Source organism: Sciurus vulgaris (assembly GCF_902686455.1).
Source record: "Sciurus vulgaris genome assembly, chromosome: 10".
NCBI lineage: Eukaryota > Metazoa > Chordata > Mammalia > Rodentia > Sciuridae > Sciurus > Sciurus vulgaris.
This window is the reverse complement of record NC_136470.1, coordinates 86,115,353-86,259,531: the sequence shown is the minus strand read 5'-3', so window position 1 is coordinate 86,259,531 and position 144,179 is coordinate 86,115,353. Positions and strand designations below refer to the sequence as shown.

Genomic DNA, 144,179 nt, shown 5'->3' with positions numbered 1-144,179 from the left:
CAGAGTTTTATAGTGATAAGGGTTCAAGAGTGAGAAGATTATGGAAATCCAGTTTTTGGACTGTGACAGACAAAAGGGCCTGGAAGGCATGGATATAGTTTTGACAGTGTCCTGGTCAATGACAGGCATATGGGCCTCACAAAATGGGGCAGTAGCTTGAAAAAAAGCTTATGGCTGCAGTGAGGAGAGGAGGAAGGAGAGGCAGGGATTCCTATACACCGCGCCTGTGCATGTAGGGGTGGGTGGTAGAGGTGGGCTGAGAGCCTGTGATATTTTCTTTTGCTCCAAAGGGTGCACACTTATTGTTCCTTTGTGGCTATGTTTTGGAAATGGGATTGTTGGATGAGTTTACTTTGCCTTCTGTTTTGCCTTCTGATCCTTAGTTGCTTTATTTTTTCAAAAGATAATGTCAGCCCCTACTTCCGTTATAGAATTTGCCATAGCTTTAGAAGGTACCAAGTTTTTGTAAGATGAGGAAACAATTAGGCACTGTGGTAGAGTTTCCAAAGGTGGTCACCACCAATTCCTTCCCTCCCTGTATGCACCAGCCAATTCTTTATCAAGAGGGAGCTTATTTCCCATTACCTGAATAAACCTTGCCCTGGGATTGCTTTCACCAATAGAGTAGACAGAAGAGATGTTCTGGATTTCTTACTCTACCCTTAAGAAGTCCAGAAGCTTCCATTTCCTTCCTTCTGGAATGCACCTTTTTGGAAACCAATCACCATACAGCAAGGGAGCCTCAGCGGCTAAGTGCAGAACCACCCACAAGAAAACCAGAAGAGTGAGAAGGGCATCATGGAAGTTCACCAAAGGCAGAGGCAGTGCAGAGAAGGAAAGACCAAGATCGTTCATATCCAAAGTCACGATCTATCCCATGAAAACAGATCACTGTTTTGATGGAAATGGTCTGTGTCATCACCCAGACACAAGGTAGTTAGCTGGTTCCCCACAGACTCATGCCCGATCAAGGGTCCAGTGTGACTCTCTGCTGGTGGCATTGGGCATCAGCAGTGGAGCTGGAAAGTGCCCTGTTTACCCTTGTGGTGCTCCACCCAGCATTTCTTCTAACCAGGATTCATTTTAAAGATCATATGGCCTGTCGTCCTGAAGTAGCTGGCCTGGTATAGCAGTGGGATCATCTCTGGAAACTCAATTATAGAAACCATTGGGGACAGCACCTTACAGGGCTGGGATAGTGTTCTCCTGAATGTTGCAAATGTTCTGAATCAGCAGCCAAGATGAAGTGCTGCTTTTTCCCAGTTCCAAGGATTAAGGGATAGAAAAAGGAATGGCAAATTCATAATTATCCCTAATGGTATACTAGTGATTCTTCATCCCTTCCTATTATTACAGCTTTGAGCTCTGCTGTTGTTGACAGTTTGGTTCCCAAGGAAAGAATGTGTCTGCTGGGGAAGGAAATCATGGTTCCTCTGAACTGAAAGTTGAGATTATTACCTGGGCATTTCCAATGAAAGAATCATGGATTGAATTATTGTGCTGGCTCAGGATAGTGGGACATTTAAGATTCTTAGTTGATCGACGCCTTTTTTGAGAGCAGATTGTTCACTGTCAGGCATCTGTCATCCGCCATTTGCCTGCCTCTCACCTGTCCATCGCCTGCCTTACCCCTATCCATCACCCAACACTCGAGGTTCACCTCCCGATTGTCTGACAGCTACCAGCAGATTGACCGCAGACCGCCAGTGGAGAACCAGCTGCCTGCTGTCGCCTGGAAGTTCACTGTCACATTACCTGCAGGTTTGATTACACGTGGCTGCCGCCATTTTGAGACAACAGCCAGGCCCCGTAGGACCCCTGGCCTGACTGACTGAGCCCGTCTCCAGGAGCTCTCAGCCCAACCGATCACTCCCTGCCTCTGGGGCCCTCACATCAACTGACTGCTCCCTGCCGCCAGGACCCCCAGAGTAACTGACTGCACCCTATCACCGGGACCCCAGACCAACTGATTGCACCCGGCCTCCAGGATCCCACAACCACACCAAACACACCGGACCTCCAGGACCCCTGCCGGACCAACTGCATCCCGTCTCCAGGACCTCCAGCTGACCACGTCCACCCCTGAGCTGCAGCTCCCCATTTGCCAACACATTTCGAAGCCAGAGCGGCCATCTTGGATAATCCTGGAAGCCGTAGCTCCGATCTTTGGGTGGGGCAAATTCCATCCTGTGACGCCTGCTGGAGGCTTGAAGCTCATTGTCAGGTACCTCTCATGTATCAGGCTACTGAACACTGGGAGGTTTCATTAGTATATGACTGTTATACAGTAGATTTTTTTTCTCCTTTTTAAAAAAAATTAAGTTTTTATTTCTTTACTTTTCTTGCTTTCTCTTCCTTTTGTTTACCTGTTCCCTCAGAGTCTCTTTCTCCCTTTTTTGCATGCTAACATCTGATTTCTTTTGATTACACTCTCACCCTTTCTATTTTCTAGAACTTCTGTATATTCTTTTCTTATCCCATTAACAGCCACATTCTACATCCCTCTGCATTCTCTTTGTCCTCCATTAGAAACTGCAGACCTTATTGCAAACCTGTTTGTTTTACCGAAGATAACATTCGAACTCATTTTGTTTATTATGACAATTTTGTTATTGTCCCCATAGGGGTTATTTGGTCTAGGATTGCCTAGTGTCTGATTTGGGCACTGCTAATATTGATCTCCCCTTAAAGAAAGGGTTTTGGAAACCATAGGGCCGCTATAAGCCTATAGGGGGAAATCTGCAATACCCCAGATCTGTACTGCTAGAGGAGAAGATACATGAACAACATGAAAAAACAAGGGAAGAAAATGATCCAAACAAATCTAGATTCTATAGTAATAGAATCCAATGACAGTATGTTAGAAGAAATGTCAAAAAATGACATCAGATTATATATGATTAAGATGATTCATGAAGCAAAGGATGAGATAAGAGAGCAAATGCAGGCAATGAATGATAATACCAATAAGCTGAAAGAGCACCTGCAGGAAGCAAAAGATCATTTCAACAAAGAGATAGAGATTCTCAAAAAAAAAAAAAAACAAAAACAAAAAAAAAAAAAAAAAAAAGGAAATCCTTGAAATGAAGGAGACAATAAACCAAATAAAAAACTCAATGGAAAACATCACCAAAAGACTAGACCACTTGGAAGACAGAACCTCAGATAATAAAGACAAAATATTTAATCTTGAAAATAAAGTCGCCCAAACAGAGAAGATGGTAAGAAATCATGAATAGAATCTCCAAGAACTATGGGACATCATGAAAAGACCAAATTTAAGGAAGGCACAGAGATACAAACCAAAGGAATGAACAAACTATTCAATGAAATAATATCAGAAAATTTCCCAAAGCTGAAGAATGAAATGGAAAATCAAATACAAGAGGCTTACAGAACACCAAATGCACAGAATCACAACAGATCCACACCAAGGCACATTATAATGAAAATGCCTAACATTCAAAATAAAGATAGGATTTTGAAGGCCGCGAGAGAAAAGCATCAGATTACATATAGGGGGAGACCAATATGGATAGCAGCCGACTTCTCAACCCAGACTCTAAAAGCTAGAAGGGCCTGGACCAACATATTTCAAACTCTGAAAGAACATGGTTGCCAACCAAGAATTCTATACCCAGCAAAACTAACCTTCAGATTTGAAGATGAAATAAAATCCTTCCATGATAAACAAAAGTTAAAAGAATTTACAAATAGAAAGCCTGCACTATAGAATGTTCTCAACAAAATATTCCATGAGGAGGAAATGAAAAACAACAATGTAGGTCAACAAAGGGAGGAACTACCTTAGAGAAAAACCACTCAAAGGAGAATCCAAGCCAACTTAAAAACCAAAAATAAGCCAAATGACTGGGAATACAAATCATTTCCCAATAATAACCCTGAACGTTAATGGCCTAAACTGCTCAATCAAAAGACATAGACTGGCAGAATGGATTAAAAAGAAAGACCCAACAATATGCTGCCTGCAAGAGACTCATCTCACAGAAAAAGACATCCACAGACTAAAGGTGAAAGGATGGGAAAAAACCTACCATGCACATGGACTCAGTAAAAAAGTGGGGGTTTCCATCCTTATATCAGATAAAGTGGACTTCAAGCCAAAGTTAGTCAGAAGGGATAAAGAAGGACATTTCATCCTGCTTAAGGGAACCATAAATCAGGAAGACATAATGATAGTAAATATTTATGCCCCAAACAATGGTGCATCCCTTACATCAAACAAATCCTTCTCAATCTCAAGAATCACATAGACCACAACACAATAATTCTGGGTGACTTTAACGCACCGCTGTCACCACTAGATAGATCTTCCAAACAAAATCCAACCAAAGAAACCATAGAACTCAATAACACAATCAATAACCTAGACTTAATAGACATATAGAGAATATTCCATCCATCAACAAGCGGATACACTTTCTTCTCAGCAGCACATGGAACCTTCTTGAAAATAGACCATATGTTATGCCACAAAGCAGTCCTTAGGAAATGCAAAAAAATAGAGATACTGCATTGTGTTCTATCAGATCATAATGGACTGAGAGTAGAAATAAATGACAAAGTAAAAAAAGGAAATTACTCCAACACTTGGAGACTAAATAATATGCTATTGAATGAAACATGGATAACAAAAAACATCAGGGAGGAGATTAAAAAATTCTTAGAGGTCAATGAGAATGATGATACAACATATCAAAATCTCTGGGACACTATGAAAGTGGTACTAAGAGGAAAATTCATTGCATGGAGCGCATTCCAGAAAAGAATGAAAAGTCAACAATTAAATGACCTAACATTATAGCTCAATTCCTTAGAAAAAGAAGAACAGAATAACAGCAAAAGTAGTAGAAGACAGGAAATAATTAAAATCAGAGCTGAAATCAATGAAATTGAAACAAAAGAAATTATTCAAAAAATTGACATAACAAAAAGTTGGTTCTTTGAAAAAGTAAACAAAATAGATAAACCCTTAGCCACACTAACAAAGAGGAGAGAGAAGACTCAAATTACTAAATTACATGATGCAAAAGGAAATATGACAGAAACCACTGAGATACAGAACATAATGAGAAGCTACTTTGAAAATCTGTATTCCAACAAAATAGAAAGTACCGAAGACATTGACAAATTTCTATAGACATATGCTCCTCCCAAACTGAACCAGGAGAACATACATGAATTAAACAGATCAGTATCAAGCAATGAAATAGAAGAAGTGATTAAAAGTCTACCATCCAAGAAAAGCCCAGGACCAGATGGATTCTCATCCAAGTTCTACAAGACCTTCAAAGAAGAGCTCATTCCAATACTTCTTAAAGTATTCCAGGTAATAGAAAAGGAGGGTACCCTACCAAACTCATTCTATGAAGCTAATATCACCCTCATACCCAAACCAGGAAAAGACACATCAAGGAAAGAAAATTTTAGACCAATATCCTTGATGAATATAGATGCAAAGATCCTTAAGAAACTATTGGCAAACCATATCCAAAAACATATTAAGAAAATTGTGCACCACGATCAAATGGGGTTCATTCCTGGAATGCAAGGATGGTTCAACATTCGTAAATCAATAAATGTAATCATGTCAATAGACTTAAAGATAAGAATCATATGGTTATTTCAATTGACGTGGAAAAAGTGTTTGACAAAATACAACACCCCTTCATGCTCAAAACACTAGAAAAAATAGGGATAGTAGGAACATACCTGAACATTGTAAAGGCTATTTATGCTAAGCCCATAGCCAACATCATTCTTAATGGAGAAAAACTGAAACCACTCTCTTTAAAATGGGAACAAGACAGGAATGTCCTCTTTCACCACTTCTATTCAACATTGTCCTCGAAACTCTAGCCAGAGCAATTAGGCAGACTAAAGAAATTAAAGGGATACGAATAGGAAAAAGAGGAACTTAAGCTGTCACTATTTGCTGATGACATGATTCTATATTTAGAGGATCCAAAAACCTCCTCCAGAAAACTTCTAGACCTCATCAATGAATTCAGCAAAATAGCAGGCTATAAAATCAATACACATAAATCTACAGCATTTTTATATGCAAGCGACAAAACAGCTGAAAGGGAAATAAGGAAAACAACTCCATTTGCAATAACCTGAAAAAAATAAAATAAAATACTTGGGCATCAATCTAACCAAAGAGGTAAAAGATCTCTACAATGAAAACTACAAAACATTGAAGAAAGAAATTAAGGAAGACCTTAGAAGATGGAATGATCTCCCATGTTCTTGGGTAGGCAGAATTAATATTGTTAAAATGGCCATACTACCAAAAGTGCTATACAGATTCAATGCAATTCCAATTAAAATCCCAATGACGTACCTCACAGAAATAGAGCAAGCAATCACGAAATTCATCTGGAAGAATAAGAAACCCAGAATAGCTAAAGCAATCCTTAGCAGGAGGAATGAAACAGGGGGTATCGCAATACCAGAACTTCAACTATACTACATAGCAATAGTAACAAAAACAGCATGATATTGGCACCAAAATAGGTAGATCAATGGTACAGAATAGAGGACATGGACACAAACCCAAATAAAACAATTTTCTAATACTAGACAAAGGCACCAAAAATATGCAATGGAGAAAAGATAGCCTCTTCAACAAATGGTGCTGGGAAAACTGGAAATCCATATGCAACAGAATAAAACTAAACCCCTATCTCTCACCCTGCACAAAACTCAACTCACAATGGATCAAGGACCTTGAAATCAGACCAGAGACTCTGCATCTTATAGAAGAAAAAGTAGGCCCAAATCTTCACCTTGTTGGCTTAGGATCAGACTTCCTTAACAGGACTCCCATAGCACAAGAATCAATAACTGAGATAGATTCAAACTAAATAGCTTTCTCTCAGCAAAGGAAACTATCAGCAATGCAAAGAGAGAGCCTATAGAGTGGGAGAATATCTTTGCCACTCATACTTCAGATAGAGCACTAATTTCCAGAATATATAAAGAACTCAAAAAACTCTACACCAAGAATATAAATAACCCAATCAACAAATGGGCTAAGGAAATGAACAGACACTTCACAGAAGAAGATGTACAAGCAATGAACAGATATATGAAAAAATGTTCAACATCACTAGTAATAAGAGAAATGCAAATCAAAACTACCCTAAGATTCCATCTCACCCCAATTAGAATGGCGATTATCAAGAATACAAGCCACAATAGGTGTTGGCGAGGATGTGGGGAAAAAGGTACACTCATACATTGCTGGTAGGACTGCAAATTAGTGCAGCCTCTCTGGAAAGCAGTGTGGAGATTCCTTAGAAAACTTGGAATGAACCTACCATTTGACCCAGCTATCCCACTCCTCGGCCTATACCCAAAGGACTTAAAATCAGCATACTACAGAGATACAGCCATGTCAATGATCATAGCGGCTCAATTCACAATAGCCAGACTATGGAACCAACCTAGATGCCCTTCAATTGATGAATGGATAAAGAAACTGTGGTATATATATATATACAATGGAATATTACTCAGCTATAAAGAATAATAAAATTATGACATTTGCAGGCAAATGGATGAAATTGGAGAATATCATGCTAAGTGAGATAAGCCAATCTCAAAAATCCAAAAGAGGAATGATCTCACTGATAAGCGGATGATGACAATTAATGGGGGGTGGAAGGGGGACAAGAATTGAGGAAGGAGGGACTGTATAGAGGGAAAAGAGAGTTGGGAGGGGTGGGGGGGACGGAAAAAAATAACGGAATGCATCAAACATCATTACTCTATGTAAATATATGAATATGCAAATGGTATGCTGTTACTCCATGTACAAACAGAAACAACATGTATCCCATTTGTTTACAATAAAAATAAATTTTAAAAAAAAGATTCTTAGTTATGGGACAGTCAGGTGGTCCCTGGTCACTAAGTGCCAATAGAAACTTCTAGTCATTGGCCTACCCCTCCAACTCTCAAAATTCCACTTAGACACAGGCAACTGCCCCTGGTTGAGAATCACTTTCTATCAGTGTATCATTTTAAAGTGACAGTTTTCATTGTTATAAAATGATACTTTTTATAAAATATTTTCTATTGAGTCAAATAGCAAATTAGGGGCAAAGTTTCTTTCTTTTGTATTAACTGCTCTATTTTCTAGCAGGCGAGTTTGTTTTAAATCATTTGATGCATTTAAACTGTGATCAAGAACTTTAATAAATTGACCAAAACGAGGCCAGTAGCTTTAAAGATGGCTAGATTGGCAATCTCTAAATCATGGATTCCACAGCATCAGTGCTCTCTTGATAGACAGCAAGTTGCAACAGCATGTGTTTTTTGTCTTGGTAGAACTATTTTTATTAGAGAAAGCACTGCTGTGCAGTAGGATGTATTGCATTGGCCTCTGCATCACAAGCTCAGGTCCTAAATGAAACTTAATTTGTGCCAATGGGGATTGCATCAGCTGGCTACATACACATGTGCGTGCGCGCACACACACACACACACACACACACACACACACAACTCTGGTGATTCTTACTTTCTGTCTTGTTTTTCATCATACTGTTTATTGTAGCAACCACTGCAAAATACTTTTAGAGAATTTGTTCTGGATGTGGGTAATACTTTGTCCTGTATGCTCCTCTCAGCTTCAAGAATTTTCTGGAGGGTCACCAGCCTTCTTACCTTGGCTTGTGGCTGCCACCTGAGGTGGCTTCCATCACTCCTCTGAAGCTGGTTAAATCTGTTTTCTTATCTGGGGGTCGAATGCCTTAATTCAGAGATGAAAAGATTAACCCAAAGGATTAACCATTTAAGGAAGTATCCCAAAGAACTTAGAAGTTTTTCCCAGTGTTAATCTTCAGTGGTTCTAGGTTTGATTTCTATCCTTACTTTTTTCAGTACAAATCTAGTGGAGTGACCCTTTCCCCAGAGTTTTCCAACTATGTCTTAGGCCCCAAGGAGACAGAGCCTGGCTCCAGGGACACCTGGCATACTGCCTTAGGAGCTTTCTTCCTCCATCCCATGGCCCCTATCCTGCCTCCTGTTCTCCAAGGAGTCAGGTTTCTAAGTATAAATCTTTTTACAACCATATATGGCTACCATCAGGAGGACCTTAGATTTGACATCTACTCTAATTCTTTGTTGAACAGATAGATAAACTAAGGCAAAGAGGAAGGAAGTGACCTGCCCAAGGTCACAGAAGCAGACGACAGCAGGGCAGGAATATGGATTTTTTCTCCTGACTCTTGGTTAGTCCTCTTTCCACTGAGCAGGGTGCTTGGCCTCAGATGATATGGTCTCACAGGGTTGGTGTGCATCTCTAGAGATAACTTTCTGCACCATATTTTCTTTGACAAGATTTTAAGCTGAATTTTTCTTTTAATTCTAAAATATCTACCCTGAGAGTCTGTGGATGCTATTGCATCATGAAATTCAGAAGTGTGCAGCATCCTCAGTGGTAACAGGGAGACCCTTATAGGGGACTGTGACCTTAGTGTGCCCTAGTGAACTTTTTGCTGAAAGGACATGGATTCTTAGAGTCCCTAATCCTTGGAGTCAAGAATGGCCATATTCAGTGAAAAGAAGGGAGAAATACACATTTAATTAGCAATTGTTGTGTTCTAAATGCTATGCTGGACAGCATTATGGTTAAAGCTGAGGCTTTGGAGATAGTCATATAGGTTCAAGTCCCAGTTCAACTAATTATTCACTATTGAATCTTGGGCAAGTTATCTGACCTCTCTACTTTAGCTTACCTACCTATAAAATGAAGCTGCTGCAGCAATTTCTTACCTAAGGAAAGAGAAATATTTTCGGCTGGGGTCGTATTGCTAGAGTGCTTGCCTAGCATATGTGAGGCACTGGGTTCGATTCTTAGTAGCACATACAAATAAATAAAATAAAGGTCCATCAATAACTAAAAAAAAATTTAAAAAGGAAATAAGTATTTTACCTAAGTAAAGTAAAATAGGAGGAAAGCACTTAAACTACTAAGTGCTATGTAGTGATTGCTGTTACTATGCAAATTATAAATACATCTACATAAAACATCCACATGTATTTTACCAAAGTGAAAAGATGCACATTATTTGTATCAGAATGGATACCTACGAAGAGATAAGGGAATTAACACCTCCCACAAAAAACCAAACAAACAAAAACCAAGAAAAAAAAAAATCCAGCAAGTGATTCGAGGATCTATACATTTAATCACTATATTATATATTATATATATTAATCACTATATTATATATATCTATATATTTAATCACTATATTGCTTTCTTAGTATCTTATTGCTAAGATAAATCAAGGTATCAAGGGTTCATGCAGTCAGTGGAACACTTGGAAGATGGTCTTTGATCTCTGGTATCAGAGGGGAGATTGGATTTTTAGGTTCTTCTCTTTTTACTTCCAAACTTCAGATTCTGCAGGCTGTCCATAATTCACACTGTTTGGAGATCCTACTCAGATTCTGCCAACTACACCAAGCTTTTGCAGAGTGGAGTTGAGACATGTTTTCTGATTGCATGAAGCATTGTCTCTGCTTAGAATCTAGGTTCATGAACTTCTTGATCAAACTATATAGATATATGGCAAGAGTTCAGTTGTGAGAAACTGATGTAAGACTTTAATGCCCCAAAATACTGGATTGACTAAATAAATTGTGCCTATCCATATAACAATGTAGGCACCCTACATGATTCTGCTATAGAATAATATTAATGACCTGGAAAAATATTCATGATACATTGTTATTAGTATGTCACAATGTGTATGTAGAATGTATATATGTACAATATGCATATATATATGCATGTACAGAAAAATTACATCATATTAATTATAGTATTTATGTATATACATGCATGTACAGAAAAATTGCATCATATTAATTATAGTCATTTTGGTTGGGGTATTATGGAAGATCTTACTTTTGTTTAATTTACCTATATTTTGTAATTTTTCTATAATAACCCCATATGAATTTTTTAAAGAAAAACAATTTATTAAAAAGTAGCAGGTACCTATAAAAAAGGCAGTTTTTCTGTGTATGTAGTGCCCCTCTATAATCACCTTGGAAATCATCTTGTCTCCTCCTTCCTGGCTGATGCAAGGGCCTCTATCTTGGTGCACAGATGGTTGCTCTTTTGCATGGCCCCTACAGCAGAGATCCCAACACATTCTGGTTATTGGGTACATACCCAGAACAACATCTGGTATAGAGCTGGTACATAAGTATATGTGAAATAAATAAATGGATGACTTGGTATGGGGTCTACATCTTGGGTTTCAATTGAAGCTCTATTTATGGGCCAGATGAGTCCCAGGTTGCTGATCTGTACAATGTTAGTAGTCACTGTGGTTTAAGAAACCACCAATTATGTTTCTTAAATGGCAATATATAAGTCACAGGATGGGTAAGGGTGCAGAGGAAAATTTATTATTATTGCTCCTCATACTAGTAGTCTACATCTTCGCATCTCTTATTTCTCCTGGACTCCCTAAGGCATCATGGTTACCATAGCAGCCAGATACTGATGATGCCTCCAGGGGCAACAGGGTGAAATTGAGCCACTGCTCAAGATCTCACTTCTCCATGCCCTTTGCAGGCTAGGGTAGGGATGGTCTGACGCTCAGAATCTTGTCAGGCCCCTGTCCTGTCTTGGATCACTTAGACCCACAAACCCTGCCTCTGCAGCCTCAGTTCAGGGCCCTGAAACACCTCTTCGGAGACTCCCTCCTCTCCAAGCTCTGTCTCTTGGCGCCCTGCCTGGTTGCCTTGGAAACAGGTTCCTCTGCGGACAAAGGAGGGATCTGGGTCCTGCTTCCTCCCAGTCCTGTCGATGAGGATTTTTAGACCGTGGAGACTCCGCTGCCCTGCCCTGCATTTGCCCTCATTCTCTGTGTTCTCACTAAAGTGGAGCTTGCCCTCCCTTATCACTGACGAGGACATGTGTAAAAGTGTGACCACAGGTGAGTGGAAGAAAATCTTCTATGAGAAGATGGAGGAAGCAAAGCCAGCTGACAGCTGGGACCTCATCATAGACCCCAACCTCAAGCACAATGTGCTGGCCCCTGGCTGGAAGCAGTACCTGGAACTGCATGCCTCAGGCAGGTGAGTAGCCCAGGAAGTAGGAGCCATGTAGGCAGCCTCGGAGTCCCTAGCCCTGGGATACCTTCCAAAGAAAGATGAGGATGTGCAGAACTCAAGTGCTTAGCTTCGATCTCACCGTCAGGCTGGCGTAGACTGGAAGGCAGAGTGAGTCCTTGAAAGGGAGCTGGAAATCTGGCTTTATTCCAGCTCTTCTACTGAACCATTACCGGTGTGATTTTTTTTTCCTTACAGTTCCCTCATCCAGAGAGTCAAGAGGCAGAATAGATTTATTAGTTCTAAACTTTGACATGTTGCACATTTTCAGATTTTAATATATATATTTTTAAAGAATAGTTGAAAACTGAGAGAAGGGGACTTGAGATTGATGGTGTCAAGAGATGTGTGCTCTTCTCCTGGGCCAGTTAATTTTAATCTATTTAACTCAGCTTGATTTGATTTAAAATATTGAACACATGCAGTGTTCTAGAAATTGCTCTACTGTTAGTTCCATGGTCCTTGAGCAATTTGATTTCTTTCTTGGTCTTCACCTTCCTCATTTGCAAAATGAAGCGTTAGTCTAAATCTTTGCTTTGTGGTCCAGGGAGCATCATCTAGAACTTGCTAGATGAAGAATCTTAGGCTCCATTCTAGACCTAAATCAGAGCTTGCATTTTAACTAGGTTCTCTAGGTGCTTTGTATATACAATAATATCTGAGACAACCTTCTAGCACTCTTGTCCATGAGTCTTGTCCATAGTGTCAAGATATACCTTTGGGGCAGGAGATGGGGAGGCTGCATGGTTCAGCTTGGGGTTCAAGCAAGGCCTTCCTGCTTTGCTCGGTTCAGTCAATTCTATTGTATTCAATTCAAGAAATGTTACTGGGCACCTGTTATGTGCTGGACACTGGCTCAGTCCCCCACTGGCTTTGTGTACATGAATGGCTGTCTTAGGCTCTTTATCTCAGCATAAAACAAAGGATCATTTAGGTGATTTCTGAGACCCTTCCAGTTCTGACTTTTTAAATTCAAGTTTATTAATCTGGTATGAGAGGAAAAAATCGAACCTAAATGATGTGCATATACAAGAAGAGATGAAAATGAAAACACTAAGCTCCTAAATCAACAGATGGGAAGGGCGCCACTTGTCCAAGGTACTCAGTAGCTTCTTTTTTTTAAATTTATTTTTATTTTAAACAAATGGGATATATCTTGTTTCTCTGTACATGAAGTAGAGGCATACCATTTGTGTAATCATACATTTACATAGGGCAATAGTTTTTGATTCATTCTGTTATTTTTTTCCTTCCCCTCACCCCTCCCACCCCTCTAGGAGCTTCTTGAAGACATGGAAGGCTTGGGAGATTGAGTGGGGGAGGGTGTAGGGCTCTCCCAGAATTGGCTTGTGATCTGTGACCCCCAGCTGTCCTGAGTTAGCCTGGGAAACTCTAGACCTTGGGGGTCACTCTGGGCACAGACTGCTTCTACTTCTAGGTTGTGCCATACATTAATTCTGGCACTGTTCTAGAGACAGATAGGTGATAATGGGGTCATTTTTTAAACTGATTTGGATCACAGACAGTGCTCATATACAAATGTACAGATAGATTGTGCACTTCCTAACTAATGAGGGCTGTCCTTGCTATCAGACTTCTAGGAGGTTTGGGCAGGAAGGACCCACCTAGCACACTTATTTTACATATGAGAAATGATACCCAGTGAGAAAGATCTGGGAGTAAGGCCTGAAGAAACCGGGACAGCAGGGGCTGAGACCTCTGTAAAGCATCCAGGAGACAGAGCTCAGGGGGATGCCATGTGGCATTCTGAGGAACCTGTTCTAGTCCCAGGCGTGCTCACAATGGGACAGGCTGGGCAGCCTACTGGGGAAAGCAGATAAACCCAAGGGGCTGTCAACACTCCACCCCCATCTCCAGGCCCTGCTGACTCTCTATGTCCCTTTACCCTCTTCCTGGGTAGTTTTCGCTGGTTCCACACAGTCCTGTCTTTTTTCCCTTCCTCTCCCTGAAGGTTCCACTGCTCCTGGTGCTGGCACACCTGGCAGTCACCCCATGTGGTTATCCTCTTCCATATGTACCTGGACCGAGCCCAGCGCGCAGGCTCGGTGCGCATGCGTGTCTTCAAGCAGCTGTGCTATGAGTGCGGCACGGCGCACCTGGACGAGTCCAGCATGCTGGAGGAGAACATCGAGAGCCTGGTGGACAACCTCATCACCAGTCTGCGCGAGCAGTGCTACGGGGAGCGCGGCGGCCAGTACCGCATCCACGTGGCCAGCCGCCAGGACCACCGACGACACCGGGGAGAGTTCTGCGAGGCCTGCCAGGAGGGCATCGTGCACTGGAAGCCCAGCGAGAAGCTACTGGAAGAGGAGGCGACCACCTACACCTTTTCCCGGGCGCCCAGTCCCACCAAGCCTCAGGCCGAGGGGGGCTCGGGCTGCAACTTCTGCTCCATCCCCTGGTGCTTGTTTTGGGCCACGGTTCTCCTGTTGATCATCTACCTGCAGTTCTCCTTCCGCAGCTCTGTTTAAGCCTGGAAGAGTCAGAGGCTCGGGGCGGGGGCTGTCAGCGGGCGCGAGGAAGTGAGAAGAGAGCTAGCCTGGGAATGGGATCAAGTTCTAGCTCTGATGCTGTCCCTGTCTCAGTGGGGACTCTGGACAATTTACCCAGTTTTTCCATCTGGGCTAGATTGGGGGTCTTTCAAAGAGAGATCAAGTATCCCTAAATTCTGTGCAGGTGCCTTAGGGACTTTTGGATTTGGAAGGTGGACTGAGTGGATGGGTTTCCCACTGCTTGTGGAACAACCCCCCTCCCCCATTCTTACTTTCTCCTCTTGCTTCTATCAAAACAGCTGTATCTTAGATGGAATTTCTAAGTTACATAAGTTATTTGTATGAAAAAAAGTTAACTGCTTTAAAAATGTTTGAAAATTACAAGACTAGATGATCTCAAAAGGCCTTTCCACAACCGTGAGCTTGACCTGGCTCTCTTGTTAGTCTCCATCCCTGCTCCTCATTACCTCCACATTCTCTAGCTGTGGCATTAAATCAACCTCTGCCTTCTGCAGAAGCCTCACCCACAGCCCTGCCTCATGCACACAGGAGGGGTTTCTCTTTAAGGGAAGGAGGTTGGGGGCATTAGGCTGCTGCTTTGCTGCTGGGTCCACAGGGGTCCCTGCTTCTGACTCCCAGCTTCCAGCTTCTCTGCACTCAGGAGGATCCTGGAGGCTGCCTGGCTGAAAGATGCTGGTTGGGATAGAGCAAGACCTCCCCCTCAGGGCAAGTGAACTGGCACAGAATTTAGGAGAGGTTTAGAAGACAGAGTTTTAGAAGCAAAGCCTAAACATCTTGGGAAACATATATAATGATCCCCTCTTTAATGAAGTGTTTTCACAGTTCAGATTCTCAGCAGTACTGATGGCCAGAACACTGGAGTTGAAGCCTGGCCTGTTCTTTTGCTGCAACTATAGTTGAGTGGCTTTCCCACATTGGCTATATATGGGCCCTCGGGTCAAAGATCGGCTGCCTACCTAGACCACAGGGATGGAGTGTCTTCAACAAGAGAAGGGGGCATTAAGGATGCCGAGTTATTTGTCCATAGAGAAGTACTTAGAATCTCACATTCCTTTAAAACAGGATGCAATATGGTTTGTAGTGGCAGGAGAGGACATTCTGGCAGTAGGGGTTGGGATGGTGCTGGTGGGGAGAGGCAGAGAGCAGGAGATGGGATATCACCCTGAACTTTTAAGGACCCTTATCCAGCCCACCTCTGTTAATAACCTGACTCCCTGTCTTTCCACCATGACTTTCCTCTTTAATAGCAAGTCACTATCATCTGTTGTGGTGAAGAGAAAAGGTCCATTTACATCAAGATGGGATATTTAAATAAAGACAGAATGTCTCAATTGGGCTTAGAAGTCATTAATGCATGTTTGAAATTCTCCATACTGTCCCGGATGTACTGGGCCATTGGTTTCCCGCCACCTCCCAACCTCCTCCCCTCCCCTTTCTGGAACCCCCACATGAGGTTGCAACTAACTCCAACGCTGGGCCAATTCAGTCCATAGTTAAGAGGGATACTGAGAATCAGCATAAGGTCACTCTTCCTCCTTGCTCTGATTTTTAGTAACCAGCTGTGATTTCCTTCACTTGATTCTCACAGTATTCATTTCTTTATTCAGTTCACATATCCTGAGCATCTGCTCTGTAGCCAGTCCTGGTTTAGGTGCTAGACACAGAGGGCACTAAGTGGGCAGGCCCTGTCTCTTAGAGGGCTCTGCTTACCCCAGAGGTTCTCAACCCTGGCTTCACTTTAAGGAATCTTGGGAGTTTTAAAAGAAATATCACTACTCAGCCTCTACCCCAGACCACTGAAATCAGAATTTCTGGGAAGGGGACCTGAGCATAATAGATGTCTCAGGTGACCCATCTGTGCTTCCTTGTAGAATGCTTTCTGAGAAATGTGCTTCCATTTGCACTTAATTTTATAAAAACTAAGTCTTGAGATTCTTCTTGATGATCTTCCCTGAATTCTCCAGGACCAGGGCTCAGCTCCCTACTCACTCTCCACCCTGTGCCTTGGGGATTCCCCCTTTGCTCCTGCAGATCTGCTGCTGCCATGACTTAATCCTGCTGAGAGTTTCCATTACTGAGTTCTGTTACCTTTACTGGGACACATCAAGCGTTGTAGTTATTACTCATCTATGGCTGTTTTCTCTGTTAGAATGTAAGCTCCAAGCACAGATTTCATTCACTCATATTGATCACATAATAATTGCTTAATAAAATTTTTTGAATGACGAAATGAACAAGTGAGCTAGGCCATCTTCAGTCAGATCTTTATCTCCCTAGCACGTTTTTTTTATAACCATCTTTGGAGTCTCCCTCTCTCTCCACCTCTTGTTTTTCCTAGATTCTGTACTCATATATCCCCCAATAAAATGTTTAAATCAAAGCATTTGGAAGAAGATGGTTTGTTTGGGTTTTTTCAGAAAGTATCATGGGGTCGTATATGGGGCTCTGCACCCTGCAAGCACAGGGAGCTATGGGTCCTGGTTTCATTTTGGATTGATTTCCTGGAACTTTCAGCTGATTGTTATTCTCCCTGGTGTCAGGTACTATCTCAGGATTTGGAGCATCTCAAGGCCCTTCTCAGTGCCATCCTGTTCCAGCCGATGTAATGTATTGTTTTACATCCTCTCCATTGACAGGCTATGCAGTCTTTTTTGGAACGCTTCCCCGGGACAGGGAGATCATTACCACCCAAGACAGCTCAGGCCACTGTTGGATAGCTTGCTCTTTTAAAGTTTTTTTTCCTTTCGAGCCTCCCTCTAAAGGATTTTTATCTTTTCATCTGCCAGGTTCAGCTCCTACAAGCAGGACCCCACAGGAAGTGCTCCTCCCTTTTCCTCAACACTGGCATTCTTTATCCTAGGTCAGGTCCTGCCATTCTGCTGCTCCCTTTGCCATTTTGCAGAAGCCAAGTCCTTCAAGGCCGTACAGGATGTGGCTCCAGCCACCTTACTGATGCACTTCAGCACTCTTCCCTCTTGCTTCTACAGCTACACTGGCTCCATTGCTGCTCCCCAACACACCAGGCATGCTCCTTCCCAGGCCTTATTTGACCTGTTCCCTTTGCCTGGAGGGGCCTGACTCACTTTCTGACCTCCCTCGAGCCTGTGCTCAGGACTCATCCTCTCACCAGGCTACGCTGCCACACAGTTTCATACTGTACGCTTTGTCTTTACCTATTCCCAGGGCTCCTCAGAAGCTAAGGTACCCTCTGGAGGACTGTGATTACAGGAAGCAGGAGCAAGGGAGGAGGCAGAGCAGGTAAGAGAGCAAGCCAATCAGAGGCAGTCTTAAGTTGGCTGCCTCAACTGGTGACTGGCAGTTGGGTCTCACAGAACAATCTGAGAAGCCAGAGGAAATGTGCTTTTAGATCATGGAAATGGGGTGATTCTCTTCTCTGGATCTTCTCCTCCCGAAGCTGAGGGTTTATTCCCACACGACTCATGGCTGTGGGTCATGAGTGCTTTAACTAAGTGAATAATTTCTGAAGGAGGTCTGAAAACAAGGTTTGTATGCTCACTCTGACGTTCTGAGGAAAAATCTTTTTTTTTTTCCCTTTCAGTCATCCTAGTCTCTTTGTATTTCTTTCTGGGGGTCTGTCACCCTGACTTCCTTTTCCAGGAATAATCTCTCCCTGTGGACTGTAGTCTGGAGGATTTTAAGGAACTGGTGCCTCCTCTGATTCCCGACCAAGGGACACATGGCCCAAGAGAGACGATTGGAATTTCAATGAGGAGTAAAGTGATAAAAAAACACTGAAAACAGATGGAGCACATTACTTCCAGTGGTGGCCCCCTGGCACGACTATAATACAGTTCCTGCTATTCACATTCCCAGCAAGCCTGAATTTTGTCCTTTATTGAGTCTTTTTCTCCAATATATATATACAAATTCAGTGAATCCCACCATACATTCCCAGTACATTCCCTTTCATGCTTAGATTAGATGGTGTTTGTGTGTTTCAGACTACCCTATGGGTCTACCAGGTTGTTCCCCTCTGGACAAGTCCACATGTTCAGCTCTGATGATGGACCCAGACCTGTGCCTGTCATGATCCTGTGACATTTATTCAGTTTCACTGAGCTAGGGCGGTAAGATTAGAAATATTAAAGGTATGAGAAATTTAAGAAATAAGTTCACTTATTTTTATAAGTGAAAAGCGAAATCTGATGCAGATCAGTTCTGATGGAGACTGGGTCTAACTCCCCAAAATGGAGTCTGTAGTGGGCTTTATTTCAATGGGTGGGAACACCAATGGGATTCAGTGTAAAGAACTTCCTGAAGAAACAGGAAGAAGATGGCAGAAACAACTCGTTGTGAGCTTAGGTTAGGCCCACCTTCTCTACCTTGGGCAGCTGTGTTTGAACCTAGGGCTGTGAGCTTAGGCAGGGTGTCAGCATCATCTAGACATTCTCGAAAGGGGGGATTTCACCTGGGAGTTCCCAGAAAAGCAAGCTCCCTGCCTTGTGATGGTCAAGCAAACATATTGTCACTGGCTCTTTGCGGTACAAAATCCATGGATATTTATCACGGCTTGCAGCAACAACTTGCACAGGTCTTATGGGTGGTGGAGTGGAAACTGAGCTACTTCTATCTTTCTCTTTAGTGCACTGCTTTCTTGCTTGCTTGTTATTTATAGAGGATAGAGGAAATGAGGTTTACTTGCTTTGAGAGGAGAGAGAGAGAGACTTTGCTTATCAGAGAGAAAGAGACTTTGCTTAAGAGAGATTTTGAAAGAAGGACAGGCTTTTCTTAGAGCTTAGAGGAAGAGAGACTTGCTACGCCTCACTTAAGTTCTGTTGCTTCCCACTGGTGCATCCTGCATCCTGTGAACTAAGGGTACGTCTACCTAAGGTGGTTTAGTGATGCACCTCAGTTCTCCGTTCTGCGATCTGCCTTCCGCCGCTGCCTGCTAGCTGCTGTGCCGCTTTTCCCTACTAGCTGCCGTCGTGCGTTTCCTAGCTGCTTTCGTGTTTGAGTCTTCTTCTACTGCTTTTCTGCTAATGGCTGGTGTCCGTCCCTACTAGCTGCTGTGTTTTTCCCTCTGGCTGCTGCCGCGCATGTGTCTTCTTCTACTGCTTTTCTGCTAATGGTTGCTGTGTCTCTGTCTCACTCCGCCTATGCTTATATCACCTCCAGGAGGCGGAGAGCAGGGCCACGCCTCTTACGCAAAGATTAGGCGAGACACTGCGAGCAGGCAATTCGTGCTGGAGAACACATGCGCATACATTGTGTGCCTGGACGAGAAAATCACCTGAGTGTGCTTATGTCAATTAACCTCCTCACTGCCGATGTGATCAGGCGCCATCTCGGTGCCACCAACATGGCACAGCCCCCAACACCTATAATCCATACACAGCCTCCAATATGTGCCCATCTGCCCTCTCCCTATTTTCAACTTCTCTTTCCTTCCTCCACCCCACATTTCCCTCCAGATCCTGCCTTTTCTCCTTCCTTTCAAACCACATATTTCAAGTATTGTTCACATTCTCTGTCTCCACATTTTCACCTCCCATTGATTCTACAGGCTGATTACCAACCCTGTGACTCCACAGAAACCAACCTCGCTCAGGTTGCCAGAAGCCATGTTATGGCTACATAGAATACACACTTCTTTTTTTTTTTTCCAGTGCTGAAGATGGCTCCCAGGACCTGGTGCATGCTGGGTAAGCTCTTCTCGGCAGAGCTACATCCCCAACCTCCATGTATACTTGTGAGCCTTGTTTTTCTTGACCTCTCAAAGGTCAACAATATTGCCCAATTGCAAACACTGTTTGCTTGGTTCAGGGACACACTGATCCTGATGTGCCTTTATCTTTTCTGGTCCCCTCTTTTCATCCTCTCTGCCTGATTCCTGCCTGTTGCTGTCTTTAGGGTCCTATCACAAGTCTTCTGTTTGCTCTTCTCGTTTGTCCATGTGATCTCATCTGGTCTGGGAGTTTGTTTAATATATATATGCTGATACCGACTGAAATCTATGTCTCTGGGCCTGAACTTCCTTCTGGGCTTCTTGCCCTGTGGTCTTCTTTCTTGATGTCTCCATTTGACGGTTTCAGAGTCAGCATGTCCAAATGGATTAAAAAATTTGTTTTTCTGTCTGGTGGTCCATAAAAATGTATCATTTTAATCATTTTTTAATTGTACAATTAAGTGGTATTAAATACATTCATGTTATTGTGCACCTATTTCTAGGACTTTTTAATCATCCTAAACTAAAGCAGTTCCCATTAAAACTTGCTCCTTGTTATTGTCTGGCAATGGCTTGAGTTTGTCTCCCAGGGATTCATGTGTTGGAATCTTGGTTGTCAGTGTGGCACTGTTGGGAGGCGGTGGAACTTTTAAGAAGTGGAGCTTAGTGGTGGGAAGTCCACAAGCCATTGGGAGTGCTGCCCTCAGAAGGGATGAGAGTATTTCCTGTGGAACCCTGTGTTAGTTTCCAAGGGAGTTGTTATGAGTGAGACTGACCCCTGAGTTGCTCTGTTTGGCTTCCTGTCTGGTGATGTGATCTCTTGCTCTCACGTGTGCTCTTGCATCTGCTGTGAGGTTCTCACCAGGGCCGAGATGATGCCAGTACCAGGCCTTTGAACCTCTAGAACTGTGATCTAAATGAACCTTTTATATTTATAAAGTTATCCAGCCTCAAGTATTGTGTTATAAAAAACAGACTGATACACTCCCCCTCCCCCTTTCTCTGGAGGCAGCCCCAAGGCAACCACCAATCTCTTTTGTCACAATATTTGTCCTTCTGTGTTTGACCTATTTAATTTAGTAAAATATTTTCAAGTTTCATCATTGTCAAAGAATTTCCTTTCTTTCAAAGGTTGATTAGTATTCTATTGTATGTATATATCAGATTTGGTTTATCCATTCATTTATCGAAGGGCATAAAGTTGTTTCTAACTTTTGGCTAGTGTGAATATGCTGCTATGAAAATTGGTGTACAACTATGTTTGAATCCCTACTTTCAATTGTGCGTGTGTGTGTGTGTGTGTGATTCTACTTGTTAAAAATGGAGCATTTGTAGAAAAAAATGAAAACATCAACAACAACAACAACCACAAAAACCTGTATCTCCCAGTCTTTGTAGACTGGCTTTGTGTCAGAAAAGTTTCTCACTAGTTAGCTGGTCATGCTAGAGGAAAAAGCCTAAAGTCTTCTTGGGTCTTTTCTGAGCATGCATTTTGCCTAGGCCTGTGGCTTTTTAAATTTCCCCATTTGCAGAGTTGCTTTTGAATAGTTTCGTTTCCTAGAGTTTCACCCCCTCTTCTTCCCTGGGTCTCAGATGTTATAGTGAACTTTTCCTCCTGTAATATCTTGCCCCAGTGGTCTGTGGGTCTGTAGTCTTTCTATAGTTTCCCAGAGTGTCGCTCCTGCATGGGACCCCAGGCAAGAGACCAAGTAGCCCCAGAAAGGTGAGAACATGCAAATAAGGTTTATTCTGTTTCCTCTGTTCCAAAGGAGGGAACTGGGAACTGGGCGCTGCCTCTTCCATACCATGACTGTGCTTCACTGAGGAGGGGGAGGGTCTGGGGTGAGCAAAACACCATGAAATTTCCTGTTTCAAATTTGAAACCCACTTGATTTGACACCCACTTGGTCCCTATAGACCTTTGTTTTCCTGAGCTTCCATAAAGTTGTTTTAGACACTTTATGGTTATTTTTGAATATTTCTGGAGCTTCCAAGTCCACAATGGATTTAACCGCTCTCTCTGTTCTTGCCTCCCACAAGCCAGCCTTTACCCAGGGCCATAACAATGCTTCTTCCCAAACGCTGTTCCATCTGTTCCTCTTTTCTCTTTGCCAGGCTCATTCCATCTGATTCTTCAGTTGCCAGCCGAAACTATTTCCTCTTCATTTCATTCATGCAATAATAGAATTTGTGCTTCTGCTAAGACCTTGTGTTACTTCCTCTGCCTCTCCTTCCATAGCTCCTTCCCTGCTTCCAACTCTTAGGTTTGATGATTCCAAAAGTCCTTTTAGGGGAAGCAAATATTTGTAGTCATGGGATGTTAGAAATGGAAGAATGATTAGAGACTCAATCACTTTATTTCATGGATGACACAATGCAACTAGAATGTGGAAATGACTTCTTCCAAAACACACCACATAGTATAGAATAAGAAGCCCACGCCTGACTGGCTTTAGTCCATACCTCTTTCCCAAGACTCCCTGTGCTTTGCTGGGAAGAAGTTTGCAATTGAAGGATGTCTCACTTGTCTCCCTTATGGACCCTCATACAAGGGAATTTTTGGCTTGTTCACAGGCTTTGATCCTATTTTTTGCAAAGTCTTGTCTGGGACAATTTTTACTTTACACATATTGCCACATGCCACATGATGAACTTGTTAGATGTACTCGTTGTATAAATAAATTCCTCTGGGACATTTCAGGATTCCAGCCCTCTGCACACTGGCCTTGAGATTCACGCCAGACAGAAACCTACAGGCACTGAATTGTGGTTCTAAAGACTGGAATTCTTAGTATAGGGTCAGCAAGAAGTGCTGCCTCCATTGTTTCCCCCCAAATATTCAGAACTCTTCCTGGAATTAGGAACACTGAGAATTGAGAGGTCTACTAAATAAGGAAAATTCCCAATATAGTGAGTCCATACATCATCAAGGCTGTAAGTCAAATTAGAGACTAGGACCTTATCTCACAGGTGAGGAACTGAAGAGATATTAAGAATTCAACCCGCATTGTGCAGCATGGGGTAAGAGAAAATCATGACATTTGGTGCTGGTTTTGAAAGAATGTACATTTTTTTAAGCTGTCTATCTTATCTCAACTCCCTAAGGTCTCCCTCCCAGTGATGGGAACAAAGCCCTTAAAGCTGTTCCAGGAAACAACCCCAAACAGAGAGTAAAAGAGTAATTGGAGCAAGATAGTATTCATACAGTTAAGATATATATGATGTAAGATTACCAGAAACTGTTGACCAGAATCTACGCCCTGTTGTAAAACATTGTGAAACATGTTGTATGTTATCAGCAAACCGAGACCCCCTTTTGGAATTTCCCGGCAGTTTTGTTCCCCTTTTCCGTTTCATGTGCGACCCCTCCCGATGTGTGGTCTCTGCCTTTATAAACCTACAAGATTTTTTGCTCGGGACTCGACTCCTCGACTCCTGCGTGAGTCACAAGTTGGGTCCCAGCGCACTGGAATAAACACCTCTTGCGGTTTGCATCAAGTGACGCCTCCTGCAGTTGATTGGGGTTGCCATCCATCCATGGGACAGAGTTGGGGTTTCCTTTTTGGGGGCCTTACAGTTTTACCTCTTTCCAGCCCTCTTACCTTAGCAAGTCAAATGAGCTCCTTAAATCTCATTTACCTCCTCATCAAATGGAGATAATATTTCCTGCCCTGGAGGGCCATTGTATGGAATGAGTAATGGACACTACTGTCTGGGTAATGCCTGCTGTAGAGAATAAGCTTACTGAGCATTTATGTTCTTCTTCCTTCCTCTTTCCCTTTTAACTTGTGGATTCCCTTTTGAGGCCTGACAGACTCTTCCCCTCTGTGATTTCAGTCAAATTTTGTTGGTAAATGCTTTAGGAAAAAAAAAAAAAATTTCCCAGCCCAAGGTTTAGAACCAGTTTATTTTAATACATGCGCAATCATTTCTTTTTCTTCCTCTTAAAATGATTTCAAAGTCATGACTTGGTTTTTCCAGAAGTATGGTGGCCACTCTACATTCTTCAAAGATAGCTATTTTAAAAATTTCCTCAAACAGAAAACATCAGTGAATTATGGGCTCCATTCTTACTGGCTGGAATACCCCAGAAGGAATTTAATTCTTTTCCAAGTCTCTTTCTGGTTCTCTGCAGGACTCCTAGCTAAGGAATTTCCTCTGGAGTCATTTCTGGCAATGCATGGGTACTGCCACATGCAGGAAGGAAATGAAATCCGCCTGTCTTATGACCATGAGTGACAAGGTCTTCTGAAGGTGAGTGGGGAGTGAATGGATTCGGGCAGTGTTTTAGTCAGCTACTTCGCTGCTGTGACTAAAGGACCCGGCCAGCACAGCTGTAAAGGAAGAAAGGAGGGCTTGCGGTTTCAGAGGTCTTAGTCTATGGAAGGTGGCTTCATTCCTTGGGGCTTATGGTGAGGATGAACATCATGGTGGGAGAGGGTGGTGGAGGGAAACAGCTTACATCAGGTGGTCAGGAAGCACAGATAGTTTTCACTCTCCAGATACAAAATATGTACTCCAAAGCCATGCCCCAATTCCCACCTCCTCCAGTCACACCCCACCACTCCAATTAATCCTATCAGGGATTAATTCACTGATTGGATTAAAACTCTCACAGCCCAATCATTTCTCCTGTGAACCTTCCTGCATTGTCTCACATGTGAGCTTTTGGGGGACATCTCACATCCAAACCATAACAGGTAGCCTGTGTTTCAGTCCTGGCTTAGCCATCTTCTAGGCTGCTGGTCTTAGGTGACTTAATCTTTCCTCTCCCCTAAGTCCCAGTCTCCTCATCTGGGAAAAGTTAAGGTAAGATAATCAGAAGGGTCCCTGACAGCTTTCTTTGACTTTGTTCACGAACTGCTGCTTAACCTTTTCTGTCCTTAGGCATTTCTTTTTTTCTAATTTTTTTTTTATCTTTCATTTTTTAGTTTTTACTTAGTTATTCTATTTAGTTATACACGACAGCAAAACACATTTCGGTTCACTGTACATAAATGGAGTGTCCTTAGGCATTTCTGATGGTACTCTGACACTGATGCTTCCAATGAGTCATCTAATTGTTAGCCCAGGATTTTAGTCAGCTTAGGTTAGTTTAGAGACCCTTGTCTTCCTCCTCCTCCTTCTCTCCTTGAACTGGGGATTGAACCTAGGAACATTTTACCTCTGGGCTACATCCTGAGCTTTGTCTTTTAAATTTTATTTTGAGACAGGTTCTCACTAAGTTGCCCAGGCTGGCCTCAAACTTGCAATCCTCCTACCTCAGGCTCCTGAGTAGCTGGGATTACAGGAATACACCACTGGGCCTGGCTGAAGTTTGTCTTTCTATTTAGAACGTTTGTAACATATTCCTTTCCTTTGCTATCCAGAAGCAAACTTTTATCAATCTTACTCTCTCACTTTCTTTAAAGATACTTGAGTTTTTAAAGGCAGTTACCCTAAAAGTTGTGGTGTTATACAAGGACTTTGGGTGGTACTGATAAAATTTCATTCTTGGTCTTATCCCGTCATCTCTAAAACAAGCCGAGTAATTCTTCACTCTTATCTTAATAGAGTCATAGTGATATTTGGAAAAGTGATAAGACATCCCTGTTTTCAAGATTCATTCAATCAACAAATGTTTATTGAAGGCATATTATGTAGCAGACACTGGGGATATTACAGAGAGCAAAGAGACTGAATTGCTGCCTTTGTGGATAGCAGAGGAACTAGAAAATAAACAATGTAAGATGTGTGGATACATTAGGTAATGCTAAGTATTAAGGAGAAGAATAAAATAGGCAAGGGGTATTGAAAGGGCAGAGGATACAGTTACAATTTTAGATTGGGTAGCCAGGGAGTGTTTCACTAAGAAGGTGACATTTGAAAAAAAAAAAAAAAAAATGAAGGAACTAAGTAAGAGCAATAAGATGTGCAAAGACCCTGAGGTATTAGCAGCCTGAAATGATCAACTGGGAGGAAGCCAACGTGACTAGAGTATAGTAGAACTAAAATTGGGGATAAGAGCATGTATACCATAGGTCATAGACCTAGGTCATTGACAGGACATTGACTTTTTTCCTGAACTAGACAGGAAGCCATTATAGGAGTTGAGCAGAAGGTAGTATTATCTAATTTACTGTCACTGTGTTACTAGGATGTCAAGAGACAAGAATTGGAAGAGGAAAGGTTGGCTAGGAAACTCCTGAAGTAATTCAGGCAAGAGGCAACAGTGGCCTGTTCCGAGGTGGTGGCTTTGTACCTTTGTGGTAGCAACTGTGGTCGAGTCTGGATGTATTTTCCAGGTAGAGTGGAGAGGATGTTCTGATAACTCAGATGTGCAGCATGAACGAAGGAGAGGAGAAAGAGGCCCCAGGATTTTTGGTCAAGGCAACTGGAAGAATGGAGTTGCTACTTTCTGAGGTTAAGAAGACTGTGAGGAACATATTTGGGGACAATATCAGGAGCTCAGTTTTGGATGCTTTTCAGACATTCTGTTTGACAACAACACAAGATACGCCCAGGTGGCAGTCAAGAGAACATAGAAGCATCAGCATCTAGGTGATGTTAAATGTCTGTGAGTCCAGGTGAGAATGTCCCAGGACTGAGAGCAAATGGAAAAGAGGCCCGAGGACTGAACCTTGGGGCTCTCCATGCAGAGAGGTTGAAAAGATAAGGGAGAAACCAGGCGCAGAGAACATATCTGACTGAGCTTTCTGAGGCTTGGAAGTGGAGCTGGAACCGGAGCCCAGGTCTTCACCCTCAGGATTCAGAGCTCTTTTCAGTGGCCCAAGGCACCTGTCCTCCCTCAGCACCAATCATTTCTTGGGTTGGAATCCTGCTGATGTTCCTTGTATGGGATGTGTTGTTCTCAACAAGTCTGAGCAGGACATGGATTTTTGTCTCTGTTTTTTTTTTTTTTTTTTTAAAGTGTTTGAAGTATTTCATAATTTAAAATTGCACTAAAATAAAAAGACTTGGTGGGAGGCCCCAGCTGCCAACATGGATTTGTGAATTGGACACACAAACTCAGACCAAAGGGAGATGTCAGAGTTGTTTAAAGGAAGGATTCTGTTGTCTTGCATCCCACTGGTAGGCGTTGGTTGCTGTGGGCATTGATGGTCATGAATTAAATAAGCCACATGGTCCCAGGAAACTGACAAGATTGAATAATGTCACAGGATAATTAGCCCAAGGGAAGATGAGAGTTCTCACTTTTAAAATATGTCAGCATCTTCTGAGACATTGGGTCTAGACTGCATCCACACTGTACCCTTAGGACCCTAGTTTTCTCTGGTTGGTGCTGGCCAGTTGGTATGGATTAGGGTTTTTAACCTCTGTAGCAGTCAGCTTCACATTAGTACAAAATACCTGACACAAGCTTCTTATGAAGTAAGGAGAGGTTTATGTGGTCTCACTGTTCTGGAGGTTCAAGGGCATGGATCTGCATTGACCCAGTTCTTGTAAGGGCAGTGGATGGCAACAGTGGGGAACAGATGTCAGATTTAGCTCTCTATCTTGAGCCAGGCAACAGAGATAGAGGGGATAGACGGAACCGCCATCTCCTCTTGAGGGAAGGTCCCAGTGATCCAAGGGCCTCCTATTTGGCCCTACTTCCTGTAGAAACCACCTCCCCAAAATGCTACCCTTGGGACCACACACTTACCATGTGGTCCTTTAGGGGACACTACCCACATTTATGCCTTAGCAACCTCTTGCTTTGCAGAGCTCCCGCTGGGCTAGCAGATGTTGGTAGGGGAAACATTTCCTGCCCATGTTGATTTGTTCATCTTTCAGCATGCATGCCCTGGCACCGCCCAGGCCTGACACACCTTCCCTTTGTCGTAATACTGCTTTGTCTTAATACCCACTCCTCAGCAGGGACTCCCTTGAAGCCTTTGTGATCTGCCTAGATGTTGCAATTGTTCTGGCTCTTTCTCCCTGTGATCAGAAGCTCAATGCTGGGAATTGAGTCTGTGTTTTTGCATCCAAATAACATTTTCTTGATCTTTTTTTGGGGGAAAAAAAAAAAAACAAAACAGGCCAATGCATACCAGATGCTGGAAAGCATTGCAAAGGCCCCGTTTGTCTCCTTCTCTCAGGTTCGGAGCACCCCATCTTCCTTTCAGGAGACAAGCACAGATGCCAGCAGGTCACAGAAAGATCAGGGATTTAGAAAACCATGATTTCTTTGGGGGTTGGGAACTTTCCCCATTTCCCCTCTTTAACAAATTCATTCTGAAGTATTAACAGAGGTTGAGAATCCATAACAGATTCTTCAGGTCCATTTGTAGGTCCTCAGAATCCCCAGGGCAGATTCTTCTCCCTGCCGAGCATTGGCCTGCCCTTATTCAGAATCATTATGTCTATTGCCAGATGTTCCGTAGCCATCTTGTGTTTCCCCAAGTTCACTCTCCACGTTAGTGCCTCATTTGAAAGGTAAAGCTGATCTCAACTCTTCTTGATTCCAAAACCTTCAGTGTTGCCCCATTCCCCAAACCAAGCTGAGCATCCATGGCGTTTCTTGCCACCACACTTACAGATCTCCTCAAATGACATCATGTTCTTTCCCCCAACCTGTCTGTCTCCCCTCGGGATTCCATGTTACTCAGTTTTCCTCAAATATCCAGGGTCCTTCCATGTCCCTGTTTTCTTGTATGATAGTCCCCAGTTCCTGGAATGCATTCTCCCTTCTTTAGTTTATTACCGAAAAGTAAAATAATGCTGTTCTTTCCAGAAATGTCTTAGCAATGGCGTTACTACTGAGAGTCACAAAAAGTTCAGGATCATGGGCCAGAACAGGAAACCTATCCCATCCCTGTCTCTTACTAGATGAGTTATGTTAGTCAAAGACCCAAGCCTGGGAACCAGAGACTCCCACCTTTCTTCTGAGGCCACTTTCTGGTAGGATACCCTAGAACCATGACTCTCAAAAAGATGCAGATTAGAAATCACCTTGGAATCTTTTTTAAAGAAACCCCAATGCTCTGGCCTTCCATGAGAACCCTTATATCTCAAGCTCTATAGGGAGGGGCCTAGTCATGGGTACTTCCTTAAACTTCCCAGGTGAGTGTGTCCATGTCTGAAAAATACTGGTGAAGGCATTCAGGACTTGGGTTCCAGAGTTTATCAGAAACTGGCTTTGAATTTGGTTTCCTTTGTCTCCTAGTTCAGAGATCTTGGGTCATGTTTTTTGTAAAGACACTTTGATATTTGGAAGAGTTTTAGATTTATAAAAAGTAGTGAAAATGCTACTGAAGATTCTGTTCACTCTATACCAGTTTTACCTATTATTAACTTCTTACATTAGTATGCCACATCTGTCAAAATGAACCCATGCTGGCGTATCACATTATATTTCTCCTCTGTAGAGTTACTGCTTTCCTCCTTTCCATACTGGACACTTTGGAAGGAGGCCACTCTGTGCTGTCAGCACTTGAGGGATGGGCACTTCTGCTCCATCTCCTCAAGGGTATGTACATGAATTATTTGCCATTCTTCTCCATGGGAAACTTGTCTAGTCTTACAATTTATTGATTTGTATTTGTATTCAGTTGATACTTTGGGTTGTTACGCAACACTAATTCATTTGTTTTGTCGCTTGAGTTTGTTTCAGCTTCGGCTTTTGGGAATCTTTCCACTGGTTCCTGTGTCCATTTGACATAACCTGCCGTTGAGGAGATCTTTGAGCACTTTTAAAATTTTGGGCACTGTAAGATACTCCATGTTCATCTTGAATATTTTCTGCTCCTGTCCTAGAGTCACCCATTTCTTCGAGGGTCCCTTGTTACTTTTACTGGAGAACAGAAACCAAGATATGAGCATTATGTGTACTCATTGCTGCTAAGATGTCATTGCTTCTAGGTTGGGCCACATTTTTAACTTAATTTTGCTTCAGTTTGCTCAGCAGTAGAATGGGGATAATAATAGTGCTTTCATCAGAGGTTGTTGTCAGGGTTAAATTATAGAAAGTGTGTAAGAGCTTAGTGAAGTCTTGACAAGATAGTAAATGCTCAAAAAATGTTAGTGATTATTATTTCCTATAGAATATGTTTATGTTTTAGCTAAGTTTATAGTTTCTCAAAAAGTATTGTTTCCTGTCTGTGAATTCACCTGATTGAACAATCTCAGGGGAGGGCAAAGGTTTTCCTGCAAGTTTATAGATGGAAAGATTAAATGGATAAGGGAGTCAACCTACCTTTCACTAGTCACCCTAAGACTCTTGATTTCAATACCCATTCCAGACCAAGACTGGCTGTGTCTCTGCCACATGGGTGATTTAGATTTCCCTCCCTGACTTGTCTCTTATTGGAAGTGCCGCCTCTCTCTTAGTGCTGCCATTTCTTTGCTTCATGCTATGAGTGAGATTAGCTCATGGCAGCAGCAAAGTATGTACTCTAACCTAGAGCAGGTCAATCTAGACATGGTGACACATTTTCTGGATCAAACATTGAATACATGACCTGAAAAACTTTCTTTTTTCCTAATCAGAGTTTGTGGGTGGCATTCAAAAAATGAAATTTGGGTACTGAAACATTGGCATTATGGGATATTCTAATAATTGACAGGAACAATAGCACAGTGTATTTAAAAAGAATGTACCCAAAAAACCTAAGATAGGCTTTTGTGTCTATGACATGACTTTCCCATCATAGTCTCTCTGTCTCTCTGTCTCTGTCTCTCTCTCTCTCGATCTTTTCATGGAACAGTGATCCTAATCAAATAGAGCAAAATTTTGAAACATGAAAACAACTCACTAGAATCATCAGTGCATGAAAAAACATACAAGCCAAACAGAGATTTTTGACTCAATACAGATGTTTATTGGAGCAAATGTGTAGTTTCCCATAAGAACAGCAGCTTCTGTTGCTAATGAAATCCAGGGGCGATCACTAGTGCTAATAACAGCATTCATGGTATGAAATCACAGCTTCAGTTATCCAAACTATATTCTAGGGAGGTGGATTTTGGTTGCATGGAAGAGAGACCTTTTTAGTTTTTGTTTTTGTTTTGGTACCAGGGTTGAACCCAGGGGTGCTTTACCACTGAACCACATCCCCAGCTCTTTTAATTTTTTATTTTGAGCAGGGTCTCGATAAGTTTCTTAGGGCTTCGCTAAGTTTCAGAGGCTAGTTTTGAACTTGTGATATCCCTGCCTCAGCCTCCCAAGTCACTGTGATTAGAGGTGTGCACCACTATGCCCAAAGAGAGACCTTTTTAAGAGCAACATATTTTAAAGTTGGAATGGGCTGCATTTGGAGGTAGTGAGTTTCTCATCAGAAAGGCTCAGGGATGAGGTCGTAGAGCTCGGATGGCTCTGACACGCCTGTTCTCTACTGCTGTGACTCTGTAAGATGTGTGGGTTTGCTGGACATTAGCAGCAGTGCAGGACCTGCACATTTAGTAAATGCTTATAGGTCAAGGGGAAGCCCAGGTTCCACTGCCTATTTCCACATTTTTCTCTGAATAAGAATGAGGTTGCATTCGGAATAAACAGGATAAACTGGGTCCAGTCAGAAATCAGTGTCTTCACATAAGTCCACAGGCTATGTCCTGTTTAGTACTCTGACTCTAAGGATAAAGGCTCTTTTAGATATTGGTTCTCATCACAGGACACTGGTCTGCTGGATGTGCCATTTCATGGGAGAAGCTTTGGTAACTGAGGCAAGCGTGAGTAAATGTTTACTCATGTAAATATTTCCTCCATCTGGAAGGCCTCCCTCTGTCTTACCCATTGAGATGCCTGCCCTCCTCAAAGCCATCTCCTCCTGGAAGCTTTTCTGGCATTTCCTTCCCCAGTACCTCCATAGCAGAATGGCTTTTCTTCGACCTCCGTGCCTCTTCTAAACTTAGCACTTCGTGGGTACATTCCTGTACACTGCATTTACTTATCTCTGTGTCACGTCTCTCAGGAGGAGCTCCTGGAAGGCATGACTCACAGTCCTCTCATCCCACTACCCCTGCAGCAGACAGCACAGTCTGAATTGGGAAAGGTACAGTGTCTTGAAATGCCTTGGGATGATTTCAAAGCTTGGTGTCACAGTTATTCCTTGGCATTTTATGCAGAGATCCAGCTTGCTGATTAGTATCTGATGAAGCTGGGCCCCCTTGTGATCTTCCCTTTACAGAAGGAAAAGCAGGGCACACAGAAGTAGAAGGACTTGCTTAGAGCAGAGGCAGATTCTGCATCCCTGTCCTGCACGTTCAGCTGAGGGCTTAATGCCTTCTACTTGCTCACTCCCTGTTGTCTTCCTCGTTCAGCAAGAGACCCAGAATGACCATAGCAGCTGCAGTGCAGGTCAAGAGCTCAAATTCCCCATCAAGAGACATTCTGACAGAATGGAAGACAGGGACTTGGGGCTTCGGATCCCTGGAAAGCTTGTATCTTGGAGCTCTGGAGTTGAGGAGGTCTCTCCAAGCTCGCTGGGTGAGGAAGCAGTTCTTGGATGAGGGAGGAGTACTACTTGGGAATATTCATGACCTTGCAAAGCTAGGAGGCTCAGGGTGATGCACAGGGGGAGAAGTGGGGGAATGGCTGCCTGGGGCCATGTGTGGATCTGTGGACAGAGAGCGCAGGGGCCCTGCCAGCGCTCACCAGCCGCAGTCCAGTTCTAGGGAAGGAAAGGAGTCCAGGGACCAGAGCAGGTGCTCTTCTCAGGAATAAGGAAAGATCCCTTGTCTGCTCTTGCCTGGGCTGTCTTTGGGAGGCAGGGTGTCGTGGGCAGCAGCAGCATTTTGTTTCCATCTAAGTTCTTTGGAAGTTAATGAATTTTGGCCTTTGGGTTACTTTGGCTTTAAGTCATCTCATCAGGGAAAACAGGATTTCATGGGGTCGTGGGTTGTCAGAGCTGGGAGGGTCCTCTGAGATGAGGGGAAAGGACTTGCATAAGGACCCAGGATGAGCTGGGAGGGGGACCGAGCTGGTTCTAGCACCAGACATCTGACTTCCCAGTCCACCCTCCCCAGTCTCTCTCTTGGCCCTTGCTTCTCTGTCACTTTCAAAATTTGGTACCTAGCTCAAGTACATAACTGCCTTACTGTGGGGCGTGCCACAGGACTACATTGTCTTTTTTACCTCTTAATGGGTGGGGGGCAGTTGGGATTGGGAGAGCTGCATGTGGCAAAGAAGCACAGAACATTAGAGAGGGCAGCTCAGGGAGATGGTCAAGGTGTGGGGGAGGGGGAGGGGCAGCCTGTCACTAATCAGGCTGGAGCCCCAGCCAGGGGCTTGCAAGCAACTTCATTTGCCTGTAGACAATTGATCTAAGTCACATCTATTGGACACTTCATTTAGGCTATGCACTGGGTTAAGTGCTATGTATATATTAATTAATTTCTTTCTCATCAGACTTTTGTGAGGTAGGTAAGGTGTGTCACTTGCATCTTACGGATGAAGAAACAGAGTCAGAGGCTAAATCAGCTGTCTAGCATTCCTGAGCTTGTGCATGACTGAGCCTGGATTTGGCCTTGAGTTCTGCCCACTCTGCTACTTTGCCTCTTTAAAGAGAGGGAAAGGAGGAAACATGCTCCCACTCTTGCTCTTTAACAGGTGGGCTGAGTGGGTGAAGGGCGAGGGACCAGGGAGAAATGGCTGCATGCATTAGATCACTATCTTCTGCTGCTGACTGACCACAGGAGGTGGGGCTGGCTGAGAACTGAACTCAGTTGCTCACCCTGGTGACCCTCTGGATCCAGTCCTTGTTGTGGTAGATGTCGGAATACACTCCGTAGCGGTCCTTCTTTCCACAGTCCTCGCCCCAGGACACCGTGCCCACCAGGTACCATTGGCCTGTCTCTCTATTCAGAGTCACCATGGGGCCTCCAGAGTCACCCGCACAGGCGTCCTTCCCCCCTGGATGTAAAGGAGATGCAGCTGAAAGTTAAGGTGCTCCCTTTGCCAGCCCAAATCCAGAGGAGGCATCCTTCTCCCCATGTCTGACTCGTACTTTAGAGAATTTGGCACTAGGGGGCGCAGCAGACCGTGTGACCCAAACCTGGGCTCTGAGCCTCAGAGCTCAAAATAATTTTAGAAAGTGCTGGTTCAAGGATGAAAATTCCTTAGCACTTTTCTCTTGAATGCAACAGAATCTCTCCTTCGCTGCTGGGTGCTGGTGCCCATGTTTTGTGTCAGCTTGACCTACCTTCCTTCTCCCCAGCACAGATCATGTCCTTGGTCACGTTCTTCTTCAGCGGAGCATAGGCCTCCTGGCAGGTATGGTGGTCAACAATCTGGATTTCAATCTGAAACACAAGGCTATTGTTGGTTCCCCGTCCCCTTGCCATACTGACACCCCTGGAGCTGTTGTGGTCTCAGACACTGAACTGTGGTGCTGGTGAAGGAACAATTGAACGGAGCACCAGGGCTCATTCTGGTACACTCTCAGCTCTGAACTTGCTACGCGACCTTGTACAAGTAACCCTCCCAGGACTCAGTTTTTACATCTGTAAAATGGAGATACTACTACTTGTCTAGCACATGCATCAAATTTGACATTACAAACAAAAAGCATGGTCTGTTTTCTTTCCCTTGCTCTTACTGTGAGAAGGGGCATATGGCTTAATCACCATTTCTCCAAACTCCAAGGTTATTTCCTCATCCAAAAAGTGGGAGCCATAGTGTTTTACATACTAATCACATGGAGTTATTTGCATTCGAATGAGAGCTTTGTAAAGTATAAATGCCGTAGCTATCAGGTACTTTAGGGGTCATCATGGCTTGCTTTATAGCAAACATTCACTTCTCCCTCACTCCAGGATGAGCTTCTAGACACCAAGTCTGTATGTTGTCCATTTCTACGTTGCATAACTTGGAAAATAGTGGGCGCTCAATAATTTTTGAAAACCAGGGTGATAAATGGATACATAAAAGCAAGATATCGTGATCACCGTCATTCTTGATTCAGCATGGGGTAAATATTGGAATAAATATCTGAACTAAAAAGGGGAAACATGAGTCTCACTCAGTCAGGCCAAGAACTGAATGGACCATGTGCTCCAACATATACCTTCTGTTGGTCCTTGTTAAGAGGAAACCAGAGCTGTGCACAGTGATGCACGCCTGTAATCCCAGCGGCTTGGGAGGCTGAGACAGGAGGATTGAGAGTTCAAAGCCAGCCTCAGCAACAGTGAGGCACTAAGCAACTCAGGGAGATCCTGTCTCTAAATAAAATACAAAATAGGGCTGGGGATGTGGCTCAGTGGTTGAGTGCCCCTGAGTTTAATCCCCTGTATAAATAAATAAGTAAATAAATAAACAAACAGATAAACAAATAAGAGAGATCCAGAGGCCATTCAGATTCTTCTGGGCAGGGCCTTGCCTGGGTAAGTGGGAAGAGGAAGCCATGTGTGAGGGCATGTCCACAGTAAACTGTCAAGTACCTGATAAACCTCTGCTCATCTTTGAGCATCACTTAAGTGTCACGTCCTTCGGGAAGTCTTCCTCAATCCCCAAGGCAAGATCGGATCCTCTGTTATACGTTCCAGAGCATCCTGGTCTTCTCTGTCATTGCCTTCATCACACCCATAAGTACTTTCTGCTGGACCCACTTGACTGTAAGCCCAAGGAGCCTGGGAACCAGATCTGTCCTTTTACCTGCCTTCCACCCAGCACACCTAAGAGCTGCTATACAGGAGACACTAAGTAAATACCTGGGAGTTCAGGAATGAAGGGATGACTGGTTGTTGCAGATATAGAAGTTTAAAGTGTGTTAAAACAACGTATGGGTTTAGAAGCTAGCCGTGTCACAGAAGTCAGAGATGTTAGAGCCAGGCAGTTCTCAGAGGTCACTAGTGTTGCACATGAACTTGGCAGTTTGAAATTATATGTTATGGCCTAAAGAGGTAAAATGACTTTTTCACATAATTCAATAAATGAGTAGGAACCAGGATGTGCAGCCATTGCTTGGCTCTCTATGTCTACTTCAGTATACTTTTCTAAAATGACAGGAGTGTGACTAAATTCAATAGTGAGGTTTAGTTCTGCAAGGACTGTGGTTCTCAAGAGCCTGTCCCATTCTTGGCTAAATTGGCATGTAGTCCTCATGATGTAGAGATGAATCCTGAACCTTTGGGGTGTCCAAACCTGTTGTTTTCTTGGAGAATTTCCATAATCTGAGGCTTTAATAAGCTACCAAGGTCATTGAACAGTGTTTGAAGGCTAGAGTTCACAACCGGCAGAGTGAACAAATAGAGGTTTCTGAACTTTGGAGGGGAACCTGGGCTTCTGGCATCTCTTTCACCAGCCTGCCCAAGTCTCCAAATCCCAAGGACACATGTGGAGCACAAAGGCCAGGGAGGGCCAAGATGTCACTGTTTGTAGGATATGGATTGAACTTCACCTCCATCAGGGTCTCTGGGAACTTCTTCAAGAACTGCTTCCCCCAACCGCTGACGATGACCATGGTTCCTGGAAGAGAGGAGACACTGTCAGGACAAGGTGGCTGTCTGCGGGGTGTTCAGAGGGCTGCATCTTGCAGTTTGATTCCCCTCTGCCTATAGAGGAAGGGCGGAGTTTGCTATTTAGAGAAAGGCAGCAAGGTGGAGAGGAAGATGGGAAAGGCTGCTGGGTTGGAGGTGATCTGTGACAGAAGAGGGGATGTTTGTTTCTATGATATGTCACCTGATTGATTTGTTTGTCTATTTTCTTCCACCTGCAACTAGCATGGAACCTAGGCTCTGTGAGAGCAGTAATCTCATCTGTCTTGTTCACTATTGTATCCCCTAGCCTCTTATTTCTTTTAATTTAATTTTTTATTTTTACAGACTGCATTTTGATTCATTGTACACAAATGGATACAACTTTTTGTTTCTATGGTTGTGCACCATGTAAATTCACACCATCTGTGAAATCATGCATGTACATAGGGTCATGTCTTTCATTCCACCATCTTTCCTACCGCTGTCCCTCCCCCTTCTCCTTTCCCTCTACACAACCCGAAGTTCCTCCATTATAATGTTGGCACATAGTAGGTGCTCAATAAATGATTGTGAAGAAATAAAAAGCCTAGCCTAGCCAGCAATATGCTATGCTACCTTTAGGAAGACTTCTCTGCTCTTCTCTCCTAAGCCTCAGCCTCCTTATCCATAAGATGAGGAAACTAGACCCGCCATTCTCTAAATATTTTCTAGTTCTGACATTCTAGAAGCTATGAAATTGGCAAATCTGGGGGCAATGTGGAAAGGGATTGAATGCTCACAGAGCAACTGTAATCTTGAGAAAGTCTGGATACTGAAAATGGTACTGGGCTTAAAGTCAGAAAACCTGGACACTAGCCTTGGATCTGCTTCTTATAAACTGTATATTGGAAGAATTACTTTAGTTTGCTGAGTCCCAGTTTTCTCACTTATAAAATGGGGCTATAACACCAGCTTGCAAGACTTTCATGAGTAGTAAGCAAAGGGATACAAAGTAACTGGCACCTGGTAAGTGCATGACACCCAGTTAGTTAAAGTCAGCTGAACCTGTGCCTTTCCTGTCAGCTGACTTCCCCTAACTACATCTCAGATTCTATCTTGGCAAAATTTTTTATGCCTTTGAGCTAATGGAGTGAATTATGGAGTGGTACCACTGAATTTAGAATGAAAAGGAAATCAACCAGCATGAGCTGGCCTCTTACTCTATTTTGGATTTATGTTGTCTCATTTATATTATCTATTTAAATATCACAAACACCCCAAGGGATATTGTCTGCAGTTTGAATGCAAGGGGCTAAGCATCTTCCTTAAGATCACCCAACTAGGAGATGACAGCGATGGGATCGACTCTGTGCTGGTTATTAAGCTATTGTCCCTCGGCTTCAGACTTACCCATCTATGCTCTGCTTTGCTAGGAGTGAGACCCTGAAATGACTGACCGGTGTCCTGAAAATAGGGGCATTTTCAGGGAAATTGGAGGATTTGCTTAATGGTTTCTCACTCTAGTGGTGGCAATTGGTTTCAGCTTCTTTCCTTAACACATCAGCTTCTTCTGTAGAAGTCCATGTTCTAGTTCCAAAGGACCCCTTTCCAAGCCTCTAGATTCTATAATTCTAGCCTCTTCTTTTTTTTCCCCCCCAGACCTAGAGGTGGAAGTTTCTTTCTGTTGATAGTCAGCTTTACCTTATTATTTATTCTGTCAATACCCTATAATAAATTCTGTAGCAATCACTAGTCTGGGTTCTGGCTTCCTATCTGGATCTGCAGGCCTTCCTGTCCACTATGTGCCCACTACTACCTGTACTACCTCCAAACCAGTCCTGACTTAGCTGTTTCAGGCCAGGCAGCCAGGGGAATATGCAGACACCAACTGCTGACTCAGTTGGCACTAGAGCCTCCCCAAGACTAGAGAACTCCCTGCTAAGATCCCGGCAACCCTGCGAGGCGGGATCAGGGTCTGGGGAAGGTACCTTCCTGCGAGGGCTCCTCAGGCAGACATAGGGGCATCACGAAGTCATTCAGCATTGGGCTTTCCAGCAGCTCCACCAGAGCCACATCATTCTCAAATGTGTTGGGGTTATACAGGGGATGGAGGATGATGTTTTTGACACCAAGATGCTGTTCGTTTTCATCCGACCGGAGCCTCCAGTGCTTGCCTGTGCAAGAGGACACGTGAGGCATGAGGGTAATGGAGGATAAGGTCCCACCTTGCTCCCTCTCACATCTGGTCCCATCCAGCACCTGCTTCCAGCTTGGACCCTTCCCCTGCTCTTCACCCACCTTTACCCAGCCGTCCTGCGTCACCCACCACTCCTCACATACTCCTGGATTCTCACCTCTGTCTTCATGAGCTGATCCCATTGCCTTAGTAAACTTTTCTTATACCTCTTGCCACAGTCCAGTATCACTACTTCTCAGTGCCTGGGTCATGCACTGCCTCCTCCATGAAGCCTCTCAGACACTTTGGTTAGAAATCTTCCCCTTATGAACTCCCATGGCACTTCACCTGTCCGTCTCCTTCTGAATGGATGGCTTCCTACGTTGGATTAGAAGGCCCTGCGCTTGTGTGTTGTTCCTTTGTTATTCTGTAGCTCCTTGTAGGCAGGAGCTAGGTTTTAATGACACCATGTCTTTCAACCCTGGTAGAGTGCAGGTAGCTCAATTTTAATTGAATCAATAAATACCTGAATTGAATCAGGTATCGGTGTTATAAAGGAAAGCCTTGAAGAATGTCAGGAGCAGAACCCCATTCCAAGAACCACTACTGGTTTACTCCTCACTCACCCAAAATAATTTGAAAGTCAGAAGGGTTGAGCAAGTATGAGTCATCCAGGGTCAAGTCCTCTGAATCCAGCACCTGGTGGAGGCAGTGAGCAGCAGTCACAATCCAGCTGGAGCCTGGAGAACAGAACACACATCTGCCATGTCCTACACAACCCTGTCCTGCCTCCCATTGTCTTGAGTTGATGGACTGAAGACTTTTCCAGGGCACCCCTCCAGACCTTGTAAAGGCCACACCCTTCTCCATTGCATCTCACGGTCTCAAGTCAGATGATGACTTGATACTAATTGGAAGATAAGGTGTAAAACCTGATTTCAACTCTCTGTCTCAACTCAGGCCAGGATTGAATGGTTTAAAAAGAATTTCAGGGTTCCCTTAAACCTATGATGGGGGTGAGTGCTGACCAGCCCAAAGTGGGCCCACAACAAGCCTGTGTCCACTGGCTGCCTCTCTGGCCTTACTTCTCAAAGTGTGGTCCCTGGACCAGCAGCATCAGCCTCACCTGGGAACTCCTTCGAGTTGAAAAATCTCAGGGCCCACCTCCAATCTACCAAATCAGAGCTTATACTTTAGCAAGATCCCCAAATAATTCCTGTGCTCATTAAAGTCTGAATAGAATGGTCGGGAGCTAGCAGCATGGTTTCACACTGAAATTACCAGGGGAATCAGAACAGAAAATGATTTGGTACTTGGTTCTGCATCCATTAAAGTTATGAGGGGGGGCCCAGGTGCAGACATGGTTTAAAGGTTCCTTCAGGGTATTCTGCTACAACAGGGTGAGAACCACTGTTTAGACCAAAGCCTCCCCTTTACAGTCATGGACCCTGAGACCTGGAAGAGAACAGTGTGGTCAGGGTCACCAGCAATGTTAGTGGCCCTGGGTCTCCTGGTGTTCAGCTTAATGTATTTCTTATGTCTCAACTATCTTCTTACTCTGGACAGACATATTTCTGACCTTTGTTTAATATAGGCCAGGCTATCCTCTGAGTGGGACAGATGACAAGCCCGTAAGTAGCTGAACTCAGCATACTCAGGATGAGTCAAGCAGAAAGAGGGGTCAGGGTCAGGGTTATTAGGGTAGAGTTCAAGGTCAAGGGCAGAGGTGCTTTTCTGGAGCAGACTGCAGGCTCCCCTCTCCTCTCAGAAGCAGCTATGTGCTCTGGCCCCTGGTTCTAAATAGAGCTCCCCAAGGCCACCCTTTTTCCCCTCTAATTCTTGTCTGCTGTCCATGGTCAGGAGCTGCTGGGTTGAGTTTGCAGGCACGTAAATTTGGCTAATGTGCCCAGGTTAAGGGAGCCTGCCTCAAACTGGGACTCCAGGCTATTTTGATGAGACCAGCATTTTGCACTGACCAGTCTGCATGGCCTCGCTCTCCAGCTCTGCCAGTCCCTCTGCCCAGCCTCTGTGTGGGCATCGAGACTGTGCTTTGTCCTTCAACTCCCTTCTGGGCTCCTCTGCCCTCTTCTGCCTCTCACTCCCTCCATAAGACTGAAGAACAGAGGAAAGAGATTCTAGACGGGGAGAGCTCTGGGGGGAGTGAAGTGTGAGGGAGCTCTTGGCTGAGGGTAGAGAAGTGAACTTCAAACAACTCTCACACATGAGTTGTAGGGAATAAATTCAAGAACACTGTTGATTTAAACACTTGAGGTTTTAAAAAACCAACTTAAGTTTAGAACAGCGGTCACATAATCCATTTCTTTTACTTGCCTTCTAACAAAATTAACAAAATCGGGAATATCTGACAAGCAGCCTTGCCTGGCTTCAGCTGGCCTGTCACTCTTCCTCACCAGCTCTCCTCTCTTCTGTCTCTGCATGTGGGGGTCTACCCTCCCTTTCTTCTTTCATGATTTCTCCTCTCCCTTGGGTATCTCACATCCTACCAGTCTGTCCTCTTCTTGTATTGAGGCTTTTAATTTCTCTTATTCACTCCCCAGTCTCCTTTCTCTTATTTCCTAGGTCTCTCCTATGTCCTCTGTATCTTTCTGTCTCTTAATCTTCTCTACTGCTGACCCTCTCCCTCTGTTTATCTCCCTTTTCTCCCTTTTCTCCCTTTCTCGGTCTTCTTCCCAGCCCTGCTCCCCATTGGGTGGCCCCCAGCCACAGCTGGCCTTACTTCCCTCTCTTTGACACATTTGCTTGCTCTTCCTGTCTCATCAAGGCTCCATAGAGTGAGATCATTCATCTTTGCTCTTATGGGAATTAAAGCGGGGGCTCACATATCCCATTTGTGAATTCACCCATCCCTGGAGGTAAGAACCTGAACGAACCTGAGATCATCTACATCCAGACAAAACTGAGCAGGGAAAGCCACCAGTTGCTCCTTCCCCACCCTTGCTTTCACTCCCACCCACATTCAACCCTTTATAGAGCTGACCATCTTCTCTTCCAGTGCTTTGTAATCCACCACCCTCATTTCCATCCCTCATACCCTTACTTCTTACTTTGAGATTCATGACTTATCTTTCCACTATTGCAATAGTTACCACACTGAATTTCTGGCTTTTAGACTCCCTCCTTTTAGTCTAGATTGCCCCTAGAAAGAACTTTCCAGAACATGCTTATAAATCTGCAGCAGTGCACAGGATCTGTTGTAAATTTCTAAATGTGGCATTCAAGGCTTTTATAAATCTACCTTCCCTGACTTTCTGAGGGTGAGCTTCCTGGTTCTTCCTAATCATACAACTCTGTCATATACTGCCTGTGATCCAAGGTAAGTGTCTTATATTGTAATCCATGTTTGATAGTCTGATTCCCTTCTAGGGCCAGAGACTAAGGAGGATTCAGGAGGTGTTTGGCTGGTTCCTGTTAAGAGGACTTTCTACCACAGTAATTAATTCTCAACAAAGAGATCTTAGTTGGCCTTCAGGAAGAAGATCAGGTCCCTTAGCCGTCACCCTGTCCTAGGTCCTTCACCCCTTCCACTCCTCCTTACCTACAAGGGTGCCCCCACAGAAGGGTTGCCCATTTGGATGAGACAGCATGGCAATCCAGGGAGTGGTGCCCTTCTGGGCTGGGCGTCCATTGAAGATCTTGGCCAACAGCTTCCGGGAGAACTTGGGCAGACCACACACTGCAGCCAAGGGAGGGAGGGACACATCACACTCTGGGCTCCATCTTGCCCATCACCAGGTTACCAGCTGATCGCCCTGTTAGGAACACCTGTTACTTTTGATGACTCAATATCCATTGCCCCTTCTGATGATAGACCATGAGTTTTCTTCAGAGTCCATTCTTGGCCTATGTAGCCTGAGTTGTACTGACCTCATCTCTGGTTTCAGGGAGAAGAATTGTGACTAATCAAAGCCCTGGATCCCCTGATCACAGTAGTTGCAGAGATGGGATGTGACCTTGGCCAATGAAAGCCTAGCTTGAAAATTTTGCTAAACATACTACAAAAAGAGAAAGTCATTTTCTATGGTGGATTGCTGGCTGTTGGCCATAAGCCCACACCTGCCAGTGATCACTTCATGGAGAATCCGCTGAAAGTAATGCTATTCACCTGGAGGAAAGTGGGACTGGAAACAAGGGGAGAAGAGAGAGATTGTCTCCCAATGTTTGAACCCTTTGAACTAACCATATCGAGACCATTTGAAGAAACTTCTTATTATGGAAAACTATATGCTCTCTCTTTTTCTTCTTATGCCATTTATGTTGTGTTTCTGTCATTTAGAAATGAAAGTCCTGACTTGTAAAGAAACTTCATGCTCCAACTGCAGGGGCCTCTTCTCAGAGAAACCTGTGAGGTTGAAGCCCCCACAATGAGTATCTGCCTGCTCCATCCCCTATCTTCCACTGACTTGAATTCACAAACATCCATGTGCAACACAACCTGACAAAAATCACAGATGAATAGGCTGCAACCTTGACTGAATCTCCAGCATCTCCCAGCATCATTCTCTGTGCCCAGGTTCAGCTGCCCCACACTAATGTCCTGTTCCCATTCCTACCAGATGCTCAGGAGTCCATTGGGTGGGAGTTCCTTGGCCATCCTCCTCCCTGTGTCCTCCTCCTGTCAACTTTCTTCTCTTCCTAACCAATCTTGTGCTCTGGATCTCCTGGGGACCTGGCCCAGCTTCTGTGTTTTCCATTTCTGCTTCTCCTATGCCTCTAAAACACAGTCAAGCATTTTCATCCTAAAAACCAACTTCTGTTTTCTTTCTTCTCTTTCATTTCACAGTCTCTCTTCTCCTTCCCATAGTCAAGCTTCTGCACAGAGGGGTGGACACCCAGTCTTCCCTCTCCTTTGGAGCTGAATTTAGAAGAAGAAAGTGCCATATACTACACAAACTTAAAAATAAAGCAGTCATTTGACTATTTAATAGGCCTATACTCATGGCTGGCCCTGGGACCATAAATGAAACTTCAGCAGTGATATGTGGAGATATGAGAGGTTACTGCTGAAATTTGATTTGATGTATTCTTCACTCCTGGGAGTGAATTCTCCTTGTCCCGTGGTTCCCCAGCCATTGAAGCTGGGACACCCATTACAGTTGGGGAAGAATGGATAGGCTTTTGCCTTTGAAAGAGCAAAGCAAGAACCAAAGTCTAGAAACAGACTTCCATTTGCAGAGTTAGGCATTGTGGTAAGAATAAACAAACAAACAAACAAAAAGTTGCATAGGCTGTAAGGAACCAAAACCTGGAGGGCTGAGTGCATAACTTTGTATGTAATTGAGAAGGATGCATGGACAGTTTCCTGCTTCTCAGGAAAGTGTTAAAGGCTCTTCTCAGACCCAGTGAAAAGGCTGGAGGAACAGAGGAGTGAGATACCCCCGGTGGAGGGACAGCAGGAGAGAGACATAATGCAACTGGAGGTTGCTCTCTATCCTTCCTGAGATGACCATTGAGACTGGGCCTGTGCTGGGGAACGTCCATCCCAAGGCCTTTGCCTGGCCCTTCAATGCCACTGAGTTCTTCATCCTTCTTGACAATTTCCTGTCCCTGGCTTCTGAAACAATCTTCTTATTTTGGACCCCTCTTTTTTTTTTCTTTTCCTCTCTCTCTCTTCTCCTTTCTACCTTCCTCCTTTTATGGTGTCCTTTCTTTTGGTCTATTTCTTCCTTGGGGCATCTCTTTATGATCTCCACGCTTGTATCTGCCTTGTTCAGCCCTTGGTTCCTTTTTCCTTTCTGCACCTTTCCAGTAGGTGACACCCTCTGCCTCTGTGCCACAGTCCACCTACATGCTAATGAATTTCATCTCAGTGTCTTGAAATCTGCCCTCTTCTCTGGAATTCACTGATCTTTACTGCCTACTTAACCTCTTCAAAGTTAGAGATGCTAAGCCCTGGCCACCAGCCTTCATGAAACTTCTCTGCTTGTTATCCAGACTTCTGTTAATGTCTGTACCCACCACATTTCTGTGACCTCTCTTTTCTTCAACTCACATCTCCACTCAGTCCCTAAGCTGGTGTTAAATCACTAGGAGAGGCAGACCAACACATCTATCCCACTCCATGTCCCAGCGTGTTCTCCATAGCACCTCAGTGTCTAGTATGGCACAACATAAAGTCCACATATCTAGAAGGAAACAAAAATCAGAAATGTAATAGAACACAAGATCTGACAGCCCTTGAAACTAGCAACATACAAAGCATGAAGTCTAATTTAGGATTCTTTTAGTTCTCAATAGTGTAAAAAGCATGATATCAAACAGTGAAAGCATGATACAAGCTCAGAACAATGGCAAGCCATGCATATGTACCCTGAAGAGCCCTCACTCTCAGGTTGATTTGCATGGCCCCCTGTACCCCCAAGCTTGCACAACCTCAAGAGATGCCTAAGTCAACTTCTGCTGCTAAAAACACTTAAACGGATTTAAACTTCCAGTCCCATGTCTGCACTGTCACGGTCCCTTGGTCTGGTGGGTTCTCCCCATCTCTTGCCAGTCTCAGTAGCTTCCCAACCACTCACTCTAGCTCAGTCTCCTTCCCTCCACTTTCCCCATCACACTGCCTGCTCTCAGACCTGCCAGATTCTCAATTTCCAGTGGGTGAGACCCGGGAATCTGCATTCCTAACAAGCACCCGCCCCTATAATTCTGATGTACTCCAAACTTAGAAAGTCCCTTCTTACAGGACAGAGTGAGAGGACAGTTTTTAGATTCTTTCATCTCTCCCAGTGCCTACTGCTTCCACTCCAATCATGGCCTGCTTTCCTGTTTTGATAACTGTGTTCACTCTGCTCCTTCCCCCCCATCTCCAAATGCATCTTTGAAGTCTCTGCAAAGCCATTCTGATCCCCTCTAGCTGTATGAAATTACACACTCCTTTAATTAAGTTCCCATGATACTTAAATAGCAATTTCTCTTACGACATCCAACTCCTTTTTCTTGTTTAAGACGTAAATAAACATAACTTTTTCTCGGGTGCTAGCGTGAACTCTTTGAAGTCAAGGATTCAAATGACAGGCACTTAAATGGAAGAGTGTTCAGCCTCTGAGAAGGGAACATAGTAAAAACAAAGTCCTCTCTTCGACACCTTCTTGGGTGACTCCCAGATGCAGATTTTGGCTTAATGAGGGGGCCAATTTAGAAAGTCAAACAAATGGTCACACTTCAACAAATAACAAAACTCCCAAACTAAGGTTATTGGTTATCCACAGAGGGTTTATTTCCACTTCGGACCCCTGACCGCTGAGACAGAGTGCAGAGGCCCCCTTACAGAGTTGCAAAGCATATGACATTAAATATACAAAATATAGCATCCTCTACATGCACCATTCCTAGGTATGGGAGTGTGTTTCAATGAACTATGGGAAAAGTGGACATTTCCCAATTGTTCTCTGGTTGCATTTGTCTGATGAAGATTCCCGGGAAAAAGAGCTCTGAGAAGGAGGAATGAACAATCAGCCTGTGACAGCCGGGGGAGACTGCTGGTAATCAGAGAAGTGCTGAATGTAAGAGATGGAAAGAACCTAAGAGGCTCTATGACTTCCTTTTACAGTTAGGGAAACTGAGGCTCAAAGGAATATGATTTATCAAAGGTTATATAGCCAGTTGGGGACAGAGATGGGGATAGAACCCAGGATTCATGTCTCTCCCCTGTCACAAATGAGTCTCTGCTTCCCTTGACCTCTGGTCCCTGGAAAACAAAGGACTGGATCCCTCTGAATGTCCTGCTGGGTGGAATCTCTGCTAAGCTCAGGTCCCATGGTTATAGAGCAGGATGTGGGTGACTCCTGGAGTCCTGAGTTCACCCTTTCTTCTTTTTTTCCTGTCCAGAAGCTCAGTGGGATGCAGTGTGCATCTTCTCTTTTCCCAAGTAACAGCCAAGTCTCCACATTTGTGCTTGGGGCTCATAGTCTTTTCAGATGACCCATTTCAGGGCTGGAAGGTTACTTCATGCTTGTCTGGAGTGATAGGTATTGATAGCTTGTGGTGTCAGCTGGTATTCAAGAGTGGCATATGGGCCCAGATGCTGTCCTGTGCCAAAAGTAGGAATTTTAGAAGCTTGGGGAAAGTCCCCCTGCTATTGTCCTCCCTAGTCACCAGTTTTCTCTTTGTCCTTTGACATTTCTTTAAAGGGGAATGTTTGAACTGCAAGAAGTTTGGACAGGAACCCTAGGAGCAAAAGTGCTCCAAGTTATTATACAAAAAGGCCCCTCAGGCTCTGATATCTGTCCCCCAAACCTGAATGGTTTTCTCCTAGAGGAGGGACTAGATTTGATATAGGCCCAGAGTGCAGAGCTGGGTCAATATATGAATGCAGAGTTAAGTTCAATGCAAGGAGTCATTTCCTAATAATCAAGCTCACATACACCAACAGTGGGCCAATGGATTTGATATATGATTAGGAGTGAATAAAGGCCACTGGCATAAAGCTTGCTCAGAGAGGAGTGCTAGATTGGTCTTCTGGTTCAGCTTCCCCTGTTGTATTACTGGAGAGAGTGAAGATCAGTGAGGGCAATGGAATTGGCCATGGTCATGGACCCTAGTCTCTTGCCTAGAACCTTTTCCTTACACACCACACTGCTGCCTCTCAGGGTCCTGGGGGCTGTCTTAGGAGGATGAGTGCCCCACTAGGTCAGTGTATTCCATTCTATTTGGTCTGGTAAGTAACATGGAGTGTGCTGCCGGAGGTGTGTGGTGTAGCCTCACTTGAGCTGGGGCGGGTAGACAGACCCTGAGGAAGTAAGTCAGCTCACCGCTCCACCTGGAGCTCTCCCAAACCCTGTGGGGAGCCCATTTGCTCCCACACCCAGTCCACATAGTTGGAGACCTTTGTGTAGACTCCATATACTTGCTTGCTACCACATTCTTCAGGGCCCCCCCAGGACACAAGGCCTTGGGCCACCCAGTGCTGGCTCAAGTCATCAAGGATGACAAAGGCCCCACCACTATCTCCAAGGCATGTGTCCTTGCCACCCTCATAGTAGCCAGCACAGAACATGTTCTCTGTGACGCTGTAGTTGCCTGAGCGGGACTCATAGCTGGCTTTGCACTCAGCGTGTGGCACCACTGGTAACTTGACATACTGCAGGACATCTGACAAGGTTCGCGTGCCACTGCTGATGATCTCATCCACTGTCACATTGGGATTGGAGATGCCCCAGCCGGCCACCAGGCCCAGCACGTGGGGAGCTGGGCCTTCGGGCTCAGGCCTTGGCAGGCAGATAGGCATGACGTGGGGTCCCAGGGGCACGGGCTCCTGCAGCTGCACCAGAGCTATGTCATGATTGTAGTTCTGGATGTTGAAGTCTGGGTGGAGTACCACTCTGGAAGCTGAGCTGTTGACAGCTCCTGATTTGTCCCGAACATCATGCAGGCCCAGGTAGACAGTGACATGCTCCTTGGAGACCGGAATCACGGTGTTGTCTCTGCGCTGTGAGCGCAGCACATGAGCTGCTGTGAGAATCCAGGACTCAGAGAGTAGTGCTCCACTCCCGAACCACTTGTCATTTGGCACCCTTGAGGTATCCTCCACCACTATTAGGGCCTGCCATGGAAAGAGGCCAGGCTCAGCATTCCGGCCTCCAATGATTCGCTTGACCAGATTTGGCAGTGAGCGTGAGGGCTGACCACACACTGTAAGGAGAAGGAGGGAGTAGGGACAAGAGACAGAGACTGGTTAAGACAACCATTTGAAAAGAGCCACTAAGAGAAATTCACATCTCACCCCTTGTGGATTATGCCACCATGGGACCCTAACGTATCTGAGTCATGCTAATCTGGGAGAGCTCTGTCCTAAGACAGTTTGTGTCTAGATCTCTATAGGATGACCCATTTCCCATGAAGATGGCAACCCAGTGGTTCCCAGAAGTTGTTCATACTATGGGAACTCAGAGAACTTCTGGAGGTTTTCTCTCCATGTTCATGAGCACAGAGAAATGGAAGGAACATAAAAGACAATCTAGCAGGCTACAGCAGTTTCTGGACTGGGTACCAACATACTTGGAGACTTGACCTAGTTTTTCTATTTTCCATGTGATTTTGAGTCAGAACTTTTCCTCTCTTAATTTTAGTTTTTGATTTGCCAAATTAAATAGTCCGTCAAGATGATCTCCAAGGATTTTTAAATTCCAAATTTCTTTGATTTTTATTTGATTTTCCCTTACAACCCCCAGTTTTTATGACTGAAGAGAGGTTAAGAGACTATCCCAAGATGACATGATTATCAAATTGAGTAGCAGGGTCTTAACTGGATTCTTAAGACAGTGCTACACATTAAGACCCTAGACTGAACTCACAAATCTTTTCTTTTCTGACAAAGGACCCATTAATGCCTGTGGTTAAGTCTCAGGACATAATATGTAGGGGAAAAGTGGCATAATCCACAAGCAATGATGCATGGGCCCTGTTTAGGACCACACATCATTGCACCCAGGAGCCCTGTAGTACCTTCAAGGGAAGGAGAAAGGTCTGAGCAAACTTCATTCCACTGAGTTGCACCCCGAGCAGAGCATGCACATGCACCACCGGCCTCCTGCAGCCAAATGCCCCTGGCTCAGGAGCAGAGGGTCTTCAGTACCAGCCCTCCCACTGGCTAAGAACAAGCACACATGGGCAGGGTGCTTGTATCTGGGAGGTAGGCCTGGTGTGTGGAGGTCTCCTTCTGGTTACAAATGGCCAGGCTATACTCCTTGGTCCTGGATACGCTCAACAATCCTTTAGAGACCAAGGGACATTTGAGTTTTCTTTGCAACTTTAAGAGGGAAGGTTTTCAACAACCTAATGTTCTTTGGATGCTCTTCCTGATGCATCTTGTTTGATGGTGGAGCACCCTGCCATTCACTCCAGGTCAGATGTGGATGGGACCTTGTAACTCTCTGTGACCTGGCCTTCAAAGTTGAGGGCTAGCCTCCTATTGGAAGCAGCAGTGTACAAGGTGACATCTCAAGGCAGGTCTATTCTTTTAGTGCTGAAAGGCCCTTATCTGTTAAGGCACACTTCTGTGACTCAATTCATGGTCACTACAAAGCCCATGGCCAGCACTGAATGGTATCTTCCTCCAAAGAAGGTCCTGGTGGCATACCACAGGTCAAAGAAGATCAGAATCAGAGCAACCTCAGAGGATAGCTAATTTACAGATGGAGAATAGAGGGTTAGAAAAGGCAAGTAATTTACTCAAAATCATTATTGGTAGAGAAAGAAGTGGAACCCATTTCTCCTGATTCCAGCTTCTTTTTTCTTTTTGATATGCTCTTGTCTTTTCATGAGGTTGAATGACACAATTCTTTGGGAGAGCTCATTGAAGTGGGGTCATTTTTGGTTTTGGGTTTTTATTTTTTAGATGGAGTCTTGCCATGTTATCCAGGCTGGCCCCAGACTACTGGGCTCAAACAATACTTCTGCCTTGAACCTGTGGGTAGCTGGAACTACAGGGCATGCCACTGCACCCAGCTGAAGTAGGGTCTTTTTGGCTGTTGCCATTCTCCTTCCTGTCTTTTCTGGGACAGAGGTATAGCTTCAGCTGTGCTAAAGCCAGATTTGGACTATTTAAGACAGTAGGTACTGAAGAAGGGCCCTTAAATAAAAAGCTGATACTCTAGGACTCTGAGTGTATGAGGATGGCATAAAAATGACTGACTCAAAGAGGAATCAACATTGCTTGTGTTGACATCAAAAGTCTCAAGTTCATCCTCCAGTTCTGCTCCTCATTCTCTGGAGGTAACCTTGCACAAATCATTATACCATTCTGATCCTTACTTTTCTAAGTTTTATTTGTGAAACAAAGGGGCAACTCATATTTGCTTAGCAGTCCCCATGAAAGAAATACGATGCTAGGTAAAATGGCCTTCTCCCTCCTGGTTTGCATCACAGTTCCATTTCAGTATTTTGGGAGGAAAGAATTTGGAAATTTCTGGCCTGGTCCAATGGTACATCATAGTTCTGCCAAACTCTAGATGTTAAAAAAAAATTCCATGACTCATTGTATCCTAGATGCTTTGTGTTAAACATAAAGAGGGATAATCATTCCGAGTCATATAATGTGGTGAATCTGGCAGAATGTGTGGCTCCCTTACTTCTGAGGTGTGGAATCCCAGTCCTAGAGAGGTGAGATTACTCACTAAGGATTATAGTTAGGAAGCAGCAGCACATGAGTGGCCCCAGGCCTCTGACTCCTAGCCCAGTGCATTTCCTTTCTAGCTGTTGCAACATGGCCTCCCAGGATGAAATCACCCCTAGTTTTCTTTGTCTGACGTTAGTCTTTTAGCAAAAGAGAAAACTGAACCACCAGTTTGCCACAACTCCACTATTCTCTTCTTTGAGGCTTCGCCACCTGGAGTCCTTGGGTATGTTCATGGCCAAGCCAAACTGAGGTGAGTGGGATCAGTGGAATGCGACCATGATGACCTTTCTTATTCCCCTCTTCACAGGTTCTTTCTTGGGCATAAAGACCTCTTACGTGAAGTCTTCTTTTCGGTCCTCACCTCTCCATTTCATGCCTATAACCAAGTGTAGTCAATTTGTCCTTCTCTGGGATGCCATTGCACCTGTGATGGCTGAGAACTGACTCTCGAATGCTGACATGGTCTTCATTTCATGGGATCAATGGCAGAGAACTCCTGTGCCTTCCTTTTTAACATCTAACCTAACATCTAGAAGCCTACAGGGTGAATGTGTGCCATTTACATAATACTCTTAGTGTACCCAGCTTTGTAAATCAGGGAAAAACAAAAGCTACTCCTGGCTTCAGCATACTCCAGAACTCCTGCTGTTCATGCAAATGTGCATATGGAATCAGGAACTACAATTAATTTTCAATGTTCTTTAATGCTGTCTGGAACGATGTATCACTTAATTACTGCTATTCTTGATTTTTTTTAAAAATTAAAAATGTATAAATTACTGTGTAATAAATATTAAATTTAATTTTTGTGAGTTATCCTTTTATCCCTACCATGTGCATTTTGGGGCTATAATTTTCTAAAGTTTATTTAAATAATATGCATTTTGCTTGAAATGCAAATCATCTATACTTTTAATGCTAAAGAAAATATCCCCCAAAACTATATGCACAGTGACACTTCCTATTGCCACAAAATTCTCTTTCCATTTTAAAGTGGGGTCTGCAGATAAAACAGGGAAGGCAGAAATCAAAAAGACTTTCATGTATTGTTCTTTAAGAACTTCTTATTCTGTCCTACAGTTGTTTCTTATTTGAGACTGGTGAGTGCTTGAGGACAGGGAGCCAGCTCTCTTCTCTGGCACGACACCAGGGCCACATACACAATTCGTGTTGGATGAAAACGCCTGGTGGGAATGGAGTGGAACTGGACAGAAAGGCTCCAGGAGGCTCCAGGCACAACACACCAGGCTGAGTACAGAGGCTGGTTAGTTTGAGGTGTGAGACTAAGCTTCTCTGACCTTTAACCTTCTGAAGACATCTCTTAAAAAAATCAAAACATCTTCCCTCTCAACTCTCTGCTAACAACCAGGACACCTGACCCTAGGGCTTTGAATGGGAGACTTCAAGGCAGAAGACTTGGAGGATAAGGTACCTGGAAGGCAGGTGGGCAGGCTTCTTCCCAGTAATTCATTTGTCCAGACCCCTTGAGCAGAGCAGGTATACATTCCTGGATGAGTGAAAAAGGGTGGAGAAGAGAAAGCAAATGATTGACAATCAGCACATGGAAAATAAGTTTGGATTCTTAATTCCTCTAATGTGGATTATTGCAAAAATTCTTTCAAATTGCCTCCCTGAGCCAGTCCTCTTTGCAACGCACAGGATCTTTCTGAAATGGGAATCTAACCACAGTTCAAAATTACCAGTGAATCCTCACCGTCCTCAAAAATAAACACCACGCTCTTCAGCAGGGTGTCCAACACTCTGTGCAGTCTGACTCCTGCCTGCTTGAGGCTGCTCTCCTCCTCGCCCTGTGCTGTCCATCCCTTGGCAGGTTTCTCCTTCTCATTAGTCACAGTGACCTTGGTTCACACAGCTCTCTGCAGCACACATGCCCCTCAGCGCTTAAACTCTTTAGTAAACCACATTTGTGTCCACCTTCTCATTTGAGTCTCACAGTAGCTCTGTGAGCAATATCACTATTCCTTGTTGAAAAGTGAAGGCTTGGAGACATAGAGAAATTAGGAGAGTTTTCTTAGTGCTCATTTTCCACAGAGGTGGGGAAGATGGGCCTTTCAATCTCTGAGAGGTTCTCTTTTCTGCTAGGACTGTGAAATGCGCAAGGGTGTTAGGGTGACTCGAAGACTCACTCTAGGGTGAGGTGGGATACAGCTCCACGTAATTCTCTTTCCAGTTCTTCCCAAACCTTCACTGTGACCAGTGGATTGGCCACTGCTGGCCCTTCAGCCTTTGCCTGTTGTGTTTCTGCCAGACCTCTGGGGCAGTCAGGAGCCCCTCAGGTGGTGTGGATGATGACTGGACTGGGACACCTACAACTGTGTTGGAGTCTTGGTCAGGGCATGCACCAGGGATACCTGGTGAGACAGATGGATCTGCTCCTCATTCCCCACTCCACCTGGACCCTGTGCATAGTATAGGAATAGGCCTTTGAAAGAAGATTCCTACCAGGCCTGCCAAATGGCTCTGGTTTGGTCACATGTTATACTCAGCCTGAAACCAAGGCAGAGACTGGCTGAAGTAGCAATGCTGGCCATTTTCTGGAAACTTCAGCTCAGCCTCAGGCAACCTGAAGCAATTCACTTTGCTCAGGCTTTCTTTAGGTTCTCATATCTTCCCTTTGTTGTATTCTACATGACTCCTTCATGCTTCACCAACAAGATCTATTCATTGGTAAAATTGGGGCTAGATTTAAAATGAGAAGAAGAAAAAAGGGTGGGGTGTTGGTCCTGAGACTCACTCTCTGCATCTTTAAATGAACACAATTACAGGAGTTCACACATGAGAACCAGATGAGGTGATGTGTGAGAGGACAATTTTTGCATTGTGAGGCACTCCATACCTATGAGAACCTTCTTATAGAGCTGTTTCATCTCCCAACCTGCCCTAAGGCCCAGAGAGGGTGAGATGGGAGTAGGGAGAGTTTAGTATGGAGGGCTCACCTGTGATGTTGTGAAGCATCTTGTAATAGGGCTGCTGGCAGGAGTATCTGATCTCAGATTTGTATGTGGTGAGGTTGTTCCTTGTGAAAAAGGTGACCAGTCCATGTTCCAGCTCTGTTGGGGCTCCGCAGTCTACAACTGAGAGAGAAGAAGGGAGACCCCTTAACAATCTTTTGCTCTTCCTCTTGGTCCCATCTGTTGGATTTGTCTTATACAGATGTGCAGGTTATGCAATGAGCACAACTCCAGAGAGCAAAGTTATAGTCAAAGATGCCCCTAGAATTGTATAGGGTTCAAACTCTGCAGCTCTCAGCACCCCGACTTTTGGGGTCTTTCCATCATGACATTACTCTATAATCAACTCACCTGCTCTGGTGTCAATTTCAGGGCAGAGACAAGTCTGCTGAGATTTAAGGCGACCCGTCTTTTTCCTACTATAACCTCTTTCCTTGACTTCCAGTTCTATTGTGAAATTCTTTCTGCTAATTTTGCCCGAGCACGAAGCCCATGCTCAGTTTGAAAATTCTGGCTGACCTGATCCAAATAATCTTCCATTCTTCCAGTCCCAACCACAGGCTGACTAAGATCAGTTAATGTGCTCATATTGGAGCTTGGTACACACACACACACACACACACACACACACACACACACAACCAAACAAATAAAAAACCCAGTTCCTGCATCAGTACACAGCCCCACCCTGCTGGCTTTCTAGAGGCATCTTGCTTGGCCACAGAAAGCAGGAGAGGGTCGGGGTGAATCAAATCTTGGTCTCCAATTTTCTCCAGTTTTTGGTGGCTGGATATTGGGGCTGGTTGTAGTCACAAGTATAGGACGTGACCAAAGATGCCTGCTTCTCAGAGATGGTCTTTGGGGAGTTCATGAGTCCTGCCAGGTCTTAGAGGATTTGCTGGCACTGAAGAAGCTCAGCATGAGTCAGCTCAGATTCAGGGCATCTCTTCATGGCCACATCAGAGGCTGAGAACCCAATTCATCAACATCTTCTCAGGGGACTCCTTTAAACAATGCTGCTAATTTCTTAGGAAATCTTCATATTTGGCATAACAAACCATGCCAAAGTTGAAGAAGCCTAGAGGAATCATAGAGTTTTACAGTTGGAAAGGAGTCTGGTGTAGCAGGAGTTTGATGGGAGCAATCTAGAATATCTTTTTTGTTTTGCCCATAAGCCCAGAGAGAAGACTTGGCTCTTCTAAAGTGACCCCAGTGAGTGACTGTCAGAGTCACTCTGACAGAGAATGAGCTCTTAAAGTCAGTGATCTTTTAGCAAATAGTATTGATACTCCCTCAGGATTGTTTTCCAGTTAAATGGCCTATGTTGGATACTAACTGGAGAGTAGTAAAAATTTTTTATCAATATTTCCAGAATCCTGCTGAAATTTCCAAAGTTCTACCTCCTCCTAAATATCACCTGTTCACCTTGGGGAACAGAGTGGAGCTAGTCAGACTTTGTGATTTTAACTTCAGGGCTTCATATTCATCTTTTAAAGTTGACTAGGGCGTTATCTAACTTAAAATATGTATGATTCCAGGTTTGAGGAAAGGGATGAAGGAAGAGAATAAATGGGTGTCCTTCTTATCCACAAGGGGGCAAATAAAGAACAAAAAAATGGCCTCCAGTCCCCTTGGACAAATCATTTCTACTTTCTTTTGATCACCCAAAAGTAGAAACGTTGTTATAGTTTGTGAGATAAATGTGTGAAGGTTAACACCAGGATAATAAGAGGTAGTAATATTTATTATTTAAAATCACAAATAGTTTTAAATTTATTTTTTTGCTGAGGCTCAAAGTGAACTTTCCCTCCTCTTTAGGAAGTGCCATTGACAGGTACCTAGATGTTGAGATCACTCTTGTCTCCCTTAACTTTCTGGCAATTCCTTACAGCATCATCAAGACCTAACTACCTGGCTCCTAGGGGAGGAATTCTAGGGCTATCCTTGGGCTTGTGTGGCTGGTGCTGGTGGGGAGATATTTTCTGGGTAGAGGGGCTACTTTCACTTCACTCCAGAGAAGCAGCTCTGCCCACTGATAGAACTGATCCTACAACCAGAGAGAGGGGGCCACAAACATTGGAAAAGAGAGGGTCATGTCAGCTAGTGAGTGATGAAAGGGCACACTTTTCTTCCTAGGTGTACAATGATAGGTCACAAGCCATGTCTCTGGGACCGCGAGGCAACTTCTCCTCACAAGGTCCCTGAGGAACTCTGCCTGGCACAACCAGCAGGTGTCAGATCCTGCATCCTCAGTTGGTCCATCTTTGCTTTACAAAGAGTCCCCTTGAGTCTTTCTCTGACCAATTCCACACCCTGGAATCAAAACACACTTCTCTCTCCCATTTCCTTGCTCACCGTTCTCTGGCGTGGGTGACATTACCCTACATCCTGTCTCCACTGTCATCTCTTGCTGCTGTTTATTTTCCTCCAGATACACCTTTCTTGGCCTGCAGATACTTCTGAGCATCTTTACCACAACCTGGGGACTTCCTGGGAACTTCACATAATTAGCTCACCCTGGCACTCAGTCCAGGGATGAGGCTCCAGCCCCCGTCCCAGCCTCAACTTCTTCCCTCCCTCAGTGCACCCACCTTCCAGTGTCACCACTTCTGCTTTCTCCCATGCTGCCTCCCCTTCCATGGCTCGCTTGTGCCACCCTGCTGCCTGGGATGCACCCTGTGGTCGAACGCTACTTCTTCTTGAAAGCCTTTTTAAATCCTTCTAACTGGATAGGGCAGCTATCTTGTTCTGGAATTCTTTATCCATCGCTCTCTGATGGCTTGAGCTTATGTTCTCTGATTTTGCGATTATTTGGGTACATATCAACTCTTCCTCTTAAATTGTGATTCTATTACACTGAGTATGAAGTCTGTTAATACTTTGTGAGTTCATGAGCATTCATTCATCTAGCACTTGTCTTTCGTAGCCAGCCTATCTCCTCTTTCAGGCATGTCTCTACCCTAGGATGATACCCCAGCCTCCAGATTGTTCAATGTCCACACTTGGAGGGTTCTGTATTCACCAAGTGGCCACTTAATCTTAAAATTTATTGGGTAGCCACCCTCTAATGCATTAGCACCCTTTAATGATATTTGTGTCCAGACCTGTCCAGGCTGCGGATCCTCAGCCCTTTCTTCATCACTGTTTATGACCTAGTGATATCTGTGGTCCCAGAGCTGAGGACCATTGCTTCATGAGCAATTCCTGTGTTTTGAAGTTATCAGTGGATTTTAGGAAACACATAACTTGTAATCCCCAGGGGAAAGTACCTCTAATGATGGAATTTCAGTGCTGTATGAAGTATGGGTGGAAGGGATACTTCTGTGAATGAGAAAATATCCAGATTCTCAAAATGTGTACCATTATGAGTTATTATTCATTTTACCTACTCATGGTTAAAAAAGTAACAATAGATAAAAAGTTTAATGTCATAAAGTAACTGGAATTCTGGCCTATTTGAACTTGAAATGTGGACCAGACTAGAAACCAGTGCCCACTTTGATCTGGCTGACCACGGGCCACATGATTGGGTATTAAGTCTTGTGTTTCTAGAACGGAAGGAATTTTTCCTTTGAGAAAAACACAATCCACCTATACATCCTAAAAAAAAAAAAAAAAAAAAAAAAGTTCACTGTCTTTTCATCATTTTCTGGAGTAATTTTGAACCGTGACCAATTTATTCTCATATGCGCAGCAGCTTCACTGCTGGGGCTGTGTGGCTGCTCTCAGCCTCCATCCTAATCCACACTGAAATGGGCAGTGGAGTGTTGGTGGGTGGGGGAGGGGTGGAGCAGCTCTGGGACCCGGGGGTCTTTGTGAGTGATCCATTCCTGGATGTCTGCACTGTGTGGGGTTCTTGTCATTCACTCTGTCACTTGCTCTGACTCAGGTTCGCTCTCCAAATCGATCTCGCTTTCTGTCACCATGGTGAAGTCAAAGTGGGACCAGGAGACGCACAGAAAGGAAGCAGAGAGAGGAAGAGAAAAAGAGAAAGAAGAGAGAGAGAGAGAGAGAGAGAGAGAGAAAAGTTAGCAAGCAAAGCAGAAACAGTTCTTGCAGGAAATACAGAAACCATTCCATCAGAATTGATTAAGAATGCAGATTTAGGGACAGCCAGTGTGAAGGAGAGTTTGGGGTTGCTGAATTTGTACCTTTCTGAGAATTTGCAATCATACTTGCTGGCTCCTAAGGATTATAGAATCTTTCTCTGCAGGGAGATTTGCATTCATCTGGTCCAAACCCTCATTTGACTGACAGCATTCAGAGAATAGCAGGACTTGTCATCACAGTGAAGTGGAGGCAGGGCCTGGACAACCATCCATAATTCCCACTTCCTGTTCTGGTGCACCTTTCTTTACCACAGACTGCACACTTCTTGTTTGTCCCCAGCCCCTTCTCCTACCATCCCAGAGACTTTTAATCCCTCAGTCTTGTCTTTGCATCTTCCCTAGAATCTAGCATAGTACATGGTACAGAGAAACGCCCAACAGTAAGTACTGAGTAGGCAAAGATGCTGGGTGCATCTGAATGGGAGCTCTCCTAGTCCTAATCCAGCTTGCTCTTGAGTGCAAAATGACAAGGTATTCTGTTGCATTCTCACATAAGTCAAATAAAAGAGTGCTAATACAGTAGTGCCTTACTCTATCAATGCTTTCATTACAACACAGTGTGTGTGTTTCATCAGGAAAAAATGTTAATAATGTTTCCTACTTTCCAAAAGTGTGAATGAGAGACAACAAACCTCTTGGTAGTTGGGGGTGATGCTGGGGTTTAGAAAATATAAGCTTTTATTAAGCTTTTGCTTATTCTCGGCACTCTACAGGTATGGTGTATATATATGTAAAACCAGTTAGTCCTCATCGTAACCTTGAGGGAAGGAGACTGAGGCCAACAGAAAATGAGTAAATTGCAGAGGAATACTCAAATAGTAGAATCTGCATTTTAAATCTGGAATTTTCCAACCCCAGAGCCAGATTCTGAATATCTCAAATCCTCCTTTACCTTCTTCAAAATGACCCTGGCTTTGTCTTGCTGAGTGACTGGCTCAGGATCCAGTCACAGCACTACTAGAGGAGCAGTTGAGTCCCGTCCTGTCTAGACTTTGACTTTTCTTTCTGAATTCTGGATTGAACTCAGCGCCTAGGCATCCAATAAATGTCTGCTGAAACTCTGTTGAAGTCATAAGATGCCCCTCTTTTCCCACAATGGGACCTGATTGCAGCAGTGTCACCATATGAAAAAGAAAACAAGCACATTCTGCTTTCAGTTCCACCTGGCTTTTGCCTCCAGAAGCCCTCCTGCCTGCAAGCGCTCCCTAAGGGCAGTGGGAAGAGACCCGTCTTCCTACTGGATGGGAGCCATTTAAGAGAAAAGAAGAGGATAGCACTCCTGGAATGTGGATGGATGAGAACAACTCCCAATTTTTTTTTTTTTTTTTGCCGGGGGGATGGGGAGTGTGGGGCGGGGAGATGGTACCGGGGATTGAACTCAGGGGCACTCAACCACTGAGCCACGTCCCCAGCCCTATTTTGTATTTTATTTGGAGACAGGGTCTCACTGAGTTGTTGAGCGCCTCGCTTTTTCTGAGGTTGGCTTTGAACTCTCGATCTTCCTGCTTCAGTCTTCCTAGCCACTGGGATTACAGGCATGTGCCATCATGCCCGGCTCCAATATCAATTCTTGACTTCTCATTTCTGTATTCTAAAGCAAACCCCTACCCTCCTTCCTTCCTTCCTGACTCTTTCTGTCATTGTGCCTCTTCTCATTACTGTTTTGCCATACCTAAGTTTCTAAAATTGCTGTCCTTATAACTCTTGTATTGAAATCACCTGGATGAGGAGGGAGAGTGCTAGCGTTTGGAAATCTGTATTTTTACAAAACCCAATAGATGATTTATATGGACTATATTATTTTAGAACTACTGCATATGTTCTGCTAATCCAAAATCTTTATTGTAAAGTTTAGGTAAATGATCTTGTTCATAATCACAGAATAGGTCAGGCTCAAAGACACTGCAAGAACTCTGGATCCCAAAAGTCAGTGAAGTTCTGTGTTCCCTGCTTCACCCAGGTCCACTACGCTGACCCCACAGTCATTTCTCCACAGCTTCAAACCAATCCAGAAGAGTTAGTGGACGTGGTGATGGCTATAGAGAGATTAGCATGCTTACTGAGCTCTGGAAACCTGTACCACACGGGTTTCCTGAATTAGCAATTGCTAGAGCTGGCTTTAGACCTGGAGACATGTATTCCTCTAGCAAATCTGGCAACCTGTCTGCAGGTTGAGGTAAAATTAGTGTTTGGAAAGTGAACTGGGGCCCACAAAAAATGTTTGTTTGGGGATGCTAAAGTCTTGCTGCTGAAAGGGGCATTAATACTGTCTGTGTCTTCTCCATGTGTCTGTCACCCATCCCTCTTAGAAACTTCCTGCCAGGCTGTCACCTCTGCATGATTTTTGCTCTGATCCCAACAACAGAAAGGAATTCATTATCCTTATATTCAAGTCATTTGGTTTTCTTACTTTTACAGGTGGGAATCTTGTTACTCCATGTCCCATCCTTCAGACACTCGATCTGGAATGTGTCCATCTCCACATTATCCTGGAAAGAAACCAAAGAAGGGAATGGGAACAAGGAAGGGGTGGGGTCAGTTGTTATTTCCCAGAAAAACTAAATCAAATTCCAAAACTCACTGTCCTTAACTGGGATTTTCCACCCAAGTCTCCAAGGTCAAGTTTGAAGATAAGGAGAGGCAAGGGCTATGCACAAGAGGGGCTTGGGCAATTGCCTCTGAAGGAAAAATTTAGCCTTGACTCTTTTTCCAGAGCACTGGTTCTAAAACTTGAGCAAGAGGTCTCAGCACCACCTGGAGGGCTTATTATAACAGACTGCTGGCCCATGTCCTCAGAAATTCTGGTTCAGTGGGTCTCACCCATCCAAGAATTAGCATTTGGAAATAGGTAACCAGGGATTGAACTCAGGGGCACTCAACTACTGAGCCACATCCCCAGCCCTATTTTGTATTTTATTTAGTGACAAGATCTCACTGAGTTGCTTAGCGCCTGGCTTTTGCTGAAGTTGGCTTTGAACTCTGGATCCTCCTGCCTCAGCCTCCCAAGCTGCTGGGATTACAGGTGTGCGCCACCACACCCACAAGAATTAGCATTTCTAACAAGTTCCCAAGTGATGCCGATACTGCTGGTCCAGAGACTTTTCACTGAGATCTATTCCTTGAGAGCAGTGGTCCTCTAGCTTAGCTACTTTAGGCTCATCGAGAGAACATTAAAAAAAAAAAAAAAAGGCCAAGCACTGGTTTCAACTAAGACCTAGGAGATAATTTTTTTTTTTTTAAATAAATCTTTAAAACTAAGTAGGAAAACCACAGTTTCTTCAGGTATAAAAGTAAGGAGTACCTATCTGTCACCTTTGAAACCTATATTTCCCTTCCCAGGCCCCACCCAACCCCATAAGCCTGATGAACTGTGTTGAGGTTGTTAGCCCTGATTAGAGAGCTGTAGAGCCCCCCCCCCTTTTTTTTTAAATCCAAGCCAGCCCATTCTCTGATAAAAGACTTTTGTGTCACTTCCAGAAGTGAGAGACAGTCGGGGACACATGCTTTAGAATTTCTGGAACATTTGGGAGGCTTTTGTGGCAGCTAGGAAATACTGTGCTGGCACTCTGCCAAGTTCCAGCAGCCCATCTGCCCTGGGGAACTCTTGGGGTTTTCTCTGGCCTTCACCCAGGCAGGCCCTGCACCTTCAGCACTTTGTAGCCTGCGTCACAGCTGATGAGCACTTGATCTTTGAAGGAATACGTGGCTTGCAAGGGCTCAATTTTCCCATGGACAGGAGGTTGTAGCTCAGGGCACTCGTTTCCTGGTGGGAAGCAAATGAAAGGACAGCAGGTGAGAAAACAAGGACAAGTCTGGCAGTCGAGGGCCAGCACCCACCCAGCAAGGCCTAGGAAGGAGGACAATTAACGCCCTGCGTGCTGGAGGCCTGCACCTCCTAGGCCTGCAGCAGGCTCACTCTGAAACCAGAAAGCAAGTCACTTTCCAAATTGCACGCCCCCCCCCATCACTTATTATTAAAATTAAATGGTTGACCAGATGATTTCATTATAACTCAGGGTTGGGTGGAATATTAAATGTCTTTGACTCCAACACTTTCCTGATGTTTTCTTTACAACATTCTCCATAGTAGACACCCAACATCTTTTTGCATTCCTATAGAGACAGGGAGCCTAATTCCTCCCAAATCTATAACTGCCCCAAATGGACTCCTCTGATTAAGTGAACAGTGTCTTCCCATTTAGCTGGAATTTGTTCCACTGTACATTTTCCTCGCTGGACCACTCAGGACCTCAATCGTCCTTTTTTCCCAAGACACTTCTTCAAAGCATTTAGAGACTGTAAATCATATACTTTTGAGTCCTCTTTTCAAAAGGTTCAGTCTGACAATATCCTCATGGCCTGAACTTATCCCTGACACTTTTTCCTGGACCAACTCTCCTTTGTTAATTTCCTGCTCACTCCTCTCCCCAGACTGGGCACTGGATAGGCTACCGCAGGCAGAGCCAGGTTTCAGGGTCTATGAAGTCACACCTGGCTGCTGTCCACCTTCTTTCTTCTTGCGTTATTACAGACCTCTTGGGTCAAATGGCTCCAGCAGGGTTGAGCCAGGACTGGCTGCCTTGGGGTACTTAGGAATGGGACCTGTGGGCTTTGCCAGTTGAGGGGCCCACAGGGGCTCCACCATAAGGAAACATTGGAAATTACAGGCCCAAGCTCAAATTCCAGTCTCAGACTTAGAGAAGGCTGGAGCTAAAAGGTCCCTTTCCAGGCCTAATGAATCACTGTGTGAGGGGTGGGGTTCAGGAAACAAGATTTCTTTTATTAAGTCTCCCCACATGATGCTGAAATGCTGCCAGGTTCAAGTCTAGTTCAAACCCAACATCATTGCTGTCCTGGTCCCCCTTTTATAGATAAGAAACTGAGTCAGGAGAGAGCATATGCCTTGGTCCCAAGTTACTCAGCTGGGAGTCCTATCAGGTCCCCAGAGGAGTCCCAGGCTTGCATCCCCTCCCAACCACCCTCCCTGTGAAGGCTGAGGACAGAGGCTTGCTCAGGTGCTCGGAGAGGGGAGAGGTTACCTGCAGCCCTGTAAGAGAGCCTCCAGCCCCGGTTCTCCCCGGAGTTGTCACTGCGGAACAGGATCTGGACACTGTGGCTCTGGGTACTGATGGGTTCTGGGGCTTTCTCTCCACAGAAGGGTCCCAACACTTTTGCACCAGCTTTAATCTAAGAAATGCAATATAGAGGAAGAGAAGAGTCACATCTGAGCTGCTGAGGGGACTGCTGCAGGCAACATTGCACTCTGGTGTTTTCTGGAAACCTCGGCATGAATCCACGGTTTTCAGTCATGATTTTAGTGGGCCTTTGCAGTCACCAAACAGTTTCATATCCACTCTCTCATTTTGTAATTTACAACGGCCCGGAAAGTGGACAAGTTAGGTTAGAAATCCTCTGCTGGAAGACAAATATATTGTGACTCAGAGGATATCACCCTGTTCAGTGCATGAAATGGACGAGGTCTCTGCTATCAAAGCACCCATGGTCTTGTACAGGGAGACTAACAATAAACAATAAGCAAGGTAACTACAGGCTGTGATGTAATAGATTTCTATGCCTTCCTTCATAGAACAGACAGTGGTGTTCAAAGAGTCTCTTATGATGAAGTGGCATTGAATCTGATGTTTAGGGTGAGTAGGGACCTATTGTTTGAAGAGGAGGGAGGAACATTTACAGGCAGAGAAAATAGCTACGCAAAGGCCAAGGCCAAGGTGGGAAAGAGCTTGGCAAGGGTGGAGCACAGGAAGGAAGCCCGTGTGGCTAGGGCAGAGGGAGAGGCATGGCCTGAGGTTGGAAGGACAGGCAAGGGCCACATTGCGCTGAGCAATTTACGTATAATTTCAAGTAAAATCTTGATCTAATCTACTTCTTGAACTCTCAAGACTATGGAGAAATTGATCATGTAGAGTGAGGCTGAAAGTCAGAAAACCGGTCGGGAAGTTTTGCAGTTGAGCAGAGAAAAGGTAATGGGGTTTGAACCAGGACAGAGGCAGTGGAGAAGGAGAGAAGGCAACAGGCAGTATTAGATGACCCGGAGTCTCCACTCCCAGTCCTGGGTCCTTCCTGTGCATTTTAACTCCTTTCCTTCCATCTCTGGGGACCAGGACCCCTTAGGAGGCATTTGGTGCTTCCACAATCCTGAGTGGCATCTTCATCTTATCTTGGAGAGGGGGAAAAATGAAGCCCCAGGAAGTTAAGTGTCTGGCTGAGGCTCCCACACATAGTTCCTGGGAACTCTGTGTGGTAACCAGAATTCTAAGACAGCCCATGACCTTTGCTCCTGGTGTTACTTTGTGATTATATTTTCCTACATGGCAAAAGATATTTTTTTCCCAGGGGACAGCAGAAAAAGACCTGAGAGCAACTTCTAGATGCTGAGAGACTCTAACAGAAAGAAGATGGGACTTCAGTCCTACAACAGCATGAACTTTAGTCCGACAACTGCAAGGATTCCATCAATAATTTAAATGACCTTGAAAATGGATTCTGTGCCAGAGTCCCAAGGTTAGAGTCCCATCCAGTTGAACCTTTGATTTGAGCTAGTGAAATCCTAATCAGAAAACCCAAGTGAATCTTCTGGGTCTTCTGATCTACAGAACAGTGTAAAAAGAATTACTGTAAGCTGTTGTGTTGGAGCAATTTATTACACCGCAGTGAACACCCCTGCCCTATTTCCTGCTATTCTGCCTGTGGCCAAGCTGCTTCTTAACCACTGAATTCAAGTAGGGCACAGGCCAGCCTCTAAGTTCTTGAGTTTCCTTTCATAGACTCTCAAACTTCTCCACTGTCAAGCTGTTCAAGCAGGACCAGCAGCATAACCTATGGGGTCCAGTGCCAGATGAAAATTATTCTTTGTTCAAAATATATTAAAAGGTTCAAGATAGCAACAGCAGAACATCAAACCAAGTACGGGTTCTTTCTGAGTATGGAACCTTGGGATACACGGACAGATTACAGGTCCATGAAATTGAGGGTACCCCCAGGGATTTTTGCTAATGCAGCTTTGACTCTTGGACTGTCCATCTCAAACTACCCTGATGGCCAGGGAGCTTGTTCTGGATCATGGAAGACTCCTAGATTAGATCCAATTAAGCTGGTAGATGTTATTTTAATAATGATTTTGATAATCTACTGCCTGGCCTTCTATCTTGGGACATGGAGAAAAGAGCAGAATATCAATTTTCCCAATTTGGCCAAGATTTTCCAGCATCTCCTGGACAAACACCTCCTGCAGGCTCACCTTGATGTAGTCATAGGGGCAGGGCACTTCAGGATGGTCCTCAATGTCAAAAATGTCCTCGAATTGCAAGCTGACCATGAACCCCTCCTCCAGCTCGATGTTGTAGAGGCATTCCGAGCTCTTGGGGTAAGGGTTGGGGTAGTCAGGGCTGGTGATCAGGCCGGTCCTCTGGGTAAAGAGGTTGTCGCTGCACTCCACTGTGGGAAACATAGCAGAGAACATGGCACACCAACACCATAGCCACAGCAGACCCTTGCCTATGTCCCTAAGACCTTTTCAGTGGCAGGGAAGGAACCAGTATCCACATTCACAGACGGGAACTGAGGCTCCATGAAGGGCAGTGACTTAGCCAAAGTTAGACACCTCGTAATTTGCAGTCCAAACTCAAATGTGGACTTTTCTGTCTCTGTCCAGAGTAGTTTGATGGCACTTCTGTGATACTAGAGCTGCCTGGCACCTGTGTGATGGCACCTCTCGGCAGATTCTCTGCTACTCTCTGAGAAGGGAGGGGTTGAGCTAGAGATGTCTGGACTCTGGCCATGCTCACCCCTGGCCCAGACTTCATTCAGGTCTCTGCTCAAACCCTTCCTTGGTCCTTCCCTCGCACATTCCCTCTCTCCCAGATCTGTTATTCTTTTTTATTTTTCTTTATCATAATGTTCACATTTTAATTTTGCATATTTATTTTGATTGTCTGCATGCAAGAACACCAACTAATCTATTTCAACATTAAGCCCATTTCTTTTGAAGTCAAGACAATTTTGTTATTTTGTGAAAGCAGTGGAGACTCATTTTTCAAGCTGCTTAAGGCATGATGCTTAAGAGTCAAGCTTGCTGCTCTGCCTGGCCCTCTGCTTCCTCTGAACCAGGTGGTGCCATCGAATCTAAAAAGGCATACACTACACTATTTTTCAGGCACCAAAGAAGGCATCCTAGTCTCCACAATACTGGCTTCTGTTGAAAATCTGAGGTGCTGGTCGACTATTTTCAGGTGCATTTTCTCTCATCCACTTCTGATTCTCTTCTTTGGCTGCAAAACCTTTCTCTACAAAGCCTATTTTGTTGGCTTCTAAGAAACCAAGCACATCTTGCTGTTTCTTCTTAATTACCACAGAGCCAGAGGAAGAGGCAATGTATACAGGAATCACCATCCTGGGAATAGCAGCTGGCTGTCCTTTGGGTCCTGGAAAGGACCAAAGGCAGAGTAGCTGCAGCGGTGGCCGGAATCCAGCCTGGGCCAGAGCCCCACCCCTGTCCTCCTTATTTCTCTCTTTGGTGTTGTCCATTGCCTGACATTATGTCACATATTCATTTGCTGATTTCTTTGGCCCACTAGACGGTGAGTTCCATGAGCTCAGGGATTCTACTTGGTTCTGTACTATACTTATTGCCACCAGAGACCCAAGTTCTGGCCTGGCCCTGAGTTAACCCTGCCCAGGCACCTTTATTTGCAGCTGAACTCTTGCCCCTGGCTGACCCATCCTCGAGCTGGGACGTCCATGCTTTCTAAGCCTTTGTTCATCCTACTCATTTGCAAATGAAGGAACTGTAGCCCACAAAGGCGGACTTGACTAACTGGAAGGCCCACAGAACAAGGTTTAGACTGAGGTCTCCTGAAGGCCCAGCTGTTTTCATTTCTACCCAAGCAGCTACCCAAGCAGGTGCGTAATCTCACCCCAATGAGGTTAAATTTTTTTTGGTAGGAAGTCTTATTGTTCTTATGCATAATGCATAGACATACAATGCATTAGCAGGTAAACAGCAGATCTGTGGTATCAACAACAAAACAAAACAAAAGAGAGAAAGAAAGAAAAAGCATCCTGGGGGCTGAAAATAAAGAAAGATTGAGAAAACTTGCTCTGACTTCAGTCCTCACTAGACCCAGTATATAATAGATAGCTAATAAACACTTACCACATAAGAATAGAAAATGCAATCCTCCCCAAGAAAATACGCCTGTTGCTTTTGTTTTATACTGCTTTATTCTGATGGGTAGTTATGAGGGCTTTATTCAGAAACAAGCAGTTTTTGAAGGAGGAAGAAAAAGAGCTCTTGTCGACAGTCTTGCCTTCCTCCAATGTTACCTCACTCAGGTGCCAAGTGAGATCCCTGGGTCGCCTCATCTGCTGGCGGTTCCCCATGTGCCTCAAGTTCTATCACACCTCTGACTATTTGCAGAAGCTGTTCTCCCTGCACAGATCGCCCTCCTTCTCCTTATTCTTTCAACTCTGTCAAGGGTCATCATCTCTGGGAGCCTCTGTCCAGTTTTCCAGGCCAGCTCAGCTCTGGTTGAGCCCTGTCTACACTTCCTTCACAAAAGTGGAGCAAATGTAGCACTTACTGCATCTAACCATTTGCTTATGGGACTATTACCCCAGCAGCATAGGGACTACTGCTGCAGAGGGGCTGAGCCTCCCTTCTCTCCATCCCTGCTGCGGCCCAAGACCACAGCATGGGGGCCACGTTGATGGGAGATGAAAACAGAGAGAGAGAGAGAAGGGGTGGGAAGTTTTCTTGCTGCTTCTATCTTTGACTCTCTCCTCCTTCCTTCTTTTGCCACGAGTTTCTTTCCGTCATAGAGAAACTTAGAGGCTATCAAAAGCAAAGAGATGGATCAAGAAATACATGAAACATCTCTAGCAATCAGAGAAATGCAAATCAAAACTACACTGAGATTTTTATCTTACTCCAGTCAGAAGGGCAATTATCAAGAATACAAGCAACAGTAAGTGTTGGTGAGGATGTGGGGAAAAAGGTGGGAGTGCAAATTGGTGCAACCACTATGGAACTCATGCAATATGGAGATTCCTCATAAAATCTGGAATGGAATCACCATTTGACCCAGCTATCCCACTCCTTGGTTTATACCCAAAGGACTTCAAATCAGCATACTACAGTGATGCAGCCACATCAATGTTTATAGCAGCTCAATTCACAACAGTTGAACTAGGGAGCCAAACTAGGAGCCCTTCAACTGATGAATGGATAAATAAAATGTGGGATAGGCTGGAAGAGGTGGCACATGCCTGTAATCCCAGTGGCTCAGAGGCTGAGGCAGGAGGATTGTGAGTTCAAAGCCAGCCTCAACAACAGTGAGGTACTATGCAACTCAGTGAGACCCTATTTCTAACTAAAAATACAAAACAGGGCTGGGATGTGGCTCAGTGGTTGAGTGCCCCTGAGTTCAATCCCCAGTACCCAACCCCCCCAAAATGTGGTATATATATATACACAATGGAATATTACTTAGCCTTAAAGAAGAATGAAATTATGGCATTTGCTGGTAAATGGATGGAACTGGAGAATATCATGCTAAGTGAAATAAGTCAATCCCAAAGAACCAAAGGTCAAATGTTTTCTCTGATATGTGGATATTAATTCACAATAAGGAGGGGGCTATGGAAGAAGAGAGGTATTTTGGATTAGACAGAAGGGAGTGAAGGGAGGGGAGGAATTCGGGGGTAGGAAGGATAGTAGAATGAACTGAACATTGTTACCCTATGTGCATATATGATTACACGACTGGTATAACTCTACATCATGTACAACCAGAAGAATGAGAAGTTATACTCTATTTATGTATGATGTGTCAAAACACATTTTACTGTCATGTACAACTAATTTGAACAAATTTAAAAAAAAAAAAACAAGATTTACATAAAACAAAAACAAAGAGAAAAAGAAACTGCTAGGAGAAGCTTATTCCACGGCTAAGAGAGAAAGGACTGGGGACCCCGGGTTTCTCCCTTCCTTGGTCAGGTTGTTCACCGGCTGAAGGAGAAGAGGCAGGACATTGTGCCCAGGAATAAAGATGGCCTAGTAGTCAGACCTTTTCTTATGTTTCGTTGGAAACTGGAACCAGGCTTCCAGACGGAGGGAGGCTTTTTGCAGCACCTCGGTTCACATGGCATCTGAAGTGCACCTCTAACTCCACTGTCCATTGTCTCGGCTGTGCACCTGTCCTCTGAGCCCCTCCTCATTGAATTGGAAGGGGTGGCAGTCATGGCAATGTGTAGAATCAGCCCCGCGCCCTACCTCGGCAGGTCCTGTTGTCTGTGTGGAGGATGTAGCCGAAGCGGCAGGAGCAGTAGTAGCCGCCAATGTAGTTGTGGCAGTAGTGGTCGCAGGACAGCTCCTCGTCCTCCCTCTCCTTACACTCGTCCACATCTGCAAGGCAGGAAGAGCCTCTCAGTCAGTCAGGGCATGCCTGAGGATGACGACGACAGCCGACATACAGAGCACTTAGTGTGGGCGGCTCCTGGGGGCGGGGGCGTTCATGAGGTCTCATTTAATCATTGCATAAAGCCCAGAGCGAGCCACTGTCCTCATTTTACAGGCGAGAGAACTAACTGAGAAAAGTTGGTCCACTGATCCCAGATCTCAGAGACTCAGTTCAAACCCAGGCAACCTGACTCCTGGTGGAAGCGCTATCCTTTAACAGCTGGGATAAGTCTGCATGCCAGGCAGCAAGCTCCGGGCTGTTCCTACCCCGTTTTATAGATGATGACACTGAGCCATAGAGAACCAGGTGGGCTGGCTCAGAGCTTGAGCTCTTGACTTGGGCTCCGTGGAGCCTCCTTCCTTCTTTCTAAGCCCCCAATATGAGTCAAATCCTGTCCCCGGCATTGAATATACATTTCTCCTAAAGGGACACACGAATGGCCAACGAGCACATGAAAAGACATGAAAAGACACTTGACATTGTTAGTCATCAGGGGATGAGACTTAAGCCATTAGGAGGTACACTACATGCCCAGTGGAGTGGTTGATATTTGAAAACTGACAACACCTAACGCTGGTGAAGATATGGAGCAGCAAGAACTCCCAGACAGTGGTGGGCTTTCATGAAATGATGTGATTGCTTTGGAAAAGATCTGGCAATTTCTTATACAATTAAGCATAGCTATCCCATGACTCAGCAATTCTATTTCTAAATATTTACCCAATAGAAATGAAAGCATATGTTCACAAAAAGACTTGTACAAGAAGATTCATAAAGATTTTATTAATGGAAGCCAAAAAAAATGGGTAGAGCCTAGTTGTCTTTCAAAGGGAGAATGGATTAAAAAATCATAGTATATTCATACAATGGAATACTATTCTGCCAGGAAAAGGAATAAATTACTGATGCGTACAACAATATCAATGAATCTCAAAATCGTAATGCTGAGAAAAATAATCTTTATCCCCCAAATGTACTTTTTGTGTTCACTTATGTGACATTTTAGAAGAGACAAAATTAACCTATGGCAGAAAAAAAAATCAGAATAGTTGTTTCCTCCAAGGGAATTGGGAATAGGGATTGACTGGGCAGGAACATGAGCCAACTTTCTGGGTTGATGGTTAAGTTCAATATCTTATTGGGGGTTTGGTTTACACACAAATACAAATTTTTCAAAATTTGACCAATATGTACTAAGATTTTTGCATTTCATTATATGCTAATTTCACACTAAAAGAAAAAACTGTGAACAGATATCAAACTCTAGCAAAATTATACTGCTGTTAGAGTATTTAGGAAGATGGGTACTGATGTTCATGATTACTTTGAAATGTATCAAAAAAGATGAATTGATGGATGAACCAAAGATGGAGGTGTAGACGTGATAACGTTTGCTTATGCTGCCTGATGTCCTGGGGAATCTGTGTGGTGAGTAAACAGTTTGCTGTCTGGGAGAACAAGAGACCTGGGGATGAGCCACCCAGTCCCCCCACTTACCCACAGCCATGTAGTGGGCATCAAAGCCTGTGAATCGCTCCTCGTTGGAGAAATCTGACCGGAAAGTGACGGACATGAAGGAACCAGGGGAAAGAACCACTTCTTGGCCGGGGGTCTGCTCTGTGTCCGTGGTCTCCCTGCCACAGAAGGTTGCCAGCACCTGGTCTTCAGTTTCTACCTTTGAGGTCAAAGTGAAAGGGAACAAGATGAGCAGCTTCACAGTTAGCTTCTGTCCTGATCTCTGGGAAGAAAGAGAAAGAGGCTGCCCACAAGTGGACTAGGCAGCCTGGGAAACTCAAAGAAAGGGGATTAGGGATTCTTAGACTTGAGGAAAGATACGCGATGGCTTAAGTCAATGTGGCCGTCTGCTCAGTTGCATTCATACTGTTTAGTTCCATCAGAGCTGGCTTGATATTGGTCATTGTTGCTGCAATCAAGTATCTTAGTTATTGAAAATAACTCCATGTTAAAATTCAAAAAGGAGTGCTATAACTTTGCAGATGGATTCTCTATACAATAGGGAAAAGAAAAGGGACTTCATGTACAATATAAATCAAGCATTGGGCATCCAGCATGCCTGCCACTGACAGAGCATGAGGTGGGGATGGTAAGAGAAGAGGAAGACAGCGCTGTGCTCAGGAGAGCAGTGTCCAGAGCGAGGGCACAGACCCAGCAGGGCTGAGACACAGCCTGGCAAGTGCTTCCATAGGAGCACCAGGAGGAGGCGAGAGACCCCCCACCAGTACCCGGCTTCAGGAGATCGGGACTGGTCTTTATAGTTGTGTCCTTAGAGCGCGCAACAGGACATGGCACACAGCCCTTGTTCCATACATATTTGTTAACAAGAACTAAAAGTGCAGACCTATTCTGAGAGCTACGAGAAGCCAGGGAGTCTGTGAAGACTGTAGGAAGAGAGGTACTTGGAAGGAAACGTAGAACACAGATTATAGTGGATGCTGAATGCTGTTTGTTCTGTGAGTAAGTGGAAGATGCTGGAAACTTTTGAACAGGAAGTCATGTAATTTAATAGGTAGTCTCAAAAAAATACAGAAACTGCTTATTGGAATCATCCAGAAAGTGTGCGTGTGTGTGTGTGTGTGTGTGTGTGTCTAAGATCAGATACAAAACGTTTGCATCCTTGCTGACAGAATCCCCTACTTTGGAAGAGCCCAAGGTTCTGTTTGTACTCAGAATGTGAAGCAGGAATCCTATCTGGTTTCCTAAAGCAGATTTTTTTGTGTCTGGTTTGAGAATCACAATGTGGAAGCTGGCTGATATAGTTATTTGACTATGAATACTTGACCTACTCTATCATCTTACACCTAACTTAATTTTTTTAAAACTTGCATCGGTGTTTGCAGTCGCTGGACTGATGTTTTAACATGATAAAGGTGAAAATCTTCCTGGGAATAATTGTGGCTGCCTTTTGAAGTCACTGAACGAAAGTTCTCTAAGGCTGTCTCTCTCTAGTAGCTTCTAATAAATTTGTTGTTCTGTTCATTAGCTTAGTATGCCAGAAGTATCTTGACATTTGACACTTCTGTTTTGAAACTAATGGTTTATTTATTTAAAATAAGAAGGAGTTTTAAAGAAAAACAATCTGCCCTGGCAACAAAACACAAGGACAATTAATCACTAACACTGGGAATTGAAGTGTAAACAGAAAATGAGATCATGGCTTTGCTATTTTTTTCTGTGCAGATAGCAGTGAACTCACACCAGTCTCCTTATGCAGAATGTGCCCTTCTTCACACAGCTGAAAAGTCACTTCCTTGACCGTCCCAGCTGCTATGTTATTTTGGTTAACTGACTTGTCTAAATAGCTATAAGTTCACCTAACTAATTCTTTTAGGTACAATATTTCTTTTTAAAAAGTGCTTTATTCAAATCCCTGTCTGAAGTGAAGCATGCTAACCCTTTCTTGATGATCCATAGACATTGCTATGGACTTCAAGTATCCTGATACTATGTTCCAAAAAGACTATTGGGGATGTTTTCCCTGCCGGAAATTACTGCCAGACATCATGTCTTTAGAGTTCTTATATCCTCTTTATGTAGTATTTCATTTTTTGTCTTTGAATCAACCAGTAGCTGCAGTTTTCTATTTATTTTTAATATGCTATGAATTAGAAACCACTTGAGTTGCTCTTCTTGGAACTTTATAAAAAGAAGATTAAATAAATAGACAGTGAGGACTTGGGAAAGGGACTCTTCCATGCATAACTGCATGAATCATGTACTCCTATCTTGGTGACCTCGGCTTTGGAGTAATGTGAGTTCCATGAACCTCGTACTTGGAGGTCTTATGTCCTATTCCTAATTCTACCCCTAGACTACTCTATGACCACCCCATCTCTAGCTCTAGCTATCCACCTGTAAGACAGGAGTTTCAACTTGTTGAACTCTAGATTCCCTTCCAAGTGGGATATATTAGCATTCTTACAAATTGTCTTTGTCATATGTTTAATCAACCAAAATGAGCAAGAGCTTCAGCACAGATCGCTGCTGCTTGCTAATGAATTTAAGTTTATTCATGATTTATATCCATGTATTATGGTTTGGATGTGAGGTGTCCCCGAAAGCTCATGTGTGAGACAATGCAGGAAGGTTTGGAAGGAGACATGATTGGGTGATGAGAGCCTTAAGCTAATCAGTGTGTTAATCCTCTGATAGGGATTACTGGGTGGTCACTGAAGGCAGGTATGGTGTGACTGCAGGAGGGTCCCTGGGGAGTTGCCTTTGGGTATACATTCTGTAACTGGAGAGTGAGTCTCTCTGCTTTCTGATCATCATGTGAACTGTTTTCCTCCACCGCACTCTTCTGCCATGATGTTCACCTCACCTCAAGCCAGGAGGAATGGTGGCGGCTATCTGTGGGCTGAGACCTCTGAAACTGGGAGTCCTCCAAGTAAACTTTTCCTCCTCTAATTGTTCTTGTCAGGTCTTTTAGTGTCAGCAGTGAAAAAGCTGATAATACACCATGTAATATAAAACTGATTACCAATGAAGAGTCATGCCTTGAGCATTAATAATTCCAGCCACAGTTACTTCTTTCCTGTAACTCGGCATCCAAGGCAGTGCCTGGAACGTGGATGCTTTCAAATGAAACTGACCAGAGATTATTTAAATTGAATAGAGACCTACTGAGGGTCTGTGATGAATATCTATCTTCCTCATAACTTCTGGGCTTAAGGACTTTTTCATGATGAGAGATAAACACTCAACACCTGCAGAGCCACCCTATTCCAGAGGACAAAGAAGCATGTCCAGGCGAGAGCCATGACAAAACTGAGTCTTATAAACTTGAGAAGCAGAGGAGAAGAACAGTAGCCTAGGGCCATAGGAATTCAATCTGAAACCTAGAATAGAGTCCTGGGATATCCGGGTGGGGAGGGACCTTTAAGAGTTATTTTAATCTCCCTTCTTCTAGAACAAACCAAAGTTCAGAAAGGCAGAGTGATTTGACAAGGGTAAAGAGATAACCTGAGTATTTTCTGATATCAGTTTTGCTTTTGGAACTGTTCTTAGACTGGGGAAAGGAGCCACCAACCCAGAGAGTACATGACAAAAGATACAGACACTTGACCAAACAATTTTTCTGGCTCAAGAGCCTCTTGAAACCTTATCTTGGGTGCATGGATTGTCTCCCAAAGAGGATATGGCTCAGTGACAGCCTTAACCTAAACAGAGGGGTCAATGGCCCTGGTTAATACTTGCATGCCCTGCTATGGATTATAAAGTTCTTCAAAGATCATTTGTCTGTGAGTAGGGATGAAGGATTGAGCCCTGGCTTCTGTTTGGCTTCTCCCATTTCTGAGGTTATCAAGTCAACATGGAGGGAACTTGTCTATTGAAGATGAAAATTTATAACAAAGAGAACCATGTGGCTGAGGACCATAGACACTTTGTTTTTGTATTTTTTTTTTTTTTTTTGTGGGCAACTGCATCCTTGCAGACTATTATTATTGAGGGTAACAGTATGTGGTTGTATGTAGTGAATTTGTTTTCTTTTAGATCCATTTCACAAATATCTAGGCACTAAGTTCTGTCTGAACTATAATGTGGAGGATATCAAAAATTACTTATTTTGTGGCATGAGCTTAATTAGCACATCTCCTGCCTCTGGGAATGTGACATTTAGTAAGAAAAAAAGATAAGTATTCAAATGTGTATATTAGGGTATTGTTGGTAAATAGTAACTGCAATGAAAGATGGGAAGACTCAGGGGCACATGCAAAGCCCTAGGTTTGATCCCCAGCACCCCCAAAACCAAAATCAAACAAAACAACACACACACACACACACACACACACACACACACACACACAGAATTCAGAAAAAGAGAAAGTCCTCAGAGCTGAGGAATAACAGGTGAGTAGTATTTATCAGGGAGGAAGAGTAGGTGGAGGGTTGGAGTGGTGGGGAGAACATCTAGGCAGAGGGACTAGAGAAGCCTTGGGGTATCCATTCTCCCCTACCCCAAGCACCTGGTAGGAGAGGGGTTCTGTTGAAGGTAAGAGCTGGGAAGCAGGTCTCAGGACGAGAAGCCAAGGTCTTTGTTTTCCACAAGTTTTCTGAAACACAAAGTTCCCAGGAAAAACCGAGGCAGGGCAGCAGGAAGTTGGTCACGTGTCTCTGGGAAGATAACTGCAGCTGCTCTCTAGACATGCACGGATTCATCATTTCATACCTGTGTTGACACCTACCAATCAACTCCTCAAATATATAGATAAAGCAGTTCAGGAATGATTGTTTTTATTTTATAGATAAAGAAATTGAAGCCCAGATAATTTAAATGAATTGGGCAAAATGAATGTGAATCCAGTAAGCAATGAATGATCTTGATTGGTAGGTCCAGGTCCCCCGTGGAAGCATCCAGATTCCCTAGAACTCCTTACATATTAGACAAACAAGCTCCCCTACAGTCCAGATGCCTTAGGGTTTGGCTCACCAACATTTGAAAGCTGTACCATAGAGCCTTTCTGAAATCCACTATTGACTCTTGAAGAACATTTCAGACTTAATTTAGGGAGAATGGTGAATAATTTCATTAACAATTTGATCTGGGAGTCGTATGCCCCAGAATTTACTTCCCTGTATGTTTCCAGGTTAGAGTTGGCCTAAAGAGGAATTTGTGTAAGTTTGGAAAGCACATTATTCAGTGGAGCTTGTTTGGACAGATGGAGTTGTGCCAATAAGTTTAAACTTGTCTTCATGTTCCTCTACTCTGCATCTCACACTTCCTTTCAACCACTGGCTCTGATGACCAAGAGTGGTCCATGTCTATCACCAGATACTTGCTTGTGGTTCCACAGAAGCTTCTTTGAGCTAACAGCTTTCAGGGACTTCTTTCCTTGAGTTTCTCATTCAAAGAAATTTGACCCTTTAGATAGATTTGACTTACCAGATTCCCTTGCAGATGCCAACACTTTCACCCATGGCAGAGTCTACACCCATTGGTAACCTTTTCTGTGGTCCTCTACTTCCCACCACCAACGATAACTTCCCCAGCTCTTCCAAGGATTACACAAGTTGTAATGCTCATAAGTATCCATTATCTCATAATAATCACAGACACTTTGTTTTCATGATTGAACTTGGACTGGTAGAGTTATTGGTACCAGAAGAAGGATGCTATAGCAACAAAAAAATTAGAAAATGTGGCCCTGGTTTTGGACTTGGCTAACAAGTGCAAGCTAGAATATAGGTGAGGATCCTGCTATAGAAGATTTGAAAAACAGTGACCTGAGCTCTGTAGTGGTGACACAATTGGCAAATGTGTCTGGGCAACTTAGAAGGTAGACCAAAGTACACAATGAACTTGTGGATTTGACTAAGGAGATCTCTAGAGAGAATACCAAAAGTACAACATGTGCTTCTATCTTGGATGGCAAGGTCTTTGGGAAGAAGTAAGCTGTCAGTGTGTAAGAAGGACCTAGGGGACAGAGAAGGCCCCTAGGCTGGGTTGGAAAATAACAAAACACTTTTAAAAACATGAAGAGATTCAGGGAAATATCACGTCAAATGTGTGACTCTAACAACTGTAGGTTAAGATTTAAAAGATTTAAGCCAGTGCCTTGTACTCTATATTTGCCAAACTAAAAGGCATCTAAGGATTTTAAGGACCTTGACATGCTCAGCAAAGTAGAGAAGTCTATTTTAAAAAGAACACTGAATGTGTGTGTGTGTGTGTGTATGTGTGTATGTGTGCACATGTTTGTGTGTTTGTCTAATAGTAGTCCCAAAAGAGATTTTAAGGGAGACATGTCAGCCTGGACTAGAAATGACTGAGACATTTCAAAATGAGAAGAATTCTCTGGGCCCAAGTATCCTGAAAGGAGCCCTTGCTTACAAACATGACCCATTTCTTGTGGAAAGGGAAGAATGTCTCAGAAGGTAAAGTTAAGAAGACAGAGGCAGAGTCAAGGCAAGAGTCATGAGCCACAGAGAGCAGTGAACTGGGAACCACTCCCAAGAAGCAGAAGAAGGCTCTAAAGAACATTCCTAGTTTCTGGAGAAGGCAATGTGTATGTGGCTGAATTTTAGAATTATTATGGGACAATAAATGTTATGTAACTCCCATTTCTCCCATTTTTCAATGGGAGTTCTACTGTGGTAATATTATATTTGTCTCACCAAGACAAGAAGATATTGAATATGTGGAGGGCAAATAATTTTCCTTTTGGGCTCAGAGGGCTCTAGACCAAGAGGAGCTGTATCAAAGAAGCTACACACTTGGTGTCTCATTTGCTTGTAGACCTGATATAGATCATGAGGTCCCAGACTTCTAGGCTGACCTGCTAATGCAATGCAACTTTTGGAAGAGAGGGCAAAAGTATATTTGGCACGTAAAAAGGAAATGAATTATTTTACCCAGAGAATGTGATGTATTGCAAATATACCCACAATAATCCCTTCCATTACTATACACAGACCCTTTAGCAATGTGACTTTGTAGGAGTGGTATGTGACTTCCAAACTTAGGATTCAGGAGCCTTGTAGTTATCAGTTAAAATTATTTCCTTGTCCAAACTTTAGTCAAGCTTCTGAACTTTTTCCTAGGCTCATCTTCACACTACCTTGTAAAATCCTGTATTAGGAAAGACTCATGATAAATCAGTTTATTAAGAACACCCTTTGGGCCATTGGTTAAAAACCTTTGGGTTCTATCTCTGGTATCAAAAAAAAAAAAAACCCAAAAAACAAAAACCAAAACACCCAATAAAAAACAACACAACAACAGCAACAAAACACAAAAACCCTGATATGTTCAACCCTAGATATCTAACTGGGCTCCTCATCCTCCACTGTCCCCCAGATGATACCTGATTACCCTAGCCTTTCTTCATCAAGGATTGTTTTAGATCAGTTTTTCCAGAATCTCCCTTAATCCTGATGTTTTCTCCTAGTGCTTTTCCCATCACTGCCTTTCTGCTCCTTGCCTATAAAGTCCTATTAACCCATGCTGTATTTGGAACTGAGAGCAACTGCTCTACCAGCACCACCGCAGAATCGCATTGTTGTGTTCCTTATGCTTACCATGTTCTTTAACAAGGATCATTGAATAACTTTTTCTTTAACACTCCTTCACAGGTACCCTGAGGATAGAGTGTGACGAAGTCTTAGGCAGCCTACTATAGAACCAAAGGCTACATAGTGCATAGAAGAACTGTCCAGTTGAGATATCTAGACCAACCAGCTGACATTTGCAAGCAGCCACCAGTGAGTAAGTGAGGCCATCCTGGACCTTTGTGCTTTGATCGAGCTCTCAACAATGATATGGAAGACCCTGGGCAAATACAAAGGAAGGACCATCCCACTAAGGCCAGACCAAACTGCTGATCACAGAATTATAAGCATATGAAATGGATTTTTTTTTTTTTTAAATTACCAAGAGTTGGAGTGGTTTATTGCAGTTACCAATAACTTTCATGGGGGAGTAGGAAAGTGATTTTTGGACAATCAGTAAGAGTGGCATTTGTGAGTAGAATTTACGAGTATCATAATATAGTGGATTCTCAGGGCCTTGAAAGTCACCTAATCTTCATCTTTTTACTACACCCTTACCAAAAATCATACCATCTTATTAATATCAGCTGCAGAGATAAGAAGTTAAGTACCTCCCAGCATAGATCAAGACATTTTGGATTATACTTGCCTTAGAAACTTACCCCTTTGGTCTCAAACCTGAGAATGTAACCCAGGGGAAAATAATCCAAACATGGAAAAAACTTTCATGAACAAAGGTAAAGTAATCAAAAATATATAATAATAGAAAATGAGAAACAATATATATATCCAATTTTAGAGGCATAAATTGGAATTAATTTTGCAAATATCTGGCAGTCATTAACTACCACATTACTAGAGAATTTATGATGATCTAGAAATATTCTCACTAGGTGATTCTTGCTAACTGAAAAACCAATAAAATTGTATATGTTGATAGCATTCATTAAAAGTAAATTGTGGAAGGAATGTAGGCAAACTGTTAACAATGGCTAGTGGATCTGTAGATAATTTTTCTTTTTCCTCTGTTTTCTCACTTAGGCCCAAAGATGCTTCCTCTATCTTCTTCCAAATGGTATAAAATTAGTCAGTGCTGGCCAACAAACCAAAGGAACACAGAAGTGTAACTAACCCAGACTGGAAATTCAGGGTCCCTCATCTTTCGTTATCACCAGAGTCTTTTCTTATCACTCTGTCACCTCCTTTCATTTTTTTCTACCCACTTGGTCCCAACAAAGTTGAAGAACAGGTGGAAACCTTTGCTTTATAAACAATAAAGTTAACAATAAAAATTGTGATAAAACAATCAAGAAACTCAGAATAACTAAAGTCCACATATGGCAATGTATTGCCAGGAGGTCTCACATGAGGGGGCAGTTTTTGTGCTTGTGATCCAAGAGCAAGTGAGTGGATGAGGACAAGTGGGTGGATTATATGTTAGTTAGCTTTTTGCCTCTGTGACAAAATGTCAGATAAAAATAAATTAAAAGAGGAAAGATTTATTTTGGCTCATCATTTCAGACGTTTTGATACAGCCAGTTATTGGTGACAAGTTCTGCTTCTCAAATGTTGAAGTTTGAACATTAGAGAAGCACGCTGAGGCGAGCATAGAGAGCAGGTTTTATTTAAAGGTAGTAATACAGACTTCTCCCTGGAGGGAGACGGGGGCCATAGCTGGTATTCTGGTTCCCCAAGAAGTGAGAGTAAAGTTTCCTTTGTTCTCCTGCTCTCTCCACTTATTTTTCTTCTTCCTGCCTTTGCGATTAGGCCCAGGAGATGCTGGTGGGATGGCCAAAAGGTGGGAAGCAGATGGGCAAGGGGAAGGGCCAAATGGCGTGATCCAAGCAGGTAGCAGCCCAGGGGGCATTAACAACTCCCTGTCTGCAACTTTTTGGGAGGGGTCGTATAGGCAGGAATCTTGGTAATCAAAGGGCTCTGGAGACATTGGCATTCCAGTCTCCCAAGGGTGGTCTCCAACTTCCCAGATCCAAACTGGCCTCCATTTTCTCGATTTGACCCGTCACCTATCTATCCGAACTGCCTTCTTTAATTCTGGCTTCAGTTTCAGTCCATTGTCAGCTGGCTCCATTACTTTGTGTGAGGTGAGGCAGAACGTCATGACGGAATGGTATGGCAGAGCAAAGCTGTCAGCTCATAGGAGCCAGAAGAAGGTGAGCATGAAGAAGGGGTCAGAGAAGATAGGCCCTTCCAGGGCAGGACCCCTGTTACCTACTTCCTCCCACGAGGTTCTACTGCCTACAGTTTCCACTACCTGCTAATAATGCCATCAAATGCAAATCCCTTAATGAATTAACCCATTAATGGGGTCAGCGCCCTTATGATCTAATCATTTCCCCAAATCCCCACCTCTGAACATTGCTGATTTGGGAACCACACTTTCAACACATAAGTATTTGGGGTGTACTTTATATCCAAACCACAGGAAAGAAAGAAGAGTTTCATAGCCTGGAGATCATGACGACTTTGGAAGGCAAAAGAGAAGACAGACAGATAGGCAGACACACACACACACACACACACACACACACACACACACACACACACACACATGCAGAGAGAGACAGAGAGAGAAGAGGACTGATATTGGATACTAAAGAAAGTTTGCAATAATAGCACCACTCTTTTGTTTTACCTTGTTTCCAAGAGGGTTAATGCAACTGTGAATTGCTTTCAGTTGTTAAAGATTTATGTTTCTTAGGTCATAACCCCTGATACTGGATTATGTGGGATTTCATTTTCATATGGTTTGCACATGATCTTCACCAACTATTAGAGATTGGAAAATCACTTACACCCTGTATGTCATAGACAGAATTGCGTCTTCCAAAAGATGTTGAAGTCTAACCCTGGTGTCTCTCAATGTGACCTTTATGCAGTTTCCTTTTGCAGATATCATCAAGCCAAGATGACATCATGTAGAGTCAGGGTGGGCCCTGACCCAGTGACTGGCATCCTTACAAAAAGACAAAAATTGTGTCATAGAAACACATAAAGGGGAAGTCAGTTGTGCAAAGACAGAGGCAGAAATTGGATTTTTGCTGACATGAGCTAAGGAAAGCCAAGGATGGCCCATAACTTGTAGAAAGCCAGAAGAGGCAAGGATGCTCCCCTAGCACCTTCAGAGAGAGCAGGGTCCTGCTGACACCCTGATACCAGAGTTTCAGCCTCCAGAACTGCTTGAGAATAAATTCTTGTTGTTTTAAGACACTTGGATTGTGGTCGTTATGACAGCTTTAAGAAAATAATACACTCTACATAGATTTTCTCATAAAATAGTGAAAATAGTGATATTTGTGTCACAGGACTGTCGTGCATGTGACGTGAGTTAGTCCATGTAAAATGCTGGGGTACAGTTGGCCCTCAGAAAATCAGTATGGAAAGGATTGCTGAGATTCAGTCACAGGGAGGACACACTCTGGGCTCCCAGCTAGTGGGGCCTGGATAACTTCATGTGTATGAAGACGCACTTAGAGACCCAAATTCTTCCTGGACATACTACTTTCTAGATTTCACTTCTTTATTACTAATCTTCCTGAAGTCTTCAGCATTGGAAGGGAACTTAGAGAGACCGCTCAGCCTAACCTCCTCATTTGGCAGATGGCTCTTTAGGTCTGCTTGACTTTTCACACTTTACAAAGTCTCCAATGATGCTGGTGTGGGGTGAGAAAGTCATTAACTTTATTCTATAAGAGAAGACCAGAGTAATGGAAAGGATTTCTGACGGCCTTTGTCCACAGGAATCTCTCTCTTTACTTTCCTTTGCTTGCAATAATTTTTCTAATTGTATGAATGTAGACCAATAGCAGCCTTGGGCACGGGACTCCTGCTTACAAGTGAATACTCTGTATTCTCCAGCTTACCTTCCCCAAAAGTTCATCCAGGGGTGCGAGGGGTTGGGCCAAAGATTGACTGACTCAATCTTGCTATTTGCCAAGTAGCCTCAAATTTCAGTTATAGAGCATAGGTAGGAGTAAATTTAAAGTACCAGATACCAGGCAAGAATCTGGGCCTAGGAAAAAAATGGGGAGCACCTGGTATGTATTGGTTTTTGGCAGGGGGCAGGTATCTGGTATTGAACCCAGGGACACTTAATCACTAAGCCACATCCCCAGCCCATTTTTGCATTTTACTTAGAGACAGCGTTTCATTAAGTTGCTTAGGGCCTTGCTAAATTGCTGAGGCTAGCTTTGAACTTGCGATCCTTCTGCCTCAGCCTCTGGAGCTGCTGGAATTAGAGATGTGTGCCACCACGCTTGACTGTGTGTGGGTTTTTGTGCTAAGTTTCAGAAATCATGTAAGTGAAAGTAACAGAGTTGGCAGATCTAAGACTGCAGCTGAGCTTAGATAAGGGGTGCTGACCACAATCCTGGCCCATGTCATTTGGCCACATGAATAAATAATGACAATAATAATGATGATAACGATACTTATATGATTATATGATACCTCCTTCTTTCCAGCTAATGGAACATTTTCACCTTCTCTACTTTCTTTGCTCTTAATAACAATTATGTAACGAATGCACTTCAAGCAAACATTGTAATTCTGAGCCCAGAGCAGTAATGTGACTTCACCAAGGCCACACAGTCTAGGAGAAAAAACCCAGATAGCTTGACTCCCAGGTCTGGTTCAGAGTTGGAATCAAACTATAGAAGGTCAGAGCTGCAAAGGGCACTCAAAGCCTTCAAATCTATACCATTCCTTTCTTGGTGGAGAAACTGAGACTCATTCAAAGTCACGTGGCCAGCAAGGGCAGAGCCAAGACTAGAGCCCAGTTGTACTCCTCTTCCCAGGAGAGTAAAACTCTTAACCAGAGTAAAAGCCCCCCGAAAGAACTGGGTGAGCCCCTAAGAAGGTATTGTGTACATGCAGAAGCGAGACACCATAAAGAATGAGGGGGCCTGAGAAAGCACTCACAGGTCCCGAGAGTCCAGAAATCCCACTGCAGCCAGGAAAAATGGCCCACTCTCAGGGAGGGCTGGACAGAAAGGGCAGCGGGGCAGGCAGAGAAGAAAGCACTGGCAGGGAGGGGTCCTGCCCAGCGCCTGGGAAGCGGGCATCCCGCAGGTGGGAAACCAGTGGTGCCCACCGTCTCAGCAGGAGCAGGGGTACAGCTGGGCTGGGCGGGAAGAGTCTGGGAACTGGAATTGGGAAGGAGGGCCAAGGAGGATTTACACTCCCTTCCCTTGTGAATGGCTCAGACTCCTCCATCCCACCCATTCTGGGGCTTTGGAGCCTCTCATTCACATGCAAATCCCTTCAGCGACTCTGAGGCTGGGCCCCAAACTGTTCAGGACAGGAAAATAGCTCCAGGACAGGAAGGAACAAAGGGTTGCTGTGTTCTTCTGCAGCAGAGGCTGCCTGGCTCAAGGTATGTCACAGTCAGGACTCTGGTGGAAGCATGGTAAGGCCAGTGCTGGGCCACAGAAGGGAACTGCCATGGGTAGGGTGGCACCCTGCTGCACTTTTGTTGCACAGAAATTCTCAAGGGACACTGCAGTAGGGACCAAAGGACCCTGGGTACTGATCACAGCTCTGCCACTCATTTGTCACTTCCACCTCCCCAGACAGTAGTATGCTAGAGCTGGGAGCTCCAAAATTAGAAGAGCTGCCAACTTTGAGGGGATTTTACTATTCTTAAAACTTACACTTAAATCAATTGTATTAGAAACAAAGAAATTCTATGAAAACTCATCAGTTCCTGATTATTTTACTGTTGCTCCTTGATCCACGCTCTTGAAGTTATTAATGTGTTTGGTATCTGGATGGTGAATGGTGTGCCAAGGTACACAGTACACCTTTTCCCCTCCCCTGCTCCCCGACCTGCCCCCAGTGAGGCTGCTAATCATTTCTAGTATACACATCACTGTCTCCAGGCATGGTTTTCTCAGATATAAAAGGTGGGTATGAATGCTGTCCTCCAAGAGCCAGGAGGTCAAAGGAGACTTTGGGGGCGGAAGCAGCTTGTGAAGTCAATCATTACCCTGCAGCCTTTTGCAGAACACCATTCCCAGCCTCCCTCCCTGCCGCCCACCTGTGTCTGTTGGTCTTCTACCTTCACACTATCCCTCCAGCTGAACTGCCATCCTGGTGTCCTTCAGACACATCAGGCTCTTTCCCACCTGAGGGCCTCTGCACTGCCTGGCCTCTCTGTTGGAATGCTTTTCCCCCAGAAAGCTTATGACCGATCTCCTCCCCTTCTTCAAGTCTGGACTCAAATGTCACCCTCAGTGAAGCCTAGCCTGTTCACCATGTTTAAATCATAAAGCCCCCCTGAGCCTGTGCAGATCCTCTTTATCTGCTCTGCTTCATTTCTTTGCCTGTCGACTTCGTAATCACTGCATAATTCACCTGCGAGTTACATTTGGTGTGTATTGCCTGTTCACCTCATTGCAGTGTGAACTCCATACTGCCGGGATTCTGTCCTAATTGCTGTCGGACTCTATGCCTTAATAAGTTGCAGGTACTCAATAAATACATGTTGAGTAAACCATAATCTTTCCTACCCTACCTTTTCTGCTCCATAGGAAAAGTAAATTCAAGCTCTGTTCTGTACCTGGATGTTTCCAAGAGTGTCCCCTGTGAACACGAACACACCCATGTGCCCCCACAGCACTCCTCACACACTGGTCTGCACTCACTTGCACTTCCTGACCCAGCATGGGCCCCCTTCCTTCTGTTTTGCAGCCCCCAAGATCCTGTGCTGTTCGCACTTCCTGCATAAAATGAGCTTTTTTCACACTTTTCTGAAGCTCATTTTCACCTCCCGATTCCTCGGAATCAGCTGGAATTGGTGTTTGGGACCTAGTGTCTTTGGAGGGAAGAATCCTGCTGAGGACTACAATTGAAATTCATGAGAAATGTTCATCTATTTCTCATTTCCTTGTGGGGCCAAGGCCTTCTGTCCACTCCCAGAGAATTAGCAGAACTGCTGCAGTAGCTGGGGTCAGTGCAGACTGAAGGTCGGGGGCATGTTCTAAGTAAACAGAGTACTGCACAGAATTAGGAGCCGGGTCAGAGGATTTATCTCTCAACTACACAGCAGGATGTAGACGGAAGGATAAGGCCTGGGGAAAGGGACGAGGGACTGGGGGGTCACCAACCAGCAGAACTGGAAGGGCTTAGAGGGGTTGCTTAATCCATAATCTAATTCCCTCATGGGGGAAACTGAGGCCCAGCATGGATCTGTGACGTGCTTAAGGTCTCCGCAGGAGACAGTGACTGAATTCTAGGCCAGAGTCTTTGGTTTCACACACAGTATGCCTTTTCCTGTCCTTCCCCAGGATTGTACTTGCTACTGGAGAAAACAAGACATGGGCCTTGAACTCATGGGGCTGGCAGTCCAGTGGGGTTGACCTTGAGCTCATCCTTTGAACTTCTGTACCACAAACAGATAAATAGAGTGCTTTCCCATTCTTTGTAGCTCAGACTCCATTCCTTATTATTTTTGTAAAATGCTTTTCTCTCAAAGTCGGGATAAAAGAAAGTCCTTTAACAAAATTTAGACATCATAGGGACCCTTAAGAACCCTCAAAGTCCTTTCGTAAACATTACTAAGTCACTATGGCAGGCAGTGTTGTCTGAGAAAGAATTCATGACCAGGAAACATAGCAAGATCCTTTCGAAAATACAACCTGCTTGAGTAGGACACAGGGAGGCAGCACTGTGACTCGGGAGTAAGAGCACCAGGGGTGGAGACCTGGCTTTTCTGTAGAAAATTGGACAGATCCATGTGCACCTCCGTTTCTGTTAAGCATGGTAATCCCTGCCTTTCCTATTCCATGAGAATCAAATGAAGTAACAGACTAGAAACTGCCATAAAACTTGTGAGGCTACACGGTAAACACACAGGACAAATAAACAGCCTCCTGTGTTCTAGTCATCCTTCCACAGAGCACTTCCAGGAATCGATTGAAGCACCGAATGCCAAGAGCACGGTCGTATGTGGCTAGTTGATGGGAGAGTTGGTGTACAGGGGAAAGCTGATGTTCGTCAAGCCTCTGGGGAGGCCAGGCAGGCACTCCATTGCTCACACCGCCACCATCACCGCTGGTACAATTACATTTATTGAGCTAACAGCATATGTGTCGGGCACATGTGGTTCAGGCACTTACATAATTTGGCATTCACAATAAGCCCATGAGTAGGGAGTCATGATTATCCCCATTTTACAGATGCGGAAAGGGAATGAGAGGGAGGAGAAGCATCGGCTGCAGTGAGAGGCGGAGGTAGGACCTGTCTCTGGTTCTGTCTCTAAATCCTGTGCCCAAACCCTGGAGCACCACTGTCTTCCACAGTACTGAGTCCACATGTCCATCATTTTATGTAAGCCTCTCATAATCTACAAGGAACACACTGTATCCAACTTTTCTTCTACTGATGACAAAGCCCATGTTCAGGGAGATGTAGAAGCTTGGCCAAAGGGGACTCACTTCTTAATAGCCGAGGCAGAATTTTGTCCTTAGGGGTCTTTAAGCCTTGTCACGAAATCTGTGTTAGCATTTCCCAGTCAGCTTGATTGCAAACTCAGTGCACTTCCACAGACTTCTATACCTTTCTAAATCTATTTGTCCTCTTCACGTTCCTGATCTCCATTTCTGGGAAAGTAGCCACTCTGCTGACCTGACCTAACCTGAGTTTGAAACCTCTGATTCCTCCTTTCCCTCGTCTGTGCACGGCCAGTCCCTGTGACATTTACCTGCATGGATCGCTCTCTGCCTGGGCTTCCACAGTGCCCCCAAGGCTCCTGCGGTTCCTTGAAACATTTGTTTTGTTCAGTGGAGCCTCATTCAATCTATTCAATATCCACCCCAAAATGACCTCTTTCAGTGACTCCAGTTTCTTTTGGCTTTACTCTGCTTAACTCTCCTTACCAATTCTTCCAGATCAAACTTCCCCCTGATTGTGTCACCTCCCTGCATCCTGTCCCATGCCCCCAAATGTTTTGTAACTTCTAATTGGAGCTCCTAAACTGAAATGTCAAAAGAGGCCAGGCACAGAGCACAAAGGAGGGAAACAGGCTGCTCTGTGCTCTTCAGAGAGAAACACGCTACACATTAAATACACTGTGATATTTTCTCAGAGAATTATCTTCACGGAATTTTCCTGAAACATGTTGTCCTCAATTGCTTTTACCTTTTCTGCTTTTTGTAAAGACATTGGGGGAAAATGTTTAATGTTCTTCACTGCATGAGAAGCAATGGTCAGGAGAGAGGTGAGGATTAGCTTTAGCCCGCTGGAGCTGTCCAGAGTGGGGGAGCCCAGCTGGACCAGGGCTGCATCTATCTGGTCCAGCTGTGTTGGCATACAGGATGTCACCAGAGTTGCCAGATCAGCTAATGAAATTTGGAGATGTGGAATTTTGTGTGAGATCAGAAATTTTATGTTGACATTAATTCATTGTGTTGCTGTTGTTATTGTTTTTTTTTTTCAAAACTTAAAACCAGGCAATTCTAGGTTGATGAATAATATACATCTACAGGATTAATTCAACCTGTTGACCATATGTTTGTGACTTTGGGTTTGCATGCTGAGACCTGCATTTACCAACTATTTCTTAGTTTCTCCTCAGATGATCTTTCTGGGCTTGTACCTCCCTAAACCATGCCAAAGCTGACTGTTCTCTGTCTCATTCCATCCTTTTCACCCTCCATGCCATGGTGGCTCTGCTAAGACATCCCATGTAAGGAATGACACTGTTGACTTCCTATTTATCCTTCAGGACTTAGTAGAAGCATCAATTATTTCTGAAGTCTTTCCTGACCACACAGAAATGACCACTCCTAAACGTCTATGTTGTCTTATGCCCCTTATGCTGTTTTGTTTGACTTTATCCATTACATGGTTATCTCATTACCTACTATGAAACTGAATTCCCAGAGGACAGGGCTACCTTACTTATCCTTGTGGGGCCAGTTTGGGTACAGTGTGCAGCACGGGATAGGTTTGCAACAGAATGTTTGATTTCACGATAGAAAATGAAAAGTTTTCAGAGTGATACAATCAAAGTGATGGTCAAGAATCCTCTGGAGCGTGGACTAATGCAGATACCTTGTAGACTTTGGGGAGCTATTGCAATACTGGGTAAGAAGAATAAGAATTGGAACAAGAGCTAAATAAGAGTGGAAAGGATGGGAGAAATGTTGACTATACTAAGGACAGCCTAATAGGAGAACAGTGGCATTGCATCATAAGAGCATGTAAAGATGCCAACTGAATTTACAGACAAAGAGGGAGAAGGGAAGGGAGGGAGAGTGGCGGGCGAGGGGGGCGGGTAAAGACAAAACCAGGTGTTCCAGTCTCCTTTTTCAATGAACAGATGCCATGAAGTGAACTTGAAAATGAGATGTGTAAATCTGCTGTTCTCTGGGGGCTCTGCTTTCTAAAAATTATGCCTCTTTCTGTAACTGGTACCCTGTGGCTCCTTTCTAAGTCAACTACTTCATCTGGTGGTCAAACCAAAAGAACTGTAGTTTGTTCCATTTCTGAGAAAATAATGTCCCTTCTGGGCATGCTAAAAGATAATGCTCTACATACTTAAGGGATTTTTAAGCCTACATTTGACTATAGTCAGTGTTTGCCTTATATTACAACTTAAAATCTTAATCATTCACAAGATGGCAATCCACTAATAAATTCATTAATTTACTTAAAAAGAAAAGACTGAGCATCTTAAGATGCAAATTATGCTCCAAGAATAATGTTGGCCATGAACTGCCCTTCCCAGGGCTTTGAACAAGATGATGATGGAGTTAGACCTTGATTTCTAAGGTCTTAGATGCATAGAATATCAGGGTTAGATGGACCTTAGACACCATCTGGCCCAACTCCTTGTATTTGACAGAGGAGGAAAGAGTCCCATCCGGAAGTAATCACTTGCTACTGTCAGTTAGTACCGAGCGACTAGCAGAGCCTAGGCCTCCGACCCCTAGGCCAGCGCCTGTCCTCTGCCCTTCGCCTGTAGCATCAGCCAGCCATGATTCATATGCCTCAGCTCTGCACTTCAGAAATCCACAACCGAAGTCACATTCCAAGGAAGCAGATGCTGCTGTGCAGATGTGCATGTGCCTTGAAGACCAAGGGCCGCGGGAAACCAGGCGGGGAAGGAATTTTCATAAGTGTGAGTATCCAGTCCACAGCCTTGGACTGGGATCCTGGTCTCATTCAAGCTACCGTTGTGCCGTCAGCAGTTCTGCCATCGCCTCTGTGATGGGCCTGGGTGGGAGGGCAGATTCTGGGCTTGGACTAGTCTGGAAAGGGTACCTACAAGCTAGAAGATCCTTTAAAGTCACTCCTCAGCTGCCAGGGGAATTCAGTCATGGAGTAAAAAACCTCAAAACAGGGGCTCTTATCCTGCCAAAGTGAAATCAGTGATATTTAAAATGCCTTTTAAAGCACAGTGGTGGTATGATATGTTTACAAGTCTCAAATAACATGCCACCAAGACATCTTCAGCAGATGCTAAGCTTCAACTGGAGTGTTAACAGCCATGGTACTTGGAGAACTGACTGCAGTAAGTATGGTATTACCATTTTCTGGGATTATCCTACCTAGGATAAAGAGGGTTTGGTGGGTTCATCTGAGAAATTCTGGCAAGGAGAATTGGAATTTGAATTCTATAATTTAAGGTACCTTGGGGATCATCTCACCTACCTTCTCATTGACAGATGATGTAAAGGAGTTTTGGAGAGGGGTGTTGACTTTTATCCTGGAATCAAATGGCATGCTTACTTAGGCTGTCATTCAGATGGAAAGAAACCACCTTCTCTCTCATTCAAAACCAGAAAAAAGAGCTAGCGTCTAGGGATGGGGAGGAAATTAGAAAAGGTGAATGGGTTTCACTATGTGTGTAAGATTTCTGGATTAAGAGTTCAGAGGTGGAGGGCTACAGTCTTTTTCATTCAATGAGAATTTGACCAGAGCAAAAAAACTCAAGCCACAGGTCTCAAGGTGCTGCAGAGCAGTGACCAAGAAGGATGAGCAGGCCGAGTGAGCTTCAGGGTCACCTTCAACCCAGGCAACTCCACTTCTGTCTCTTTTCCATATTGGGCCTAATTGGAGAATGTATTGGAAGAACACATTCATGAGGCAGAAAAAATTTTAAAACAACAAGCTGGGAGTAGATGTGCGTTCAGAAGGCCCCTGCAGCCTGACATTCTGTGAGCTTTTAATTCTTGAGGGAAATTGTTCAGGTGTGTGTGAACGAGGATGCAGGGTCCTGTCTCCCTGTGAGCACGGTTGTCAGCTGAGGAGGATGCAGCTTCCTACAAAGGGAGATCGGCTGAACCCTTGCAGGGAGGATAGTGCCATGCAGAGAGGGTATTCAGGTAGCATCAACTATAGAAGCTCCCTCCTCAAATTAGTCAATTTCCCCAAAGGAATTAGACAAATGCATCAGATTCAGAGATGCAAGATCTGTAGGGCACTTCAGGTAGCAGCTTAATTCACAAGTTGCCTCAAATAGACTGCTTCTTTGCAATGCCAAGAGATCATATTGTCTAGGCTCATCTCTCTTTGTAAGGAACCAGATCTTTTGCATCCTGATAAGGCCACAGTCTCTAGCACAGGCCATCCAAAAAAGGGTGGCACCCCATATGGCAGTGTTCTAGGATATTGACAATGTCTGGAGACAGTTTTGGTTGTCACAACTGGAGCGGGGTTGTCCCTGGCATCTAACAAATAAAATCTAGGGATGGTGCTAAAAATCCTACAATACCCTTGGCAACTTTCCTGGGCAAAGAATTCTCCAGCTCAAAATATCAGTAGTGCTGAGATTGAGAAACCCGGACACGGAGCATCAAAGGGCTATTTCATGTGGACTGAGCATATTTAGTGGCAACACTCCACATATAAAGTGACTGGAAGGGGGCTGGGGCCACAGCACCTCTTAGTAGGTCTTTCCCTCCTGTGCCCTTGGAAACACGTGCAGTTTCCTAGGACTTGGTGGAGCATGGCTTGTGGACTCTTTGGTGTGGCCAAAAGAGCATATGATTCAAAGCCAAAAGACGGGGGATGGGACCTGCACCTGCCATCCACCAGCAGTATAATGTTACCAGAGTTACCGAACTTTCCTGGATTTGTTTCTTTGCTGTGAAATGGGAGGGTAATTACTATCTTACAGATTGTCAGAAGGTTGGAATGAGATGATAAATGCAAAAGCATCTTATAAACTCACTACTTTGCTGTGGAAAAAAACATTTTGGCTAATATAAGGCTAACTCTTGCTGAATGATTGGTTGTGGGAAAATAAGACTACAAAAATACTGAAAACACATAAGGTCCACTCTAAAGTTATTTGATGAGAACCTCTCTCAAAAGCCAGGGAGTATGTGGAAAGTGGTTTCCTGAGTCTGCACACCTTTTTGAAGTAGGTTCAACTTTAATAAGCTTGATTTCTAGAACACTGATCCTTCTCAGTGAGAACACTGAGAACATCTCACTCATGGCATTTTTGTGTGTGGGTGTGAGTCCTCTCTAGATTCTAGGAAATATTGCTGTATGTTATATCCTCTTTAGCTCTCCCCAAAGACATTTTTAAAATACTCTTTGATAGTGACTCCCCTCCCTTGCCCATGCCCTTGGTGATGAGATGCCAACTCCTCAGCCTGACATCAAGGCCCTTCAGAATCACACCCTAACCCTCCCTTCCAGCACTGCCTCCTCCTGCAGGCTATAGCATACCCTGCACTTCCCAAATGCTCATTATTTGGGGGAATTGGGCAATACTTTTTAATACTTTAGCTTTGGGCACAATTATGGCTGTGTTTCTGTCTGACTGCTGCTTCCTCTGGGGTTTCTGCTCCTTTTGCCTTGGAATGTTGGGTGGGAACTAGTGAAAACATTACAGACGAGAGAACAGATCTGTGTTTGTGTGTGTGTGTGTGTGCACGTGTGCGTGTGTGTGTGCGTGTGTGTGTGCATGTGTGCGTGTGTGTGTGTGTGTGTGTGTGTGTGTGTAGGGGATCAAACCCAGGGCCTTGGGTTTGCTAGGTAAGTGCTCTACCACTGAGCTACACTCCCAGCCCTGAGAATAGAAAAAAATGGTAATAAAAAGAATGGAGGAACTTTAGATTATGTAGAGGGAAATGAGAGGGAGGTGGGTATGAAAGATGGTGGAATGAGACAGACATCATTACCCTATGTATGTGTATGATTACACGTATGGTATGAATCTACATTGTGCACAACCATAGAAATGAAATGATGTATCCCATTTGTGTACAATGAATCAAAATGCAGTCTATAAAAAATAAAAAAATAAAAAATAATAAAAAAGACATTGTGTGACCAGCCCACATAACAGCAGTTCCAGTTTTCCTTATGGTCTTTTCTAGTTCTACCTACTCAACTTGAACTTGGCACACCACCCCTGGCCTTCATTGACCACATTTCCACCTGGTGTGGCTCTCTCCCTAGTTGCAACCCTGTGAGGGTAGGGACAGTGTCTAATCCACCTTGACTTCTTTAACTCCTAGAAGAGAGCCCCACCTAGTAAGGGGAACACATTGGCAGTCTCACCTTCACGTAGTCGTATTCACAAAGGTAGGAGGATTCCAAGTTGAAATGCATGAAGTAAAGCTTGATCCGAAACCCCTCTGGGACGGTGATATTCCAAGTCACCTCTGAGTCACTGGGATAGGAGTCTGGATATCCAGGTGACTGGATCTGGCCAAACATGTCATTCAGCTCCACAGTGTGGGCCGAAGACTTCAACAGGGAGAAGCACAGAGCGTGACAGAGAAGGAGCCACCTGAAAGACACGAATGTGGTTCTACTTACCTTCCTGAATGCAGGGCTCCAGCATTAAACGGAATCAGCACCTGGGAGACCAATTTCTCAGTGTATTCCTGCTGTACTGGCTTTTCCCTATGGGCCTACCTGGACTGTAACATGGAAGCAAGGAACTTGATTTTTAAGGCTGCTTCTAGTTTTGCTCCTCTGAAAGTTCGATAAGAGTATTAAACTTTTTCAGAAAGTACTGTATTATTATACCATTGAAAAGGTAACTTTCATAATTAGTTAAAAGTTGGTCTCGTTTCTTCAGTTCAGCTTCTTTTAAGAATCATAAATTGTTTATGTATTTTTCTAAAAAAAATAAGTAATAGTAACATGGTAATATTGGGATGAGATTTACACTCAGTGGTGAAATCTGAAGACCTTAAACCAACTGAATATGTAGAAGTGTTGCATTACAAAATCAGTCACTACATGCAAAATCTTGAATAAAATTGGAATAAGCAAAGGAGTTTTCTTGGTAAGGTTCTAATATAAGGGTGAAAAGCCTATAATGCATTTCTGTAGGAATTCGGTGTAACTATTTCAGAAAAGCAGGAAGGGAAACTCAGTAAAACTCACAGAACAGGCCAAGTGTGGACGATGCAATAAAGAGGTAGAATAACCAGGGCTGGCCGAAGCCCAATGGTCAATGGGTGTCCAAAGATGTTGAATGGTCACTGCCACCAAGGCCCAGGGACTTTGAATTCAAACAACCAAACATGACTCGACAGTGTCTCTTCTCACAGGTTCCTGCTCCCATTTCTGATTTCTTTTAGTGGCATCCCCATCCACCCTCAGCCGGAAAGACTGCCATTCCTGCTGCTTTTTATGGCACATGTAATCGTCACCAAGTCTTTTTGACTCTTCTGCCTGTTTGGAAACCTGTCTCTCTTCATCTCCAGGCAACCACTTAATTTAAACCCTCTTATCTGGACTATTTCTATAGCACCCTCACTGGTTTTCCTATACCCGTATACCATTCAGCAATCTTCTGCCAGAGCTGGTTTCCTCTAACACGAATGCCACCAGCTGCTGCACTGTGTCTGCAGGTAAAAACCTGTCCCAGGTGGCTGATGAGGCCCTTTTGGGTCTGGTGCTGAACTGCCCGTCCAGCCCTCTCTCAGTGCCAGCCGTGCCATCCATTTCCATGTGCCCCATGGCACATTCCCTGCTCACTGCTCATCTGCTGATGTCCCATTTGTCCTTCCTGGGCTGTGAATGATCTCTCCTTCACTCCAGATTCCACAGCCCCCTATGGGAGCAGCTGCCGCACTGCGTGTCAGGGGAACAGCCTGTGAAGCTGAAGGTACTTGGGTTCAGTTCCCAATTCTCCCACTTATGGTTGTGAAAACGTGGGCAACTAGTTTCTCTGAGCTCTAGTTTCCACATATATAAGCAGGGATCATGAGCCCTACTTGACAGGGTTCATATGAGCATTAGGGATCACATAGGTAAAAGATCTAGTGTAGAGTCTGCTGTATTGTAGATTATGAATGAAAGAAGGAAGGAAGGAAGGAGAGAGAGACTGACTGAGACTGACAGACCAGTCTAAGATTCTAAAAAGTCAATGCTGAGAAACTATGCCAGCATTTTTGGATTAACGGTTCCGTCTTTGCTAATCAGGAAGTTGTTTCCTGGCCAGAACTCCCTGCCATGTATTCAGAAGTATATGTGCATATATGCATACAGATGAATTTTTGAGTGTATAAACACAGCAAGATAACTACATGCATAGATTATCTGACTCTTTCATGTAGTCCGTACATAAAAGATAAATAGATCAGTATAAAAAGGTCTGCAAGGATAGACACCAAGGTGTTAATAGTGGTTGTCCATGAATTGGAAATAAGAGTGTTTAGTTTTGTGCATGCAGAATATTCACGTTGGTCTGGAAGGATCATATGCTTGTTTTTCAATAAAAAGAAAATAAAGTAATCTAATTTTTTTCCAAGGCTCTTTCAAAAGCAGCATGTGGGATGCTATTAAGAAAACAAAATATTTTAATCCAATAGCCACTGTCAATATTTTTTCCTTACACCAATCTGTGAAGGAAGGTCCTCAGAGGCAGTGAGCAGGGAAGGCATAGGTCCAAGTTCTGCAGTGAATTAGGAAAGCTGAGTCCAGAAATTCCAATGCACAGGGCTCAGGCATCCTCATTTTTAAGTGAGCAAGGGTGCTGTCACTAACAGAGTTGGGAGTTCAGGCTCATCCGTGCTGAGGAGGGGAGAGTAGATCAACTTGAGGCCCAGCCTTTATTTATCCTACCCATTTTAAGGAAGTGGTGGAGAGTTTGCGTTTGTTTTCTCCTGGTGATAACAATGGCTTCCCACAGGCCTGCTGTCCTCGGAAGCTTTGGAACATATTGGTTAAGTATCCAGTCCTAGGCAAACATTACTTCTGATTACTCCATCATGCTGCTTCCCCCAAAGCAGGTGTTAGGCATGAGCTTTGGCTCCCAAACTGGACTTTCCCGCAATAGCGACGCCGGATTACGTAAGGCTGAAAGGTCAACTTTCTCCACGTCTGCTTTTTTCCAGACCACATTGAGGAGACTCTCAGACTCCTCAGGCCAAATCTGTCAAAGGCTGGCCAGTGATCCTTCCATCTATCCTAGAGACCCGGTGCCATGTGTGGTAGGCCATTGGTCAGCGGGGGAGGAAGGCCTCGTTGGCGTTCAACACAGTTTCAAACGTATGAAGCGAATATCTCGTTTCACATAACGGGCCTGAGCATATGCTTGCTTGCTTGCTTTAGGGGCTATAAATCGAAGAATCTAAGTGGCAGATTTCATTCCCCATCACACCCTCTGAATGGTTTTGGCTTCTTATACACCAGGCACCAGCTGTACAATTCCTGACACCTGTTATCTATCCTGCAGCTCATCAAAGAGTTTAGCTACATTTGCTTGAAATGTCAAAAGTAATATCCAGAGCTGGGATTTCATGGGATCCACCACAGGAGCAGGCCTTTGGGGTGTGTGACGATGCCTCGGGCAACTGTGGTGGAGCAATGGGGGCACTTTCTAGCCTCTCTGCTCACTCCTCTCACTTCACCCTACACAGCACCAGGCCTCCCTTTTTAAGTTGAAGAGTTGGAAGGGACTGTTTAGCTCCTTATGCTCCACCCTCATTTGACAGGTGATGAAAAGGATACCCCAAGAGATGTCACAGCATGCCCAAGACCATATGGTGAACTCACTTCAACGAAGAAGGGAGTAACAAAAGCTCATAGAAGAAGTTGGGTCCATGCCCATATCATGCCCAGGCAGCTGGCCAAAGCAATTAACCCTTTGAAAAATAATTTAAAAATCCATGGCTTTGGGGAAATTTAAAAAATACTAATGCCTGAGCCCCTCTCCCAGGAGCTTCTGGTTTAATTGGCTTGGGCCAAAGTCTGGGCATGGGCATTTAAAAGCACCACAGGTCATTCTAATGTGCACAGGAGTGACAGTCTAGTGGAACACACACAAAAAATGCTGTCCTGAGAGTCCACAGAAGATCCAAGTTTGAGTCTGGGCCTTTTCAAGATTATCAGCGTGGCTTTGGGCAAGTTGTTTAACTGCTTTTATTCTCATTCATCCATAAATCCTTTGTCATTCCAAATTTGAAGACTAGGTGACACAATGCCCATGAAACTGCTCTTCAACCTCTGAAATGCTGTGTGCAGGTGATGCAAGACCATTTCCAGACTTTTCTAGTGAAGCACTTTCCTAGTAACTGCTTTGCTATTCAGCAATTGAGTTCAATTCAACAAATATTTACTGAATGCCTAGCAGGAAACAGACATCATGTTAGGTGCTAGTCCTACAAAGATGCAAACACTGATCTCCTAGCTTGCCACTGAAGTTGGCATTTAAATAAGGAGGTACTCCAAAGACAATAGGAGATATCTCTCCAAAGCACAGAACAGAACAAAGGAGGAGATGTGCACTCTGGGGGATGGAAATCAGAGAAAGGCAAGCGATATTTGAATGGGATCAAACCATCAGATCTTTTAGGTGGAAAATAAAGAGGAGGGTTTCTCCAGGTTGAGGGACAAGCACATGTAAAGACAGGTTTGTCACTCAGTCCTGTATTTTGGTGTAGCTGGGGCATTAGAGGTAGGGGGGATTCATTTCCTTAGCAGGTGATCAGTTCAAAGTAGATGGGCATAAATGTATTTTTTTTTTTTTTTTAGGGGAAGGAAAAATGAAGTTTGGTGGCAGGTTTAAAACAACAATAGATTTAAAAAGAATGAAATGTTTGAATTAACATTAAGGATTTGATTGGGATTCAGAGAGTTACCAAGCCTAAACCCCCCATTAGTTGGGGCTCAGCAAAGTTGCTAGGTGACTTTGCAGAAGAGAAACAGTCTCCAATTTAGACGAAAATTAAAGGGAAAAAAGCTGTGTAGGAACGTATATGTACAGGGTTATTCTGTTTTTCCTTCTTCACACTTTTGCTTCTAGAAGCATTAACACTTATAAGTAGCAAAACTAATCAGAGTGTGGTTGGTTTTCAGACCCATAGAAAAACCTTGTGAGGAATGTCTGGTAAGGAGCATCAAGTAAGATGAGGAATAAGAAATATTGAAGAGCTTCAAACCAATAGAATTTAAAGTTTAAAGTCCTAGGCTTCAGAATGCCAAATGATCCTTAAAAAAGAAAAAAAATTGTGATATCCCTTTAAGAGTCATTTGGTGCAATTCGTAGCCTGATTCATGTCACCAGCTGCCTCTGATTTCAGTGAGAAATGCAGAAATTTATAGGGAACTGTAAAATGGGGACAGGTTTTGAGTTTTCTAAATTGAGGTTTAACTGGAAAACTTCTGAAGGTCTAGGAAACCACAGAGCTGGGCTGTGGGAAGCTGGTTTCTTTTCCGGTCAGGACAAATAAACCTACAAACACATATCTAACTCTCAGAGTGTTGGGAGAGAGAACTCAGTGCTCTTTGCAGAGGAGGAAAAGGAAAAATCAGCCTTGTGGGCAACAGGAGGAGGTCACATTGGCCAGTAGGCAGCACCCTGCGCTGGCAGAGGGAGAAATCCGAGCTTCAGCAGCGCCCGCCAGAGCAGGGCTCACCAACTCCAGCTTTCCAGGGGCACGTCTCCAGAGCCCAGGGGAGGCACCGCGTCCAGCCTCCCTTCAGAGCACAGCAGATGGGGACCCCTGCCCCGGCCACCCACAGGACATGCAGGTGAGTCTGCCCAGAGACAGGACAGACCCTCCGGGCCACTTGACACTTGGTTCCCTTCCCAAAGGGCGCAGTGCCCTCTTCTGCCCTGGCACTCACCTCATTCTCCTGCCTTGCACGCTCCTGGCTGCCTGGCCTTGGTCCCCTCTGCCCGACTTGTCTGTGAGATCGTCCCCGGTGTGGTGTCGGCGATGTCTTATCTTTGTTCTGAGGTCCCTGTGTGTCTCTGGAATTGGCTGGCATTCTCCATTCAGGTCACGCCTTCCCCTGCCTGCAACGGATCCCCTCTCCCCCTCTCCCTCCGGCTTTTCCTCTCTGCTCTCTCTCTTTGCTCTGACTGCTCTTATGCACTCGAATCTGTCTTCTTCTTTAAAGATCTGCTCTGCCAGTCCCCTCCTTTATCCTGTGCAGCTGACTCCAGCATTGGAGAGAAAACAACTGAGAGCTCAGATAGGTATTCCAACCCCCACCCTGCCCGTGTGTGTGTGTGTGTGTGTGTGTGTGTGTGTGTGTGTGTGTGTTGTGTGTGCGTGTGTGTGTGGAGGAGGGCGGGAGAGGGACAAAGTCTAATTTCTTTTCAGCCTCCCATGCCTGATGTCTAAATGTTTTTTGCTCTTCTTCAGGACATCAGCAAAGGAACATTAATGACAAAAAGAGCCAACTAAGAAGGCAGTTCTAGCATCTACACTAGGAAGAAAAAAGTGTTGCAGATGCCAGATTCTCAGGCTGTCTGGAAAGGACCACAGGTCTTCCTGTGAACAGAGCCCCCGGCAGAGAGCGCGGGGGCACCAAGCTCTGCAGTTAGCTACTTGTCTTTCCGCCTTTCAAAGCAACTCTTGTGCTATTTATGAACTCAGAGTGTGCAGAGGTCCAGTCCAGCCTCAGAAGGACCCGTCACAGCTAGGAGGCCACAGGTGTCACACAGGTGTAGCAAGACCTGGGTCCACATAAGTGTCTGTGGATGGTTTCTGGAGAACTGCAACACTGGACCCGGGCTGAGCTGAATAATAAGAAACACCCTCTCCCCGATACTGATCTCCTCCCCGCTGATAGCTCCTCCACAAGAACTTCCTCACAATATAACAGCCAGCACTGAGGAAGAAGAGGCAGCTTTGGGTGTGAAACACAGGTTTTATTGAGCATCTTTTCTGTGTTAAACACAGCGCTAGGCACAAATGTCATTTAAATTACTTTCACAAACTTGTGAGGGTCCTCCGATTATATATTCGTTTTACAAATGAGGAAACTGAGGCTGAGATTATCTAACTTGCCAAGATTATCCAGCAATATATTTATTACTCCTCACTCCTACTACAACAGATTGTCTTCAGTCATTTTTATATCTTGAGTAGATGGATAGTAATATTATTCCCATTTTTCAGATAAGGAAACTGCCCAGAGAGGTTAAGTAACTTGCCCAGGATCACACAGCTAGAAAGTGAGGAAGAATTTGAGCTTTTATATACTGTATATCATTGCCTTTTGCTAACACAATATAATGCATGGGGAATTTCAAACATATACATATATACACGGCATTCACAGAGAACCTCAATTTGATTCATTTTTGAAGAGAGCATTAAATTCAGAGACAGAACTTAGCTATAATCTTTTCTTTTTACCCAAGCTGGTTGTGTACTTTGGGCATAACATTTAACATCTCTGATCCTACTTTTGCGTTTGCAAAATGGAGGTTGCTATGAGGCTTGAATTGAGATTATGCCTGGGAAGGGGGCTATTTTAGTTATCCAGAGGGCTACCTGCCACTCAAACCAAAGAGGCAAATGCACACATTCTTCCTCTAAGATACCACTCCTCTGGCACATAGCTGGGAGCCATGACTTGACTCTTTCTATAAGTCCTGCCCTGCTTTTGCTCCAGTCTCATCATTTAACCACTTGGGAATGTCGGTCTGGCCAAGCCTGGCATTATCAGGAGACTGTGGTCAAGAACGCAGGTAGAAGTACATAGGATGAGAACATGTGTTTGAACTCAGGCACAGTTTTCACAAAATGTTGCTTTCTGTTTCAGGCAGGGTAAGAGAAAACGCCTTTAAAATTCCCATTAAAAAGACTCTCCGGCTCCTCAGACATCAAATAACTCTCACAAAACAACATTTTAATGATTTAAGTGTAAATGAATCAGAAACACATGGACTGCATTTCTTTTGGAATACACAAGGGTTTTAAAACCAAAGGAGAAAGAACTTGGCAAGACGCACTCAGTGCTGCGCCGAGAGCCCTGCCCAGGAAAGACTCCCTGGGTTCATGCTGCCTCCGAGCCTGCCCTCCCTATTTTAGGGCACACACTGGGAAATGCAATTATCTGCTCTGATTCTGGGCACAGAGGGAAGAGCTTGGAAGAGAAAGTCACCGGCTCCCTCTCGTAAAGTGTCATAGAACAATTAGGCCTCCCGGAATAATTTCCTGGCATGTTTTTTCGAGACTGCCAATGTTCAATGGGAGGCATTTGAAATATGTTCTAAGCCAAGGTTCTGCCAATATACAGCAGATCTGATATGTGTGCTTCCCTGGGAGTCAGCCAGGCTCAGAGGAAATCTGCATGAGAACGGTAACTGGCTCAGTGAGCGATCTGGGGGACAGTCTGGGCAGATCCCCATTGGGTCCAACTGCATTTGTGACAGGGTCCAGCGCTTCTGATGTGAACTCCTGGGTGCCATTATCAGATCACGGGTAGGGCAGGGGAGGCAGGCAAGGGACACTGCTCTGGGACTAGGAGAACTGGGCTCAGTGTCTGTGGGCTATGTGTGACCTTTGGAGAGTCTCCTCCTTTCTTGGGGGAGGACGTCAGTTTGCTCAGCCATAAAATCCAGGTATTGGACTCAGTTGAGCTCAGGAGCATGCTAATGTGAACGTAGTGCTTGGGCACTGATATTGTGAAGGAGGCTGGGCAGATGGCCGGACCTGTAAAGAGAGTCAAGGCGTCCGGGGTAGCCCTGGTCATCTTGGCACTTGCTTTTTCTGTGGTCACCCTAGTGTTATCATTACCCAGAATCCCTTCACAGATATTCAGAAAAAAATAGCGTTTGAAGGGATTTGAGGATTTTTTTAAAAAAAGTTTGACAAAAGTGGTTTAAAAATGAATATGAGGAACTAATAGTTTATTTAGAATCATGAAAGCGGATGACGTTGGAGGTGGCCTCTTGGGTTACAGCCAGGGGGGCTGTCAGAGAACTTGCTTCTATGGGAATAAATGCTGCAGCTTTCCTACTGCTGGAGGATTTGGGTTTACATGTTCTACCAAAGTATTTATTCTGTGTAGCTCCTGAGTGCGAGTTTCTGGAATTCCATGAATGTGTCCGACAATGTAAAGAATTTGGGTGATGGGTTTTTTGGCAAAGCCCGAAATCCAGGCCCCCTATAGAATAGCTAAGAAACTGATAAATAGGTCCACAGACCATAGCTAGAATTAAACTTTGGGTCATTCAGCATATCAGATAACAGTGTGGTGAAAGTCATGGCTTCTGAGCTCATCAGAATAATGTGGGAAATTAAAAAAAAAATGCCAATCCTAGAGCTATGTCCCAGGAGATTTAAATTCAATGAATCTTGGTAGGGCATCTGAATCTGCAATTGTAGAATCTCCTTTGGTGATTTTGCCATTTTTGGTAATGTAACATAATGGTGCATCTTATACTTGATGGAGTTTTAGATTTGATGAGATATGCCTAGTAATACCACACTCTTCCATGTACATTATTGCGTGTAATATTCACATCTTTTTGTAGAAGAAGACCCCATTATTCAGAAAAACTGAGTGTGTCTGTGAATGAATGATCATTGTGTAGACTCCAGGCCCCTGACCCCCAAATCTAAGGCTCTTTCCCCTCATCTGCAGACTCATAATTCTTGTGGACTTTGAATATTTGTGAGTCATGCTGTCCTATGATTACAGGATTTTTGGAGATGGGAAAAATAGTTTACACTTAAAAGATAAACTCTTAGGCTTTAATAGGGGCTAATTATGCCCCCCTCCAAACTCATATGTTGACTTCTTAACCCCAGGACCTCAGACTGTGACTCCATGTGGCTTACAAAGAGGTGATTAAGTTAAAATGGGGTCTATGGAGTAGGTTCCAGTCTATCAGGACTAGTGTCTTTTGAAGAGATGGAGACACAGTCATGCAGGGGAAGATCACAGGAAGAAGACGGCATCTGCAGACCAAGGGCAAAAGCCTCAGAAGAAACCAATCCTGCAGCACATGATGCTGGACTTCTAGCCTCCAGAATTCTGCAAGAATACATTCTGGATTAATTAATATAATAATGTTTAATTAATTATTATTAATATATTAACATACCATTCACACCTCCCTTATTTCACTCCATTCTGCACCAATTATGGTCCTACTACTCACAGTGTCTCCCCTCCCCGGAAGTTCCCCAGGAACTAGAGTCACATGGAGTAAGCTGACATGACTAGACAGGAGCCAGGAGCCACAGGAAAGCAAGCACTCAGCTGGAGTCCCACCATGTTGGGGCAGCTCTCGGATCTGGGAGGAGGTAGGACCCTCACTTCCCGAACGCCCTACTGCTATTTCCTGACCATTACTTCCCACCCTCCTTCCAAATTCTCCTGTTCTTTTTCCACTCTGGCTGCTCCACACTCTTCTCACCTCTGTCACTTCCCTCATTCTTTCCATAAGAACTTATGTTTGTGGCACCGTTGTTCACGCTCCTTGCCAATCCCTCCCTGGTGACCACTGGGCCCTCAGTTCCTTGAACTTTTCCTCTCCGTCTTTGAAGAAATATTGGTTTCAATTTTTCGAGAAATGAAAACAAGGACATTAAGTCTCAGTCTGAAAGGATCTTCCCAGACCCAAGTGGGACACATCGTAGAAGAGTTATACCTAATTCATTTACTAACCTTTCCATATATCAAGGGAAAATTTCTTAAAAATTACTAAAGGAAACAGAAACTAAGTTGCCCACAAAAGAATGAAAATCAGATGAACATCAGACTTCTAAATTGCCATCCAGAAAGAAGGGGAAAATAGAGGATAGTTTAATGTGTATCATGGTTTGAATAGGAGGTGTCCCCCAAAAGCACCCGTGTGAGACAATGCAAGAAGGTTCAGAGGAGGAATGATTGGGTTTTAAGAGTATTAACCCAACCAGTGATTTAATCCCTGATAGGGCTTTGCTGAATGAGAACTGAAGTGGTAGGGTATGGCTGTAGGAGGTGGGAATTGGGGTGTGGCTTTGGGTATGTATTTGTATCTGATGAGTGGAGTATCTCTCTCTGCTTCCTGTGAGCTCTTCCCTCTGCCACACATTCTGGCACAATGCTCTACCTCACCTCCAGCCCTGAGGAATGGAGTTGACCTTCTATGGATTGATTCTTCTGAAACCGTGAGTCCTCAAATAAACTTTTCCTCCTCTACATTGTACTGGTTGGGTCAGTTAGTCACAGCAATGAAAAAGTTGACTAAAACAATGTGCAAAAGGCAAGAATCACTTTTAAACTTATAATTGTATATAGGTCAAAAGATACTATGTGTGATTGAAGTTGGAACAAGGATATATTTAGACTTTAACAATTTACCATTGAAGACCTTTTCAGAAAGAATTACTGAAGAATGTGCACCAAGAGGGAGAAAAATTATTAGAGATAGTGTTGGCAATACAATGGGGAAATGGCCTTCTGGTTTAGAAGATATGAGGTATCCCCCAAAAGTCCATGTGTGAGACATTGCAAGAAAGCTTAGAGATGAAATGATCGGATTATGAGAGCCTTAATAACTTAATCAGTGCATTAATCCCCTGATAGACATTAATTGGGTGGTAACTGTAGACAAGTAGAGTGTGGCTAGAGAAGGTGAGTTGCTGGAGGCATACCCTTGGGGTTTATAGTTTGTCTGTGATGAGAGGAGCAGTCTTTTTTTCCTGGTGGCCATGTCCAGAGCCACTTTCCTCTACCACACTCTTCTGCCATGATGTTCTGCCTGATTTCAGGTCCAGAGCAGTGGAGTTGGCCATTTATGAAATGAAACCTCTGAAACCATGAACCTCAAATACATTTTTCTTCCTCTAAAATTGTTCTTGTCAGGTCTTTTGTTCACAGTGGCAAAAAGGCTAACTAAAACAAAAGGGTATGCTCATACAATGCATGTGGGAATATAAAGTGACACAGTTTTCTAAAGTGCAATCTGGGGCTATTAGTAAAACAAAAATGTACTTATCTTGACAAGCAACAATTTTACTTTAAAAATACCTTCACATATGTAAACATTTTTGTTGTAGTATTATTTGTCAGGGAGAGAAATGGGCCTCAACAAAGAGTGGTTATAAAGTGCTATATTTGTGTCATGAAATATTAAACACTAATTACAAGGAACAAAAATGTTCTATATGAATCAATATGGATTTGGCTCCAGATCATTTTGCTGACTGAAAAGAGGAGGTTGAATAATGATACATGTATTAAGTCCACTACTATTATTGTGTTATTGCCATTTATGCATTTAGTTTTGTTAATATGTGCTTTTTATATTTGTATGCTCCAATGTTGGGTGCATATATATGTATAATTCTTATATCCTCTTGATCCCTTCAACATTATACAGTGGTCATCTTTGTCTTTTGTGACTAATTTTGACTGACAGTCTATTTTGTGTGATATAAGTTTAGCCTCCCCTGTTCTCTCTGTTTACCATTGCTTGTAGTTTCTTTCACCATCCTTTTACTTTCACCTTATGTGTATCATTAAAGGTGACACGAGCCTCTTTTAGGCAGCAAATTATTTCATATTGGTTTTTACAAAAAAAATCTTGTCATTCTGTCGGCTGTAGAATTTTATCCATTTACATTTAATATAATTATTGATGGGAAGGCTTAAATTATTGTTGTTTTGCTAATTGTTTTCTGTTGTGAAGTTCTAGTGTTTCTTTTTTCTTCTCTTTCTGTCTGTCTTCTCTTGTGATTTGATTTATCTGTAGTGGAGTGGTATGTTTGTATTCTTTTGTCTTCTCTATTTATATACTTCCAAGAGATTTTAACTTTATGGTTACATAAAGCACCTTAGAGTTATAAAATTCTATTTTAACCTAATAATGACTTAGCTGCAATCACATACAAAAACTGCACTTTTACAACTTTTCTGTTTTATGATATTGTTGCCATACTTTGCATGTTTTTACAAGGTGTGTCCACTAGCAAATCATTATAACTATAGTTTGGATATTTTTGTCCTTTAATTTTTATTGTAGAGTTAAAAGTGATTTATGCACCACCATTACATATAAGAGTACAGATGTTTCTTGATTTAAGATGAAGTTATATTTCTATAAAACCATTGTGAACTGAAAACATCATAAGTCAAAAATACCTTTAATACACCTAACCTACTAGATATCACAGCTTAGAAACATGGTAGACTGCATAGGATGGGTTGTTTAGATAACATGGTTAAGTGGGCTTGCTGTCACTATTCAGTGTCATGGGAGTGTCATATTTCGTATTGCTAGCCAGTGAGAAGATCAAAATTCATAACTTGAAGTACATTTTCTACTGAATGTGTGTCACTTTTGCACTATCAGAAAGTTTAAAAATCATAAGCTGAACCATTGTAAGTTGAAGATCATCAGTATTCTGAATTTGACTACATGTTTACCTTGGGGTTTGAGCCATATCCCAAAAGATACAATTCTGAACAGTATAATTCCTGAATGTTAAAAATCTGGAAAGATAAAAATCTCAAAAATACAATTCTAGAAAAATAATTTAAAATTCCTTAGAAGACATGTTTTAAACTGTTTTTAAAAAGGAGATTTGAGAAACACATAAAAAATGACAGAACACTTCATAGAAGAACACTTTACACAACAAAATAGGCGAAAATAAAATATTTTTGCAAGCAGAAACACTCTGAAGAATATTAATGATAGCAATAGCCTCACAGGTATAATGGTTATGAATGACTAATCATATTTATAAAGAAAATAGGCAAAAGAGTGAGATATAAATGTATCTCACTCTGGTTGATAATTGTGTCCACCAGGTTTATAACATCTGAAACGCAGTAATGGACAACTTTAGTCTTTTGAAGAGATCAATCAAATACCATGACAATAGATCAAGCACCAGGCAGTACCAGGTGGCACTCACCCCAGGCACCCCAAAAAGCAGAAAGCCAGCTGACTCTGTACCACGCACATATGGTATCTCCTCTCTGAGCCAGATGGGTGCATATTTAGATAGTGATGACAGCACAGGCAGCAACTGAACCCCACTCACACCTTTCCTCAGATCAGGGTGTGGATTCAGCCATGTTGGAGGTTGGAGGAGCTGATGGCTGGGTCAGGAGATAGTGGCACTGACCAAAGCCGTTACTGAACAGGTACCAACACCTCCAAGGCTGCTGGGGCCAGCAAGGACTTCAGTCCAGGAACTTCTATTCCCCACCAACCCTCTTGCCTCCACCTGGCATAGTGTTGAGGTCTGTAACACACCTGGAGCATCTGCCAGTTTTAGCATCTGGTCTTCTCTTGGATGCTTGAGACATCAGCCATGCTTTAGCCATGTGGGTGAGCCCACCTATTTCCAGTTGATTCTATCCTTTCCCTTCACAAAATTGGAGCCAATAATAGTAATCATTCACTTCCCAACATTAACTCACTCTGGGTCACTACCACATATGCCATCAGACCAAATACAGAAATCTTGGGAAATTTTATTGTTCATACATGAAGATAAACAAAAAGTCATCCCTTCGATGGTTGAAGATGTCTCAATGTTTTTACACGCAGAATGTTTACATACAAAGCCAGCTTGTAATAGCACTTTCCTGGAGTTAAATTTGCAAAACAATGAATAAAACAAATTAGAACACTAAAAGTCTTTATGCAATTCTTATCCTTGGTATTAGAAATTATGAGATGAAATATTCAGCATAGAGAATTGTAAAACATAATGCTAACACTTTAAAATAGTAGAAAAATGCTAAAAATGAAGACGAAAAACCAAAGAAAAAAACTAAAGAGGAAATCTGACATATAAAAAAGTATATTACCAGGATATATTATGGGCAGTTGCAGAAAGGTTGTTCATAAGAACTGGTCATCTTTTACAATCATTAACTATATTTTGAAGTCTTGCATCATGATGAATAACTGTTTTTCTTTCTTTTAGAACATGGAAGCTTGGAGAACACGTTCACATTCATTTGTTCTGTGGCCCTGCTCTTTTTAAAACTCTGACATGATTTGAAATACACTGGCATGAACACTCCCTCTTGAATTTTCTCATCTTCTGTTCCATACTTCTATGTTGTGTGGGGCATACAGAAAACCATTCCTCATTTATTCAAAGATAGACCACGAATTTGGTGGAAACAATACTGGTAATCAAATACCATTGCGTAAGTGTCTTCTTAACCTACCGTGCACATAATTAATTTCAAATTAGTAACTTTGCTGGATTATTCAGGCAAATATGGCTTTAATTCACTAAGAGCTCCTGGAATTTCACCAGCTGGAAGGAATGCTAATGCAGACAAGTGACACATTTTGAAATGAAGATTTTTGTCATTGCTCTATCACATGGTCAATCCATTCATCTGAATTTCCTACCAAATGCACTGGGATGAATGGAAAAACACAAAACTTTTTTGGTTTCACATTGAAATTCATCTTTATAGTTCTTAATCATATCTAATTCTGACTGTATAATTACAATTTGAGAATTCAATTGAAATGATTCAAAGTTCTTAAAATCTTCAAATAAGCATTTATAAAGGGTTTCAGTTTTTCTAGTAATTAACATGGAAACAAATGAATAAATTTCAGTTTTCAGGTCCAAAAGGGACATAATTTGTATATCATATTTGATTAAAAAAATAGCAAGAGACAGTTTTGAATGTGCCATCCATTAGGCAAATGAAAAGGCACTAGTGCTTTTTTAACGTTAGATTTAGTGTAAGTCTGCTTCTTCAACAGACAAATCCTTAACCAAACCAGTTCACCATGTAATGTGTTCTATAACACTGGAGGAACCTCCATATCACTAAGTATTTTGGGGTTGGAAGGTTACTGAGCTAGTCAAATTCTTTTTATTCTCTATGTGTGCAGGGGCAGAGATAGAACATGATTGGATCATTTGGCAGCTTTCCTGGTGCAACCAAAATTACCTTCATTCCTTCTCCAGAATTCAACCTTCTACCTACAAGGGGAATTACAATGCCTTTTGGATTTTCCTTGGTAGAATGAGTTTCTTTTTCTTTTTTCTTTCTTTCTTTTTTTTTTTTTTTGTGGTGCTGGGGATTGAACCCAGGGCCTTGTGCTTGCAAGGCAAGTACTCTACCAACTGAGCTATATCCCCAGCCCTAGAATGAGTTTCTTTTCTCATTCTGCTTTCAAATCTTCTTTTTGTTTGCCTTTGCTGTTTGATGATTTGATTGTAGCATGTCTTGAGATGTTCTGATTTGGTTTGATCTTGCTAAGGGGCCTTTAAGCTTCATGACTCTGGATGTCCAAATGTTTCTCCAAAGATATAGGAAGTTTTTAGTCATTATTTCCTTAAACAAGCTTACTGCATCTTTCTCTGCCTCTTCTCTTTCTGTAACCCCCATTGTTCATATATTGTTTTCTTAATAGTATCCTTATGGTTTCTTCACTCTGGTTAATTCTTCTTTTTTGGGTGCCTCTATTTGACTAATTACAAATGTTCTCTCTTTAAGTTTGCTGTTTCTTTCTTACACATGTCTGAATCTGCCATTGAAACTTTACTTTGCACTTTTCAGTCCTACTATTGTATTCTTCAGCTTTAGGGTTTCTATTTGATTCTTCTTTATGATTTTAATTTCCTTTTAATTTTGTTCATACATTGTTTTCCTGATTTCCATTGGTTGTCTATGCTCTCTCTCATCTCATTTAATTTAAGAGATATCTTGTGTTCTTTAACTCAACTCATAGCTCTCCATTTCTATAGGAATGATTGCTGGAGTTTTATAAGTTTCCTTTGGTGGTGCCATCTTCTCCTGTTCTTTACTATTCCTGTAGCTTTAAGTTAGTGCATTTGAAGGAGCTAACACCTCTTCTCATCTTTACAGATTGTTTTCAGCAATCTGAAAAACCCTCTCCTATTGGGTCTCTGGACTGATGTCCTCCAGTTGAGCGAAGTTGTTGAGACTACAGAAGTATCTGCAGTTGTTGGGCCTGTTACCAGGGGGCTGAGTGGGCATGGATCATCTGGTCTCTGGGAAGATTGAATGGCCACTAGGACCTTGATATTGGGACAAGGGTCTGTTTGAGGCTTCCCTTCTGGGTCCACAGATCATGGGCCTATTAGCTGTGACTCTCCTGTTAGCTCTGGTCTGGCCTGTTAGCTGTTTCTCCCTGGGCTGCCGAGGTGGCAGTCAATCAGAACTGTTGCTGGACTGTGGCTGAGAGAGGAACCATTCATATTGCTGCTTAAAGGCCCTCAGCTGAGACTGAGTTCTGGAGGACTGAGATGACTGTGCCTCTTCTGGGCTCCTAGGAAGTCAGAACTGCTGTCAGACCACAGATGAGAGGGTCAAGAGGTGAGTTTCAGGGTCTTCTGAGGGACTAGGTTGGAAACCTACCTTCTAGGGCACATGGAATCATTTCTCCCTTCAGAACCCCAGGTTCCACAGCTCCCATAAAGACATTTTTGTCCATGTACAAGTACCAAATTCCTGTTGCTATGGGGGAACCAGTCAGGGGACTTCCTATTCTACCATCTTGCTGACCCAGACAATTGACCTTTATTATGATCATTGATATTGTTGGGTTAGAGTCTATAATGTTGCTTTATGTATTCTATTTGTCCCATTGGTTCTTGTCCCCTTTGTTTCTATTTTTCTTTTAGTCCTCTTTTATATTAATTTACATTAGAAGTAGGGCACATACTGGTTTCTTTTTATTTTCTTTATTAGTTTATTAGTTATAATTCTTTGTTTTGTTTGCTTTGTGAATTAACTATCACTGTATAATTTGACCTGATTCATGTGTGCCCTACGAACCTTTTAATAATGTTTCCATCTTCCTGCTCAGCATGATTTTACCAATGTGACAATAATTTTTCTTAATGTTATGAGCCTCAAATGCATTGGTATTATTTTATTTAAGCAGGAAACTATTTTTTAAAGATTTAATGATAATGAAGAGAATCTCATGTATTTGCCCATGTAGTTACGATTTCTAGTGCTTTTCATTCCTTTGTGTTACATATTTCCATTTGGTATTATTTTCTTCCGTCTGAAGGACTTCCTTGAATGATTCATTTAATATGGGTCTGCTGGTGATAAATTTTCAAAATTTTGTAAATATGTATAAGTTTTTAATTTGCTTCTGTTTTTAAAGTTATTTTCACTAGAAGCAGAAGAGTCTATGTAATTTTGAAAGTTAGGAAAGACATAATTAAAACAAGAGTTTACATACATCAAAAGCTTAGTGTAAGCCAAAAGTACTTTGAATTAAGCCTTACTATTGTTTCTAGTGCAGACTTGAAGACTGAGACTCCGAGAGGTTAAGTTGTCCAGTATCATACACCTGGCAAGTGACAATGTTTGTGTATATTAGAATCTGTAATCTTAACTACAGTGTTCCATTGCCTATTAAGATACAGAGTATGTCAACAGACATTTCAGAAAATGTTTCATGCTTATATTTCTGATAAAAAACAATAAAGGCATTTGATAGTCATTCCAGACTTTCTGAGACAGTGGTTCCAACAGAAAACTCCTGGGGCTCTGTGAATTCATCCAGCTGCCCAGAGAACGTGATCAGCAAAGCTCCATCAAATAGCCAATTGGTCAAAGTTATTTCCCAGCATCTGATCAAAGCAGCCCATTGGAAATTAGGAAGGGAACCTATGTAATATGAAAGAGCCTTCTCCAAATACCCTGGGGATGTGGCCAAATGGTAATAGGATACAGGACAGAAGACCTGGGGTTTAGTCCTGCTTTTTCCATTATTTCTGGTGGTATGAATCTTTACAGATAAGCTCACCTCCCAGAGCCTTAGTCTCCTTTACTGTGATGTAACGATAACATTTTCTCAACCCATTCTTCAGTGTTTCCCCATGAATCACAGAGTTATGAGCTGAACATTCTGGAAAATCTCAAAATCACTTTGCTGTCTGCCATCTCCTCCAGTAAGTCTTCCTGACTGCTTCCTCCCTCACATGTCTCTAGCTAGAAGCACCATTCTAGATTTCCCCTTTGAGTTAACTAACTGTGTTCACCTTGTGTTATGATCATTTATATCTTTGTCTCGGACTTCCTATCAAACTGTCAGCTCCTTGAGGAATGTACCTATAACTACCTCATTGCTGAATCCCCCAAGGTGACTTGCACAATACTTCATATATTTAGGAGTGCTTTTTAGTTTATGAATATGTGTTGAATTGATAAAAAGAGTACCTGAATGAATAATATCAGATATGATATTGAACAGAAAATTCCAGAATGTCTCTGTTGGACCTTGGTGAAGATCTTTACAAAATTGTCCCTGATAGGTTTATATTATTTTCATCCTCATTGGTTTGAGATTTTTAAAAAATTTTAGTCACTTATATTGATGTGCTCCTGTGTGTCTGGCTCAAAGCTGCATCTGAAATGTACTCCAGGTCTATTATGCTCAGAGAAAGGTCAGGAACACCCTTCACCATCTTGTTCATGGTTGATATTTCTTCCTGCCGAATGTATACTATGGGTCATGCGGACTTCCCTGTGAATGATGGCATTTATCTTCTTATTAATATCCATGCCAAGTCTCAGCAGTGGATGGGACAAATGCTAAAATGTCTCCACCTGTCATTCCTCTGTTACTGTTCTAGTTGAAGCTCTCACTGTGCTTTCTGGAAATTTCTGAGCCCTTCTGAACTGGCTTTCCTTTTTATAAGCTCCCACTTCAAATCCATCTTTTACTATGTACACCAGCAATCCTTCTCAAACACAGATTGAGAAGCAGTAATGGATGGAGCCAGAGACAAGAGCTTGAAGCCTAATATATCTAGTGGTGAAGGGAGACCGCACATAGCCTAGACCTAGGGGAAATCTTCCCTCACTCAACCTTGCTCCTCATTTGTTGGGAGAAATGGGAGATGTTACAGGATAATCTCTTATTACTGTACCTGGTACATGGTTTAGTAATTAAATGTTATTAACAAATACCTTTATTATAATCAAGTTTATGTGGGTTTGAACAAGTCACATTTGGTCTTTGAAGTTCAGTTTCTTAAATAGACTATTTAAGATGTCATTCTGCTCCAATGGCTGATATTAATATAGAATTTAGGTTTGGATCATTTTCTTCCTTTGTTTTTTCATGTTGTTCATGTATCTTCCCCTCTAGCAGTGCAGATCTGGGTATTGTAGTTTCCCCCCTACAGGCTTATAGTGACCTTATAGATTTCCAAAACCTTTTCTTTAAAGGGGAGATCAATATTATCAGTGCCTAGTACAGACAATATGCAACCCTAAACCAAATAGCCCCTATGAAGATGTTAGCAATGTTGTCATAATAAACAGAGTGAGTTCAATTATTATCTACAGTATAACAAATAGGTTTGCAATAAGTCTGCAGTTTCTAATGGAGGACAAAGAGGATGGGGAGGAGTGTAGGATGTAGCTGTTAATGGGATAAGAAAAGAATATATATAAGTTCTTGATCGTAGAAAGAGTGAAAGTTTAACCAAAGAAATTGGTTGTTAGCATGAGAAGAGGGAGAAAGAAACTCTGAGGAAACAGTTAAACAAAAGGAAAATAGGGCAAGAAAAGTAAAGAAATAAAATCTTAAAAATTTTGAAAAAGGAGGAAAAAGAAAAAGAAAAAGAAAAAAGAAAAAAAAAATCTACACTATAACCGTCATATAGTATTCAAACCTCCTAGTCTTCAGTAGCCTATGTATGAGAGGTACCTGACAAAGAGCTTCCAGTCTCCAGCAGGCATCTCAGGATGAGCTTTGCCCCACTTAAAGATGGGAGCTACAGCTTCCAAGATTATCCAAGATGGCCACACTGGCTTCCAAATATGTTGGCAAATGGGGAGCTGCAGCTCAGGGATGTGGGCGTTGTCAGCTGGAGGTCCTGGAGGCGGGGTGTGGCCAGTCTGGTTGTGGGATCCTGGTGGCAGAGTGTTGTCAGTCGGTCTGGGTGTCCTGGTGGCAGAGCACACTCAGTCCGTCTGGGGGCCCGGAGGCAGGGAGTGGTTGGTCAGACTAAGGGGTCCTGGAGACGGGGCTCGGTCAGTCCAGCCAGGGGTCCAACAGGTCCTGGCTGTTGTCTCAAAATGGTGGCAGCCACGTGTAACCAAACCTGCAGGTACTGTGACAGTGGACTTCCAGGCAACAGCAGGCCGCTGGCGCTCCCCTGGTGATCTGTGGTCAGTCTGCTGGCTGCTGTTGGATGATCAGCAGGTGAACCTCGGGTTGTGGGTGCTGGGTAGGTGATAGGCAGGTGATGGACAGGCAAGAGGCAGGCAAATGGCGGATGATAGGCGCCAGTCAGTGAGCAGCCTGCACTCTAAAAGTAGTTGATATGCTGGCAGACTGCAAGTGATCACAGTAGACAAAAGGGGTAAACAGCAGGGGATCCATAAGCAGCAAAAAATGCCTCACTGAGAAACAGATATCCTCTGCTTGAAACCCGAGTTATGGAGTGACAAGGAACGCAGCCTCCCTCTAGTCCGCCATCTTGGATCTGTTCAATGGTTGATATTTCTATGAATCAAATAATACTTCAAGGACATGAATTAAAATTTAGACCCTCCCCCAACATGCACAGTTTTGCACACTATGATGTGGTAGAAGCATTCCCACCAACCCTTGACAGCTGGACCCTTGGGTGCCTTTGTTTCTGCTCCCTCTTCTTTAGGAGTGCTAGGACTGCTTGGATGAAATTTCCTCTCACACCTCCAGTGAAGGAAAGTCAGAGGTCCTAGCCCCTTGTGGTAGTGGTGTCTTGCTTTGTCAGAATCTCTGTACCTCAAAGAAGGTATTAGCTGGGCTCCAATGTCCCCTAGCTCTGACTTGTTTTGATTCTCAAGGAGCATTTCCTGGTTATTACTAATATACACCTATATAAAAGAGAGGCGTTTGAAGGCGAGTGGGGTACGGCCAATGGCACAGTGGGAGGCCTGCTCTTTCTTCAAATGTCCTGTGAAAGGCATTTGATGTAAGACAAAGAACACTGGGCCTGATCCAAGCTCCCCAAATGGGTGGCGTTTGAGACATTTTCATGACTGTGACCAAAATAGCTGACCAGAACAGCTTAGAGGAGGAAAAGTTTATTTGGGGCTCATGGTTTCAGAGGTCTCAGTGCATAGACAACAGATTCCATTGCCCTGGGCCCAAGGTAAGGCAGCACATCATGGTGGAAGGGCATGGCCAAGGGAAGCTGCTTCCCTTGTGGCAGTCAGGAAAGAGAGAGAGAAAGAGAGACAGGAAGTGGCCACAGGAAGAATGGTCCCCCTAGTCACCCACCTGACTATAGTTACTATCAATCAGTCCATTCAAAGTAGGATGGACACACGGCACTCATAATCTAATCATTTAAACCTGACTATTCCTGCATTTTACAGGAGATTTGGGGGGACACCTCATATCCAAACCATAACAGGTGGCTATAGCTCTAGTCCTGCCTAATATTGAAAGTGTCCCTTGTAATTGGCCTGAGCTGTTTCCAAATCTATACTGAGGAAACTCCAGTCACTGCCCTGCCTGCTCTTTGACACTGTACAAATGTGAACAACTGTTACCATTACTTTTCTGCACATTTCAGCATTCTCCACAGAGATACAATGAAAACACTGGATATCACCCACTGAAAAAATTAAATGTACCAAAATAACTTTTCATACCAAGTTAGAATTTAGAACAGAAATTATTTATAAAACAGGCATTTGAGCATGTTTTGGTCTTCAATGAAATTCTTTTCAAAGTCAGGCTCCATGGTGTAATGGCTCTGGAATTAGTAATAATAAAACATTAGTTACACTGGTGAGTAATGGTTTTATTTAAAACAGGATGAAAATGTTAACTCAGTGATGTCCAGGGTTAAATGTAAGATCTCTAAGTGTGTCCTTGTGGTACATTAGGTTGGTGTTTGAAATTCATATAACAACATGCATTTTGCTTAGTAGTTCTACTTGCTATTTTATCTGAGTCTCAAAATCCTTCTGGGAATGCTTGCCATATTTCTTTTGCTGGCAGAGGAATTGAGGCTCAAATGAATTTGCTGAAAGTCACAAAGCTTATAAGAAAAGTCAGAGCCTAGGAAGTTAGGAAGCAGGGTCTGATGCCAGCCTTGGCCAGTTTGGGTACCTGTGTAACACTCAGTTGCCATGAATGAAGGGGGATCACACCTGCTTCATGAAGATAGAATGTGTAAAGTACTTAGCATACAGCCAGGCACTTACTTAAATGCCTAATAAACGTTAGCTATTCTTATTCATTTTTTACCTCGTTTTCCACTACAACGAATGGGTGCTGACAGACACAGCCACAGGCGACCTCTAACTTGCGCAGTTCCCCATACCACCCAGGAACATTTCCCCCAGCAACCCAGTCTGGAACTTACCAAGTTGTCATGTCCCTCCCAGCTGTGCACACTGGGTTTTGAGGTTTTCCTCCACTCCTCCCTTTCCTTCCTCCTGCCCTTAAAGCCAACACTTCAGCCTGACCCCTATCTTTACCTTTCTGTACCTGAGTCCCAAACTCACCTGGGCTCAGGAGCTTCTTAGGGGTGGGGCCTGTGTATGTGTGTGGGGTCTGTGTATTGTGGGTCAGAAGGGAAAAAAGAAAAAAACACTGATCTACTTCCTCCATCATTTTTCTCTGGGGTACCATTTAGGTCAGTTTTTTTTGCGGTTGTGACTAAAAGATCTGACCAGCACAATGGTAGAGGAGGAAAAGTTTATTTGAGGACTCAGTTTCAGAGATCTTAGTCCATAGAGGGCTGACTCCATTGCTTGGGGCTCAAGGTGAGGCAGAACATCATGGTGGAGGAATGTGGTGGAGGGATGTGGTGTAGGGAAGCATCTCACATGAGGATCAGAAAACAGAGAGAGGTCTCAAATATATACCCAAAGCCATGTCCCAATTCCACCTCCTCTAGCCACACCCATCACTTCAGTTACCACTCAGTTAATCCTTATGAGGGGATTAATGCATTGATTGGGTTAAGATTCTTAACAACCCAGCCATTTCTCCTCTGAACCTTCTTTGCATTGACTCACATGTGAGCCTTTGGGGAACACCTCACATCCAAACCATAACAGGTACCCCAGCTCACTCTCTCCCTGGACTTGGGTCCCTAGTTCCTTTGCCAAGAGCTCCTGCTTCCAATCCTAGGGCCAAGCTCCCCAGAAGTCTGCTTTCTCTCTGAGACCTGGGAAGGTAGCCGTCCTCTGGGCTCAAGCACTATAAGCACCACCTGGGAACTTGCTAGAAACACAAATTCACACGATCCCACTCCAGATCTGTGTGTGGAATGAGAACTCTGGGGATGCGACCCAGCAACGTGTGTTTTTACAAGGTCCCCGGGCAATTCCAAGGCACACTCAAGTTTGCAAATGGCTGTTCTAAGGAAACAATGTAAAAGGAAGCAGAGGGCCCCAGCATTCCACTTTGCATCTTGCCAAGCACCCGCAGGACCTTTCAAGTTTCTATCAAAGGCTGACTGTATGCTGGCTCTGGGGACTGGGAGCTGAGGCACAGGGAGGTGCTTGAATAGCTGAATTGTGCTTTGTGAAGAGGGAGGAGGACAGGGGCAAGGACATGATGTTTACTGAGCACCTAATGTGGGCCAGCCTCCTGGAATCTATTGTTCCTTTGATTTTTAGCCTGACGATTTGATAAAGTAAGTGTTATTTATTCCTTCATTTTTTATGGGGACTCTGAAAAGTTAGCTTTGAAAGAAGATGAAGAGGGGAGGAGAGATATAGATGCAGGACCACAGAATGGACCACGCGTGGGATAGATTGCACATGAGGAAGGGGATGAGATCATCTTGTTGAACAATTTCATGTTGCAGATGGGAAATCTGGAAGGTCCACATCTACAACTCCTAATCCAGTGCTCCCCTCTACTTTATTAATAAATAGTTGTCTGCATTTAAAAAAAAAAAACATTTAAAAATTTTTTATGTTGAAGATTTTTTGGATTTAAGGAAAAGTTCCCTTACATTCCCTCTCTTCTTCATGTAATGGCAACATATTTTGTACCATGGTATAACTATTGAGAACTTGTGGGCATTTATATTTTTTATTTTGAGGTAATTGTAGATTTGCATTCGGTTATAAGAAAAAACACACAGCACTCGTGTGTGGCTTTGCGCAAGTTTCCCCGATGAAGACATCTGATCTAGAACTTCTGTATTTGTGCTCTGGTTTTACTCTTCTGATTCATCCTCACTCTGGAGAAAGTTCTCAAATTTCCTCTGAGGAAACAGAGAAGCCGGAATATAAAGAGAAATGATAGTGAGGAGGGTTTTCTCAGACAGGAAAGTGGCGTCTGCTTCTCTAGGACCAGTCATTGCTTCTCCGGGGACCACCACAGAACCTCTGACTCCCGGCTCCTGCAGGTGACACCAGACACCTACGCTGGCGAGAGGAGGTGGGAGGGGAGCAGGGACAGAGACGAACCCCTCCCACACTGAAACCTTGCCTTGGGAGAGTTCTTGAAGGTCAACCACCCAATTCTTCATATGATGCTGAGTTTCAGTCAATCTCTGCTGTACACCTTCAGTGCTGGGAACTCACCCCATCAGCAACTTTGGACTTGAGAGTAGAACTGTGTTTCTGTGTTTGCTGCTGTTTTCCTGCCTTCAACACAGTGCTCAGTGAGTACCTGCCAAGTGGGTACATGAGTGAATGAACTAATGCAGAAATGCATGCTGCCCTGCTTGAGAAGAAGCAGGCATTGACTTCCTCTGAAGGGAGGTAGAGGCCTACCTGGGATTCTGCAGTCATGTGCAAGACCAGCCTGTTAGGGATAGAGCCAAGCTGGTCACCGCTCTGCAGGAGCCCTTGGAACTTGAGAGGAACCAGAGTCCTCTAGGGTAAGAAGGCTCTGGGGATGGAAAGATGACAACTCTTTCAAGTGTTTTGGGTGCCAACGCTGAGTGCTAGCCTCTCTTCCCAGCCCTGACTTATTTCATTACTGAGCAAGTTGGGAAAAATTCAATTTATATGTTCCTGGGCTATTTACATAATTCTCAGCAAAATGCCACCATTGTGTAAGAGCCATTTGACGTCGATGGCTCTGCTACACGTTTTTTCCATTCTTAAAAGAGTCCCTGAAGGAAAGCCAACTCCTCCACCCTGTAGAAGGAGGGGGGAGGAGCAAAGGGTACAGTTGTCTGTGGCTGGGTCTGCCAGGTGCTGCAGTATCCAGGAGACTTTCAGTGAGGCTCAGAGGTGAGGTGGAAGATGGGGCGGGACAGGAGCACTGTGGGCCACCACCCAGCCCTGTGCCACGGGGGCTCTGCCAGTTCTGCTGCAGGACCTTCCTGAGGGGGAAACAGCTCGAAGGGTTGCTGAAGGCGAACGAGGCACTGTGCAATGGGAAGATGGACCTTCCAGGGAAAAGGGCACCTGGGCTTGCTTTCTGCTTCCTCCCTGTGTGCCTCAGTTTCCCCTTCTGCAAAGCCTGAGTCTGTACTCTGTTCCATGATCTTCATGGGTCCCAATAGTCTATTTATTCTTGGACTTGCTGGGCATACACCTGTAATCCCAGAGGCTCAGGAGGCTGGAACAGGAGGATTGTGAGTTCAAAACCAGCCTCAGCAACGGTGAGGTGCTAAGCAACTCAGTGAGACCCTGTCTCTAAATAAAATACAAAATAGGGCTGGGGATGTGGCTCGGTGGATGAGTGCCCCTGAATTCAATCCCCAGTACCAGAAAAAAAAAAAAGTAAAAATATTTATTCTTGGACTCTATTTTATGTTTCATTATGAATATTATTCAGCACTGCCTAGACAAATATAATTCAAAAAATATTGTTACCACGATCCTCAATAAGAGATACAATTCACAGACCAACTTAGTATATGCAACAGAAACAATGGTTTCATAAACCAATACTTACCCTTCCTATGGGGACAAACATGTAGATCAGTGGAATAGAAGAAAGAATCTAGAAATAAGCCCACACATTTATGGTGTGTTGATTTCCATCAAGGTGCCAGAGTAATACGATAGGGAATGACAGTCTTTTTGAATGGTGGTGGGACAACTGGATATCCATATGTGAAAATAAATGCATATGTACATAAGTACATAAACTTAGACACTTCACATGATGCACAAAAATTGATTAAAAATGCATTGCAAAGTCTAAAAGCTAAAAATAAGGAATGAATTATGTATACATGTAACAATAGGGACGATTTTCACAGACATTATGTTAAGCAAAACAAGCCAAAAACAAAAGACTAAATATTTTATGGTTCCATTTATATGAAATTTCTAGTAAAGCAAAACAATAGAGACAAAAAGCAGATCAGAAGTTTGCTGGGATTGGAAGACTGTAAACAGGAGGCTGGGAGAGCTTTGTGGGGCAATGTAAGAGTCTGAAACTGTGGTGATGTTTGCATGGCTTTGTCCATTTACTAAAATCCCTCAAATTGTACACATAGTAGAAAAACTTAATGGTATGTAAATTATAGCTCAAGGACTTATAACAACTAAAAAAAAATTAAACCTAAAGGGTCAAGATAATAAATGATTTGTTCATTTGCAGTGTGTGCTCTAGATACAATGAATTAGTTCTCAACCTTCTTTACTACTTTACTAGTCTTTCTTCACATCATTATATATAGATGTCATTTGCAAAATGACTGGTCACTTTAAAACACTAAAAAAAAAGAATAGGTATAGATTATACTGATCAGACATTTTGAAAACTAAATTTTTTAAGAAAAAGTGTTATAAATCTAAGTAACTTTTCCTTTTTTTTTTGTTTTTGTTTGTGTTTTTGAGATACATTCTGACTATGTGGTACAGTCAAGCCTTGACTTTCTGGGCTCAAGGAATTGACCTTCTGCCTCAGTCTCCTGAGCAGCTAAGATTGCAGTGCCTGGTTCTCTACATTTTTACATATAATATCAACCAACTAATAGACCATCATTAGTCAGGGTTTCAAGTGTGTAAGTTTGTTGTGTTCACTGAAGGCCCGATCTGATGGTTCTGAATGTCCATGGAGCATGCTGAGGATGAGAACCCGTGGCCTGCAATCTAGTTCACCTGTCTCTTAGCCAGCTGAGTGTCCCAAACCTAACTGGCCATCAGGATGATTCAGGGAGCCCCACCCAGACCTAGGCAATCAGAATCTCCCAATATGATAGGGAGTGGGGTCTTAGGTTTCTATTCTTACAAAGTTAGGGATGTGTCTGAGCCTCTTTCGTGGTCACATCTTTTGCTGGAATCAGTTCTGAGATAGATCACAGAAAGCTAGTTTCCAACTGTGGCTAAAATACCAACGCTAGCAAATAGGTGTCTTTTTAAAAAAATGTACAAAGTGGAGCGTAGACTGAGTTGTCTCCACAGTGACACCTTGTCATCGCTTCACCTTCATCTCTTTAGAAAGGAGGGAGGAACAGGGTGGGCTCGAATCTGACAGCTGAGAACCCACACGGAACCCTTGAATTCGTAGCCTTTACGAGCCCCATCATGCTTTCAGTCAAACAGGGAACACCATTCATTCATTCTTTTAGTTGCTGGCTGCTGTTAGGTCCCATCAGCCTCCTGTACTTACACATACCAATTTTTTTCAATTGTTGCCAACACAATTTCACCTTGCTTTTATTTTTTTTCTTTAAAAAAAATTTTTTTTTTTTTTAATTAGAGCCTTATAATTACAAATAGTAGTTGGGCTCATCCCAACAAACACACAAGCATGGAAGTCAATTTCAGTTCATGACGCCCTTTCCCTCCCAGGCCCCCTCCCCTCTCCCCTTCTCCATCTTTACTCTACTAGACTACCTTTTGCTCGTCTATTAATTTATATTTGATTGATCCTTTATGTCATCCTATCCTTCTTTCTCCCTTTCCTTTATTTTACTCTAGTATATGAAAGAAAACATTTGATCTTTGAGTTTCTGAGTTTGATTAATTTTACCTAGCATGATATTCTCGATTTCTATCCATTTACCAGCAAATTCTTTTTTATGGCCAAGTAGAACTCTATTATATATATTTATATTTATCTATGAATATATATATTTATGTAAATTTATATATTTATCTATGAATATTTGTGTATATATATATATATATATACACACATGTATACACACACACACATACACATGCACACACCACAATTTCTTAACTCATTTATCTATTGACAGGCATTTGGGTTAATTCCATAGTTAGTTTAACTATTTCTTTTTTTTTTTTTTTTTTGGTACTGGGCATTAAATTCAGGGAGGCTTAACCACTGAGCCACATCCTCAGCCCTTTTTTATATTTTATTTAGAGACAGAGTCTCACTGAGTTGCTTAGGGCCTCACTAAGTTGCTGAGGCTGTCTTTGAACTCATGATCTTCCTGCTTCAGCCTCCTGAGCTGCTGGGATTACAGTGTGCCACTGTCCCTGGCAATTTAATTATTTTCACATGATAATTTTAAAACCAATGGCAGAGGAGGCTGAGGCAGGAGGATTGCAAATTCAAGGCCAGGCTCAACAACTTAACAAGGGCCTAAGCAACTTAGTGACCCTGTCTCAAAATAAAGTCTAAAAGGACTGAGGATGTGGCTCAGTGGTAAAGTGTCCTTGGGTTCAGTCCCCAGAACAACAACAGCAATACCGCACTAACTGTGGAGTTTACAGTTACACCATTGAAGTGGGTTTGACTAAGCCAGTTAGTAGCCTTCACTCCAGAGTCTTAGGTATTTTTGAATCCTCACACAGTCGTTTAACCTACCCACTATTTCCCCCAGATTTACATCAACTCAAATTCTACCCAGAGAGCTTTTGTCGTCTGGACATTTGTGTTTTCTCCACCTTTACTCAACCTGCAAACCTACTTCCACTCCCACGTTCCCTGTTCTACCCACGTGCCTCGGGGAGGGTCCTCCTCCTCCCGTGGGGCTCCGGACCCCTTTCCCACCTCTGGTCCTCAGGAGCCTGCCTTCTCCAGTCCTGCACCCCGAGTCCTGCATCTGCTGTGTGGCTCGGCCTGCTCAGCCTCCAGGGCACAGGAAGACGCTGCACCTCCCTGCCTGAAACACCAAACCCTTCTCCAGCCCGGCACCCCCCGCCCCATCCAGCCCGAGTCAAGCGTCTGGAGAGAGGCGCTTCTCCTAAGCTCGGTGTTCCTCTTCTCTGGCGGGTTCCTACTCTCTGTTCTCTGGCCTTCGTCCCAGACAACATTAGGACCCTGTGGTTACCCAAATCAATCAACCCATTTCCTGCTCATAGCTAATTTAACTTTTTTGTGGACTCTTTTCTCCTTAAAACAATCTTTCTTCAGTTTGGGGCACTGCTTGGCCCTTTCCTTCCCACACGGTGGACGGCTTCTTTTTGGCCCTTTTACTCCCCATCCCTGACCCACTGCCTTCGGTCCTGGGCTCCCCGCCTCTCACTCTTCTCTGTGCTTCTCTAAGACCCATCTGTACAAGAAGCACCTGAAGAGCTTCCTGAGCGATGCTGGCATGTACCTGGGCCCTTGTCCAGATCCTCTAGCGGAGGCCTGGGAGTCTGCATCGTAAGCCACCTTTCCGGGAGGCCGTGAACCTTCCCCGGGACCATGTTCTTCGGTGTTTGCCGGCCCATCATCTCCATCGCTGCCTACGGCCCATCTCATTGCTGTCTTCTTTCTTTCTTTATTTATTTTCCAGATAAGTCAAATATATGCTTTGCAAAGATTTTTTTCCCAATCTGTGATTCATCTTTTTTTCATTAATGATGTTTTTGCTTTTATTTATTTATACACACACACACACACACATATATGTATATATATATTTGTATACGTATTTGTTTTACATATTTATGTCTCATATATATGTATTTGTTCTTCGGTTATTTTGACAGTACAATGTATAATGACATATTATATGTACATGGAGCATAACTTCCCATTCTTGTGGTTGCACATGATGTGTAGTTATTCATATATGAACATAAAAAAGTTACATCCTATTCATTCTACTGTCTTTCCCATTCCCACTCTGCCTTCCTTCCCCCCATTCCCGGTGTGCAATTTGGTGATTCTCCACTCACCCTGCCTCACACTGTGAGTCAGCATCCATGTATCAGAGAGAACTTTTGGACTTTGGTCTTTTGGGGATTGGTTTGTTTCACTTAACCTGATAGTCTCCAGTTCCATTCATTTACTGACAAATACAATAATTTCATTCTTCTTTATGGTTGAGTAATAGTCCATTGTGTATGCATACCCTGTTTTCTTTATCTATTCCTCTACTGAAGGGCATGGCACCTAGGTTGGTTCCAAAGCTTAGCTATTGTGAATTGAGCTGCTATAAACATTGATGTGGTTGCATCACTGTAATATGCTGATTTTAAGTCCTTTGGGTCTATGCCAAGGAGTGGGATAACTGGGTCAAATGGTTTCATTCTAAGTTTTCTGAGGAATCTCCATACTGCTTTTCAGAGTGGTTGCACCAATTTGCAGTCCCACCATCATTACTATCTTCTTAAAAATCCTTCATGGGGATCTGATCCCTAACCTCCATATTCTGGCTAAGTACCTTTTGTGATTTGGCCCTTGCACAGTTCCTGGATTGTCTCTTGAACTCTTGAATGTAGTCTGTACTCCAGGTACACACTTAACACGCCTGTCCACTCACACCTCTGAGCCTGGCTGTTCCTATTGCCAAAATGCACTCCACCAAGTTTCGTCTAAACTCACCTTCAAATCTCAGAAACAGTTGTCAGCTTCACAGCTTGAGCCTAGTGTGTTCTCTTTGCCTGTAGGGCACCCGTGTGAGGCTTTTGCTCAGTACTGGGTCTCCTACCAGCAATGAGTGCAGTATGTGATCACATCTCCTCTCCAGGCTCATAGCACAGAACAGGAAGGCAGGTGTGCAAGGATGCTGTTGGCCCAAAGGCATGCTTTCCTGGGTGATGGGTGCTAGACACTCATTGGTGCCTGGGTGTGAGGCTCCAGGACAGGCCCTGGGGGATAGAATGTGAACGCTTTCTGGATCAAGTGTCTCTTGTTAAGTGAAAGTCAGTACTAATCACCTGGTGGGGAGGAAATGCATTGTGCAGAGTTGAAAAGAGTTCTGGAATAAGAGGGAAGGCCTAAGTCCACTGGGCTCTGTCATTGGAAAGTAGTGTGACACGCTGATCACACAAGGCCTAAGCCAGGACTCACAAGTAGGAAAAGGGGGGACTCCAACTTCAGCTGGGGGATTCTTGAAAAGATCAGAACTCAGCAGCCTGGTGAAATGTGCAGTAACAAGTGGTGGCCACCAGATGGCAGCAGAGTATTTCAGTAAAGCTTGGGCCTTTGTCTCCATTACTTATGCCTCTCCTGGCTGGTCTGCTAGAATTTGGAGGCTGATGGGTGCCACCAGCTTCACCCTAATCTCTCTGGAATATACAGGTAGACGTTCTCATTTAAAAAATGTGTTTTGGTGGACTCGATGAAACTAGTCACTTGTTGTCTTTTGATAGGCAAACTTAAAAGCAGTCCCTTTATGCCTACAGGTATGTTTTGGAAAGTTAGTATTTTCATCCTGAAGCTCTGGTTCAGATGCCAAGTGCTGGACATGTGGAGGGAGAAGCTCGGCTCTGGTCTCTGTGGGACCAACTCTCTATTCTTCCCTCTCTCGGGAACAGGTATTGATCACAAGAAACTGTATCAGTGGCCTTGTAAGAACCCACTTCCCATCCCTGGAGCTCTGGGCAAAACTGGGAAGTTGGGGGAACTGAAGAGATCATTCTAGATGGTCATGAAGCCCGATTTGAATCAGAGACCTTTCTGAGGATCTGATGAACCTTATGGACTCTCCCTTCCAGAATGTTCATCATCTGCATGTTGTTTTAGCATTTCCTCAGACTGTTTGTTCAGGGATCCAGACTATAGACGACTTAGGGTTTTTCTCAGTCCTTAAGAAACCAATGTTTTGTAGTCATGTTTCACGACCAGCTATGTATAGCAGCAGCAGCAGCAGCAGCAGCAGCAGCAGCTTCCTAATTTGTAGTAAGACTAGACTCTTAGTTATTGCCTCTGGAGAAGAAGTAGCGGAGGTGGTTAAGTCCCACTATTTAGGTGATGGTATCCAGAGAGTGAGGCATCCTTTGCATCCTGGCTTTTCTCTGCCCTGTAGAGAGACTGCATTCTGAAGTTCTGTTGCAGGGGAGGCTAAAGAGCCACACATATCTCCAGCCGGTCTGCTGGGAATGTGCCTTGGCTGCACGGAAAGGAAATGGGACCTGCCAGGTATGGGTTCACAGCTCTGTGCTGAGTCTTATTTGTGGATCTTTCTTTGTCCAGGAAGCCCCACAGACTCTGCCTGCTTCTCTCTGCTCTGTGCAGCTGCTCTGGACCCTCACACCTGTAGGGTTCTTTGCATTCTGAAACTAGTAACCTAGAAGCATGATAGGAAAAGAAATAGCAATGGCCTTGAGATTAAGAGTCTCAGTCTGGTCCTGGCTGCCATTTATTAACTGTGGGACTCTGGGCCACTGATTTGGGGATTATGACTCTTATCTTCTTCTTGTAAAGTTCCTTTATCTAACAAGTATACATCAAGTGGCTTTTATATGCCACTCAATGAATGCCCCCCGTATGGTGGACACATGAATAAAACAGACACGATGGAGGTGATAGTCCAGGGTTGTTAAAGAATCAAATCAAATCACCTTCTCTTAACTATGAAGTACTCTAGTGACATACTCTTCCTTCTGCTTTTGTTTGAATGGTTTTATGGATGTCTGTGGCAGGAAACACAGACTCAGGGTTGTAAATGTCACAAATATGAGGAAGGTATCTCCAAACAGAGTTGATGGATCTTGACCCTGGTCCACAGAAAACCGTGGACCAGGCCTTGCCCATCCGTTTCTTCCTTTGCAGTCTTTCCTGGGAAGATAACTTGGTGGCACCGGGACCATCATTGTTCAAACAGAACACAAAGTCCTCCCTGTGGTTTGGGTGTGAAAGCGTGGTCACACAGAGAACGCAGGCAAGAGGGTGTTGCTGGTCTGGCTTCCCAGGGCCTCTTTCGAGCCTCATCCCCACAGGGTTTCTGCCTCCAACCCCGCTGCCCTCACCGTGTCTGCTTGCTGGGTCTCCAGCTTCATGCCCTGACCCAGCTGGAGCCCCACTCCTTACCTCTTGTTTTCTCTAACCTAGTTGATTCAGTAGGGTGTAAAGTGATGGAAATAAAACAGAAAATTATAACCTGTACAAAATGAGACATGTTTCTAGAGAACAAGGAATGAATTTCAGAAAAAGCAGTGAGGAGTTCTGAATTCCCCTTTCCAAAAAATCTGTTTCCTGTCTGGCTTTTCATCTTCCACACCAGTTCCCTACCTCACTGCGCAAAGTGGTGACGAGGTCTCACCTTGTTTCCTGGCCCTGCAGGCTTGGGGCTACCTGACCTCATTCAAGGGCAAATTCCAACTCACCTAAAACGAAACCTCTTTTTTCTCAAAGCCCCCTTTCACAGTCCAGGTTTTCGAGGTGTGCGGAGGTCACAGCTGGTTTCCACCTTCTGCCTTTCCCCTAGCAGTTCTTGCATTTGTCCCCTCCTTGGCCACCTTTGTAGAGGATTGATCACTTTAACTGTTTGTGTCTCCCTGCATCCGTGCCCTCTGGTTGTATCTCTCACTGGTACTTCAGGCTTGGCTATGAGACTTATGGAGACAATTTTATAACATCAGAAAACTAATGCCAAGAGGCTTTAAAAAGCACTTGGTTTCTCTCTTGGACCTCTGCCACTGCCATGAGAACATTTTTGGCCTAGTCTGCCGGAGAGCAGTGATGGACATGTAGAAGATGTCCCCACCAGCCTACCAGCTGACCAATCACACATATAGTGACCAGTCAGACCTGGTCAAGTTCAGCCCAGAGTCCAGCAGAACCAGCCAAGGTGACCTGTAGATTTATGAAAAACACTAGATAGTTAGTTATAGTGTGACTTATTACACAGCAGTACCTAGCTGATATAAGTGTGCTCAGGTCAATATCTGGTCTTCCTTAGGTTAGAGTAACGGCAACTCATTGTTAATTCAACATAACCCATCTCCTGACTGCCCAGCTAGAGTCTCCAGATCCAGCCTCCACTCTGCTGTCAGACTGAACTGAATTATTAGCCAAAGAGACCAGAGGATCTTCTGGTCCATTACACAGATAAGAAACCGAGGTATAGAGAAGCAAAGTGGCATGTCTATAAAGATTTAGTGCAGCCCCCGTCAGCTTCAAAACTGGAAAATTTTCTCTAAATTTTGCATTTGAGGTTCTTTCTCTGCACTGGAGATCTGGTCAGAATCACTCATCCCATTTCACGAATCACTCATTCATTTCATGTTCTGAAGTGTCTATTCCATAGCAAGTTTCCTGATAGAAAATAGCTATTTTCTTTTCATAGAGGAACATTTCAAAGCTTCAAATACCTTTTCTAGGAAGTTAAAATGACTGGTGTGCCATCACCAAAGAGCAGCAAGCTTCCCGGGTGAAGGCTTCATCTCTGCTTCCAGGGAAGCACAGAAGAGCAGAGCTTCCCAGTGACCTCTTCTTCTGTCACTCACTCCCTTCTTCTTTTGTTTCCCTTTGCTCTGTTTGCAGAAGGACCCGGGTCTCTCGTGGTCTGAGAGGCAGGTGGGTTCCTACATCCTGAGATGGCTGTCCTCAACCTATTAAACAATGCGTATGAGACCCCCTTGCCTGGCACGCTCATGGGTTGCCAACACTTCCAGTCTGAAGCATTAATTCCATATGTTTTGCTTCTTTAAGAAGGTAAACAGGATGAGGGTGAGGGTGAAATTACAACCTTGACTGCACCTTGACTTAGCAGAAAACGCTTTGTAGCGCAGCGCCCTTCTGACTACAGGCTGCCACACTGCTCTTGTGCAGGCTCTCCAGGGTCACAGACGGGAGCCACTGGCTCTCTCCTGGCCAGGGCAACTCATGTGAGCCCTCCTGGGCATTGGCAATAGCCACGCTTTTATTTTGTATGCATTGTTTCCCCACAGTGTCCCGAGTCTCCCAGGCAAAGGGATAACCCCAAGCACTCTATCAAGGTTTGCATTGAGTCCTGCTGCTTCACATGGTCCTGCATTTCCATAATTATAGACAGTGTAGGTAAAGTGAATTAATTCTAGTAATGAGGAGCTGGAGGACCCTGAATTCCCATTTCCCACTCTTAACTTTTCTTCATCTTCAAGAGTCCCCTCCTCTGAATTGGCTCTGCCTCTGGGTTGCAGCTGTAAGTGAACCGGCTGCAACTGATCGGCAGCCGAAATCCATCTGCCCAGAGGACTCCAGGCTAGAGAACAGGGCTCCTTCATATCCCAAGTGTTTAGAAGTAGAAAATATTACCCCTAGTCTTTCCTCCACTCCTCTCTCTCAAAATACCCAGCCCCCTTACTGGGTGATTCTAGATGGACATGGGGCTTTCAGACCAGACCTCCTATGAGGGGCCATGTTCACCCAGGAAAGAGTGTGGGTGTGAGGAGTGCCGACTTTGGTGTCCTGTGAAAATCATTCAAAAAACTTATTTTCCTGAACAGAGTGAAAAGACGAGGAAGGGAGGAAGAACTAATGAGTGAGGGTCTGAGGATGGATCCTTCTCTTATTTCTAAGACAATGGGAAAACGTGTCTGGAATGAAGGACCTCCATGTTTATGTACAAGGCTGACCTCCAACGGTGTCCTGAGGTCCTGTGAGCTGCTCCCCTCCAGCTTAGCCTTCCCCTGTCCTTCTAGGAGCTCAGCCCCCTAACCGTGCTATTGTTTTTGACCCCTTGTGCCACAGGTCCAGCCAGCCATGAAATGCTGAAGGACTCCACCTCCGTGACACTCCTGGGCTCAGGGCTCAGGGCTCAGTGTATAGGGCTCAGGGCACAGGGCACAGGGCTCAGGACCCAGGGCTCAGGGCTCAGGGGAGCCTGACCATTTCTCCCCTGTCCACTCCATGGCATCGGGGCCACCACCATCCCAGCAGGATGATCGCGATGGCCTCCTCGCCCTCCTCCCCACGTTCACCCTCGCACCCTACTCTATTTTAAAATCTCAGCCAGAGAGGCCCTGCAAAATGTCTGTAGCACTAAGTCAATTCCCTTGTAAACCTTTCCATCAAAAATTATTAAACAATCATTTGGATTGTCTACTGATCATTAGAAGGATCGTATAGGCCGTGCTGAGTCTGCCCGCCCTTTGTTTAGTAGCATTAACTGCTAGAAGTTCTTAGGTTTGGACTTAGTTCTCTTATTTACTTTTAATGACTAAAAAATCCTGGAAATGAGGTAAGAGCAGAAATAGGCTGAGATTTCTTTGAGGTTATTAATTTTTATTTCCTCCTAGCTAAATTGGGCCTGTGGTTCTCCTGAGAAGCAGAGCAGTGATTTTAGCAGAGCCCTGCCAGAGTAGATCCAAGGGATCCATCCAAGGCTGGCACAAGAGAGCAGTTTGACAGAAACTGAAAGAGCCCAGCAAAGTCAACGGGACATAAATGAGGCTTGGACAAGCTTCATTAACCTGCCAGTATTCCCAAACCTCCCCGCTCATCTGTTGTCTTCCTTCCTGGGGTATCTTCCTTCCTGGGGTGTCTTCCACCAAGGTCCTAGATCTTTATGCTGCAAAATCTGATCTGAAGGACCGAGGTAACGCTGATGATGGCCCATGATTTTTGACCATTTATTTGGTGTCAGACCCTGTTCCAAATATTTTATATTCACTCACTTGCTTATTCACTCATTCAGCACATATTTATCAAATATTTATTACATACTTAAAGAAATGAAACAGAAAAACCAGTCCTTACACTTTGACATAGGGAGATAGAACATGCATAATAACCATAGTGAATAAGTATGTTATGTTAGGAGGTAATGGCGCCGGGGAAGAGGAGGGAAGCCCTTGGGAGCAGAGATTGCAATATTAAATAGGTAATCAGGTAGAACTTATTGAGGAAATGATATTTGGATGGAAATGGAATGGTAAGAAAGTGATCCCTATGGACATCTGGGGGCATGGTGTCTTGGACAGAGGGACTCACCAGCGCAAAGATGTTGAGGTGACAGCAACTTGGGTACTGTAGGACCAGGGAAGATCCCTGTGACTGGAGTGAAGGCAGGGGAGAGGTAGGGAGGTCAGAGGCATAAGGGTCATGAGAGTCAGAAGAGAAGAACCTGTGGGAAGATAGCAAGGTGCCAGGGTCAAGGTAGGGAGACGAGCTCAGAGGACCTCAGGATAATTCAGGGGAGAGATGACGACAGCTCAGCACAGAGGTTGAGAAAGGTTTCCATTTCAGATGCATTTACGCGTAGAGTCAGCAGGGCATCTGGACTTGGTGAATCTGAGGCATGACAGAAGAAAAAGGCTAAAAAATGATGCCAGTTTGTCCTAACCACCTGGAAGAATGGAGCCTCCCCTTACTGAGGCAGAGAAGAATGCTGGAGGAAGAGGGGGAGTTCTATTCAGGACATGCTAAGTTTGTCCCATTAGAGGGGACGGCTGGCCATGTTGGTGTGGAGTTCAGGGAAGAGAACCGACTGAAGGGATAAATTTAGGGTTCCTTGGCACAAAGATGGTCGTTAAAGCCTTGAGCCTAGATGAGTTCACCAAGGAAATGTGTATGGGGAAGCACCAAACCCAGGGCCCTGGGGCCTCCAGCACCATAAGTCTGAGAAAAGATGAGCCACCAGCTTGGGAGAATGAGAAGGAGCAGACAGAGAAGAAGGACCAAGACAAGGGGCTACCATCTCCTTCTCAGAAGCCAAGGAAGGAAGTGCCTCTGGGAAATGATCCTCGGGTCCAATGTCACTGTGGCTCAGGTAGGAACAAGACTGAGAATGGACCACTGTGTTTAGCCACGGGGAAATCACTGGTGACTTGGAGAAGAGCACTTTATGTGGAATGCGGAGCATGAAAGACTCATTTGAGTACATTTATGGGAAAAGAGGAGCAGAAGAATTGGAGGCAGAGAGTATATCAACACAAGAATGTTTTGCAGCAGTGTTGCAGAGAAAAGAGGGTGGTGCAAAGCAGAAGGCGCCAAAGAAGTGAAGCATTACTTTTTCTTAAGATGGAATAATGAGCATCCTACGTGGATGCTGATGAGCATGACACAGTAGAGGGAAAGTCAGCACTGCTGGAGAGGAAGGAGCATGTGCTGGAAGGGCTGGACCGCTGAGGAGTGCGAAGGGGCAAAGCTAGTCACTGAGGTGACTGAAGGCAGCGTTGGCTTCTGTAGTTGTCCACTAGGCTGCCATACAAAGTACCAAACCTGGGTGGCTTGAGTAATACTCAGTTCTCATTCACAGCTCTGGAGGCTCAAAGTCCAAGATCAGGTGGGGCTGGCCTTTCCTGTGGCCGTGAGGGAGAATCCAGACCCTGCTTCTCCACTGGCTTCTGGTGGCGTGCTGGCCTTCATCGCTGTTCCTCAGCCGGCAGGCTCATCACTCGGATCTCAGCCTTCATCCTGACAGGCGTTTTCCCTGTGCCCCCGTCTGTGAATACAGTTCCCCCTTTTTAAAAGGACTTGTCATAACGAATTAGGGACCCACCTCACTCCAGTGTGATTTCATCTTAACTAATTAAATCTGCAACAACTGTATTTCCAAATAAGGTTACATTCTGAGGGGGGAGGGGATGGTTTAAGACTTTAATATAAGAAAAGAAGAAGATTTTTTAACATATGAATTTTTGGAGGATGCAATTCATTCCATAACAACTTCAGATAAGAAACGGACTATTCATCATGAGTAATAGGAAGGAAGATAGAGTAGTTGTTTGAAAATGCTGGCAGGTTTATAGATATATTTGTGAGAATCCATAAAAATGCTCTTTTGATTACTTTCATTTTCTCAGAGATGTGAAAAGCAAGGTCATTAGCTAAAGGTGTGAGCGGCAGATGGAGAAGAAGGGAAGTTGTGAAATTGTTTCTAGCAGGTGGGAGAAGGAACAGACGAAGGAAATACTGCAGGCAGCTGGATGGCCTTCAGGGCACAGCCACTGTGTCTTGTATCTGAAGCCGTTTGTGTGGTCATGAATTTCTTTCCAGCTCACTCAGCAGCCCAGGGCAGAGAGCGATGATTAAAAAGGTCTGTGGTTTTTGCAAAGTGAGAGCAGCACTGGGGGTGGGGTGGGGGAAGGAGAGGGAAGGGAGCCCAGAGTGAGCACAAGGAAGCCGTAGTGATAGATTCTGGAAATAAAATCAGGGAGTTGGGAGGCCAGGCCCCTCTGCTGAGATGGTCTGATCACTTCAATTTTGCAGATGAGAAGTCAAGTCTTCCTGAGGTTCAGTCAGTGGCAGAAGCAGAATCCAAACCCAGGCAGTGAGACTCAGAGCCTGTGCTGTTTGCTCCCTAGGGACACATGGTGGGAAAAAGTAGGGGCATCAAGTTGGACCTGGGAGGCTATTCCCATCAGCAATGCCTTCCTGGGATACTCCACAACTCCAGTGACTCCTCCCTCTGAAGAAGGATCTTTTCTCTTTTACTTTACCAATCTCACATCCTCCCTGTCTTTTTTCCTATAAAGGCATACAATGTTGCACTGTTGACAGTCTTTTGTATTTTTTTTATCACACTCTGTAACCATCGTCATTTTCTGATGACAATTATTATTTCTACTTTTAAGACAAGATAATGAGGTTTTAGAATCCTGAAGAGATGAACCCAAAGATTGGTTAATAGCAGACCTAGACTTCAAATCTAAACTTCAAAATTTATTTATTTATTTACTTATTGGAGTAACCTTTAATTTATTAACTTGAAACACTTGCAGATTTTATTGGGCAGTGAAAAGTAGTACAGAGAAATCCCACATACTATTCACCCCCTCTGTCCAATGGTTATAGCTATCCATCACATACTTATACATGACTTTATGTGGCTGAGGTATGCTATGGAAACTGGCATGGGAATTAGGTGTGTGTATATAATTCTATGCCATTTTATTCATGTGTAGGATCATGTAACACCACAGGATCAAGATACAGAACTATCCCATCACTACAAAGGTCTTCATGCTACCCCTTTATTGCCTACCCAACCCCTTACCTTACCTCTACCCTGAACTCTGGAAGCCATTCACGTGTTATCCATCATTAAATTTATTTTTAGAAATGTTACATAATTTTTTTAAGTGACAAAACCCAAATGCGGCAAGAGTACAGAGAAACTGGATCACTTGTACATTGCTGATAAACACATAAAATGACATTCTGAAAATAGTTTTGACAGTTTCTTATAAAGCAAAACATACTTACCCGTATGCCCCAGGAATCACACTCCTGGGCATTTATCCCAGAGAAATGAAAGTTTAAATTCAAACAAAAATCTGGACATGAATGTTCATAGGAACTTTATTTGTATGTGGGGTGTGATGGTGCACACCTGTATCCCAGTGACTTGAGAGACTGAGGCAGGAGGATTGCAAGTTCCAGGCCAGCCAGGGCAACTTCACAAGACCCTGTCTCAAAAAATAAAAAAGGTCTGGGAGTGATGCTAAGTGACTTCAATCTCCAGTACTGAAAAAAAAAAAAAAAAAAAAAAAAAGAAAAAGAAAAAGAAAAAGAAAAAAAAAGTTTTGTAAACATCCAAACCTACAACTAGAAACAACCATGTGCCTTTATTAGAATAATGGTTAAAGAAACTGGTACATCCATACCATGGGTTACTACTCAAAATAAAAAAGAACAAATGATTGCTGCACATGATCTGGATGGATTGATCCTAAGGGCATTATGTTGAATTGGGAAAAACAAACAAACTCAGATCACATACTGTATGATTTCATTTATATAACATTTTTTCCCCCACATTTTTTATTGGTGCGTCATAGTTGTACATACTGATGGGATTTGCTGTTACATATTCATTCATATATACAATACACATATAACATATAATTTAACCAATATCACTCCCCAGCCCTTCCCCCCTCCCCCATCTCCCACCCCTATAGGTCCCTTTCCTCTACTGAGCTCCTTTTGATTAAATTTATTTATTTTAATATGCATAATTCATTTTTTATTATAGCATTATAGTTACACATAGTAGTTGGGTTCTTTTTTGACAAAATCATATATGCAAGGAATTTGATCTTAGTTCCCACTTTCCTTCCTTTCCCCTATTCTCCTTCCTCTGTTCTACTGATCTTCCTTTTGCTTATTTATTTACTTATGATACTTTCTACATATACATAAAGGTGAAATACCCGTTGGTACATTAGTTCATGCATATAACATATTTGGTTAAATTCATTCCCTATTTTCTCCCCTTTCCTTTCCTTCCTCCCTCTTGTTCTCCACTGATCTTCCCTGTATATTTATGATCTCTGACCCCTCCTTGCCCACCTTCTTTCCCTTATTCTGCTCTAGCTTCTACATATGAGAGGAAACATTCAATTCTTGATTTTCTGAGTCTGGCTTATTGCCCTTAACATAATATTCTCCATTTCCATCCATTTACCAGCAAATGCCATTATTTCATTCTTCTTTATAGCTGAATAAAGCTCCATTTTTATGTATACCACATATTCTTGATCAATTTATCTATTAATCTATTGATGAGCATCTGGGTTGATTTCATAATTTGGCTATTGTGAATTGTGCTGCTATAAACAGTAAAGTGACTGTATCAGTATAGTATTCTGATTTTAGTTCCTTTGGATACATACCAAGGAGTGGGATAGCTGGGTCACGTGGTAATTTCCTCCTAGATTTTTGAGGAATCTCCACCCTGCTTTCCAGGGTGGTTGTACTAATTTGCAGTCCTCCAGCAATATATCAGTGTACCTTTTCCCCCACACCCTCACTAGCATTTAAAATTATTTACAAATATTTATGTATATTTGTCAATGCAACCCCCATCAAAATACCAATGAAATTCTTCACAGAACTTTGGAAAAACCATCCTGAAATTCATTTGGATGAACAAAAGACCCCAAGTAGTCAAGACAAATCTGAGCAAGAAGAGAGATGCAGAAGGCATCACAATATCCAATCTCAAATTATACTACAGAGTTATAGTAGTAAAACAGCATGGTGTTGGCATTAAAATAGACATGAAGACCAAAGGAACAGAATAGAAGATACAGACATACACCCACTTGCTGACAGCCATCTGATACTTGATAAAGTGCCAAAAATATATATTGTAGAAAAGATAGCCTTTAAATAAATGGTGCTGGGAAAACTGGGTATTAATTTGCAGAAGAAACTAGATCCTTATTTCTTACATTACCAAAATGTCAAATCAAAATGAATCAAAGACCTTGGAATTAGACCAGAAACCTTGTCACTGTTAGAAGAAAACAGGGTCAACTGTCTATCACATAGGTACAGACAATGACTTCCTCAATAAACCTTTAACTTTAAATTCAATGCTATTTCTGTCTTCAGAAATACTTCCCTTTTAAACATAGTGTTTTCCTGAATTTGAAATAAGACGAATTTGAGAATAGATTAATCCTTGACTTGGAGTTGTCACGAACTGAGGTGAGCAACATTTCTGGAATTTTGCAGAATAAATTCAAGCAATGATTATGGTGTTAGAATAACTAACCACTAACACATTCACTTGCCTTTCATTCTTGATTCTAGATACATCATGAGTAATACTTAATATAAGAAATGCTGGTTAATGATTAAGTAAAGAGGTACACCCATTTTTTTTTTTTTTTTGCATCATGTTTTAGAACAACAGGTCAAATCGTCTTATTTGTTCTAGGGACTATCTTTCAATATCAACAGAGATATTTCTGAAAATTTGGTAAATATCCCTGGTAAAGTTTTTTCAATTGAACATTCAGTTATTTCACTAAACTTTCATTGAACCCTTGGTATGTGCTTGGAATTGTTTTAGGAATTACATCTTTGCAGTTCATAACCCATCAGGTAAGATGGACCTATAAACAAATAACCTGTATATGCTACAGGAGAGAGGGTTGCTAAGAAGCACTGAGGTGGGCTCAAACAACTGCCCAGGAAGAAGGCTGACTTCATTTTGGAGGTGACATTTAAACATCCTGCAGGAGATTTCTAGGCTGTGCAGGGGAATAATTACCTAGCCTTCATAGCTGTCTTCCCCAGAATAGTCTTGGCAGGACCTCCATACCTGTAATGGCAACCCACACAGCACACTAATACTTTAAGACAATCAAAGAGCAGAATGATTTCCTCAGCTCAGGGAGGCCATGAAATTCGGGAGACAGACACTGTGACCAATGTGATTATGGGCAGAAAAGATCATGAGCAAGTGGAATAGAGAGTTCATCGGTGCTTATTGTAGGAGACAGTAAATCTACCCAGGTTTGCAGTCAATCCTGTCTTTCTCCAACTCCTAGAAAAAAATCAAAATCTTCCTGATTCAGAGACTAGAGAACACTGGTTTTGGGGTGACTTTGCCAATGACGTGTTCATTGATAGATTGTTGGCCCACCCATTTTTCCTTCCTGAGCCACAATTCAGAAATTATGAAACTAATATTAAGAGAGGATAGATAGTAAAATTGTCACGCAGTCAGAGTCATGAGCCCTGATTGTCTCTTTTTACTTTTAAATATAAAGATCTCTCCATGAAGTTAACCTGTAGAAGCATTCCACACATTCCAGTCAAACTTTTGTCCCAGAGTAGCAGGTAAAATTGGAGCAGAGGCAGATCTGAATAGAGGTTGCAGAAAAATTCAAACTCAAGGCCGCAAACGGGCACAGCCAAGTCAAAATGTTAGGGCTGAACCAATATCCTTAACACTTTCCCAATATCTATCTAGCGTACGTTTTGATCTGGTGGCCGTATTAACCCCAGACTAGCACATCTAAATGAAAAGCTGCTACCAGAATCCTCTCATTCTAGGAGAGCTCTGCTTCTTTTCTTTCTAGTGGAATAAATCCTATTCTTTTGCATTCATCTTTCATTGTTTGTGGATTTCATTCTTCAAATCGATGAGACAAGAACCTGGAGAGAAATTCACAAGACCTGTAACTTACACAGACTCTATCCACTGACAGAAACAGAGAATCTGGTTTTGTCTCAATTTCTGGTTCAATATTACTAATTATCTCTGGCAGTAGGCTTTTGGATTTTGTCAATATTTGTATTTTACCTTTTTTATACTTTTCAAATTTCTTCAATGAAAGTTCTTTACTTAATCTTACATATTAACTAACCCTAAAAAAGTAAAATAAAGGAATTGAAATAAATGGCTTCTAAATCAATTTCAACTCAACATTTGGTTTTAAAGAAAGAAAGAGTGGAGACAGAAGAAATAAGAGGAGAGTGTACAACTTCTGGTGACAATAATACATTCTGTCAAGAATGCTTTTTTGAAGTGACTCTCTTTTATTTAGTGTCAGGTCTTGTCACCCTAGAATAAGGAGAGGCAATACAGCAAAATGTTTAAAGATCCTTTTGACTTTGAGTTAAGTGGTGGCTGGGTTCATATGCTTCTTATCTGTCTCTGAGCCCAGTACTAGTAAAATTTGGAAAGAGGCCCAGTTCCTCTTCAGGTGAGCTTTGACAGGATATTAGCCAGACCAAGGAGGTGTCAAGACCCACTGCTAGTGCTGCCAGTCCTCACCTCCAGCTGCCTTCACTGTGCCAAGCAGCAAACTGCTGACCCAAGTGTCCTCCTACAGGATACTGCCTTTGAGTGCTGTGGCTACAGAGTCAGGGAAGGACTGGTGACCCCCCTAGAGTAACCAGAAGCCCCACACCTAGAAGTATGGCCACAGGTACAACTCATTTCCAGGAGCACATTTTATTTCTGTACCACAGGACTACAGTCAGAGTTTGGTAATGAAAAAACACTTTCAGATGACTTTGAAAGAAACTTCTAATACAGATTCGAGTATGTTACCAAGAATTGATGAATATTTTTTTTTTATTGTAAACAAATGGGATATATGTTGTTTCTCCGTTTGAACGTGGCGTAAAGGCATACCATTTGTGTAATCATAAATTTACATAGAGTAATGTTGTTTGATTCATTCTGTTATTTTTTCCCTTCCCCCCACCCCTCCCACCCCTCTTACCCTCTATACAGTACTTCCTTCCTCCATACTTGCCCCCCTCCCTAACCCTAACTCTAAACCCTAACACTAACCCTTCCCTCCCCCCCCATTATGTGTCATCCTCCACTTATTAGTGATATCATTCGTCCTTGGCTTTTTGAGATTGGCTTATCTCACTTAGCATGATATTCTCCAATTTCATCCATTTGCCTGCAAATGCCATAATTTTATCATTCTTTATGGCTGAGTAATATTCCATGTATATATATACCCCAGTTTCTTTATCTACTCATCAATTGAAGGACATCTAGGTTGGTTCCACAGTCTGGCTATTGTGAATTGAGCAGCTATGAACATTGATGTGGCTGTATCTCTGTAGTAGGCTGATTTTAAGTCCTTTGGGTATAGGCCAAGGAGTGGGATAGCTGGGTCAAATGGAGGGTCCATTCCAAGTTTCTAAGGAATCTCCACACTGCTTTCCAGAGTGGCTGCACTAATTTGCAGCCCCACCAGCAGTGTATGAGTGTACCTTTCTCCCCACATCCCTCGCAACACCTGTTGTTGCTCGTATTCTTGTAATCGCCATTCTAATTGGGGTGAGATGGAATCTTAGGGTGGTTTTGATTGCATTTCTCTTATTACTAGAGATGTTGAGCATTTTTCCATGTTTGTTGATTGCTTGTAGATCTTCTTCTGTGAGTGTCTAGTCATTTCCTTAGCCCATTTGTTGACTGGAACTATTTGAATTCTTGGAGTAGAGTTTTTTGAGTTCTTTATAGATTCTGGAGATTAGCGCTCTATCTTGAATTATGATTGGCAAAGATATTCTCCACTCTGTAGGCTCTTTCTTCGCATTGCTGATAGTTTCCTTTGCTGAGAGAAAGCTTTTTAGTTTTGAATCTATCCTAGTGGTTGATTCTAGCTTTTATTTCTTGTGCTATGGGAGTCCTGTTAAGGAAGTCTGGTCCTAGACCAACAAGGTGAAGATTTGGACCTACTTTTTCTTCTATAATCTGCAGGGTCTCTGGTCTGATTCCGAGGTCCTTAATCCATTTTGAGTTTAGTTTCGTGCATGGTGAGAGATATGGGTTTAGTTTCATTCTGTTGCATATGGATTTCCAATTCTCCCAGCACCATTTGTTTGAAGAGGCTATCTTTTCTCCATTGCATATTTTTGGCACCTTTGTCTAGTATGAGAAAATTGTATTTCTTTGGGTTTGTGTCCGTGTCCTCTATTCTGTACCATTGATCTACCTTTCTATTTTGGTACCAATACCATGCTGTTTTTGTTACTATTGTTTTGTAGTAGAGTTGAAGATCTGGTATTGCAATACCCCCTGTTTTCACTTCTTCCTGCCTAAGGATTGCTTTAGCTATTTGGGTTTCTTATTCTTCCAGATGAATTTCATAATTGCTTGCTCTATTTCTGTAAGGTACACAATTGGGATTTTAATTGGAATTGCATTGAATTTGTATAGCACTTAGGTAGTATGGCCATTTTGACAATATTAATTCTTCCTATCCAAGAACATGGAAGATTTTCCATCTTCTAAGGTGTTCTTTAATTTCTTTCTTTAGTTGATGTATAGTTCTCATTGTAGAGGTCTTTCACCTCTTTTGTGAGATTGATTCCCAAGTATTTTATTTTTTTCGAGGCTATTGTGAATGGGGTAGTTTTCCTAATTTCTCTTTCTGAAGATTCATCACTTATGTATAAAAATGCGTTGGATTTATGGGCAAGAATTGATGAATATTTAAGAAAGAAATCATGAAAGAAAGGAATGAAACTTAGCCAAGAGAAAAAGCATGTTAAAAGAGAGAAAATTCAATAAATAAAATACAGAAAATAAAATTAATATTAACATTTATGAAATAAGGAAACAGACTGTTCTGTAAAAAAAAAAAAAGATCTAGAAATGAAAAAAAAATTGTTAAAGAAGAAATCAGTAAATGAGTTGCAAAGCATTCTTAACAGGAGCAAAGAGAAAGTTAGTGGCTATAAGACTGAGTTGAGCACCCTGACAAAACTTGGAACAGGAGGAGCAAGAGAGAACACATGGAGAAACTAAGACCCTTGGAGTATAGGGCCGAAGTGCCAGTGTGTGTATATGAGAGTCAACATGGATAGAATAGACAAAATGAAAAGGAGAAAAATCAAAGATGTAATAATATAAGAGAATAGCCTGGGGCTGGAGCTTTTAGATGAAAAGGGCTCACCAAGTTTCTGATAAGAAAAAGTGAAAAAAAACAACCCTACTCATATTTTAATGAAATTTTGGAAAATCGAAAGAACAATTTAAAAGTTTCCAGAAAAAAAAAAAAAAAAAACTACATATAAAAGAGAACGAATCTTACAATGAACAACAAGCTTTTGATTGTGAATAATGGCTACTGGAGACATTGGAATTATGTCTTCAATGTCTGAGTAGAGCTGACTTTGACCCTAGAATTCTGTACTTACTCAAATGATCATTGAAATGTAAGGTCCCCAAATGCATTACAGAAATACAAAGCCTACACAAAACTCTCATGAGAATTTCTGAAAACTTTAGTCTGTCGAAATGCAAAAGGAATATAAGGGGAAGTCAGCAGAGAACAGTCCTGAGTAAATCACACATACACACAAACACACACACGCTTACTTGTAATGAAATCAAAATAAATGCCATTAAAAATCAATATTATGCCAGATCCCAAATATAAAATATTCCTTTGTAGGATGTAGGAAGAAGGAAATGAGCATTTTTATTGTTAAAAGTGGGTAAGAATATACATACAGTTTAATTTTAGATCATACAAAAATGGTTATTGTATTGTTTGGACTGCATCAAGAAGTACAAACTGCTTTTGTAGTTTGAGAGGAAAAGGAGCAGAATACGTAGAAAAATAATTTGAAAACTCCTTCATTAAAAAAGGACTGGCATTCTTGGCTACTATCTTATGTACTGAATTACTTCTTAACTTCCTTCTCATGCCGTCAGGTGTCCATCTAAGGGTGACCGTGGTTCTCCAGCTTTGCTGCACACTAACATTCACCTTGGCAACGTTTACAGTGCTCAGTGCTCAGCAGACCCCCCATTAATCAAGAATCTCTGGGGGAGCCACGCATCAACAGTTTTTAAAACCTCCAAGTGAATGTTAGTGTGCAGTAGAGTTTGCTAGCCAGGAGGATTGACGACAGGTATTAAAGGAAGAAAAGTTGCAAGTGGGACTATATGGCAGTGGCAACAGGAGGGTCCCTGAGCTCTCGGTCCTTGGCTTTTGTGAGTGTCGTTACGGAGGAAATCAGTGGGCACTGCTGCAGTCGAGGAGCGCAGATTCCTTAAGATCGGTCTCAGAAAAAGATGGAATCAGTTTGGCTCCCTTGTAAAATCTACCCCATGGCACCCTTATGAGCGGAGAGCTGGTCACTCCGCTGCCTTGTTCTGCAGTTGAAGCAAAACAGTGCCCCCTTCCCTTAGGAACTTGTTAGGCATTTGCCCACAGTCAAAGGTAAAAAAGCCCCGTCACCCCTTCTTGGGCTGCTATAGTGGCGAGGGCCCTGGCTGAGTGCTGTGGTTGGCCTGGTGCCCAGTCTTGCTCAGTCTTGCTCAGCTTCTCCGTCCTGTCTACTCAGGGTGCACTAGCTTCTTTAGGAAGATGTCACTTCTTTGAACTCTTGGTGTCTCTCTCTCTCTCTTTTTTTTTTGCTTTCCATTATTCTTCAACACTTACTGTCTTGACTCAGAAGTAGACATTAACTCCCTATCTGGCCTCTCTTTTTAAATGATTCAAATGCTTATTTAGTCCAAGTTCAACATGTTGAAGAACATTTAAACCTGCAGTCCCCGAATGCATTCCCACCAGAACCCACCGATGTGTGGGATGGAAGTCTGGATCTCCTGAATCTTTAACCTCCTCCCTTTCTTGCTGGTGGTCACATCCCATCAGATGACCGAGCTATACTTTTCTTTCTTTCTTTTTTTTTTTCCAATAATTTCCTTTTGACATGACAAATTCCGCAGGGCTTTGATGGCACTGATGCTCTTCACCCTCCAGGACTCACCCGCCTCCTAAAACACCCCCCTCTCTGTCCTGCACTTCAATCCAATCTCCAGCTCTGTCTCAAGGGCTCGGCATCTTCACTGCTGAAGGAACACAAGCTCAGCTGTGTTCTCTGCTCACTGCAAAGTCTTCCTGGACCCCATGTAGATTGAGTCCTCCCTCCATGGCAACAGTCATTGCTCTGGATTGTTATCACATTTCTTATTTGTCTGCTTCTCCAGCTAGACCTCAAGGAACTAGAAAGCAGAGGACAGGTCACTGTCTTCATCTATGACTAGCACAGGGGCGATAAACATTCATCAGATGAATGAAATCATCTAAGACTAACTGACCTGCAAAATGAAGGTCTTGAACTGGCTAAAAATCAGAATTTACATGAGAGCTTGTCAAAATGTTTATTCCCAGGCTTCTGCCCAGAAGACTTTGATTCAGTAGGACCAATTTGCATTTTCAAAAGCCTCCCTATTTAACTGTCATTTATCAGCTTTGGTCTCAGGTGACCTTGGGAGTTCTTCCTTGGGAAGGTTCATGCTTTTGCTCTTCTCCCGGGGCTTACAGTTCAGAACAATATGACTGGTCCCCAGATCTGTTCAGCCCCTCCCTCTTTAGGAAGGGTGAAGAGGCCCAGCTGCCCCTCCTGCGTCCTGTCCCCTGCATAAAGAAGAGGTCCTCACAGCCTGAAACCCTCAGGGCTGTGCCCTGAGTGAGGCAGTCTTGTGCCCAGTCATGAAGCCCAACCTGGCAGGAGATTTGCATTTGACTAACTCCTAAATCCAAGAGGATTTGAGGAAAATATGAGCCACCCTTTGCAATTGGGTCCTGTCATCTCATACTTCTGATGTAATTGACAACCCTAAGGATGAGTTCCTCTGCCTTTCAGCCTCAATCTTTTCTAAATGAATATTGATGCTGTGTTTACCTTAATTAATATTCATTGTGATAAAGGAATTACGCTCATTCACTATAATTATAGCCTTCCTGCATAAACAGGCTTTAATAACAGACCTTCCTGGGTAGAAAACAAGCACTCTGCCCCCAGCCTTGTCTGAATCCAGGAAAACCCCCTCTGCTAGGGACAAAGGGGATTTCAGTTGTACTTGGTGCAGAGGAAAGAGCTGTGGGTAGAAAGTAACCCTTCTAACTTGTAGATCCAGCTCTGTTGAAGTACTGTGGGTTCTTGGATTAATGCCTTTCCCTCTTGTGCCTGGGCCTTTTTATCTTGAAAAATGACTTCGAGCAGATCAATGGCTGCCTATTGGGATCAGCCAGAGGAATTATTTAAAGAAGCCAAAGGAAGCCACATTCCAGACCAAGTAAATAAAAATCTCAGTGTGTAGGGCTCAGTCACCAGTATTTTAAGAAATATCCCTAGAGAGAACTCTTTTGAGAATTTCAGAGCTG

The 144,179-nt window shown here is 43.4% G+C and overlaps 3 protein-coding genes across 5 annotated transcripts; 1 reads left to right on the top strand and 2 right to left on the bottom strand.

Moving 5' to 3' along the window:
• Window positions 1-11,860: 11,860 nt before the first annotated feature.
• On the top strand, window positions 11,861-14,657 carry RTP1 (receptor transporter protein 1; the record flags this gene model as incomplete). The annotated part of the gene is made up of 2 exons (XM_079155720.1): window positions 11,861-12,132; window positions 14,138-14,657. 2 exons carry the CDS (start codon window positions 11,861-11,863, stop codon window positions 14,655-14,657), a joined length of 792 nt encoding a protein of 263 aa, XP_079011846.1.
• A 16,507-nt stretch (window positions 14,658-31,164) lies between these two features.
• Window positions 31,165-98,965, bottom strand: MASP1 (MBL associated serine protease 1). 3 transcript variants are annotated; one of them, XM_079101469.1, is made up of 16 exons: window positions 98,703-98,965; window positions 93,174-93,405; window positions 71,127-71,304; window positions 69,443-69,574; window positions 65,408-65,604; window positions 63,189-63,336; window positions 61,794-61,912; window positions 60,560-60,638; window positions 54,026-54,163; window positions 52,501-52,575; window positions 42,492-42,629; window positions 39,562-39,675; window positions 38,748-38,933; window positions 36,702-36,769; window positions 34,506-34,605; window positions 31,165-34,216 (listed from the first exon to the last, which is right to left on the bottom strand). In XM_079101469.1, exons 1-16 carry the CDS (start codon window positions 98,705-98,707, stop codon window positions 34,026-34,028), a joined length of 2,100 nt encoding a protein of 699 aa, XP_078957595.1. In that variant the 5' UTR covers window positions 98,708-98,965; the 3' UTR covers window positions 31,165-34,025. The 3 variants fall into 3 exon arrangements, with proteins under 3 accessions (XP_078957595.1, XP_078957594.1, XP_078957596.1); XM_079101468.1 differs by lacking the exons at window positions 31,165-34,216; window positions 34,506-34,605; window positions 36,702-36,769; ... (1 more) ...; window positions 39,562-39,675; window positions 42,492-42,629 and adding an exon at window positions 46,140-48,583; XM_079101470.1 differs by lacking the exons at window positions 31,165-34,216; window positions 34,506-34,605; window positions 36,702-36,769; ... (3 more) ...; window positions 52,501-52,575; window positions 54,026-54,163 and adding an exon at window positions 55,210-57,956 and having other exon boundaries at window positions 98,703-98,962.
• LOC306638240 (adapter SH3BGRL-like) lies at window positions 65,623-69,435 on the bottom strand. The gene is given in 3 exon segments (XM_079101490.1): window positions 65,623-66,321; window positions 66,324-66,339; window positions 66,343-69,435. Coding segments are annotated over 3 exon segments (456 nt in total). The 5' UTR covers window positions 66,694-69,435; the 3' UTR covers window positions 65,623-66,232.
• Window positions 98,966-144,179: the final 45,214 nt, after the last annotated feature.

Excerpts from the sequence above, each read along its gene's own strand:
- MASP1 (XM_079101468.1), bottom strand. Across the intron at positions 63,337-65,407 it reads GCCCCTATGACTACATCAAG|ATTAAAGCTGGTGCAAAAGT; the intron begins GTGAGCCTGCAG and ends TGCATTTCTTAG. Across the intron at positions 54,164-60,559 it reads CAAGATTCCCACCTGTAAAA|TTGTAGACTGCGGAGCCCCA; the intron begins GTAAGAAAACCA and ends CTTCTCTCTCAG.